Below are 131,333 nucleotides of genomic sequence, written 5' to 3'. Positions count from 1 at the left end.
CTGTGTAATAATTAAAAGTGAATGATATTTTGAACTGTAGAAAGATGGTTGTACACGGATTATCACATGGTGAGGGGAATGGCCCCCGGTCGTACCAGAGAGATGGATGTGGCAACATGAGCTAGAGACGATACTTCAGGGGTCTGTCCTGAAGACCCATGAGATGTGTTTTTGGCGCAGCCCATTGGAGCAGCTGTCACCTTCACTACCCTCAGAGACAAGATCACTCTCTCGAAGCAAGGCCATCTTTCAGCCCAAGTATTCCGCACAACCAGCACAGCTCCTGGGTGCTGGAGCTGGAGGATTCAATGTCCATTCTCCCCCACCATCCCACCAATGTCTGTTGTAGGAGGACCAGTAGAACTGGAATCTCAGGAAATGAGAGAATGAATCTCACTCTCTGTTGGACAATAGAAATTGTTTTTGACCAGGTCAAAGCATCCTGGCCATAAGGACATTCCCTCCTTTCTGTGAGTTGAGGTTCACCTACAAGGAATTATAGGAACAATCATTATTGTCCACTGGTTCCTTCCATTGTGAACCTCCAACTAAAGATGAAAGTGTCTTGTTGAGGACATTGCTACTGACAAATTTCTATTGAAGTTGTTGCTACTTTGCTGAGGTACACACCCATTCCTGACCTCTCCTAAGCCCCTACTTCTCTCTACCTAACTCTTTTTTCAACCCCCATCCTTCTGACCTTCTCAGTCATATTAACTTCTCTTAACTCCACCTCTGGTGCTTCCCCATCCAACCTCATCCTACATAGACCCTTCCTCCACCCATGGCCACCCTCCATCCTCTCTGCTCTGGGGGGAGTGGGAAATAGTGGAGACCACAAAGTGAAAATCTACCTCCTTTGGGACCTGGAACTTGGTGAGCTTATTGTTGTTCTCTGGGCCTTCAGTTACAATAAATGCATAAATAAGCAGTACAAGAGAGGAATAGTGGGGTACTGTTCACGGATTCATAGACCATTCAGAAATCGGATGGTGGAGAAGAACAAACGTTTCCTCAAATGTAGATGTGGGTCTTCGTCTTCAAGAGGTGGAGCTTTACGAAGGCAGGATCCATTATTAAGGACTCTTTCCATCTGGGACATGCCATTTTGTCATTACTCCCATCAGGAAGGAGCTACAGGATCCTGAAGCCCTACACCCATCATTTTAGGAATAGCTACTTCTCCTCTGTCATCAGATTTATGAATGGTCCATGAATTCTACCTCAGTATTCGTCTCCTGCTCTATTTATTTATTTTTGTAACATATAGTTATTTTTATGTTTTCATTGTACTGCTGCCAAAATCAATTCTTTTCATAGAACCATAGAAACTACAGCACAGAAACAGGCCCTTTGGCCCTTCTTGGCTGTGCCGAACCATTTTCTGCCTAGACCCTATCGTATCTGCCTCTACCACCATTGCTGGCAGCCCATTCCACGCACTCACCACTCTCTGTGTAAAATCTTACCCCTGACATCTCCTCTGTTCCTACTTCCAAGCACCTTAAAACTGTGCCCTCTCATGTTAGTCATTTCAGCCCTGGGAAAAAGCCTCTGACTATCCACACTATCAATGCCTCTCATCATCCTCTATCAGGTCACCTCTCATCCTCTGCTGCTCTAAAGAGAAATGGCCAAGTTTACTCAACCTACTCTCATAAGGCATGCTCCCCAATTCAGGCAACATCTTTGTAAATCTCCTCTGCACCCTTTCTATATTTTCCACATTCTTCCTGTAGTGAAGTGACCAGAACTGAGTGCAGTACTCCAAGTGGGGTCTGATCAGGGTCCTATATAGCTGTAACATGAAATTATGTATCTGAAAGATCTTTTGGTATCCTCTTTAATATAATTAGCTAGCTTACTTTCAAGTTCCGTATTTACCTTCTTAATGCTTTTTTTTTGTTTCCTTCTGTTGGTTTTTGAAAGCTTCCCAATCCTCTAACTTCCCACTTATTTCTCTCTATAATATGTCCTCTCCTTGGCTTTTATGTTGGCTTTGACTTCTCTTGTCAACCATGGTTGTGTCATCTTGCCTTTAGAATACTTCATTCTCTTTGGGATGTATATATCCTGTGCCTTTGAAATTGCTTTCAGAACTTCCAGCCATTGCTGCTGTGCCATCATCCCGGACAGCTTTCTTTTCCAATCAATTCTGGCCAACTTTTCTGTCATGCTTTTGTAATTCTGTTTACTCCACTGCAATACTGATACATCTGACTTTAGCTTCTCCTTCTCAAAATTCAGGGATCACTTGCCCCTAAGGGTTCTTTTACCATAAGCTCTCTAATCAATTTTGGTTCATGCACAACACACAATCCAGAATAGCTGATACCTTAGTGGGCTCAACCCCTAGCTGCCCTAAAAAGCCGTCTTGTAGGCATTCTAGAAATTCCTCCTTTTGGAATGCAGCACAAACCTGATTTTCCCAATCTACCTGCATATTAAAATCCTCCATCATTATTGTGTTATTGCCCCTTTGGCTTGCATTTACTATCCCCTGTCGCAATTTGTAGAACACATCATTACTACTCATTGGGGGTCTGTATACAACTTCCATCAGGGTCTTTTTAACCTCCAGTTCATTAGCTCTATCCACAACCTTCTGACTCTATATCACCTCTTTCTAATGATTTGATTTAATCTTTTACCAACAGAGCAATGCCCCCCACCATTTGCCTTCCAGCCTGTCCTTTCAATACAATTTGTATCCTTGGACATTAAGCTCCCCGCTATAATATTTCAGCCATGATTCAGTGATGCCTACAACATCATACATCCCGATCTATAACTGTGCTATGTCTACCTCATTCTGTATACTGTGCGCATTCAAATATAACACCTTCAGTTCTGTATTCACACTTCTCTATTTTGTTCACCTTTTATTAGATTAGATTAGATTATGAGGACACGCAGTCCTCTTTTATTGTCATTTAGTAATGCATGCATTAAGAAATGATACAATATTCCTCAGGTGTGATATCACAGAAACACAGGACAGACCAAGACTGAAAAACTAGCAAAACCTCATAATTATAACATATAGTTACAACAGTGCTACAATTCCATAACTTGATGAAGAACAGGCTGTGAGCACAGTAAAAATGTTCAAAGTCTCTTGAAAGTCCCACATCTCACACAGACGGGAGAAGGAAGAAAACTCTCCCTGCCATGCCCGACCACTGTCCGACTGAGTCGTCAGAAAACTTTGAGCCCCCGATCAGCCCTCTGACACCGAGTACTGAGCACCATCTCTGCCGAGCGCTTCAACCCCAGCCTCGGTCGCCAGCAGCAGTCAAAGCCGAGGATTTTGGGCCCTTCCCTCCAGAGATTCTCAATCGCACAGTAGCAGCGGCAGCGAACCGGGCATTTCAGAAATTTCTCCAGATGTTCCTCTGTGCCTTCTTACATCTGTCTCCATCAAATCAGAATTGTGCACGGCATCGTACTTACAAATACGATATCATTTCACCGGAGAGCTGTGCGGTGAACTCCATCTTCTCCTCCTGCCTCTTTATGTTGCAACTCATTCTGTTGACAATTTTATCCCTATCACTGGGATCCAAGTTCATAGCTCCTTGAAAGTGGATAGGATGGTTAAGAATGCTTATGGAATGCCTGCATTTATTAGTAGAGGTATTAGAAACCATAGAAACCATAGAAAAACTACAGCACAGAAACAGGCCTTTTGGCCCTTCTTGGCTGTGCCGAACCATTTTCTGCCTAGTCCCACTGACCTGCACACAGACCATATCCCTCCATACACCTCCCATCCATGTATCTGTCCAAATTACTCTTAAATGTTAAAAAAGAACCCGCATTTACCACTTCGTCTGGCAGCTCATTCCATACTCCCACCACTCTCTGTGTGAAGAAGCCCCACCTAATGTTCCCTTTAAACTTTTTCTCCCTCACCCTTATCCCATGTCCTCTGGTTTTTTTCTCCCCTTGCCTCAGTGGAAAAAGCCTGCTTGCATTCACTCTATATATACCCATCATAATTTTATATACCTTTATCAAATCTCCCCTCATTCTTCTACGCTCCAGGGAATAAAGTCCTAACCTATTCAACCTTTCTCTGTAACTGAGTTTCTCAAGTCCCGGCAACATCCTTGTAAACCTTCTCTGCACTCTTTCAACCTTATTTATATCCTTCCTGTAATTTGGTGACCAAAACTGAACACAATACTCCAGATTCGGCCTCACCAATGCCTTATACAACCTCATCGTAACATTCCAGCTGTTATACTCAATACTTCGATTAATAAAGGCCAATGTACCAAAAGCTCTCTTTACGACCCTATCTACCTGTGACGACACTTTTAGGGAATTTTGTATCTGTATTCCCAGATCCCCCTGTTCCACTGCACTCCTCAGTGCCTTACCATTAACCCTGTATGTTCTACGTTGGTTTGTCCTTCCAACATGCAATACCTCACACTTGTCAGTATTAAACTCCATCTGCCATTTTTCAGCCCATTTTTCCAGCTGGTCCAAGTCCCTCTGCAGGCTCTGAAAACCTTCCTCACTGTCTACTACACCTCCAATCTTTGTATCATCAGCAAACTTGCTGATCCAATTTACCACATTATCATCCAGATCATTGATATAGATGACAAATAACAATGGACCCAGCACTGATCCCTGTGGCACACCACTAGTCACAGGCCTCCACTCAGAGAAGCAATTTTCTACCACCACTCTCTGGCTTCTTCCATCCAGCCAATGTCCAATCCAATTTACCACCTCTCCATGTATAGACATAGACATAGACATAGAAAATAGGTGCAGGAGTAGGCCATTCAGCCCTTCGAGCCTGCACCGCCATTTATTATGATCATGGCTGATCATCCAACTCAGAATCCCGCCCCAGCCTTCCCTCCATACCCCCTGATCCCTGTAGCCACAAGGGCCATATCTAACTCCCTCTTAAATATAGCCAATGAACTGGCCTCAACTGTTTCCTGTGGCAGAGAATTCCACAGATTCACCACTCTCTGTGTGAAGAAGTTTTTCCTAATCTCGGTCCTAAAAGGCTTCCCCTTTATCCTTAAACTGTGACCCCTTGTTCTGGACTTCCCCAACATCGGGAACAATCTTCCTGCATCTAGCCTGTCCAAACCCTTTAGGATTTTATACATTTCAATCAGATCCCCCCTCAATCTTCTAAATTCCAATGAGTACAAGCCCAGTTCATCCAGTCTTTCTTCATATGAAAGTCCTGCCATCCCAGGAATCAATCTGGTGAACCTTCTTTGTACTCCCTCTATGGCAAGGATGTCTTTCCTCAGATTAGGGGACCAAAACTGCACACAATACTCCAGGTGTGGTCTCACCAAGGCCTTGTACAACTGCAGTAGTACCTCCCTGCTCCTGTACTCGAATCCTCTCGCTATAAATGCCAGCATACCATTCGCCTTTTTCACCGCCTGCTGTACCTGCATGCCAACTTTCAATGATTGGTGTATAATGACACCCAGGTCTCGTTGCGCCTCCCCTTTTCCTAATCGGCCACCATTCAGATAATAATCTGTTTTCCTATTTTTGCCACCAAAGTGGATAACTTCACATTTATCCACATTAAATTGCATCTGCCATGAATTTGCCCACTCATCCAACCTATCCAAGTCACTCTGCATCCTCTTAGCATCCTCCTCACAGCTAACACTGCCACCCAGCTTCGTGTCATCCGCAAACTTGGAGATGCTGCATTTAATTCCCTCATCCAAGTCATTAATATATATTGTAAACAATACAAAGGAAATGGGGGAGATCTTAAATAGGTTTTTTGCATCTGTATTTACTAAGGAAGCTGGCATGAAATCTATGGAATTGAGGGAATCAAGTAGTGAATCATGTATACCTAGCGACTGAATTTTTCTCACTAACCTCCCATGCGGGACCTTGTCAAAGGTCTTACTGAAGTCCATGTAGACAATATCCACTGCCTTCCCTTCATCCACTTTCCTGGTAACCTCCTCGAAAAACTCCAACAGATTGGTCAAACATGACCTACCACGCACAAAGCCATGTTGACTCTCCCTAATAAGCCCCTGTCTATCCAAATGCTTGTAGATTCTGTCTCTTAGTACTCCCTCCAATAACTTACCTACTACTGACTTTAAACTCACTGGCCTATAATTTCCCGGATTACTTTTCGATCCTTTTTTAAACAACGGAACAACATGAGCCACTCTCCAATCCTCCGGCACTTCACCTGTAGACAGCGACATTTTAAATATTTCTGCCAGGGCCCCCGCAATTTCAACACTAGTCTCCTTCAAGGTCCGAGGGAACGCCCTGTCAGGTCCCGGGGATTTATCCACTTTAATTTTCCTCAAGACAGCAAGCACCTCCTCCTTTTCAATCTGTACAGTTTCCATGGTCTCACTACTTGATTCCCTCAATTCCATAGATTTCATGCCAGCTTCCTTAGTAAATACAGACGCAAAAAACCTATTTAAGATCTCCCCCATTTCCTTTGATTCCGCACAAAACCGACCACTCTGATCTTCAAGATGACCAATTTTATCCCTTACAATCCTTTTGCTCTTAATATACTTGTGAAAGCTCTTTGGATTATCCTTCACTTTGACTGCCAAGGCAACCTCATGTCTTCTTTTAGCCCTCCTGATTTCTTTCTTAAGTATTTTCTTGCACTTCTTATACTCCTCAAGCACCTGATTTACCCCCTGTTTCCTATACATTTCATACAACTCCCTCTTCTTCTTTATCAGAGTTGCAATATCCCTTGAGAACCAAGGTTCCTTATTTCTATTCAATTTGCCTTTAAACCTGACAGGAACATACAAACTCTGCACTCTCAAAATTTCCCCTTTGAAGGCTTCCCACCTACCAATCACATCTTTGCCAGAGAACAACCTGTCCCAATCCACGCTTTTTAGATCCTTTCTCATTTCTTCAAATTTGGCCTTCTTCCAGTTCAGAACCTCAACCCTAGGACCAGATCTATCCTTGTCCATGATCAAATTGAAACTAATGGCGTTATGATCACTGGAACCAAAGTGCTCCCCTACACAGACTTCTGTCACTTGCCCTAATTCATTTCCTAACAGGAGATCCAATATTGCATCCCCTCTAGTTGGTCCCTCTATATACTGATTTAGAAAACTTTCCTGAACACATTTTACAAACTCTAAACCATCTAGACCCCTAACAGTATGGGAGTCCCAATCAATGTATGGAAAATTAAAATCCCCTACCACCACAACTTTATGTTTCCTGCAGTTGCCTGCTATCTCTCTGCAGATTTGCTCTTCCAAGTCTCGTTGACTATTGGGTGGTCTGTAATACAATCCCACTAATGTGGCCATACCTTTCCTTTTTCTCAGCTCCACCCACAAGGACTCAGTAGACAAGCCCTCTAATCTGTCCTGCCTGAGCACTGCTGTAATATTTTCCCTAACAAGCAATGCTACTCCCCCACCTTTCACTCCTCTGCCTCGATCACATCTGAAACGTCGGAACCCTGGAATATTAAGCTGCCAGTCCTGCCCCTCCTGTAGCCAAGTTTCACTAATTGCTACAACATCATAATTCCACGTGTCAGTCCATGCCCTCAACTCATCCGCCTTCCCCGCAATACTCCTAGCATTGAAATATATACACCTCAGAAGATTTTTACCACCACTCACAACCTTTCTATCAGCGGATTTGCTTAAACTTTCAATATCATTTATTTTCACCCCAGCCACACTGTCAGCTCTGGCACTCTGGTTCCCATCCCCCTGCAAATCTAGTTTAAAGCCTCCCCAAAAGCACTAACAAACCTCCCTGAAAGGATATTGGTCCCCCTGTGGTTCAAGTGTAACCCATCTCTCTTGTACAGGTCCCACCTGCCCCAGAAGAGGTCCCAATGATCCTGAAATCTGAAACCCTGCCCCCTACACCAGTTCCTCAGCCACTTGTTCCTCCTCCGGAGCATCCTATTCCTACCCTCACTGGCACCTAGCACAGGTAGCAATCCTGAGATTACCACCCTTGAGGTCCTGCTTTTCAACTTCCTACCAAGCTCTCTAGGTCCAGGACCTCTTCACTCTTCCTTGCTATGTCATTGGTGCCTATGTGCACCACGACATCTGGCTGGTCATGCAATCGATCAGAGACATCCTTGACCCTGGCACCTGGGAGGCATCCTGGATTCTCTGTCATGACCACAGAACCTCCTATCTGCACCTCTAACTATCGAGTCCCCTATCACTACTGCTCTCCTCTTTTTCCCCCCTCCCTTCTGCACTGCAGAGCCAGACTCAGTGCCAGAGATCCAGCTACTGCAGCTAGTCCCAGGTAAGTCATCCCCCCCAACAGTATCCAATGCGGTATACTTGTTGCTGAGGGGAATGGCCACAGGGGAACCCTGCTCTACCTGCCCTTTCCTCTTCCCTCGCCTGACAGTGACCCAATTTTCTGTCCTCTGCTCCTTTGGTGTAACTACCTCCCTGTAGCTACGATCTATAATCTCCTCATTCTCCAGAATGATCTGCAAGTCATCCAGCTCTTGCTCCAGTTCCCTAACGCGGTTTGTCAGGAGCTGCAGCTGGATGCACTTCTTGCAGGTGTCGTTGTCAGGGACACCAGAGGGCTCCCTGACTTCCCACATCCTGCAAGAGGAGCATTCCAACATCCTGCCTGGCATTCTCTCTACTCTGAAGAATCTGAACAAAAAAAAAATGATATAATATATGTGTCTTAGTCCAGTCCGTGAAGTCCGTGTTTTGGTTCACTGTCCAGTCCATGGTTCCTTGTTCTGGGGTTTCTGGTTTTCCCCGGTTTCTGTTGTGGGCACATGTTTCTCATTTTGGGGCTGAGACATAAATATCTCTGCAAACCAGAGATTCCCTGCTGGACTGTCCTGTTCACCTCCCTGTCCTTTCCCCTCTCGCCTGACCCTCGGCCTGGATACCTCGCCTGACTCTCTACCTTCTCACCTAGCCTCGATACCCCGCCTGTATCGCTGAAGTCTTACCGCCAGAGCAAGACTGGAGCCTTGTTAGGTCAACATAAGGAACTGTCCTTCATAGTGTGGAATTGTCTCTGTGTCCACGCCTTCGCTAGGTAGGTCCGGCCGTTTGCCGCTACCTAGTGTTGGGATCTGTCTCTGTGTCCATGCCTTCGCTAGGTGGGGGGAGCCATTTGCCGCCACCTAGTGTTGGGATCCATCTCTTCATGTTCAGTGTTCTGTAATGAGTCCCGGCCATACGTCCTGTTCCCAAGGAGGGGTCCTGGCTCTGTGTTATGTGTGTAAGTCCTGTTCCCAAGGAGGGGTCCCGGCTCTGTATTATGTGTGTGAGTCCCGGCCCTACATCCTGTTCCTAAAGAGGGGTCCCGGCTTTGTGTTCTGTGCTCCTGTCTCTTCTAGTCCAAGGCTCCGTACTCCTGAAGGCCCTGGTCCAGTCGGTGCCTAGTCCAGTCCTATGTGAGTCCTGTCCTTTACCTGTCCTTGTATCTCGCTCTACCCAGGAGTTCCACACCCAAGCCATGTCTAGTCCTGTAGACTCATCTTGTCCTCGTCTAGTTCTGGAGTCCAAGCCCGAGTCAAGTCCCAGATTCTGGGTAGTTGCCCAGTCTCTGGCTCTGAGTCCATACCCAAGCCTTGAAGTACCCTAGACCCAAGACCAAGACCCCAGCCTGTCTCCAAGCTCAAGCCTCAAGCCTCAAGCTTCAAGATTCCAAGCCTGTCTCCAAGTCTCAAGCCTCAAGACCCCAAGCCCATCTCCAAACTCAAGCCTCAAGACCCCAGCCTCCAGTCCTGTAGTCTTGTCATGTCCTTGCCTGGTTCTGGGACCCGAGCCTGAGGCAAGACTCAGGTTCTGGGTCCTTGTCCAGTCTCTGGCTCAGAGCCCAAGCCCAGGCTCCTAGTGCATAGTTGCCTGTCTGGGTTCTCTGTCTTGTCCATGTCCTAGCCCAAGTCTGCCTTCTTGTCCCTGCTCCTGGTCTGAATCCTGTCACGTCCCTACTCCAGTCAAGTCCTGTTCCTTGTACTTCAGTGTCTGTGTCTTGCATTTGGGTCCGTTCCCAGCACCCCATTTTGACAATATGTCATTGTAATAAACCTGATTCTGATCTTGGTGAATTCATTGTCGATTCTCTGGTCCCTAAGCCTGTGTTTGGGGTCGGTCTCCGTGCCCCTCTACTTTTCACAGGTCCACCAGAAGTTGCCCTCCTCCTCTCTGAACTTGGACCTCACAAAATTGTGGAATGCAGACTACCCACCTGAGAGCTGCACTGATATGAAAGGGTTTTCTTTCCTTCCTCTCCTGAGGACCTGCTCTGCGGTGGTCTATTTGTTGTGGTACAGAGAACAATCACATTCCTGCAGCTTCCAGTGCCTCCCCCCACATGTAACAGTCCAGGCACAGCAGACCACTCTCCCCCCCCCACACACACACACACGTGACAACCCAGGCTCTGCAGACACACACACTCCTGTTCTCCTGTTGTCCACTCCTGTCCCTATAGTCTCGTTCCATCATTTCTTCCAGTTCAACAGCAGCCGGCAATTTTCAGTCATCTTGGATAAAGGTAAAGATATAGATCAGCTTTATTAATCACAGGTACATTGAAACACACAATGAAATGTGTTGTTTCTATTAACGTCCAACACAGCTCGAACATGTGCTGGGGGCAGCCCACCGGTGTTGCTACACATCTGGCAACAATGTGGCATGCCCACAGCTTACCAACCCTGACCCGAATATCTTTTCAGAATGTGGGAGGAAATCGGAGCACATGGAGGAAAACCACGCAATCACAGGGAGAACTTATAAACTCCTTACGGACAGTGTCAGGAATTGAACCCTGATCTCCTGATCACTCGTGCTGTGAAGTGTTATGCTAACTACGTTACTGTGCTGCCCTCGATTCAGCACCATGCCATCCTATTCCTCCAGGGATTGACCTAGACGTCAATCTCTGGGAGTCTCCAGAAAGTAAAGATCTCTTTGTGCAACATTTCTTTACAGGCCCTGGTGTTTGTCACTTACCACCCTCTGAAATGACCCAGCAAGTGACTCAGTTACAACTCTATTTGTAATTAGAGGAAGAGTAAAATAGGGTGAATCACCCAGCATCAACCTGGACTCTAGATCGGAACCCAGTCAAGTTGTTCCAAGCATTGGAACATTCTCTAAACAGATGTTCATAGACAGGGAGAGTTGCCCCACGTTGCCTGATGGGTTTGCACTAAGGATCCTCAGTGACTCCTTTCATTGACTCTCAGGTGGGGAGTCTGTTGTCCACACCTTCATGTGTGAGTGTAGGGAGGAGAAGGACAACTTCTGCTGGGCTTGTGAGGATTACAATGACATAGAGATGACACCAAGGATGGGAAAGGGTCAGGAAATTTAACAGTTATTTCCTCCAGCAATAGTTCTGCAGTAAATCTGAGGAATTATTCTGAGCTTCTAATTACCCCAATGGCTTCCCACTCACATTTTTCCCTCCAGGCACCTGGATCTGAAGAATTATGAGGAAAGGTAAGGGAATGTGAATCTTCCAGCGGCAAAAGGAATGTCCTCTATCTCCCTGCCTCTGATGATAATTCTTTCATCAATGCTTCCCAGCAAAGTCTTCTTCAAGCTTCCTGAAAATTCTACCTGATGGATATAATTTGTGCCGAGCTTTTTTGGGTTGAGTTCACTTAATGTAGACAGAGAACATAATCAACCTCAGCATCCACAGAACTGAGAGAAAAATACATCTGTCCTTCCCTGTCTGGTGTCTCTGATCAAAAGTAAGTAAAAGGATTATTCTGGCTAAGTGTGTTAGCTCTCCAAGTCTAATAGCTGCCAGTACTTGTTAGCCATGACACAGGTAGTGATCTTGCCTGTTTTCTGGAGGTACTGTGGATTCCCACTCTGTCAATGGTCAGGAGTGTGGTTATACGTGGGTTGGGTGTCACAAGCCCTGCACTTGCATTTGTTAATTATCATCTTATCTAGAGTCAGTAAGCTCTTGTGTTCCCTGTATAATCTTGTCAAGCTGATTTTGACTGCCTTGGGTTTTCCGCGTACTGTGAATATTTAAAGTTGACTCCCGATTAGCGCTAATTGCGGGGTCCCTGTGTTTCGGGAATGATCGGCCATGATATAGCTATATGTTGGGGGTGTGTCCATCGTTGGTCAGTCCTGTGGTTATATGTTTGGGATGTGTGCGTCATTGATCAGGGATGTGGTTATGCTGGTGGTGCTATCATTGGACAGGGATGTGGCTACATGTTGCGGGTGTGTCCGTCACTGGACGGCGATGCTGAGCCACTGGAGCTAATGGACCACATGTTGTCTCCCCTGGGAAATCACCATGCTTGTTTTATTGTTAAAGATCTCTTCAAGCAGCAAATGCCTGATCAAGTTTGCATAGCCCTCTAATGCACCTGTGAGGGACTATAGGGAGCTTGCTAAAATGCCTGATACTCTACACTCAGCTCGGCAGCGATGCATCATTCCTTCTCCATTCTTTACTTTAATAAACCCGGTCAGCAAGGACCCGAACTCAAGGTCGTCCGCAGCTGCCAGATAGATGATAGCGGACCTCTGTTTCTATCGCGCTCGCTTTGGGACAAACGCTAAGAAGTGCAGACGGCCTTGCAACTTCGAAAAGGCCAGTGCTTCAGGACATCAGAGGCCTGTGAGCACCGTGGGTTCCAGCTGCCAGGATTGTCTTCGGTTCATTACGGACACCCTTTTCAGGGTGACGATTCCTGTGTGACACTGGTGCTCAAGCGAGAGTGTGCTGCCGGCATCGTCTATTGCTTGGCAGGTAACGAACAAAACCTCGCTGGAGGCTGCCAATGGCAGCAGGATCCGGACACGACGGGTGACGCTCTGCTTCAGAGGGTGACATTACAAATGTGACCTCGTCCTGGCTGAATTGGCTAGACGTCAGCTCGGTGCAGATTTCCTGTGTGCCCAAGGACTGTTGGTCGATCTTAAGAACTGCCGGCTTGTGGATGCCAAGGACGTTGGGTTATTACCCTGCTCCCATAGTAAGTTCCCGCAACGTCTCTGTCAAGCGCATTCACCACCGCATACGAGTTTACTCGGCTGCTGGGTGTATTCCAAAACTCTACCCAGCACCCATTCTTCACTACCATCACGAAAGATGGGGTCAAGCGCTACATTTCTACAACTGGCCTGCCACTGCATGCATGCGCTCCTCGGCTAAACCCTATGTAGGGTAATGTACCGTGAAGGCTGAGTTTGCCAGCATGGAAATACTTGGCATTGTACGCTGGTCAAGTAGCCCCTGGGCTTCGCCCCTCCATTGTCACCGCGGTTCGGATATGGCCCAAGTGCAGAGTGAGCGACACTGAAGCGGGTCGATCGTTCACAAACTTTAATACGAACAGTGTTAAAGGGAAAATAAACAATAAACACTAGGCCAAACAGGGACATTAACTAAAACTCTCAAAGGAAAACGAAGCCTACACTGCGGCTGAAAAGAACATTTAAACATTAAACAAATACCGCTAGTCTTCAGAGTCAGGTGATTTGAAAGTCCAATATCTCAGGGCAGGCCGGATACAAAACAGCAGCGAAGCGTTGCGATGCTCTGTCCAAGTCTCGACCAGCACTGCGACGACAAGAATGGAGTTAAATGCTATCACGATTAAATAATAATTCCCTGACACGTCCAAATTCACAAGCACAATTGCTGTATCTACTGCGCTGCCGAATCCGTGGTTGTGACAGAGCCTCCCTCTCCAGGCGCAGCCCCTGAAACGCTACAGTCCTGTGTCCGCTGGAAGTCCCGGATCAGCGACTTGGCCAAGATGTTCTTCGCTGGGATCCAAGTACGTTCCTCTGGGCCATACCCTTCCCAGTCCACAAAGTACTGGACCTTACCACGTACCCGACGAGATGCCAGGAGACGCCGCACAGTATAGATAAGGGAACCATCTACCAGGCGGGGAGGAGGGGGAGGTGGGGTGACTGGGGTCAGGTGAGAGGTAATAACCGGCTTGAGCTGGGAAAAACATGGACTACTGGGTGGATTTTCAGCGATGCTGGCAGACGCAATCCATAGGACAGCTTGTCGACAGCCTTTTCTACTCCAAACGGTCCGACGTAGCGCGGTCCAAATTTCCGGTTCTCGACTTTCAGGGGAAGATCCTTTGATGCCAATCAGACCTCGTCTGCTGGCTTGAATGGCCTTACCTGTCGACGGAGCCGATCAGCCTGCCGGGAATGCTGTTTCTGGACACGCAGCAGAGAAGCCTGGCTCGTCTCCAGGTGCGCTTGTCGCGCTGGATCAGGTGTTCAGCAGCAGGAACTTCTTCGTCGATCTCCTGATCAGCGAAGAGCGGGGGCTGGAATCCCTTCCGGCATTCAAAGGGAGACATACCGGCGGAGGACGACTGGAGGCTATTGTGGGCAATGTCTGCCCAAACCAATTGGGAGCTCCAGGACGTGGGGTTGGAAGACAAGACAGCGAAGGGTTGTCTCCAAGTCCTGGTTCACGCTCAGGCTGGCCACTAGATTGGGGGTAGAAGCCAGACTCGAGGCTGGCCGTGGGTCCTACAAGAGAGCAGAAAGCCTTCCAAAAGCGGGAAGTGAACCGTGGTTCACGATCAGACACTATGTCTTGTGGAAAGCCAGGGAGCCTGACCACATGTTGAACCATCAGTGTGGCAGTCTCAGGAGCCGGTGGGAGCTTGGGGAGGGCAATGAAGTGGGCAGCCTTGGAAAATCGATCCACAACGACCAAAATGGTGGTGTTTCCATTAGACGGGGCAGACCAGTGATAAAATCTGCTGAGAGGTGGGACCAGGGGCGGTGGGGCACAGACAGCGGACATAACAGACCCGCAGGACGCTGGCGTGATGTCTTGTTCCGAGCGCATGTGGAACAGGCAGATACAAAGTCATGGACATCCTTGGACAAAGCTGGCCACCAAAATTGTCTCTTTATAAACTTCAGAGTCCGTTGAATTCCTGGATGTCCAGCCAGACGGGAGGAGTGACCCCATTCCAACACTTCGGAACGCACCGCAGCCGGGACAAACAGCTGGTTGGGAAGTCCCCCATCCGGGCCTGGATCTGATTGTTGGGCGGCCCTCACCTCTGCCTCTATTCCCCAGATCACCGGAGCAGCGATACACGAGCGAGGGAGAATGGGCTCTGGATCGCCATTGTCCTCAGATCCGTCGAGCTGCCGGGAGAGAGTGTTCACTTTTGTATTCTTGCTGCCGGAACGACAGGTGATGACGAAATTGAACCGTTTGAAGAAGGGAGCCCACCGGGCTTGACGAGAGTTAAGTCTCTTAGCATCCTGGATAAAGGAGAGTTTCTTGTATCTGTCCAGACCAAGAATGGATGCTCTGCCCCCTCCAGCCAGTGTCGCCATTCCTCCACGGCCTCCTTGACAGCCGGAAGCTCCCGGTTCCCAACGTCGTAATTCCTGTCGGCCGGAGTCAAGCGACGGGAAAGAAAGGCACAAGGGTGCAGCCAGCCATCCGCAGACAAGCGCTGAGAGAGGACAGCTCCAATGCCTACATCGGAAGCATCCACCTCGACAATGAATGGCTGAGATGGGTCTGGGTGTTGCAGCAGCGGGGCAGTGGTGAAACGTCGCTTTAGCTCCGAAAATGCTTGGTCGGCATCGTCCGTCCATCGGAATCCTGCCGAGGTCTTCTTGGTGAGTGCATTAATTGGATCCGCGATAGAGTGAAATTCCGGATGAAGCGGCAATAAAAGTTCGCAAACCCTATGAATCGCCATACCTGTTTGACTGTAGACTGTTTGGGCCACTCTTCAACTGCCTGAACTTTACTAGGATCCATTTGAGCACTGGCTGAGTTAAGTATATAGCCCAAAAACGACACCTGTTCTTTATGGAAATCGCATTTTTCAGGCGTGACGCCGGTCGTGCATGCAGCCTGGTACAGCCGTTCCGATCTATTCTTTTACTTTCTTCTTCTTACTTTTTAATTTACGTTGTTTTTGTATTTTTTTTTCTCACGGTAACACGTCGAAGCTGCACCCTCTCTGACATGCTGGTAGAGAGAGTTTTATTTGGGTTTTCTTTAGCGCTGGAAACGGTTACATCCCGACACGCGGGACAGAAGCAAAGTCGCATTGTGTATTTCACGGACCAGCAAATCCCGGCCTGTTTAGCTAACAGAGCGGTGGACATCACTGCTGAAATCCGGAGGAAAACACACAGATGCAGCGGGGGGATCACAAAGCCAAGGAAAGAGGATCGGGTCGAGACAAGAGACTTTTGGAGAAGAGGAGTTCGGTGGGTAATACCGTTCCGGCTGACCGGAAGTGAGAGCGGTAAGCGTAAAGGAGTTTCGTGCTTACTGATCTGGTTAACAACAGATAGTGCAATCCGGGCCATATTACGATCGAGGAACGTATTTGTAGACCAGATATTGAACGTTTTACTGTTGGACTTTGGCCATATTCCACCGAAATACAACACTGGGCGGCACGGGAGGTCGTTCCTGCCTGTGGCCATCGAACTTGCAGCTCCTCCCGTGGAGGGTCAGACACCCTGAGCCAATAGACTGGTCCATCTGGCATAGTTTGCATTTTGTTGTTTGATTGTTGGGGTTTTTTGTATTGCTATATTTACGCTCTTTTCTTGGTTGGTGCGGTTGTAACAAAACCAAGTTGCCCTCGGGATTAATAAAGTATATCTATCTATCTAGGTTATTTTCAAGAAGGCGTCTGAGTACTCTCCGGGCATGCTGGACGTGCTCCTGATGAGGGAGTGAATAGATAAGGATGTCATCTAAATACACAAACTAGTTCAACATGTCCCTGAGCACATCATTGACCAAGACCTGGAATACAGCAGAGACGTTGACCAGACCAAAAGGCATCACCAGGTATTCATAGTGGCCATTAGAGGTGCTGAAAGCCGTTTTACACTCATCCCCTTCTCTTGTGCGAATCAGATTGTAAGCACTGCGCAGATCAATTTTGGAAAATATTGTTGCTCCCTGGAGATGTTCAAACGCAGATGTCAGCAGGGGAAGAGGGTAGCAGTTCTTCACAGTGATGCTGTTCAGGGGCCAATAATCGATGCAGGGACGGAGCTTCCCATCTTTCTCGCTCACAAAAAAGAGGCCCGCTCCTGCCGGCCAGGTTGACGGACGGATAAACCCCATGCTCAATACCTCCTTAAATCAAATTAAAGAGGCTAGGCGTGAGGAGGTTAGTTCACAACAGGGGGATGGGAACCAGTGCAGAGAGACAGAGGGGTGTAAAGTGAGGGGAGAAGCAAAAAGTACTACGGAGAAAAGTAAAAGTGGCAGGCCGACAAATCCAGGGCAAGCATTAAAAAGGGCCACTTTTCAACATAATTGTATGAGGGCTAAGGGAGTTGTAAAAGAGCGCCTGAAGGCTTTGTGTGTCAATGCAAGGAGCATTCGTAATAAGGTGGATGAATTGAAAGTGCAGATTGTTATTAATGATTATGATATAGTTGGGATCACAGAGACATGGCTCCAGGGTGACCAAGGATGGGAGCTCAACGTTCAGGGATATTCATTATTCAGGAGAGATAGACATGAAGGAAGGGGAAGTGGTGTGGCGTTGCTGGTTAAAGAAGAGATTAACGCAATAGAAAGGAAGGACATAAGCCGGGAAGATGTGGAATCGATATGGGTAGAGCTGCATAACACTAAGGGGCAGAAAACGCTGGTGGGAGTTGTGTACAGGCCACCTAACAGTAGTAGTGAGGTCGGAGATGGTATTAAACAGGAAATTAGAAATGTGTGCAATAAAGGAACAGCAGTTATAATGGGTGACTTCAATCTACATGTAGATTGGGTGAACCAAATTGGTAAAGGTGCTGAGGAAGAGGATTTCTTGGAATGTATGCGGGATGGTTTTTTGAACCAACATGTCGAGGAACCAACTGGAGAGCAGGCTATTCTGGACTGGGTTTTGAGCAATGAGGAAGAGTTAATTAGCAATCTTGTCGTGAGAGGCCCCTTGGGTAAGAGTGACCATAATATGGTGGAATTCTTCATTAAGATGGAGAGTGACATAGTTAATTCAGAAACAAAGGTTCTGAACTTAGAGGGGTAACTTTGAAGGTATGAGACGTGAATTAGCTAAGATAGACTGGCAAATGACACTTAAAGGATTGACGGTGGATATGCAATGGCAAGCATTTAAAGGTTGCATGGATGAACTACAACAATTGTTCATCCCAGTTTGGCAAAAGAATAAATCAAGGAAGGTAGTGCACCCGTGGCTGACAAGAGAAATTAGGGATAGTATCAATTCCAAAGAAGTAGCATACAAATTAGCCAGAGAAAGTGGCTCACCTGAGGACTGGGAGAAATTCAGAGTTCAGCAGAGGAAGACAAAGGGTTTAATTAGGAAGGGGGAAAAAGATTATGAGAGAAAACTGGCAGGGAACATAAAAACGGACTGTAAAAGCTTTTATAGATATGTAAAAAGGAAAAGACTGGTAAAGACAAATGTAGGTCCCCTACAGACAGAAACAGGTGAATTGATTATGGGGCTCAAGGACATGGCAGACCAATTGAATAATTACTTTGGTTCTGTCTTCACTAAGGAGGACATAAATAATCTTCCAGAAATAGTAGGGGACAGAGGGTCCAGTGAGATGGAGGAACTGAGTGAAATACATGTTAGTAGGGAAGTGGTGTTAGGTAAATTGAAGGGATTGAAGGCAGATAAATCCCCAGGGCCAGATGGTCTGCATCCTAGAGTGCTTAAGGAAGTAGCCCAAGAAATAGTGGATGCATTCGTGATAATTTTTCAAAACTCGTTGGATTCTGGACTAGTTCCTGAGGATTGGAGGGTGGCTAATATAACCCCACTTTTTAAAAAAGGAGGGACAGAGAAACCAGGGAATTATAGACCGGTTAGCCTAACGTCGGTGGTGCGGAAACTGCTGGAGTCAGTTATCAAAGATGTGATAACAGCACATTTGGGAAGCGGTGAAATCATCAGACAAAGTCAGCATGGATTTGTGAAAGGAAAATCATGTCTGACGAATCTCATAGAATTTTTTGAGGATGTAACTAGTAGACTGGATAAGGGAGAACCAGTGGATGTGGTATATTTGGATTTTCAAAAGGCTTTTGACAAGGTCCCACACAGGAGATTAGTGTGCAAACTTAAAGCACATGGTATTGGGGGTAAGGTATTGATGTGGATGGAGAATTGGTTAGCAAACAGGAAGCAAAGAGTGGGAATAAACAGCACCTTTTCAGAATGGCAGGCGGTGACTAGTGGGGTACCGCAAGGCTCAGTGCTGGGACCCCAGTTGTTTACAATATATATTAATGACTCAGTTGAGGGAATTAAATGCAGCATCTCCAAGTTTGCGGATGACACGAAGCTGGGTGGCAGTGTTAGCTGTGAGGAGGATGCTAAGAGGATACAGAGTGACTTGGATAGGTTGGGTGAGTGGGCAAATTCATGGCAGACGCAATTTAATGTGGATAAATGTGATGTTATCCACTTTGGTGGCAAAAATAGGAAAACGGATTATTATCTGAATGGTGGCCGATTAGGAAATGGGGAGGTGCAACGAGACCTGGGTGTCATTATACACCAGTCATTGAAAGTGGGCATGCGGGTACAGCAGGCGGTGAAAAAGGCGAATGGTATGCTGGCATTTATAGCGAGAGGATTCGAGTACAGGAGCAGGGAGGTACTACTGCAGTTGTACAAGGCCTTGGTGAGACCACACCTGGAGTATTGTGTACAGTTTTGGTCCCCAAATCTGAGGAAAGACATCCTTGCCTTAGAGGGAGTACAAAGAAGGTTCACCAGATTGATTCCTGGGATGGTAGGACTTTCATATGAAGAAAGACTGGATGAACTGGGCTTGTACTCATTGGAATTTAGAAGATTGAGGGGGGATCTGATTGAAACGTACAAAATCCTAAAGGGATTGGACAGGCTACATGCAGGAAGATTGTTCCCGATGTTGGGGAAGTCCAGAACGAGGGGTCACAGTTTGAGGATAAAGGGAAAGCCTTTTAGGACCGAGATTAGGAAAAACTTCTTCACACAGAGAGTGGTGAATCTGTGGAATTCTCTGCCACAGGAAACAGTTGAGACCAGTTCATTGGCTATATTTAAGAGGGAGTTAGATATGGCCCTTGTGGCTACAGGGATCAGGGGGTATGGAGGGAAGGCTGGTGCAGGGTTCTGAGTTGGATGATCAGCCATGATCATAATAAATGGTGGTGCAGGCTCGAAGGGCCGAATGGCCTACTCCTGCACCTATTTTCTATGTTTCTATGTTTTAATGTATTCCTCCATGGCCACCGTTTCAGGACGAGAGGGGGAAAGAGCCGGCCCCGGGGAGGACTAGTGCCATGTAGGAGGTCCATGGCACAGTCGTATGGCCGGTGTGGGGGCAGGGTGGCGGCTTTTCTTTTACTGAAGACATCAAGGAGATCCGCATATTCAGCCGGAATCCCAGACAGGTCTACATCCTTAGCTGACACAGGAGGGGGATTCATGGGATGGAGTTTGAGCTGGATGCTGGTCCCCACTCTTGGAGTACCTTCAGAGACCAATCGATCTGTGGATTATGTCGGGATAAGCAGGGGAGACCCAGTACCAGTGGCAGTTCAGGTGAATTAACCAGATAGAAAGATATTTCTTCATGATAGTTGCCTTCGAGCACCAGTTGGAGGGTTTGGGTGGAAAGCTGGATTTGACCGGTTCCCAAAGGTGGACCGTTCAGCGCCTTGATGTTGATCTTTTCTCTTAATTCCCGAGTTGGAACTCCCCATCTTTGAGCGAGAGGGATGTCCATGAGAAGATTCCCGGCCGCACGGGAGTCAATAAACGCCTTAAGTTCATGGGTCTGAGACCTCCACGGCAAGGAAACTGAGGGCGTTACAGAATGAGGGGAAACTGACTGAGCAGAGAACCGACCCGTCAGGATTCCCCTCCCTGCTGACGGGTATTCTCTTTTACTGGACGCTTGGAACATACCGCCCGGAAGTGTCCTGGATCTCCACAGTAAAGGCAGGAACCTGTCCTGCGGCGCCGCGCTCGGTCCTCCTGAGACAGGCGCATGCGCCCCACTTGCATGGGCTCGTTGGTGGGTTGGGTGCTGGGTGGTGAGGGAAGGGGAAGAGGGCGAGGAAGGACGGTGATCTGGTGCGTGTTGGAAGTTTGAAACATTCTTCCCCTGCGCCACTCAGTTATCCGGTCGGCAACTCGATTGGTCAGAATAATCAGTTTATCCAGACTATCCTGCTCGTCCCGGACAGCGATCTCATGCGGAACCCCTGCATTCAGATCACGCTGGAAGGCAGTTATGAGGGATCTCATTCCATCCCGTCTCTCGGGTATGGAATTTGACTGCATAGGCTCTCACCGTTCCTTTGCCTTGGCCTCTTGACCCCGTTCTGGAAGATCAAAAACCCTCCTTAACTCCGCCACGATATATCGGAACGACTGGGTTGCGGGGTATCCTTGCTCCCGTAAAGCGTTGAACGGGCTGAGTGGAGGTCCGTCAAGAAGATTGACCATGTACGCCAATTTTCGCGCATCATCACCAAAACGACCAGGCTGGGCTTGAAATGTCAGCTCGCATTGAGTAATAAAATTCCTGCAACCATCGGGATCACCAGAATATCTGCCTAGTGGTGGAATACTCAGTTCCTGAAGGGTCGTGGGAGTCAGCCCTGATCCGGGAGCATAAGCATTAGTAGCAGAGATTGTCGGCGCAGCAGAAAAGGAGGACCTGGAGATGCTGGGAATGGGACTGAAGCTGCTGAATTGAGCTGGCGAGAACGTTAATGGCTGTCAGCTGATGCTGGCTGTTCACAGTAACTTAGTGGACGGCGGCCGTGAGTGCAGAAATCGCAAACACCAGAGTCCAATTGTCTGTGGTGAGCTATTGAATAGCTACGGCTAGGGACGATACCTGTTCCTCCAAGTGAGACTGGGCTTGTTGGCACGAGGTTATCTGCTTCATTGCCTCAGTAACTTCACTGAGAACAGATTCCATTGCCTGTAGCTTGCCTCCTATCTGACCAATGAATCTCACGGCCAAGTTCAGCTGCTCTCTCTCTGCTCGGTCCATCTTTGAGTTGGAAACTTGCCGTCACCACGGTTCGGATATGTCCCAAGTGCAGAGTGAGTGACACTGAAGCAGGTCGACAGTTGAGACTTTAATGGAAACAGTGTTAAAGGGAAAATAAACAATGAACTCTAGGCCAAACAGGGCCGTTATAAAATTCTGAAAGGAAAACGAAGCTTGCGCTGCGGCTGGAAAGTACATCTTACTGTTCGTTCATCGTTGTCGTCGATGAAGACCTCGACACCATTATGATGGTGTCGAGACCAGCGCGTGATTTGGATTTAAGTGAGGGAGAGTTGCGCAGCGTCAGCCTCACTCTCTCTTCCCAATTCCCATCTGGATCCAGTGGCAAGACAAGAGTTGAGACGGCTGGAGATGGGACTAGGCGCAGTGGCTGACCAGGACGTCTTCTGTGTCATGTGATCTACGTGTTCCACACGGCGTGTACAGACCGCCTTCTTGACCGTCGGACCTTCCATTGGTCTCGTCCGCTCAATCCACCGGAGTCTGTCTTCACATGCTGGGATAGACAACTCCCTATCTCACCGAGGGTTTGAGACCCGTCAGCTACCCTCACCTGGTTTAGCCAGCTTGTCGAAGCCGTTGCCCGGGGTGTGGCTGCTGTCGCATGCAAACAGCTACAAGGAGCCACAGGTGAGAGCTGAGTACCAGGTGGGGGACCAAAGGTGGACTAACTGCCTTGAAAAGGACGCGACATATAACCATATAAACCATGTAACAATTACAACATGGAAACAGGCCATCTCGGCCCTTCTAGTCCGTGCCGAACTAGACATGTTCCCCCACCAGAGGTGCTACCCATCCCTGACACCCCATACACTCCATCTAAACTTTAAACAAATACCGTCAGTCTTCAGAGTCAGTTCATTTGAAAGTCCAGTATCTCAGGAAAGGCCGGATACAAAACAGCAGCGAAGCGTTCCAATGCTCTGTCCAAATCTCGACCAGCACTACAACGACAAGAATGGCGTTAAATACTATCACGATTAAATAACAATTACCTGACACGTGCAAATTCACAAGCCCAATTGCGGTATCCACTGCGCTGCCGAATCTGAAGTTATCACATCCACAGGGTCCCTAAATCTGACGGTGGTTACTGCTTTTGTGGCGATTACCGCCGCCTTAATGAGGATACCACCTTCCGATTGTTACCTGGTCCCACACTTCCAGGACTTTTCGGCAAGTTTAGCCGGAAAGTTAATTTTTTCCAATGTCAATCCAGTTAGGAACTACCTTCAGGTGCCTGAGTGCTCGGAGGATGTTCCCAAAACGGCTGTGATAACCCCGTTTGGGCTGAAAAATGCAGCACGGTATTTCCAATGGCTGATTCCAAAACCTTCCATAAAAGACTTAGGTTTTCTTTTTGTTTGCCTGAATGACAGACTTATCGCCAGTGCATTGAAGTCCGAATACGTATCTCAACTCCGCACATCTTTCGATCGCAAAACCAACATGGGTTGATTAGTAATCCTGCTAAACGCCAGTTTGGGTTGCCAACCATCCTTGGACTTTGCGTCTCCGCAGAAAGTGTGAAAACCCTCCTATTAAAATTAATCGCTATTTTGGATTTCCCACCGCCCCGCATTAGTAATAAACTACCGGAGTTTTTAGGCAATGTGAATTTCTGTCACCGCTTCATTCCATGAACTGCTGTAGTTATGCTTCCCCTGTGCATTGCGATTAAAGACAAAACCCCTAATCACATGCTTGACTGGTCAGCGGACATGGCCATGGCATGTGATGACACCAGACAAGCTCTTTCCAACGCGGCCCGACTGGCGCACCCGCTCCCCAAAGCACCTGTAGCCATTATTACTAACACTTCAGACTGTGCTGTGGGCGCTGTGCACGAATAGTTGGTCGGAGGCTTGCGGCAGCCACTCACCGTGAGTGAGGTCACCGTTTGATCGTAAGCTTCTCGGTCTCTAACTGGCTGTCCAACATTTTTGTTTTCTTCTAGAGGGGTCGCCAGTTCACAGTGTTTGTTTGACCACATACAGTGGTATGCAAAAGTTTGGGCACCCCTGGTCAAAATTTCTGTTACTGTGAATAGTTAAGTGAGTAGAAGATGAACTGATCTCCAAAAGTCATGCAGTTAAAGATGAAACATTCTTTTCAGCATTTGAAGCAAATTTAGTGTATTATTTTTTTCAATCTTTTTATTGATGTTTTTTAAATTGTGTATACAAACAAGAGGAGAATATCTCTGGTATAAATGTCAGTAACATTACATACAGAAGGTAAAATAAACAATATCAGAATCACACCTAGTGTTGATCTACAAAGTATAAATTCGTTATAGAATGTATAATACAGAGAAAAAAAGAATGTAATTCATCCTCTTATCAATTTATGAAGAAAGGAAGGACTATTAGAAATGTTTATATATTTAAAAAAAGAAAAAAAATCACTATTCTAAACAGGGAAAAAAAAAGGACTGGGCAGTCCATCCTGAGAGAAAAACCAAGAGAAGAGAGACTCTCTGTTCAAATCCAAGGTTCTGAAAAAATAGCTGGAAGAGAATCAGTACAAAAATCAGATCATATGAAAATATTGAATAAAAGTTCACCAGATTTCTTCAAATTTAAAGGATGTATCCAATGTCCGACTTCTTATTTTCTCTAGACTAGACAGGACATGATAGAGGAAAGCCAATAAAAGGCGGTAGGAGGGTTAGGGTCTTTCCATTTAAGTAAAATGGCTTTCCTAGCCAAAAGGGTGGAACAGGCTATCATCCACTGAGCGGAAGCAGGAGTATATCCTGCTTCCGATGGAATAATCCCCAAAATAGCTGTAAATAAGTTTGGCTGCAAATCCAGATCCAGCACTTTTGATAAGGTTTTAAAAACATCTTTCCAAAAATTCTCCAACTTTATGCAAGACCAAAACATGTGAGTTAAAGTAGCCACCTGAGTATTATATCTATCACAAATAGGATTAAAACTGGGAAAAATATGGGCTAATTTATCCTTTGACATAGGTGCCTGATGCACTATCCTGAACTGTATCAAGGAATGATGGGCACAAATAGATGAAGTATTTACCAAATGACAAATTTTACTCCATTGATTATCTGAAAGTAACTCCTGAAATTCCAATTCCCAGGCAGCTTTAATTTTATCGTTAGATATCATTCGTAAATTCAATAACCATTCATAAATTGTAGCTATTAATCCTTTTTGGAGTGGTTTAACCTGGAAGGGGGTATCTATTATATTAGACGGATAGGTGGAGGGATAATTTGGAAGCAATGTACATTAAAAAAAATCCTAATTTGTAAATATCTAAAAAAGTGTACATTGGATAAATCAAATTTATCCGCTAGCTAAGTAAAAGACATTAAACAATCCCCTATAAACAAATCCGAAAAAGTTATTATTCCTTTGGTTTTCCAAATTTAAAAAAGTCTGACCCAAAATTGATGGTTTATAAAAATAAGTACGATATATTTTGCTAGAAGGGACAAAATTATTTAATTCAAAAAATCTGCAAAACTGAAACCGAATTTTTAATGTATGTTTAATAATAGGATTAAGGTCTTGTGTCTACCAATCTTTCAGAGCAGAAAAGGAAGAGGAGCTCCCAGTAAAGAGGCCAAAGAATACGCCTTCACTGAGTTTTTCTCCAAATCCACCCATAAAGGATAGTTATGTATGTCTGAATAATGAATCCAACAGGTAATATATCGAATATTAATTGCCCAGTAGTACAGTCTATGATTTGGCAAAGCCATACCACCATCCTTTTTCCATTTCTGCAATAAAGGTTTACTCAATCTAGGATTTTTGTTGTTCCAAATATAGGATAAAATTTCAGAGTCTATTCTGTCGAAAAACTGTTTAGGAACAAATGCTTGAAATATATATAAGAATTTCGGTGGAACTATCATTTTAACAGCATTAATTCGATCAATTAATGATAGCGTCATAGAAGACCATTTAGAAAGTATTTGTTGGGTATAATCAATTAATGGGAGAAAATTATATTTATATAGATCTTTAAAATTCTTTGTAACTTTAATACCAAGATAGGTAAATAGACTTTTAGCAATACTAAAAGGTAATTGCTCATACTGATCCAAATGATTATTAATGAGGAAATAGCTCACTTTTGTATACATTTAACTTATATCCAGAAAAACTACTAAGTTCGGAGAATATTGATAACATAGAAGGAATAGATTTCTTAGGATCTGAAATGTAGACTAACAAGTCATCTGCATACAAAGAAACCTTGTGCATTTTATCCCCTCTCTTAATACCCTGAATACTATTGGAATTCCGAAGAGCAATAGCAAGAGTTTCTAGAGCCAAGTTAAATAACAAAGGACTAAGAGGATAGCCCTGCTGGGTACCTCTGTGTAGTCTAAAATAGGGAGATTTTGATTGTTAGTTATAACTGCAGCCATAGGAGCTTGATAGATCAATTTGATTCAGGAAATAAAACCCAGACCAAAATTTATTTTTTCTAACATTTCAAATAAATAAAACCACTCCACCCTATCAAAGGCTTTCTCTGCGTCAAGAGAAACGACACATTCAGGTTCTTTGGATGGAGAGGAATAAATAATGTTCGATGGTCTCCAAATATTAAAGTGTGAATATCCATTCTTAATAAATGTAGTTTGATCATTAGAGATAACTTTAGGTAAAATATTCTCAATCCTATTAGCCAAAATTTTAGAAAGAATTTTAGAATCCACATTTAGTAAAGAAATTGGTCTATAAGAGACACATTCAGATAAATCTTTATCTTTTTTAGAAATTAGTGAAATTAATGCCTCATAAAAAGTTTCTGGAAGAGTCCCAGAGGATATAGAATCAGTGAAAACTTGACATAAATGTCAAATATCTCAGTAAAAGTCTTAAAAAATTCCACTGTATATCCATCTGGTCCCGGAGCCTTACCTGATTGAAGAGTGGATTAGATTAGATTATGAGGACACACAGTCCTCTTTTATTGTCATTTAGTAATGCATGCATTAAGAAATGATACAATGTTTTTCCAGAATGGTATCGCAGCGACACATGACAAACCAAGACTGAAAAACTGACAAAAACCACATAATTATAACATATAGTTACAACAGTGCAAAGCAATACTGTAATTTGATAAGAACAGACCATGGGCACGGTAAAATCACAGAGTCTCTCGAAAGTCCCATCATCTCACTCAGACGGTGAACCTCCAGCGCCGCAAATTTGCTGATGCAGCACCCTGGAAGCATCCGACCATAGTCCAACTCCGAGTCCGTCCGAAAACTCTGAGCCTCCGACCAGCTCCCTGACACCGATGCACCGAGTACCATCTCTGCCAAGTGTTTCGACCCCAGCCCCGGCAACAGGCAATACGCACGGATGAGGATCTGGGGCCTTCCCTCCAGAGATTCTCGATCACACAGTAGCAGCAGCAGCAAAGCAGCATTTCAGAAGTTTCTCCAGATGTTCCTCCGTGCTTCCTCACGTCTGTCTCTATCAAATCAGGATTGTGCACGGCGTCCTACTTCATAGATACAATATCAATTCGGAACGACTGCACGCGCTGCATCACGCCACTATCTTCTCCTCCCTCCTTCTCCTTATAGCCCTTGTTATTTCCTCTTGTTTAATAGGAGCACCTAATGTACTGTATTCATATCTTGAGTAGAAATTTTAGGTATATTCAGCCTTTGTAAAAATCTATTCATAGAAGTAGTATTGTCTGAAAAGTCAGATTTATAAAGGTGAGAATAGAAATCCAGAAATACCTTATTAATTTCCTGACCATCTGACGTTTCAATTCTATCAGATCTTCATATTTTCAAAATCTGTCTTCTAGCCATATCTGCTTTTAATTGACCAGCCAACAATTTGCCTGACATCCCCATGTATGTAAAATTGACTTTTAGATTTGAGAAGTTGCTGCTCAATGGGATGGGTCGAAAGCAAATCATGCTTTGTTTGAAGTTCCTCTCTTTCCCTATAAAGATCTTCATTAGGTGTTACTGAATAAACTTTATCTATTACTTTACTCCTGTTAGTAATCAATAAGAGTTCCACTTTGGTTTTCCTTCTTAAACCCACTGAATATGAAATTATCTGTCCCCTGAGAAAAGATTTAATCGTATCCAAAATAACCAAATTTGACATTCCCACAGTTGTATTTAATTCAAAAAATAAAGAAATTTGTTCTTTAATAAAACTAACAAAAGCTAAGTCCTGTAATAATGTAGCATCACATCTCTGCTGAGAAGATTTTAAAATGTTATCAGGAAATCTAAACGTTAATTTCATAGGTGTGTAGTCCGATAACGTGATGACATCATAAGTGCAATCGGCAACAAAGGGCACCAATTGTGTGTCCAGCAAAAAATAATCAATTCTTGAGTGTTTACGATATACATGCGAAAAGAAAGAAAAATCCCTGTCTTTAGGATGTATAACTCCCCAAATCTCAACCAAACCGTATTCCAATAAAAAAAAGATTTAAAACAAGTCACAGCCTTATTAGGAAGCAACGGATTGATTGATGACCTATCAATCGAAGGATTTAAACAGCAATTGAAGTCACCGCCCATAATCAACTTGTGTTCATTTAAATTTGGCAGTGCACAAAATAGTTTCTTAAAAAATTCAGGACTATCTATATTAGGTGCATAAACACACACTAGAGCCACCTCTAAAAAAAATTTTTAAAAATTTGAAAAAACGATTTTCACCTTCCCTGCAAAGATGGGTCTCCTGCGCAAAAAATAATATCAACCTGAAGTGTTTTTAATTTCTTAAAGATGATGTTCTGCTTAATAGGTTGGTTCATACCATTCAAATTCCAAGATATTATATTAATTTTATTGACATCCATATTTAAACTTTATTATAAGATTTCGTAAAGTAAGTTATTGCATAAACATAAATCAATTCTACCAGGAAAAACAAAGCATGAAGTCGATCAAAGATTAAAAAAATGCAAAATGATTGACAGAATTACCTCTCAGGATTACCCAGTTGGAAACCACCCAATATAATAAACCACCCACTCCCCACAAACCCGGAAACCGTCTAATATGTGGACAGCATGCTGAACTACTATCCCTTATCCCCTGTCTCCGATTGGCAGGCTCTTCTCAAACAGGTATGTATTAACACCACTAAATAAAGACAAAACCAGAAAAAATGAAGAAGTAAACAATTTCAAATATTTTGATATTATGTCTTACAGAGGTTGGAACCTAACTAACATCAGGCATCTTAAACTCATTTAAAATAAGTAATCATATATTCAAAAAAGGATAAATCCAACCAATTAATGTGTTATGACTAGTGCTGGCCACTTACAAGTCAATAAAAAAGTAAGTAACTATGTGTATATTAAATCCAAAACTATATTAAATATTAACGGTTTTTCCCATTTCAACGACTCCCAGCTAAGCATTAATCGTTCAAGTTGCTTGCGAGATGGATTTGAACTCCTTTATGAATCTCCAACCCTCTTCTGGGGTGTCAATTCATTTGGGGCGATCATTAGGTGGAGGGATTCTCAGACGAGCTGGGAAGCGCAAAGAAGGACCACAATTTGAGCAAATCTGGCGACCTTTTATTCAATATTTTCATTTGATTTGATTTATTACTCTTGCAATTATATTTTTTCGAAGTTTTAGATTTGATTAGAAAGTTTTTCCTTTTTTTCTGGTCGTATCCTCAGAATGAACTGTCCAGTCACTTTTTTTTTCCTTCCTTTTTTCATATAGTGCAGTGGTTTTTTTTTTCATTTTAAAAATTTAAAGATTTTTTCTCTCTTTATGAATTGATAAGAGGAGAATTAGCTGTCTTTTTATTATATACTACATATTAGCTTAATACTATGTATGATTTTGATAATGTCTATTTCACTTTCTGTTTGTATTGTTATTGATATATATATTTGAGATAATTCTCCTCTTGTTTGTATAAATGCTCTTTTTAAATCAATAAAAGGATTAATAAAGACAAAGAAGGACGACAATTATTCTTATAAAGTTCAGCCATCACTTCCCAAAATTTAACTCTTTCAGTATAAACCTCTGGAGAAAAATCTTCAATTATACGAATGACTGCCCCATTAAAGATTAGCTTCCCTCACTTCCTTGAATCTCAGAGAATTGCTTCTTTAGTTGTAAAATAGTACAAACATACTACCACATGGCGAGGTTTCATCTCAGGTGAAGGCTTCAGGCGGAGAGAACGATGGACTCTATTTATAATTGGAGGTGCTTCAATTATCTCACTAAAAAGTGAATGTAACATATCTGAAAAATATTTTAATGGCTCACCAGATTCTGTATTTTCAAGCAAAGCCAGTATGCATAAATTCATCCTGTGGCTTCTACTTTCCAGATCAACCGTTTTCTTCTTAATTCTGGATATTTCCAAAGTAGCCTCATTAATTTTCTTTTCAATAGCCGATATCTTTAATTCTTGTTCTTTAATAACTTGATTCATTGCTTCCTGTTCTCTTTTAATTCTGTTAGTAGTCTTCTTGAGTGTCTCAAATTGGATTTCCAGATTCCTGGAAGACGGAAATATTTTTTTAAAACTTTTCATTAACCTCCACCAGGCTATCAATCTTAGTATTCATGTCTTCCATTAAAGAGAGCATTCTTCCTGAAGTAAGGACTTCCACAGATTGCTCTGTTGGGTCAGTTTCATCAACGGTTTGTCCAGCTTTTTAAAATCGTTGCCACCGTAATTAAATAGTAAAACCTTCAGTAAAAGTAATAAATCTTCAAATTTTAAATGGATCTAGAAGTGTGACATAGGTTATCAAAGTTAGGAGCAGTGCCACACGTGTCCTACTCCATGGACTGCCAACAGGAGACTCCAGTATTTTTGTTTTGTACAATTTTAGAGTAATAAAAGGAAAGGAGCACCGTGCAAAAGTGTGGGCACTCCAAGAGATTTGAGCTCTCAGATAACTTTTACCAAGGTCTCAGACTTTAATTAGCTTGTTAGGGCTATGGCTTGTTCACAGTCATCGTTAGGAAAGGCCAGGTGATGCAAATTTCAAAGTTTTATAAATACCCTGACTCCTCAAACCTTGTCCCAACAATCAGCAGCCATGGGCTCCTCTAAGCAGCTGCCTAGCACTCTGAAAATTAAAATAAATGATGCCCACAAAGCAGGAGAAGGCTATAAGAAGATAGTAAAACGTTTTCAGGTAGCCGTTTCCTCAGTTTGTAATGTAATTAAGAAATGGCAGTTAACAGGAACTGTGGAGTCCAAGTTGAGGTCTGGAAGAATAAGAAAACTTTCCGAGAGAACTGCTCGTAGGATTGCTAGAAAGGCAAATCAAAACCCCTGTTTGACTGCAAAAGACCTTCAGGAGATTTAGCAGACTATGGAGTTGTGGTGCACTGTTCTACTGTGACACCTGCACAAATATGACCTTCATGGAAGAGTCATCAGAAGAAAACCTTTCCTGCATCCTCACCACAAAATTCAGCATCAGAAGTTTGCAAAGGAACATCTAAACAGGCCTGATGCATTTTGGAAACAATTCCTGTGGACTGATGAAATTAAAGTAAAACTATTTGGCCACAATGAGTAAGGGTATGTTTAGAGAAAAAGGGGTGCAGAATTTCATGAAAAGAACACCTCTCCAACTGCTAAGCACGGGGGTGGATCGATCATGTTTGGGCTTGTGTTACAGCCAGTGGCATGGGGAATATTTCACTGGCAGAGGGAAGAATGAATTCAATTAAATACCAGCAAATTTTGAAAGCAAACATCACACCATCTGTAAAAAAGCTGAAGATGAAAAGAGGATGGCTTCTACAACAGGATAATGATCCTAAGCACCCCTCAAAATCCACAATGGACTACCTCAAGAGGCGCAAGCTGAAGGTTTTTCCATGGCCCTCACAGTGCCTCGACCTAAACATCATCAAAAATCTGTGGATAGACCTCAAAAGAGCAGTGCATGCAAGTTGGCCCAAGAATCTCACAGAACTAGAAGCATTTTGCAACGAAGAATGGGTGAAGATCCCCCAAACAAGAATTGAAAGCTGGCTACAGAAAGTGTTTACAAGCTGTGATACTTGCCAAAGGGAATGTTACTAAGTACTGACCATGCAGGGCACCCAAACTTTTGCTTTGGGCCCTTTTCCTTTTTTGTTATTTTGAAACTGTAAAAGATGGCAATAAAGAAGTAATCTTCCTTAAAATATTAAAGAAATGTGTCGTGTTTAACTTTATGCCTTTTGGAAATCAGGTCATCTTTTACTCGCTTAGCTATTCACAGTAACAGAAATTTTGCCTGGGGTGCCGAAACTTTTGCATGACACTGGGTCTGCACAACAGCAATGGCACCTGGCCTACATATCAGAGTTTACAATTGATATACAACATATCAATGGAATAACAATGCTGTGGCTGATTGTCTCTCATAGACAGCAGTTGAGCCCAAACATCCTTGACATCTACAAGCCGGCAGTTCTCAGATCGACCGACAGTCCTTGGGCACACAGGAAATCTGCACCGAGCAGAAGTCTAGCCAATTCAGCCAGGACAAAGTCACGCTTGTAACATCACCCGCTGAAGCTGAGCGTCACCCGTCGTGTCCCCTAAGTCTGGATCCTGCTGCTTTTGGTGGCCTCCAGTGAGGTTTCGTTGTTCTTTGCCTGCCAATCAATAGGCGATGTTGGCAGCACACTCACTTGAGCACCTATGGGAATCGTCACCCTGAAAGGGTGTCCGTAATCAGCAGAAGACAATCTCCTGGAACCCACGATGTTCACAGAACTCTGATGTCCTAAAACACTGGCACTTTCGAAGCTGCAAGGCTGTCGGCATTTCCTACCGTTTGTACCAAAGCGAGCGTGATAAAAACACAGGCCCGGCACCATCTACGTCACAGCTGCTGGCGTCATTGTGTTTGGGTCCTTCCTGACTGGGTTTACTAAGATAGGAAAAGGAGAAGGAATGATGCACTGCTGCCTAGCTGAGTGTAAACTATCAGCTATTTTAGTAAACTCCCTGTAGTCCTTCACACAACACACACAATCCATGTCTTGGCCCAAAACGTCGACTGTACCTCTTCCTATGGATGCTGCCTGGCCTGCTGCGTTCACCAGCATTTTTTGTGTGTGTTGCTTGAACTTACAGCATCTGCAGATTTCCTCGTGTTTGCGTTTTAAAGTCCTTCATGGTTGGATTAGCGAGAGTTATGCGAACTTGATCAGGCGTTCGCTGTATGAAGAGTTCTTTAACAATAAAACAAGGACGGTGATTTCCCAGGAGAGACAACATGTGGTCCATTAGCTCCAGCGGCTTAGAATCACCGAGGCCAGGCAAGAAGAGCAACTGTCATTGCACTCAGACTCTAATAGTCTGAAAGGTAAATGGTGAGTTTTGGGGGTCCACTTTAAATAATCACAGTACGCGGAAAACCCAAGGCAGTCAAAATAAGCTTGACCAGATTAAACAGGAAGCACAAGAGCTTAATGGCTCTACGTAAGATGATAATTAACAAATGCAGGTGCAGGGCTTGCGACATCTAACCTACGTATAACCACACTCCTGACCATTGACAGAGAGCGAAACTACAGTACCTCCAGTAAAGAGGCAAGAGCACTACCTGTGTCATGGCTAACAAGTACTGGCAGCTATTAGACCTGGAGAGCTAACACACTTGAGCCAGAATCATCCTTTCACCTACTTCTGATCAGAGCCACCAGACAAGGAAGGCCAGATGTATTTTTTCTCTCAGTTCCGTGGGTGCTGAGGATGATTAGCTTCTCTGGCTACATTAAGCTAACTTAACCCAAGAAAGTTCAGTCTTAAATTATAAATTTCAAAACTCGTTAGATTCTGGACTAGTTCCTGAGGATTGGAGGGTGGCTAATGTAACCCCACTTTTTAAAAAAGGAGGGAGAGAGAAACCGGGGAATTATAGGCCGGTTAGCCTAACGTCGGTGGTGGGGAAACTGCTGGAGTCAGTTATCAAGGATGTGATAACAGCACATTTGGAAAGCGGTGAAATGATCGGACAAAGTCAGCATGGATTTGTGAAAGGAAAATCATGTCTGACGAATCTCATAGAATTTTTTGAGGATGTAACTAGTAGAGTGGATAGGGGAGAACCAGTGGATGTGGTATATTTGGATTTTCAAAAGGCTTTTGACAAGGTCCCACATAGGAGATTAGTGTGCAAACTTAAAGCACACGGTATTGGGGGTAAGGTATTGGTGTGGGTGGAGAATTGGTTAGCAGACAGGAAGCAAAGAGTGGGAATAAACGGGACCTTTTCAGAATGGCAGGCGGTGACTAGTGGGGTACCGCAAGGCTCAGTGCTGGGACCCCAGTTGTTTACAATATATATTAATGACTTGGATGAGGGAATTAAATGCAGCATCTCCAAGTTTGCGGATGACACGAAGCTGGGTGGCAGTGTTAGCAGTGAGGAGGATGCTAAGAGGATGCAGGGTGACTTGGATAGGTTGGGTGAGTGGGCAAACTCATGGCAGATGCAATTTAATGTGGATAAATGTGAAGTTATCCACTTTGGTGGCAAAAATAGGAAAACAGATTATTATCTGAATGGTGGCCGATTAGGAAAAGGGGAGGTGCAACGAGACCTGGGTGTCATTATACACCAGTCATTGAAAGTGGGCATGCAGGTACAGCAGGCGGTGAAAAAGGCGAACGGTATGCTGGCATTTATAGCGAGAGGATTCGAGTACAGGAGCAGGGAGGTACTACTGCAGTTGTACAAGGCCTTGGTGAGACCACACCTGGAGTATTGTGTGCAGTTTTGGTCCCCTAATCTGAGGAAAGACATCTTTGCCATAGAGGGAGTACAAAGAAGGTTCACCAGATTGATTCCTGGGATGGCAGGTCTTTCATATGAAGAAAGACTGGATGAACTGGGCTTGTACTCGTTGGAATTTAGAAGATTGAGGGGGGATCTGATTGAAACGTATAAGATCCTAAAGGGATTGGACAGGCTAGATGCAGGAAGATTGTTCCCGATGTTGGGGAGGTCTAGAACGAGGGGTCACAGTTTGAGGATAGAGGGGAAGCCTTTTAGGACCGAGGTTAGGAAAAACTTCTTCACACAGAGAGTGGTGAATCTGTGGAATTCTCTGCCACAGCAAACTGTTGAGGCCAGTTCATTAGCTATGTTTAAAAGGAAGTTAGATATGGCCCTTGTGGCTACAGGGGTCAGGGGGTATGGAGGGAAGGCTGGGTTCTGAGTTGGATGATCAGCCATGATCATAATAAATGGCGGTGCAGGCTCGAAGGGCCGAATGGCCTACTCCTGCACCTATTTTCTATGTTTCTATGTTTCTATATCCATCAGGTAGAATTCTCAGGAAGCTTGAACAAGACTTTGCTGGGAAGCATTGATGAAAGAATTATCATCAGAGGCAGGGAGAAAGAGGACATTCTTTTTGCCGCTAGATGCTTCACACCTTTCTTCACACCTTCAGTTACCTCTCCTCATAATCTTTCAGATCCAGGTGCCTGGAGAGAAAATGTGAATGGGAAACCATTGGGGAAATTAAAAGCTCAGAATAATTCCTCAGAGATTTACTGCAGAACTGTTGCTGGAGAAAATAACTGTTAAATTTCCTGACCCTTTCCCATCCTTGGTGTTATCTCAATGTCGTTGTAATCCTCACAAGCCCAGCAGAGGTTGTCCTTCTCCTCCCTAAACTCACACCACGTGAGGGTGTGGACAGCAGACTCCCCACCTGAGAGTCAATGAAAGGAGTCGGTTGCTGCCTCTGTGTGAATCGATTTTTCCTGAGGATCGGCTCTGTATCCGTCCATCAGGGAATGTGCACAGTGCTGCCACATTCCCTCAGTCAGGGGGACAGCTCTCTCTGTCCCTAGATATTTGTGCAGAGAATGTTGCAAGGTTGGCCAGGCTTGGAGCAACTTGACCGGGTTCTGATCCAGAGTCCAGGCTGATGCTGGGTGGTTCACCCATTCTACTCTTCCTCTATTTACAGTAAAGTTGCAACTGAGTCACTTGCTGGGTCATTCCAGAGGGTGGTAAGTGACAAACAGCAGGGCCTGTGAAAGACATGATGCACGGAGAGATCTTTACTTTCAGGATACACCCAGAGATTGAGGTCGAGGTCAATCCCTGGAGGAATAGGATGGCATGGTGCTGAATCGAGGGCAGCACAGTAACGTAGTTAGCATAACACTTCACAGCACGAGTGATCAGGAGATCAGGGTTCAGTTCCTGACACTATCTGTAAGGAGTTTATAAGTTCTCCCTGTGATCGTGTGGTTTTCCTCCAGGTGCTCTGATTTCCTCCCACATTCCAAAAAGACATTCAGGTCAGGGTTGGTAAGCTGTGGACATGCCACATTGTTGCCAGATGTGTAGCAACACGGGTGGGCTGCCCCCAGCACATGTTCAAGCTGTGTTGGACGTTAACAGAAACAACACATATCAATGTATGTTTTGATGTACATGTGATTAATTAAGCTGATCTATATATTTACCTTTATCCAAGGTGACATGCAATTGCTGGCTGCCGTTGAACTGGAGGAAAGGATGGGACGAGACTGTAGGGACAGGAATGGACAATAGGAGAACAGGAGTGTGTATGTCTGCAGTGCCTGGGCAGTTACATGTGGGGGGAGATATTGGGAGCTGCAGAAATGTGACCGCTCTCTGCATCACAATGAATAGACCAATGAAGAGAGGGTCCTCTGGAGAGGAAGGAAAGAAAACCCTTTCATATAGATGCAGTTCTCAGGTGGGGAGTCTGTAATCCAGAAGATGTCTGAGTTTAGAGAGGAGAAGGGCAACTTCTGGTGGACCTGTGAGAATTAGAGGGGCAGGGAGACCAGCCCCAAACATAGGCTTGAGGACCAGATACCCGACAATGAATTCACCAAGATCAGAATTAGTATCAGGATTATTACGCTGACATATATTATATCATGAAATGAATTGTTTTGTGGCAGCAGTACAATGCAAAGCATAAAAGTTATTATATGTTATAAAAAATAAATAAATAGAGCAGAAGATGAATAGTGAGGTAGAATTCATGGACCATTCATAAATCGGATGGCGGAGGAGAAGAAGCTATTCCTGAAATGATGGGTGTAGAGTTTCAGGCTCCTGTATCTCCTTCCTGATGGTAGTAATGACAAAAGATCATGTCCCAGATGGTAAGAGTCCTTAATGATGGACGCTGCACCACCTCTTAAAAATGAAGACCCGCATCTAACGTTTTAGGAAATGTTTCTTCTTCTCCACCATCCAATTTCTGAAAGGTCTATGAATCCATGAACAGTACCTCATAATTCTCTTGTACTGCTTATTTATGGATTTATTGTAAGTGAAGGCCTAGAGAACAACAATAAACTCACCCAGATCCAGGTCCCAAAGGAAGGTAGATTTTCATTTTGTGATCTCCACCGTTTCCCACTCCATCCAGAACCGAGAGGATGGAGGGGGCCCGTGGGTGGAGGAATGGTCTATGAAGGATGAGGTTGGGGGGCAACACCAGAGGTGGAGTCAAGAGAAGTTAATAGGACTGAGAAGGTCAGGAGGATTGGGGTTGAAAGGAGAGTTAAGGAGAAGTAGGGGTTTAGGAGAGGTCAGGAATGGGTGTGTAAAGGTTAGCAAAGTAGCACCAACTTCAGTAGAAATGGGCCAGTAGCAATGTTCTCAACAAGCCACCTTCACCTTTAGTAGGGCATGTATCATGGAAGGAGCCAGTGGTCAATAATGACTGTTCCTATAATTCCTTGTAGCTGAACCTTAACTCACGGAACGGGGGAGTATCGTTCGGACCAGAAGCCATTGACTTGGTCAAAAACAGGGTCTATGGGCAAACAGAGAAGCTCTTCTGATTTTCTGAGATTCCTGTTCTACTAGGCCTCCTGTAAGGAACATTGGTGGAATGATGGGGGAAAGAGGAGAGGGGATTTGTGCTGGGATCTGGGAATCATTCCAGGGTCATCCGATCGGAGACATTAATCCCTCCAGCACCAGCCCCTGGGAGCTTTGCTGGTTGTGGGGGATATGTGGGCTGATAGGTGCCTTGTTTGCAGACCATGATCTGGTGTCTGTGGCCAGTGAAGGCGACAGCTGTTCCAGTGGGCTGTGCCAAGAACACATCTCATGGGTCTTCAGGTCAGTCGAGGACAGGCCCCTGACGTAACATCTCTGACACGCGTTGCCACATCCATCTCTCTGGTACGACCGGGGGCCATTCCCCTCACCATGTGATAATCCATGTACAACCCTCTTTCTACAGTTCAAAATCTCATTCACTTTTAATTATTACACATTGCACTGTTAGTGCAATAAGGTTTATTTATTTAAGATACTTTTATTTTATGAATTCAAGAGTACAGTGATTTTCAAGCATGCACAAATTGGTAAATAAAGAGCCTTATTCCAATAAAAAAATATATTCATTTCTTGAACAGATGGTTTTAAACTGGATGTAGAAAGAAAGACTGACAGTGAATTTTCACTTATAAAGGCAGAAGAGGAGAAGGTGTGATGGTTAAGTGATGTTTTGCTACCCAATCACTGGCTAAAATCGGCACTTGAAGTGGTGTATGTGTGTGTGTGAACGTGTGCCTGCACGTGTGCATATGCCTTTCTGTGTGCGTCTGTGTACCTGATCTTTATGTCTAAGCTGTTCAGATGCAACATGTTAGGTGAAGGTCAAGTTCAAATCTCATATCTCACATTGAGTTCAGGAAAGATCTCAACAATGTTGGCACCAAAGTCATATATATCACAAGGAACAACAATCAGAATAACAGGATATCTGTGTAAAACTTGGAAATTTAGCAAATCCTGAAACTTATTTATAATCACATTCATAATAACACCAAATCTCATACATATTCCTGTACAGACTCACTTTCATATACAGACAGTTCTAGAACTCCAGTTAGATCGTGCCTATTTACAAGCTTAGTACAAGCCAAGTAATTCTGCTGGTATGACCAATCCTCCAACAGAGCTCTCCGTGTTTGGGAGTGGGTCTTGAACCCACGATCTTCAGAGCCAGACGCACAGTGAGAACGAAAGAGAATGAAAGAAAGAAACTCCGCTGAGAAGAATTTTGTCATTGGGTGTTGAATGCGTCCGTTTGTGTTACTTTATAAGTCTGGATAAAACAAAATGAGATTGCTATTATTTGTCTTGGTCCAGACAAAATCGAGTGAAGACAACTTTAAGGAGGTAAAATTCTTCTATTCACTGCCCTGGGGGTTCTGCCAGGAGAGTCAAAGCTCCTTGGGATTCATGGTCAGCAGGAGGGCTTGAATGGGAACGAGAACCACAGTGTGTTCATCACCTGTGTTGACCCACAATAGTCTGTTGGAAAGCTGGTGCCTACTTGTGTGTGGTGGGCAGGGGATGGGGCAAGGCCAAGATACCTTACCGAGACCCTGCAGACACGACTCCCAGCAGGGGGAGCAAACTGACTTGTTATTCAATTATCAGATCTCATGCAACAGCAGAGGGCAGCAAAAGGCAAGTGGATGCAGAAACAATCCCACTATTTGCATGGATTAGAGTTTTGCTGTGTAGGTTCACTGTCCATGTAGGACTTAAATTGGTGGTTCGGGGGTGGGGGGGTCTCGAGCTGAGATCATGAGAAAATGTTGTAGGAATCTAGCAGTGTGTCAGGCCCACTATTGTCACCAAGTGATTCACAGTCATAGAGTTCCTAATCGGGAGACCAATCATTATGGATCAGTCATAACATCTCCTCCTCACTGACAATCAAGGATGTGTGCTGAGCTCATGGCTCTACTCTGTCCAAACTCCTGTGTGGCTCGGCCCTGCTCAAGTACCATCTCTTTCATTAGGAGTTTGAGGAGATTCAAAAAGGTGCATCCATCTTTAAAGACCCTCACCATCCGGGACATGCCTTCTTCTTGTTACTACCATCAGGGACGAGGTATAGGAGACTTCTATCATCAGATTTCTGAACAGTACATGAACTCTATCCAGTTACAGTATTTATTTTGTAACTCTTCCTAACTTTTATGTCTCGCACAGTGCTGGGACCAGAAAACAAGTAATTTCACAACATATGTCAGTGATAATAAACCTGTGTTTTAGGGGAAAGAATTGTGAGGGCTAATAATTAGTAAATAGTGATATGTATTGTGCTTATGTGGTAACAGGAAACCACAGACAAAAGTGTTTATGCGATTGCATGTACTCACTCATTGTTGTGATTGAAAACTGGATTTATTGCTGGACCTGTGGATGATCATTTTATTCTGCAATCTGACCTAGACTCAATTAACTCTTCCTATAGATACCATTCTGTTAATAAAATATAGTTTTACAGGTAACCTCATCAACCGAGAATGTAAAAGCCGCATCAAATTCTCGCTCAGCTCGATCAGCTTTGCCTGGTTTCCTGGTGTTAAGGTGGTTAATTTAATATCAGAGAAAGTATACGGTGTACAGCCTGAAACTCTCACTCTTCGCAGACATCCACAAAACAAAAATACCCAAAGAATGACTGACAGAAACATCAGAATCCCAAAGGCCCACCCTCTCCTTTCCCACGCACAAGCACTGACCCTCCCCCTCACCTTCCCCCACTTGCACCAGCAAAATCACTGACACTGCTCCCCGCCCCCCCCACCATGCAAGCAAAAGCATGGTGTGCACCTGTTTTGAATAAATCACTCGTTATTTCAAATGTCAACTGTGTGATCTTTCAGTTTGTTCCTGCAACCCGATTCTGATTCTGATACAGCAAGGCAACAGGCCTCCAGACCAACTAGTCCATGCCAACCAAGATGTCCCATCCTAGCTGATCCGATTTGCCTAGTTTGAGCCCCTATTTCTCTAAACTTTTCCGATCCATTTACATCCAACTACCATTTAAAAGTTGTTCTTCCACCTAACTCTAGCACCTCCTCTGGGTGCTCATTCCACATGTATACTACAGTAAATGTGGTTGGTCTGGTTCAGTTAGTTAATGGTGGCAGCTCCAGGATGTTGATGGAAGGGACTCAATGACATCATTGAATCTCAGGGGTAAGTGGATTGATGTGCTCTTGATGGAGGTGGTGATTGTCTGTGAATTATTTCCCACTTCTCAGTCTATGCCTGATTGGACGAATGTAAGTTCTGAAAACATTCACTCTTTCTCCCTCGACGGATGTCAAAAGAGACCATCAATGTTTAGGTGGATGATCTTTCATTGGAGCAGTTTTGATGGAAGATCATCGACCCAAGTCACTCAGTTTATTCTGACTCCGTGGACACAGCCTGACCTTCTGAATGTTTCTGTCCTTCTGGAGAAAGCTTCTCACCTCAGTCGTGTTCATCTCTATCTGTGAGGACTCTGTGGTGATGCTCTTCTGTTTACTGGTCAACCATTTCCGAAATTCATCAACCACCTTGAATGAAATGAGAATGATACATTAGTCATACACAATTTTAACAAATTTTATTTTTGTACAATTAAATTGTTTGATTCTTTGCACTAATCATGAATTCTGAACCTGTCTTTCATTTTCTGTTATTTATTTTTGCAATGGTCATCGCTATCTATTTTTGTGATGATTATGAGTGGTGAGAGAAACCTTCACACATTAACTATTATTTTGGAATATACTTTAAAGAATTTGTTAATTCCAACCTAGTAGAATAAAACTACCTTTCAGTCACCCTTCAGAGTCCCAAAGCCAAGTAAGGATTACATTTTATATTGTAACTGTGTCCCATTGGCACCTCCAGTGGATCACTCAGACAGAAGCAAGTCCACCAAATTTCTTTTATGAAAGAGCAATGAAATCATGAACTTTGAAAAAAATTTACAGAGAGGTAGAGAGCTTCTGCATAAGGAGGTGAAAGTTTATCAAGGTGAGATGAAAATGAACTTTAGAGGTCACAATCATATCAGCCTGATCTTATTAAATGGTGGTGAAAACTTAAAGAACCATGTGTTGACTCTTGCTTCAAATACATAGTTCAGGAAAAGGCGCTCTAACCATTCATCACTATGATGATTATATGCGGAGAGTCAGATGAAGTGGAGAAATTGATAGAGTTGTGGAGTCACAGAGCAATGCAGTTTGGATACAGGCCTTTTGACCCAACAAGCTCATGCCAACCACGGTGCCCATCCATTATAGACAATAGACAATAGGTGCAGGAGTAGGCCATTCGGCCCTTCAAGCCAGCACCATCATTCACTGTGATCATGGCTGATCATCCACAATCAGTACCGTGTTCCTGCCTTCTCCCCATATCCCTTGACTCCGCTATCTTTAAGAGCTCCATCTAACTCTTTCTTGAAAGAATCCAGAGAATTCACCTCCACTGCCTTCTTAGGCAGAGCATTCCACAGATCCACAACCCTCTGTGTGAAAAGGTTTTTCCTCAACTCCGTTCTAAATGGCCTACCCCTTATTCTTAAACTGTGGCCTCTGGTTCTGCACTCCCCTAACATCGGGAACATGTTTCCTGCCTCTAGCCTGTCTAATCCCTTAATAATCTTGTATGTTTCAATCAGATCCCCTCTCATCCTTCTAAATTCCAGTGTATACAAGCCCAGTGGCTCTAATCTTTTGACATATGACATTCCCACCATCCCTGGAATTAACCCAGTGAACCTATGCTGCACTCCCTCCATAGCAAGAATGTCCTTCCTCAAATTTGGAGACCAACACTGCACACAGTACTCCAGGTGGGGTCTCACCAGGGCCCTGTACAACTGCAGAAGGACCTCTTTGCTCCTATACTCAACTCCTCAAGTTATGAAAGCCAACATGTCATTAGTTCCAAATTCCTGTGTTACACCATGAGACACTGAAGCAGAATTAGTCCATTCAGCCCATTGAGTCTGCTTCTTTCAACCCACAACCCTCAAAGCCCCAACCCTCCAGGTACATATCCAGATACTTCTTATATTATACTGTACTTCTTTTATGTTACTGCTAAGGCTAATAAAATGGCTTCTTTGTTATGTTAACTGCCGAAAAAGTGCTTCTCTTTCGCAGTTTGTTTGGGTTATAATTACTGATAAGAGAATTGTATTCATTTGCTAACCAGTTGGGATAGGTGTTATTCTTTCTTGTGTGTCTGTAAGCTATTGTTTTTGTGGGCTTTTGGGCAGAGGGCGGATGGGGACAGAGAGAGGAGACACGATGCTGTAAGCTGGGCGATGGGACGGACCCCGAGTGGGAGTCCGAGACCCAGGATTTTCGGGAGGAGAACCGAAGAGGAAGGATGTGCTGGACGCGCTCTGGTCGACCACCGTGGTTGGTCCCAGGCGACGAGTTGAGGGGGTCAGAGGACATCACATGGTGAAAAAAAGACCCTGTTAATTGAGCTCCAACGGTTGTGCACGAAGTGGTTGAACTCTGATAAGTTTGGCGCCTTTTACTTTTTCCTTTTATATTGTATCTCTATTAATTACATAATTCCAGTAAGATTTATAAAGTGTAATCACTTAATTGCATATGGTGTACTGTCTGTTATTTGGCGTGGTGGGGTACATCACACAGCATCCACACAAACTTGGTTACCCAGTTTGGCGGGGCTGAAGGCTGCTCCCCCTAGACGAAAGTGAGCTGAGCGAGCCTGAGGCCTACCAGGGGGCTGCACTGTGGGGTTGTTCGTCCGGAATATGGATTTTTGTAGGAAGCTGTGTGATCGCCCTCTTTAAATTATGCATGCAGCGGGATGGCAAGCTGGTGTGCCTCTGTGGGATTGCTGGTTATTACTGCAGGCGTGTTGGGTGGGGTGGCCGTCGGTACCCCGGACGTCTTTGTTCGAGTTCAGACTAACACTGACGAGTTGGTGGTGGGACTGCCACTGTCTATTGGCGCCCTGGGTGAGGATGTTCATACTACTAGGAGAGAGAAGAAAGAGTGCTCTAATTCGGAGGCAGGATCTGGGAATAAGTGTTCCAGCTATGGCAGGCTCCGCCTGGTTTTTGGGATAATGTCCGCCCCAAAAGGGGCGGAGGCGTATGAGACGTGGGCAGAAAGGATTGCTCAGTTGTTAGATGAGTGGCAGTGCTTGGTTGAGGGAGAGCGACAGGAATTGGTTGAAAGTTTGAGTAGGCAGGCTGTTGATGGTGTTAGAACTGTTAGGGTCAATTACCCCGTAGTGACCGCAGCCAGTTATCTGAAAGTGGGGGAAAATGCGTTTGGTTTGATTGGAAGTAAAATGTAGTGCCTGGGGGGCTTTCCATACCTGTGTCAGGAGATTGGGGAAAAGCTTTCAGTGTATCTTCTCTGGCTGGGGTTGGGGGGCAGCTAAATTGCTTGCAGTGCCAGCAGGATCATTTAAGGGGATCAGCCCCTCCCTCAGTTGTTCAGCTGATCAGAGAGGTGTCGGGAAACTTAGTGGAGCCCAGTGGGGAAACGGCTTGGGGTGTCTGGGGGAGCACATTCCTAGCAATGTACCAAGGAACCCCCAAAAGGAACAGACCCTATTCCTGAAGGCTTAGAGGGACCACACCCCTGTGTGTCATTACAGATAGATGGAAGCTATGCTAAAGCCCTCCTCAACACTGGGGCGCAGGTCAAGTTGTTGTACAATTCATTTTACAACCAGTTTCTGAAGCAGTTACCCTTGACAACATTTAGGGCACTGGAGATTTGGGATACCAGTGCCAGTGATTATCCAGAAGAGGATTATTGGTCAGTGAAACTGGAGTTCATGGGGGCATTGTCTGTGCACCCAGTGTTTCAAGCTGCTTGTGAGGACATGTGTAGCAGCCTTGGGCCAGTACCGAATTAAACGAGAGCTGATGGTGGTACAGCCTGGGGGAAGTATCTGAGGGTGAGACCCTCTTAGTAGACGCTCCGAAATACCACGAGGGAGGGGAGTTGACCGCTGAAGACACCTTGGTGAGAGAGAGGTTGTGGCGACTGGCCCCTGTAGCCGTGGAAGACATAAGCAGGGTGTGTGTGGATTATAGGGCTCTGAACAGGCGCGCTGTCATTGACCAGAATACTGACCTAAGGGGCGAAGATGCGATGGCCTGTCTGTGTGGTGCGACGTGGTTCAATGTGCTGGATCTGAGGAGTGGATGTTGCCAGATCCTGGTGGATGAGGCTGACAAGGAGATGACGGCCATTATAGGTCCCCTAGGATTCTTCCGGTCTGAAAAGATGCCACAGGGCATATACGGAACCCCTGCAACCTTCCTGCGGGGCATGAGGAAGACCATGGGGGATGTGGAGGTGTTTGGAGTTTTGGCGTATGTGGATGATCGCCTAGGGTTTGGATTCGCCTTGGGGGAGGATGATGTGAGGCGAGTGCCGGAGCCCAGGCGACAAAGAATTCACAAAGTAAAACTTCCTTTGGACGAGTGCCAGGTCTGGAGAAAGACGCGTGTTTGGCTGAGAGAGGAGATTTGCGCCGCTGAACTGAACGCTCAGAAATGCAGGCTGGAGACAGAGTGCTGCAATTTTGGGACAACCATCGAAGAATTGGAGTTTATGCTCGTCAAAGTGGAGACGGGGAAACGGAATTCCGAGCCGAAACTGTGGTCATTCACTGATGAATTAATCCAGAGAGACGAACCAATGACCAACCTTCGAAAGGATCAGCAGAAACTCAAGAAATCGATCCAGAACAGATTGGAAGAAGCTGGTGGTGTAATTGCGTCCCAGATGGAGATGGACACGAAGCGTGGATCAGAACTGCTGAGACTGGGGCAAGAGTTGGAGGAGTCAGAGAAGAAGCTGACGTCTCAATTACAGGATGCTGAAGAGGCTGAAGAGGCAGCCCAGGCTAAGTGCTTCAGTTTGGAGAAAATCAAACAGCAGCTATCAATCGAGGAAATAGGGAAGAATACGGATTCGAAGGATGATGTGCTGGATGTGTGGTACATCCTGCCTTTCGCTAACTTCCCCTTGATTGAGGAAGAGACTTTTGGCCCTTCTCCCACTGAGTCAGGTGTAGAGGGGAGGGCCAGCCGTGAGCAGCCTGGGCTACTGAAAGACCCTGAAGGAAAAGAAGTGGGGCACCGGACACGGGACAGGGGGGCTTCGAGTTGTAGTGGGGATATGAGTGAGAGATAGAGAGAGGAGTTGGCAAGCAGACCCAAGGTATCCCCAGTAGTGTTCGAGCCTGAAGGGTTTAGGTGAGGGAGTATGGAGGTCTTGGAGGATTAGTAAACTCCCAAATAGGTTTGCTTACGTAGCGCCTGAGGAACAGGGCGTAAGGTCCACTGTTTGGGAGCAATGTCACTGTTTGTACCTGGATTGGGTTTTTGTGTCTGCAGGAAGGGTTGGCGAGTTTTTCAGAAGTCATGAGGACATGACTAAATTTGGTGGGGGGAGAGTGTAAAGGGGTTTCTTCTTTTATGTTGCTGCCAAGGCTAATAAAATGGCTTCTTTGTTATGTTAAAAATAAAAATGGCTTCTTTGTTATGTTAACTGCTGAGAAAGTGCTTCTCTCCTGCAGCTTGTTTGGGTTATATTTACTGATAAGAGAATTGTATTCATTTGCTAACCAATTGGGATAGATGTTATTCTTTCTTGTGTGTCCATAAGTTATTGTTTTCATGGGCTTTGGGGCAGAAGGTGGATGGGGACAGAGCGAGGAGACACGATGCTGTAAGCTGGGTGATGGGATGGATCCCGAGCGGGAGTCTGACACCCGGGATTTTCGGGAGGAGAATTGAAGAGGAAGGACGTGCTGGACGTGCTCTGGTCGACCACTGTGGTTGGTCCCAGGCGGCGAGTCAAGGGGGTCGGAGGAGATTGCATGTTGGAAAGATCCAACATTGAGCTCCAACGGTTGTGCACGAAGTGGTTGAACTCTGATAAGTTTGGCACTTTTTACTTTTTCCTTTTATATTGTATTTCTATTAATTACATAATTCCAGTAAGATTTATAAAGTGTAATCATTTAATCGCATATGGTGTACTGTCTGTTATTTGGCGTGCTGGGATACATCACACAGCATCCACACAAACTGATTACCCAGTTTGGCGGGGCCGAAGGCTGCTCCCCCTAGACGAAAGCAAGCTGAGCGAGCCTGAGGCTTACCAGGGGGCAGCAGTACCACTGTACCTGCCTCAACTACTTTTTCTGGCAGTTTATTCCATATATTCACCACCCTCTACCTTTCAGGTCCCTTTAAATATTTCCCCTCCCATCCTAAATCTATGCCTCCTAGTTCTGGTCTCCCAACCCTCTGGAAAAGACTTACCATCCATCTTATATATGTTTCTCATATGTTTAAACATTTCTGCAAGGTTGACTCTCATTCTCCAAAGTTCCAAGGAATAGAAACCGAAGCTGGTCAACCTCTTCCTATCACTCAGGACCTCTAATCCTGAAAATATCCTCAAATATTTTCTGTGCTCTTTCCAGTTTAAAAACAACTTTCCTACAATAGGGTGATCAAAACTATACACAGTATTCCAAGTGCATCCTCACCAACAACTTATGAAACTGCAAAATAATGTCCGATCGCCAATGCTCATTGCCCTGACTAATGAAGGCCAGTGTGCCAAATGCCTTTTACACCACCCTGTCCACCTCTGACCCTGCTTTCAAACTCATAGCCCTAGGTTCCTCTGTTCCTTTACACCCCGAGTGCCCAACCATTCACAGTATGTGTCTGTAGGGAAGAGATTCTTACCCAGTGATTGAAAACGCAGTAAATAAGGAAAACGAACAGACCCTGGAGACTGTTGATGACCGTGAATAAGTAGGATAACACTGCAGTGTTCTTATCAAGTTGAAATATTCCAAAGATCCATGTGCATCCCAAAACAAACATCCGTGCTGCAGCCTTAATGGTTAGGGATCTGTAGAAATGAACATAAAAGAGACCAGGTGAATGAAAAACACAGGAATGTTGAAATTCCTTTCAAGTGGGATCTTTCGTACCCTCAGCATTTTCTCAGCAGCCAACAGCATACTCTTGTGTTTATTGGATACATTGCTGGGCACCAGGCATCACTGGACAGGATATTGCTTATTGCATCAAAACTGCCCTTGAGAAGGCGATGGTGTGCCATTGCCTAGAAATGCTGCTTTCCTTCTGGTGCAGGTGCTCCCACGAAATGGTGGGAAAATGAGTCCCAGGATTTAGACCCAGTCATGGCAGAGGAGCAGTGAAATATTGCCAATTCAGGATGCTGTGTTACATAAGACACGAAGCAGGTGCAGGAGTTGTCGCTTTGAACCTTTGCCTGTCACTTGCTAAGATCGTGGTTGGTCTAATCTTGGTTTTCACAATACTCACCTGCTCTCTGCAAACCCACTGACTCTCCCATAGCTCAAACATTTGTCAATTTCTGTCTTTAAAATACTCAAAAACTCCATATCTGCATCACCCTGGGGTAGAATTCACAATCTTTCAAGGTAAGAAGCCCCTCATGAATCGATTTTCAAATGTTTCACCCCCATCCGGAAACTGTTCTTTGCTCTAATTGCCCATGTCATCTGCTCAACATTTTCTCTATCCCCTTCATAATCAGTTTTTCAAAGTGGGCCCTTCTCACCCTCCTAAACTATAATGAGTGAAGTTCCATTCTGCTTAAATGTCTATGGAACATCAACCTATCCAGCCTAGGGATCCGTCTGGTAAACCTTCACCACAGAGCACACCAGTTAATTTGTCCACATAACGGAGAATCGATCCTGAGGGTGAGTGGGTAGAAGCCTTCAGGGCTGCTGAGAATCACCTCATCTGTTTATGCGATCTATCCCCAGAAGGAGTACAAATGCCTTCTGAAAACCCAATGCCTCCTCCGTCTCTACCTTATTTATTAATAGATTGACGATAGGAAACATGAGTTTCCCTTTGTGATACAATGTTGGCTCTGCTTGGTCATGCTCAGATTATTAAAGTGCCTCCTGAATGAGACCTTAATGATGTGTCTCATCTTTTGGTGATACCATCAACCTTACATTGTCTGTGTTCCCGTTCCTGGTCATTGGGTTTGAGGGTAAGTGGCAGCAACCGTGTCAGTCCCGACACTGTGCTCACATGGCATGTACACAAGTACATTTCCACCAACAATCTCCAGCCAATGACCCGATTAGCACCCCACGGCCAGTGCCATCATCGGCAGAGATCAGCACCATGGACAGAGACCCTTCCTGGGAACCTGCTAATTCTTATCCCACTCACTCACCAGGGATCAGTTGTAAAACAATATACTAATATAAAAGATAGAGTTGATTTGTTGTTACAAAACAACAAATATCATGATATACACTCAGTGGTCACTTCATTACACACATCTGTAACCCTGCTCATTAATGCAAATATATAATTAGCCGATCATGTGGCAGCAATTTGATGCATAAAATCATGCAGGCATGGTCTAGAGTTTCAGTTGTTAATCAGAATGGGGAAGAAACGTGATGTAAGTAACTTTGACTGTGGAATAACAGTTGGTGCCAGGTGGGGTGGCTTGTGCATCTCAGTAACTGCTCATATCCTGGGATTTCCATGCACAACAGTATCTAGAGTTTACAGAGAATAGTGCAAATTTGTTTTAAAAAAAATCCAGTGAGTGGCAGTTCTGTGGGCAAAAACACCTTGTTAATGATAGATGTCCGAGGGGAATGACCAGCCTGGTTGAAGATGAAAGGAACGTAACTGTAACTCAAATAACCATGCATTACAACAGTGGTGTTCAGAAAAGATTCGTCAAACACACAACACGTCAAATCTTGAAGCAGATGGACTACAGCAGCAGATGTTGGTGTATCTAACAGATATGCCTAATAAAGTGACCATCAGTATGTCAGTGATAATAAAGTTTTTCAGTGAAAACAAACCTGTTTCTGATTCTGAAAGGTGAGGTATGAGCAAGGAGATCATGGTGTCCCCTCCCTATAATAATCCAAAGAGGATGCAAGGGCATATATTTACTTTGTAATGTCAAAGATATCTGAGACATTTGGGACTTAGCCACATGGGACGGACACACACACACACACACACACAAACACACACACACACACACACACACACACACACACAATTCTGCAGATGCTGGAAATTCAAGCAACACACATCAAAGTTGCTGGTGAACGCAGCAGGCTAGGCAGCATCTCTGGGAAGAGGTACAGTCGACGTTTCAGGCCAAAACCCTTCGTCAGGACTAACTGAAGAAAGAGCTGGTAAGAGATTTGAAAGTGGTAGGGGGAGGGGGATCTGAGATACACCCCCCACCTCCGCCCAGTACTTTTCCTCCAATCACATTAAATGATGCCATCTCATATTAGCCATTGTTGCTCTGGGAGAAAGATGCTGGCTGTCCACTTCATGCCTCATATCATCTTACATACATCCATCAAGTCACTTACTTGGTTTCCTTCAGCTTCGACACCTCCTTGTTGCGCGAGTTGAAATGGCATCTCAGTAAGTAGAGAGTCGCAAATAAAAGGACTGTATTGACCTGGAGAGAGAGAAAGAGAGAGTGCGAGAGAGGGAGTGATTGCAAGAAAGAATGACTGTGAGAGAGAGAGAGTGCAAGAGACTGATGGAGGGAAAAAGCGAGAGAGAGTGAGAGAAAGACTGGTATTCATGAGCAAGGCAGAACGGATCTCCCAAATCCCACACTCAATTCACCCCTCCTACTTTCCATTCTCACTCACTGACACTCTCACTTACTTGTCAATGATTATTGGCTTTACCCGTGACAGTCTCTCTTTCTTTATCTAAAATTCTGCTTGTCCTCACGGAATTTTGGAGGAACTCAGCAGGCCAGCAGCTTCTATGGAAAAGTGTTTCGGGCTGACACCCTTCAGCAGTTCTGGAGAGATTTAAACTTCTTCAGGGTAGCCATACCTGGAAGGGACTCAGCAGTGTAGTAATCAAATTCTGGAAATCTAAGCAACACACAGAGAATGGTGCCAAAGGGTCTTGGCCCGAAATGCCGACTGTACTCTTTCCCATAGATGCTGCCTGACTGCTGAGTTCCGCCAGTATTTTGTGTGTGTTGCTTGGACTTCTAGCATCTGCAGATTTTCTCTTGTTTCTGCTTATCCCCCATGTTTCCCCCTCAGACTCTCCACTCATACATTTTGGAAAACCAACATTCTTCCAGGGCATTGGGATGACTGGGAAACCCAGGAGAGGAATTAAATGGGAATTGTTCACCCTCAACCACTATGATGAGTCAGTGGGATCTGTGAGCTGGGAATTCCAGGCCAGAAGATTGGGATGCAGGCCCCCAGTTTCTCTGCTTCTTTCCTTCATCCTGCCCTGAATCAACCTGCCCATCCCTCCTCGCTGCTCTTCTTAATGGACCCCCATCAATTTGGCTGGATCCCCATTAATTTGCCTATTGCACCAACAGGTCAACAGAGGACGCCATCTCCACGGCACTTCACTCTGCCCTGATCCACCTGGACAGCCCCAACTCTTACGTCAGAATGCTGTTCATTGACCTTAGTTTGGCATTCAATACTGTGATCCCCTCCAAGCTGATTGCCAAACTTTGCCAGCTTGGTATCAGCTCATCCCTCTGCAATTTGACCTTGGACTTTCTGACTAACAGACCCCAGTCACTTAAGTTAGACAACCTCTCCTCCTCCACTCTCACCATGAACACCAGTGTGCCTCAAGGCTGTGTGCTGAGTCTTCTTCTGTACTCTCTTTTCACCAATGACTGTGTTCCTGTACATGGTTCTAACTCCATAATCAAGTTCTCAGATGACACCATGGTGGTTGGCCTGATCAGAAGGGTTGACGAGATGGCCTACAGGGACGAGGTCCAGCACCTGGCCACGTGGTGTGCCGACAACAACCTGGCCCTTAACACCCAGAAGACCAAGGAGATCATTGTGGACTTCAGGCATGATAGGAGCCACACTCACATCCCCATCTACATCAACGAAGCTGTAGTGGACCGTGTATCAAGCTTCAAATTCCTTGGTGTCCACATTTCCAAGAATCTCACCTGGTCCCTGAACTCCTTCATCCTGGTCAGAAAGGCACAACAGCGCCTTTATTTCTGCGGAGCATCAAGGAAGTCCACCTCTGTCCCAGGATACTGATGGACTTTTACCGCTGTACCATTGAGAGCATACTCACCAACTGCATCTCAGTGTGGTATGGCAATTGTCCCATATCGGACCGCAAAGCACTCCAGCGTGTGGTGAAAACTGCCCAGCGGATTATCGGCACCCAATTGCCCACCATTGAGAACATCTACCATAAACACTGCCTGGGCAGGGCGAAAAGCATTATCAAGGATGCATCTCACCCTAACCATGGACTTTTTACTCACCTCTCATCCAGTAGGCGCTACAGGAGCCTCTGCTTCCACACCAGCAGGCACAGGAAGAGCTTCTTCCTTGAGGCTGTGACCCTGCTGAACCTCACATCACAGCACTAAGCAGTATTGCACCCATATTGTACTGTCTCAGTACTTTTATATTTGTGTGCTATAGCACCTATTTTTTATTTGCAGTTATTTTGTAATTTGCATTTCTTGTTAGATGCTAACTGCATTTCATTGGCTTTGTATCTGTACTTGGCACAATAACAATAAAATTAAATCTAATCTAATCTAACTATGCAGACAGACACAACCAAAACGTAGGTCCACCCAACTTAGGGATACATAATAGGACAATGAAGATGGTGGAAAGAGATACCATACTTTAACAACAGGAACTTACTTTTAGATCAAAATCTTTCATTGACTCCAAAGTGTAAAGCAGTTTATGAACTGTCCCAACACTTGGGATAAAGTGGTATCTAATCTGCAAATGTGCCAATGTCTCAAAGGGATGAAAGCAACCATGAAGATTCTGTTATCACTGGGCCCAGTGCACCCACGACTCAGAGAGGGTCTGGGGGGCAAATAATGGAGGAAACTACCCAAGATGTGCAGGATGGTTGCATCCTTTGTGTTGGTCAGTGGCTGGTGTTCAGGATTACACTGGTTTGGGGTTGAGATGGTACAATGGCGCAGGGTTAGGAGAGAAAGCTCAGAGTTAGGAGACAGGGTTGTAAATTTAGTGGGGTCCATTTTGGGCACTAGCCTACAAAGTACCCAGCACATTTTCAAGGAGCGATGTCTCAGAGAGGCAGTGTCCATTATTAAGGACCTCCAGCACCCAGAGCATGCCCTTCTCTCACTGTTACCACAGGTGGGAGGGACAGAAGCCTAAAGGCTCACACTCAGTGACTCAGGAACAGCGTCTTCCCCTCTGGCATCCGATTCCTAAATGGACATTAAACACTATCTCACTTTTTTTAATATATATTATTTCTGTTTTGCACAATTTTAAATTTATTCAATATACGTATACGTAAAATAATATACGTATATTATTTTATTTTTTTCTTCTTCTTCTTCTTCTATTGTGTATTGCATTAAACTGCTGCTGCTAAATTAACAAATTTCACAACACATTCAGGTGATAATAAACCTGATTCTGAAAGCAACAGATCAGAGGTCAAAGGCCAGCCCCTAGGTCAGAGGTGCGATTGACACAAACACCTGAGGGCCAGTTTCACTGATATTTCTTCAGTTATCAAATGTGCCGACCACACTGAGTGTCAGACACATTAACATTGAGAAGACACCGATGCTTCTCACAGTCCATGAGTGATTCGTGAGGGGCTGTTACACTGGACACAGCCCCTCAGCAGAGGCACCACCCCGGACTGTGATCCTTCCCCACTGAGCTTTTGGAGTGTCTGCATCAAGCTTCAGTGCATCCCCCAAACTCGTCCTTCTCAACACTGGGCACTGAGACACTCCAGTGCACAGTGATATCTGGTGTCTGTGAACCCTGGGCATAGAGACGGCACCATGTGGACACACACAGGGGACTGAAAGTGAAGCACACAACAAGAGAGAACCCCGGTCTGGAACAGTTGCAGTGCAGAGAGAAACAGGAAGCTTACCAGAATCATGAAACAGACCGGGCCCTGGAAACTCCAGTTAAACCCCAACTCGTGCTTCAGCCAACAGCTGTGAGGATGGAGGAGATTCGTGACTGAGTGGCAGTCAGTTTATGAAATACATTGAGAACGTCACTGGATCTACAGTGCAGGAAAGCGGCAGCCAATCTCTGCATGGCAAGATCCCAAACAATAACAGTGCACTGATGACCAATCAATGCCATTGGTTAAGGGATGTTGGCCTGAATGTGGGGGAGATGGCCTGCACTCTCCTTTGATATAGTTTGTTGGGATAAGTTCTGTCCATCCAAAACTACAGACAGGACTTGGCTCCGCTTTCTCCTCCAATGACAGCAGCAGTGACAATGTGACTCCTTCTCAGCTCTGCACTGGAACTCAATCTCTGTCCACAGAGTTGGGCATCTGTCAGTAAACTGGGAGGGCAGAGGCACCCAGCACAGGAGAGAATTGAGAAGGGCAGGGAGGGGCACCACCCCATTTCCCTCCCTGCTCCACATGCAGAGACTAGGGTTGATAATGACCAAGTCCAACAAGCATCAGGCAACTGGTGTTTCAACAGAAGCCTTGTTTGCCTCTCTCATTGTGGTCAATCCCAGAAGAAGTTGAGGGAATGATTAGCCATTAGCTGACCAGTTCTGCAATGTTCTGTGATGCTGGGATCTCAGCCAGACTCACTTCTGCAGGTCCCTGAATGGAGATCAGTGGGATCTTCTCTTTCTTTTTCAATCTTTTTATTAGTATCGTAATGATAAAGATTAACATAACATAGTAATCATACAAAGTTATTGGATTACATTATTGTAATTATCATATATAAATATAAACCCAGTTAATACATGGATATTAAACCTCCCAATCTTACAGGATACAAATATTATATATAGACAAATTAACATGAAAAAGGAAAAAGAAAAAAAATATATACCCCCCAAAAAAACTAATCTAACAAGATAGACCAACTAGACTACAGGAAAAAAAAAGACATGGGCTGTTATGAACCATAAAAAAGAACCATTAGTGTCATTGACTCCGCTCCCCTCAATATATACTAAAAATGAATAGAGTAGGTTTGGAAAAGGTCAAATTACATTATATGAAAGTATTGAATAAATGGCCTCCAAGTCTTTTCAAATTTAATAGAGGGATCATAAATAACACTTTAATTTTTTTCTATTATTAACCTCCTCAATTGAAAATCAATTAATGAAAACCAGAAGTGAGTTTTATATACATAGTGATAAATCGGGTAAACTACTAGCTAATCGATTGAAAACTGATTTGGTTAAACATCAAATTATTAAGATTTGTAAGCATCATGACAGTTTAGCAGTCAATCATGACGAGATAAATAAATCCTTTCAAGAGTTTTACACCTCTTTATACCATTCTGAATTTCCTCATGTCCTAACATTATGCATGTCTTTTTAAGGAAATTGAATTTTCTGAAATTATCACCAGAAGAATGTTTAACATTAGAAACTCCTATCACGGATGAAGAAATAAAAGGTATTATTTCCTCTATGAATTCTGGCAAAGCACCTGGTCCAGATGGTTTTACAGTGGAATTCTTTAAGTTTTTTTCTTCTATTCTTTTGCCTTGGTTGTCTAGAGTTTTTAAAGAAGCAATCAGATTAGGTAAATTACCACAATCATTTTATGAAGCTTCTATTTCTTTAATTCTTAAAAAGAATTAAGACCCTACTGATTGTGCATCATATAGACCGATATCTCTGTTGAATGTCGATTCAAAGATTTTTTCTGAAATATTAGCAACTGGTTAGAGAAGGTATTACCTCAAATTATCTCTGTGGACCAGACTGGATTTATTAAAAAACATCATTCATCTTTTAATATTAGGAGATTGATGAATATTATTTATACTCCATCACTTACTACTCCAGAATGTGTTATTTCAGTAGATGCTGAGAAAGCTTTTGACAGAGTTGAATGGTCATATTTATTTACTGTGCTTGAGAAATTTAATTTTAACCCAATATTTATATCTTGGATTAAATTGATATATTATACCCCTGTAGCTTCAGTTTTTACCAATAATCAATGATCTCCCTTTCTTCGTTTATTTCGGGGTACTAGGCAGGAATGTCCTCCTAGTCCATTATTATTTGATATTGCCCTTGAACCTTTAGCAATTGCTATTCGAGATTCACCTGACATTCTTGCTATTACCCGTATAATGATACATAAGGTATCATTATATGCAGACGATTTGCTATTATATATCTCTAACCCTGAGAAATCCATTCCCGCTGTTTTATTCTTGTTGGCTCAGTTTAGTAATTTTTCTGGTTATAAATTAAATCTTAATAAGAGTGAACTATTTCCCCTAAATATGCAGGTTCCAATTCATGGATGTTTACCATTTAAATTGGTTACTGATTTCTTTACATACTTAGGGGTTAAAATTACAAAAAAGCATAAGGATTTATTTAAGGCTAATTTTATACCTTTAATTGATCAGATTAAACTTTTGTTTACTAAACGGTCACCAATGTCTCTATCATTGATAGGTCAGATTAATGCTATCAAGATGATTATTTTACCTAAATTTTAATATTTATTTCAAGCGGTGCCAGTTTTTATTCCAAAATCCTTTTTTGACAAGGTTGATTCTAAAATCTCTTCATATATATGGCAGAATAAAAATCCTAGGATAGGTAAAAGATACTTACAGAAATTTAAAAAGGGGGTTGTCTGGCATTGCTGAATTTTAGATTTTATTATTGGGCAATTAATATTCGATATTTAAAATTTTGGTCATGGGACTTGGACATAACTTCAAGTCCACATTGGGTAAATCTTTAATGTAAATCTTTACAAGGGTTTTCATTGGGTTCTATTTTAGGGACCTCGCTTCCCTTTTCTCTTGCTAAATTGCATAAACAAATGGTTAACCCAATAGTAAAATATACTTTACAAATATGGTTTCAATTTTGAAAATTTTTTGGGTTGAATCAATTTATTCTAGCGAGTCCTATTATATCTAATTTGTTTTTTCAACCCTCTATCATGGATCAAGCCTATTTGGCTTGGAAAACTAAAGGTGTATTAAAATTTTGTGATCTATTTTTGGATAATTGTTTCATGTCTTTTGAACAATTATCTAACAAATACAATTTGCCAAGATCCCATTTCTTTAGATATTTACAGATTAGAAATTTTTAAAATACTGTTCTTTCTACCTTCCCAAATTTATATTCATCGGATATTTTGGAAAAAATTTTAGGTTTAATTCCTTTTCAGAAAAGTGTAATAGCAAACATTTATAGTGTAATTATGAAAATACGTCCAGACATATCTAATAAGGTTAAGATTGATTGGGAAAGAGAACTTAAGGTTACTTTACCTGTTGAAAAATGGGAAACCATTCTTCAATTAGTTAATTCATCCTCTATATGTGCTAAACATGCGTTGATACAGTTTAAAGTAGCGCATAGGGTTCATATGTCGAAGGATAAATTAGCTCGTTATTAATCTCATATAAATCCTATAAAGTGATAGATGTCACTCCGAGATATCTTCTGTAACTCATGTGTTTTGGTCATGTCCTCTTTTAAAAAATACTGGAAAGATATCTTTGATATTATTTCAACTGTTTTGAGTATTGATATACAACTCCACCCTATTACTGCAATTTTTGGTTTACCAATGATAGAACCAAATCTTTTAACATCTTCAGCTTGTTGGATGATTGCACTTCTTACACTAATGGCCAGAAGATCCATTTTGCTGAATTGGAAAGAGGTCAATCCCCCCACCACATTTCATTGGTTCTCTCAAACTATGTTGTGTTTAAATTTAGAAAAAATTTAGAGATCAGTGGGATCTCAGGTCACTGTAAACTCTCCCCTTTGATCACAGGTCAACAGGCTGCCGAAGTGGGTGGGCACTTGTTGGATCAGGGTGTAAAGACTGTGGACCTAGATTAGGGAAATGGGTTCCAGTCAGGGTTGATTGGTAGATGCTTTGAGATGCCAAATGGTCTCCTCCTGTTGCCTCTATTATTCCTAAGATTCTCCTGCTGCCTCTAGCCAGTCTTAGACCTCTCAATGGTACAGCAGCTGAGATCAGTTGGAACAAGATCTGTCAGGGTGTGAAGTCAAATTCTTTCCAGTCTCGGGGAATATCTCAGACAAGATCTACAAAAACCTTTGGAAGTCTTTTCCTTTTTACAAGTTTCAACACAGCTTCCTACACCTCTCCATGCAGTCTCCACCTGGAGAATTAAGTTGTTTGTCCATTGTTGACGTCGATGAGGACCTCGACACCATTGATGGTGTCGAGACTAGCGCGTGATTTGGATTTAAGTGAGGGAGAGTTGCGCAGCGTCAGCCTCACTCTCTCTTCCTAATTTCCATCTCGGTCCAGTGGCAAGACAGAGTCTAGACGGCTGGAGATGGGACTAGGCGCAGTGGATGACCAGGACATCTTCTGTGTTTTGTCCTGCTCTACACGTTCCATGACGCTTGCAGAGACCGCCTTCTTGACCGTTGGACCTTCCATTGGTCTCGTCCGCTCAATCCACCGGAGTCTGTCTTCACATGCTGGGATAGACAACTCCCTATCTCACCGAGGATTTGAGACCCGTCAGCTACCCTCACCTGGAGAATATTTAATACAATATTATCAAGGTTTCAGATGCAGGATATCGGGTGAATTTTATGCTTTGCTCTCAGAGCTGGTACAGGACTCAGTCCACGTCCTGCGTTAGGGCAGTGGTGCAGCCAATTGCGCCGCTGCCTCCAGGGACCCGGGTCAATCCTGACCTTGGTTGTTGTCCAAGTGGAGTTTGCATGTTGTCTCCATCACCGTGCCAGGATTTCCCTTAGAGCTCCGGTTTGATCCCACATCCCAACGGTGTGTTATTGACAGTAAATTACCCCTTGTTGTGGGTGGGTGGGGAAGCATCAAAGGGGAGTTGATGGCCATGTGTGGGAGGATAAGATTCAGGGGTAGAGGGAGATAAGGAGAGGGCAATGGAACTGATGGGCTAAATCCGCAGGAAGCTAGCATGGACCTGATGGACCAAATGGCCTCTTTCTGTGTCACAGTCAGTTGTATCACTCTATCACATTTCCTTATCATTTAATACTCACGCGGTTTCTGTTCCATAGCCTCTGGGGTATATTGCCGCTGTGATAATGACTATCACAGCAGGAACAGCATAAGCAGAAACATACAGGTATCTTCGTTTGATGATATGTGTGCGAGTGTAATTGGTGACTGTCAGGTTTCTGGACATGATGAAAAGCTGCAGACTGTCCAGGAACATCCAGACGAAGACGGCAAGGAAGAGGTAATGCAGACACCCAGCAATCAGGGCGCACACAACCTAAAGAAAGAGGCAACACAGTAGATAGTGGGCAGCTCGGGGCAAAAGCAGAGGGCAGTCAGAGACAGGGACGCAGGCAGGAACATGCAGAGACGGGTCAGAGACACACAGACGGTTACACAAAAGTGGAAAGGAATAGAGAGAGATAACCACAGCTAAAGACATTCACATGGGCACAGAGAAAAACACATGGCATCAGAAATGGACTGACAACCTTTTCCAGCTCCCTCTTACCTCTTCTCTTCTCCTCACCTGCCCATCACTTCCCTCTGGTTCCCCCTTCCCTTTCTCCCCGATCCACATTCACGTCCGATCAGATTTCTTTCTCTTCAGCCCTTTAACTTCTTTACCTCTCACCTCCCAGCTGCTGTATTTAAACACCCCCCGACCCACACTCCTTCCCCCTCACCTCATTTCACCTCTCACCTGTCAGCTTGTAATCCTTCCACTCTCCTCTCCCTCTGATTCTGACTTCTGCCACCTTCCTGTCCAATTCTGATGAAGGGTCTCAGCCTGAAATCTCAACTGTTTATTCCCCTCTATGGATGCTGCCTGACCCACTGAGTTTCTCCATCATTTTGTGTGTGTAACTCAGAGATACAAACACAGAGACTCTGACATAAATCAGTACACAAACACCTGTACACAACGGAAGAGATAATCTGCAAACAGAAAGAACACGGTGGTGATACACACCAGATATTTATTAATTTAGTGATAAAATTAGAATAATATACGAAGGAGATGGGGGAACTCCAAGGATCAGTAGGTATCTATGAAGGGACATGGACATTAGACGTTTCACATTGGCTGACCTCCTCTGTTCCTCCAGCTCCTTTGTGATTTGCTCCAGATCTCCAGTGTTTGCAAACTCTTGTGAGTCCATAAGCTGAGAACAACTTTGGTACTTTTTACAAAATATCTTGTTGCAGCACCAGATCTGCAAAGTGTGCTGATGTCACTCATTCTCCAGTGACCGGGAAACTCAGTGACAGGGATAATCCACTGCACCCCAGGGTGAATGTGAATGAGGAGGTTTGGAGTGTCCCGTGAGGTCATTGGACAGGAGGGCAGAGGGAGGGAAAGGTCAATGTTCTGTGGTGACAAGACCGTGGGGAAGGGGTGAGTCTCCAATGCTCGGAGGTTTTGGCTACCATTGCAATGAGGATCTGATTAAAGGGATGGCACGATGGTCATGATGAGCCAACGGGAGGAGAGGACACCAGAGGAGAGTGGTGGGAGAGCAGGGGCTGAGATACCACTACACCCACGTTAAGTCTGCCTTTGCTGCAGAATTTGACCAACTGCACATTCAGAAACCCTATGAGAATTAGAGGTGGTAATTTGGTTTTCTTACCAGCTGTTTAATCCGCATTCCGATCGGAAAGATGAACTGTGCCAGGAAGAGGGTGATACTCAGGTGCTTGTGGAGATTGGTGTGAGCATTCTGGATGGATTTGCAGTTGACAAATACGGCGATGGAGGCAGCGAGGCAGAAAAGGGAGATGATGAGGCCGATGTAGGTGATCACCTCCAAGTGCCTGTCATCAGTCTGCAAGCACAAAGTGGGGAACCACGTTCAGGAAACGGCTGTGATAGAGTCTCCAGGGACAGAGTTACTGTGATAGAGTGTCCAGGGACAGCATTAGACAGTGTTACTGTGATAGAGTCTCCAGGGACAGAGTTACTGTGATAGAGTCTCCAGGGACAGCATTAGACAGAGTTAATGCAAGTTCACACTCATGGGATGTCCAGCCCTTCCAGTCCTGTGTCGGTGATTCTGTACCACACATGGGTCCGCCCTCGCCTCTTTATCCAACCCATCAATACACCCCTCCACCACTTATCAGTAGTTCCTTCACTATAGATTACTAGATCCTGACAACCTGGGATCTCTGATTATGACCCCTTACTTTGTAAACTTAAAGCAAGATTGGACTTAATTGTCACATGTAAATCGAAACATCAAAACATATTGTGAAATGCATCATTTTATGTCGATAACCAACCCAGATCGAGGATCGTGCTGGGAGCATCCAACAAATGCTGCCACACGTCTGGCACTAATATAGCATGTCCACAACTCCCTAACCCGAAACCAAACCGTACGTCATCGGAATGTGGGAGGTAATCGGGGCACCTGGAGGCAACTCATGCAGTCATGGGGAGAAAGTACAAACTCCTTACAGGCAGTGGTGGGAATCAAACCACAATTGGTGATCACTGGTGGTACAAAGCGATTGTGCTCACCACTATGCTACCATGCCATCCACATCTAATACCGTACTGTATCCTTCGCACAACTAATAAAGGTAGGAACGTTACAGTGCCACCCATGACTAATACCGTACCATAACCTTAGCACGACGAATAAAGGTCGGAGCAATAGTTGTTCTGCTGGAGGAACACAGCAGGTCAAGCAGCGTCTGTGGTTACTCGAGTATCTGTAATAAGGGTAGGTCTTACAGAGTGAATGGTGAGGACCTGGTGTGTGGAGGAACAGTGTGTAAAGTCAATGTGTTCCTGAAGGTGGAAATAGAGGTTGCTAAGGCAGTAAAGAAGGCATCGGTTACTTCCTGCATTAGTCAGGGAATAAAATATAAATACAGTACAGGCAGGAAATGGTAAAAGTCTAAGCAACATTGTCTAGACCACAGCTAGAGTGCTGCTGAGTGAGCTGCTGACTTGTTCTCTGCAACTGAGGCGACATAATTTTCTGAGAAATGGTGACAGAGGGACTCCTTCTGTTACAAGCCTCCTGCCAACATTTGGCGGTTTCCTGTCACCCTCTGCACTATGGGAAAGTGTCATGAAAAATATCAGTGCAGAGGGTGAAAAGGTGATTCACAAAGCCTAAGCTCACCCAACCCATCCACATAAGACATGCTTTCCAATCGTAAATCCCCTCTGAAGCCTCTCTAAATCTTCCACATCATTCCTACAGTGCAAAGAGAACTGAACACAGTACTCTGAGAGCAATCTAACCCAGAGTTATCTCGAGGTAGAATATTTCTTTTTGGTTCTTGAACACAACCTCCCCGCAACCCATCCGACTAAGGAAGGCCAACACACCATATGCCTTCTGAACGACCCTTTTGACTTTCATAGCATCATTCTTTTGTTTTCCTTGGAGCAGAAGATGTTGATAGACCATGGAATGAATAGATACTGGGAAAATTTAGACCATAGCAGAAGTGTCAAAATGCAGACAGTAGAGGTTGAGAGGAAGGGGTATGGATTTTGAAGGGATTTGTGGAAGGATTGTTTCACCCATTGGGACACACTGCCTTGAGGGGGTGGCAGATGCAGGTGCATCACCACATTTCAGTGACATCCAGAGGAGGATTTGTATCACCAATATATAGAAAGCTACAGAACAAATTTTAATGTAGATGACCCTTAATGGTCAGCATGGAAAATGTGGGCTGAAGGGTCTTTTTCTGTGCTTGTGTCTCTGACCACCTCTCCGACACCGAGCACCAAGTACCATCTCTGCCAAGCACTTCGACCCATAACTAATACCGTACCATAACCTTGGCACGACAAATAAAGGTTGGAGCAATAATTGATCTTCCAGAGGAACTCAGTAGGTCGAGCCGTGTCTCTGGGAGGAAAAGAACTGTCAGTATTTTGGTTTGAAATCCTGAATCAAAACCAGAATGTCACCTCAGTCTTGATACAGGGTTCGGACCTGAAATTTTGACAATTCCTTTCCCCCTACAGAGCTGCTCGACCCCTTAAGTTCCTCCAGCAGATTGTTTGCTGCTCCTCACTCCAGCATCTGTGGTTACTCGAGTATCTGTAATAAGGGTCGGTCTTACAGAGTGAATGGTGAGGACCTGGTGTGCGGAGGAACAGTGTGTAAAGTCAATGTGTTCCTGAAGGTGGAAATAGAGGTTGCTAAGGCAGTAAAGAAGGCATCGGTAACTTGCTGCATTAGTCAGGGAATAAAATATAAATACAGTATAGGCAGGAAATGGTAAAAGTCTAAGCAACATTGTCTAGACCACAGCTAGAGTGCTGCTGAGTGAGCTGCTGACTTGTTCTCTGCAACTGAGGCAACATAATTTTCTGAGAAATGGTGACAGAGGGACTCCTTCTGTTACAAGCCTCCTGCCAACATTTGGCGGTTTCCTGTCTCCATCTGCACTATGGGAAAGTGTCATGAAAAGTATCAGTGGAGAAGGTGAAAAGGTGATTCACAAAGCCTTAGCTCACCCAACCCATCCTCATAAGATATGCTTTCCAATCGTAAATCCCCTCTGAAGCCTCTCTAAAACTTCCACATCATTCCTACGGTGCAAACAGAACTGAACACAGTACTCTGAGAGCAATCTAACCCAGAGTTATCTCGAGTTAGAATATTTCTTTTTGGTTCTTGAACACAACTTCCCCGCAACCCATCCAACTAAGGAAGGCCAAAACACCATATGCCTTCTGAATGACCCTTTTGACTTTCATAGCATCATTCTTTTGTTTTCCTTGGAGCAGAAAAATACTGACAGTTCTTTTCCTCCCAGAGACACAGTTGATAGAGCATGGAATGAATAGATACTGGGAAAATTTACACCATAGCAAAAGTGTCAAAATGCAGACAGTAGAGGTTGAGAGGAAGAGGTATGGATTTTCAAGGGATCAGTGGAAGGATTGTTTCACCCATTGGGACACACTGCCTTGAGGGGGTGGCACAGGCAGGTGCATCACCACATTTCAGTGACATCCAGAGGAGGATTTGTATCACCAATATATAGAAAGCTACAGAACAAATTTTAATGTAGATGACCCTTAATGGTCAGCATGGAGAATGTGGGCTGAAGGGTCTTTTTCTGTGTTTGTGTCTCTGACCACCTCTCCGACACCGAGCACCAAGTATCATCTCTGCCAGCGCTTCGACCCATAACTAATACCGTACCATAACCTTGGCACGACTAATAAAGGTTAGAGCAATAATTGATCTTCTGGAGGAACTCAGTAGGTCGAGCTGTGTCTCTGGGAGGAAAAGAACTGTCAGTATTTTGGTTTGAAATCCTGAATCAGAACCAGAATGTCACCTGAGTCCTGATACAGGGTTCGGACCTGAAATTTTGACAATTCCTTTCCCCCTACAGAGATGCTCGACCCCTTAAGTTCCTCCAGCAGATTGTTTGCTGCTCCTCAGTCCAGCGTCTGTGGTTACTCGAATATCTGTCATGAGGGTCGGTCTTACAGAGTGAATGGTGAGGACCTGGTGTGTGGAGGAACAGTGTGTAAAGTCAATGTGTTCCTGAAGGTGGAAATAGAGGTTGCTAAGGCAGTAAAGAAGGCATCGTTTACTTCCTGCATTAGTCAGGGAATAAAATATAAATACAGTACAGGCAGGAAATGGTAAAAGTCTAAGCAACATTGTCTAGAGCACAGCTAGAGTGCTACTGAGTGAGCTGCTGACTTGTTCTCTGTAACTGAGGCGACATAAATTTCTGAGAAATGGTGACAGAGGGACTCCTTCTGTTACAAGCCTCCTGCCAACATTTGGCGGTTTCCTGTCTCCCTCTGCACTATGCGAAAGTGTCATGAAAAGTATCAGTGGAGAGGGTGAAAAGGTGATTCACAAAGCCTTAGCTCACCCAACCCATCCTCATAACACATGCTTTCCAATCGTAAATCCCCTCTGAAGCCTCTCTAAATCTTCCACATCATTCCTACAGTGCAAACAGAACTGAACACAGTACTCTGACAGCAATCTAACCCAGAGTTATCTCGAGTTAGAATATTTCTTTTTGGTTCTTGAACACAACCTCCCCGCAACCCATCCAACTAAGGAAGGCCAACACACCATATGCCTTCTGAATGACCCTTTTGACTTTCATAGCATCATTCTTTTGTTTTCCTTGGAGCAGAAAATGTTGATAGACCATGGAATGAATAGATACTGGGAAAATTTAGACGATAGCAGAAGTGTCAAAATGCAGACAGTAGAGGTTGAGTGCAAGGGGTATGGATTTTGAAGGGATTTGTGGAAGGATTGTTTCACCCATTGGGACACACTGCCTTGAGGGGGTGGCAGATGCAGGTGCATCACCACATTTCAGTGACATCCAGAGGAGGATTTGTATCACCAATATATAGAAAGCTACAGAACAAATTTTAATGTAGATGACCCTTAATGGTCAGCATGGAAAATGTGGGCTGAAGGGTCTTTTTCTGTGTTTGTGTCTCTGACCACCTCTCCGACACCAAGCACCAAATATCATCTCTGCCAGCGCTTCGACCCATAACTAATACTGTACCATAACCTTGGCACGACAAATAAAGGTTGGAGAAATAATTAATCTTCTGGAGGAACTCAGTAGGTCGAGCCGTGTCTCTGGGAGGAAAAGAACTGTCAGTATTTTGGTTTGAAATCCTGAATCAGTACCAGAATGTCACCTCAGTCCTGATACAGAGTTCGGACCTGAAATTTTGACAATTCCTTTCCCCCGGCAGAGCTGCTCGACCCCTTAATTTCCTCCAGCAGATTGTTTGTTGCTCCTCAGTCCAGCTTCTGTGGTTACTCGAGTATCTGTAATAAGGGTAGGTCTTACAGAGTGAATGGTGAGGACCTGGTGTGTGGAGGAACAGTGTGTAAAGTCATTGTGTTCCTGAAGGTGGAAATAGAGGTTGCTAAGGTAGTAAAGAAGGCATCATTTACTTCCTGCATTAGTCAGGGAATAAAATATAAATACAGTACAGGCAGGAAATGGTAAAAGTCTAAGCAACATTGTCTAGAGCACAGCTAGAGTGCTACTGAGTGAGCTGCTGACTTGTTCTCTGTAACTGAGGCGACATAAATTTCTGAGAAATGGTGACAGAGGGACTCCTTCTGTTACAAGCCTCCTGCCAACATTTGGCGGTTTCCTGTCTCCCTCTGCACTATGCGAAAGTGTCATGAAAAGTATCAGTGGAGAGGGTGAAAAGGTGATTCACAAAGCCTTAGCTCACCCAACCCATCCTCATAAGACATGCTTTCCAATCGTAAATCCCCTCTGAAGCCTCTCTAAATCTTCCACATCATTCCTACAGTGCAAACAGAACTGAACACAGTACTCTGACAGCAATCTAACCCAGAGTTATCTCGAGTTAGAATATTTCTTTTTGGTTCTTGAACACAACCTCCCCGCAACCCATCCGACTAAGGAAGGCCAACACACCATATGCCTTCTGAACGACCCTTTTGACTTTCATAGCATCATTCTTTTGTTTTCCTTGGAGCAGAAGATGTTGATAGACCATGGAATGAATAGATACTGGGAAAATTTAGACGATAGCAGAAGTGTCAAAATGCAGACAGTAGAGGTTGAGTGCAAGGGGTATGGATTTTGAAGGGATTTGTGGAAGGATTGTTTCACCCATTGGGACACACTGCCTTGAGGGGGTGGCACAGGCAGGTGCATCACCACATTTCAGCGACAGCTGGAGAAGGATTTGTATCACCAATATATAGAAAGCTACAGAACAAATTTTAATGTAGATGACCCTTAATGGTCAGCATGGAGAATGTGGGCTGAAGGGTCTTTTTCTGTGTTTGTGTCTCTGACCACCTCTCCGACACCGAGCACCAAATATCATCTCTGCCAGCGCTTCGACCCATAACTAATACCGTACCATAACCTTGGCACGACTAATAAAGGTTAGAGCAATAATTGATCTTCTGGAGGAACTCAGTAGGTCGAGCTGTGTCTCTGGGAGGAAAAGAACTGTCAGTATTTTGGTTTGAAATCCTGAATCAGAACCAGAATGTCACCTGAGTCCTGATACAGGGTTCGGACCTGAAATTTTGACAATTCCTTTCCCCCTACAGAGATGCTCGACCCCTTAAGTTCCTCCAGCAGATTGTTTGCTGCTCCTCAGTCCAGCGTCTGTGGTTACTCGAATATCTGTCATGAGGGGTCGGTCTTACAGAGTGAATGGTGAGGACCTGGTGTGTGGAGGAACAGTGTGTAAAGTCAATGTGTTCCTTAAAGTGGAAATAGAGGTTGCTAAGGCAGTAAAGAAGGCATCGGTTACTTCCTGCATTAGTCAGGGAATAAAATATAAATACATAACAGGCAGGAAGTGGTAAAAGTCTAAGCAACATTTTCTGGACCACAGCTAGAGTGCTGCTGAGTGAGCTGCTGACTTGTTCTCTGTAACTGAGGCTACATAATTTTCTGAGAAATGGTGACAGAGGGACTCCTTCTGTTACAAGCCTCCTGCCAACATTTGGCGGTTTCCTGTCTCCCTCTGCACTATGGGAAAGTGTCATGAAAAATATCAGTCGAGAGGGTTGAAAGGTGATTCACAAAGCCTTAGCTCACCCAACCCATCCTCATAAGACATGCTTTCCAATCGTAAATCCCCTCTGAAGCCTCTCTAAATCTTCCACATCATTCCTACAGTGCAAAGAGAACTGAACACAGTACTCTGAGAGCAATATAACCCAGAGTTATCTCCAGTTAGAATATTTCTTTTTGGTTCTTGAACACAACCTCCCCCCAACCCATCCAACTAAGGAAGGCCAACACACCATATGCCTTCTGAACGACCCTTTTGACTTTCATAACATCATTCTTTTGTTTTCCTTGGAGCAGAAGATATTGATAGAGCATGGAATGAATAGATACTGGGAAAATTTACACCATAGCAGAAGTGTCGAAATGCAGACAGTAGAGGTTGAGTGCAAGGGGTATGGATTTTGAAGGGATTTGTGGAAGGATTGTTTCACCCATTGGGACACACTGCCTTGAGGGGGTGGCACAGGCAGGTGCATCACCACATTTCAGTGACATCCAGAGAAGGATTTGTATCACCAATATATAGAAAGCTACAGAACAAATTTTAATGTAGATGACCTTTAATGGTCAGCATGGAGAATGTGGGCTGAAGGGTTCCGGTGACGTCATCATTCAGAATGGCAGCTTAAATCAATAGCTCCTCTGGATAAACGCATATTTTGTCCCATTAATCCAGCAAATATAAGATCTTTCGAAAATATCTGAATTGAAAAGGGGGGCAAGAATGGGTAAAAAGAATGGAGATTTTAAAAATCATCACTGTGGAGCCTATGGAAGAGAGGGGTGCAACACACGGCTCTCCTACACATGCACGTGGTGGCGAAGCTGACGCGGGGCCTCGTGCGGGCGAAGCGGCAAATATGATAGGGAACACTCACAACACGCTGGAGGAACTCAGCAGGTCGAGCAGCATCCATGGAAACGATGAGACGACGTTTCGGGCCGGAACCCTTCGTCAAGACCGAAACGTCGACTCATCGTTTCCTCGGATGCTGTCCGACCGGCTGAGTTCCTCCAGCGTGTTGTGAGTGTTGCTTTGATCCCAGCATCTGCAGGTTATTTTGTGTTTGAAATATGATAAGGATTCTGGAAGAGATAAGGGAAGTCCAGAAAGATATAAAACAGCAACTCAATGATATCAAGTCAGAGCTCGCCAATGTCAATCAGAAAATAGTGGTGGCAGAGACTCGAATTGAGAAGATGGAAGATTGCCTGCAAAATGTGGAACAGATACTAAGTCAGACAATAAACTTATTAAATCAACAAGAAAGTAAATAGCTTGACCAGGACCGAAGATCGCAATAGAAAAATATCAGGATTTATAATGTTCCCGAAGGCGCGGAGGGATTGTCGATGATAGACTTTTTAGACAAGCCGCTGCGGGATGCGCCAGAGATTCCCCCAACTATGGAGATTGAAATTCAGAGGATGCATCGTGCGCTCATCCCGAGGCCTCTCGGAAACAGAGAAAGTAAACTGCGCTCAATAGTACTTAGATTCCTTCGATTCAAGAGCATGGCGGAGATTCTATGAAGGGCCTGGGGTAAGAAGAGGGTTTTTTGGAGCAGAAAGTTAATATACTTCGATCATGATTACCCCATGGCGGTCCTACAGAAATGGAAGGAGTATTCCGAAGCAAAACGAATATTAAAGCAAGAAAAGATTAAATTCCAAACCCCGTACCCTGCTAAACTGAGGGTATTTTACCAAGAAGGGATACGACTATATCAGACGGTGGAAGAGGTGACTACAGACATGAAGAACAGAAGACTGCCCATTAGCGTGGTCAAATCAAGCGAATGTCTGGCTGAGCAGTTATCCCGAAATAGTAAGAGAACCGAGAAAGCAGGGGACGGGAGCAGGACGAGAGAAGGATATTAGGAATATTAGGAAGAGACTGTAAGTTCTCTGAGGACAGCCCTCGCCTCCTCCAGGAGAGCCATAAGATTTGGCTAACTTTGAAAGTGCTGATAAACTAAATGGAAGCAAAAACAGTGATATACGTATCTTGAAAAATACGTATTATAATGTGGATTTTATATTACTCGATTTTTAAAAAATTCATTCATTCATTCCTTTTGCCCCACCTAAATGAGAATATGTACATGGGAGGAATACACAGGGAAATCATTTCTGTGTAATGGACATAAGATTTTTTACTTACTTTTATAGGTACTGCAGTGGGGCCCCTCAACTCACAGGTAGGAGGGGCTAATCACCATGGCTAGGCGTTTCCTCCAGCTCAACCCAGGGTCATCTAGAGACACCAGCCTTGGAATCACACCTTCATTAACTTGTTTTTATTATTCACGTTTCTTAGCTCTTATTTGTTCAGTAAGTAGATCAATTAAGTTATATTTTGCAAATTTCAATGATATACTAACAGATAAATACATGTGGCTAAGGACAAAGTTAAATTCATTTCTTTTCATGTCAATGGGCTGTTGAATCCAGTCAAGCGCAGTAAAATTCTATCAAAAATGAAAAAAGAACAAGCCCATGTAAAATATTTCAGGAAACTCACTTAAGTGATAATGAGTATGGAAAATTAAAGAGAATGGGTTTCACTAATTTGTTTTTCTCCTCATATAAAATCAGGACATAGAAGAGGAGTTGCTATTCTCATCTCAAGCAAGCTAAATTTTGAAAAAGTATTCGAAATGGGAGATGAGGAGGGCAAATATATTCTGGTAAGGGGGAGTATTAATAGAAATCCAGTTACTTTATTGAATATATATGCATCCCCAGGAAGTCATATTACTTTCTTCCAGAAAATTACTAATATTATGGTAACTGAAACAGGTGGTCTCTTGATATGTGGGGGAGACTTAAGTGTACAATTACAACCAAAGTTAGACTCTTCCAATAGAAAAACCTATGAAACAAAGTCCTTACATAAGAAAGTTAACACTCTTTTTGAGGATGTTGGTCTAATTGATATATGGAGGGACCTTTTCCTCAACAGAAGGGATTACACTCATTATTCTGCGCCCCCCCCCCCCCATTCCATATATACAAGAATAGACTACTTCATAACATTTGGAAAAGATAGAGACAAAATAATCACCTGTGGAATTGGGACAATAGATGTAAGTGACCATGCACCTATATATTTATCTGTTGATTTTGACCTACAACCAAAGAATACTATTTGGAAACTAAATTCAAGTCTACTCAATGATCCCTATTTTAAGGAACAAATTAAAAAAGAAATTGGTCTTTACTTAGAATTCAATGATAATGGAGAGATTTCACCTCCCATTCTATGGGATACTCTGAAGGCTGTCTTAAGAGGGAAAATTATAGCGATATCTCCATATAAGAAAAAAATAAGGAATAAAATACTAGAGGGATTACAAAATAAGCTGAAGGAACTACAAAAAACACAAATTGAGTTTGGCACAGAATATATTAGAGGAAATTTTTAAAAATAGGAATGGAATTAATGGTTTGGCTACACAAGAAATCAGGAAAAATTTAATGTTTCTGAAACAGAGACACTATGAAAGTGGATCTAAATCTATGAAAATACTGGCATGGAAACTGAAAAAAAAGATAGCAGAAAATACAATTCATAGAATTATGGATCCAAGAACAAAAGTGATAAAAAAATAAGCTAAGTGAAATTCAAGAAGCTTTTGAGATGTTTTACAAAACTCTATATTCCAAAGTTCCAGGGGGAAGCATAACCCAAATTGACACCTTCCTGAATTCTTTAGTAACTTTACCCACTTTAAGCAAAGAACAAAACAGAACAATGACTCCTGACATAACTGAAGCTGAATTAAAAACTGTAATTAGTAGGCTTAAATTAACCAAGTCACCAGGATCAGATGGATATACGGCAGAGTGATATAAAGAGCTTAGAGGTGAGTTAATTCCTGTTTTACTGCCCACACTGAACTGGGCCCTAAGAAAGGCGAAACTGCCACCCAGCTGGAAGGAGGAGATAATCTCAGCTATACCGAAAGAAGGCAAGGATAAAATGAAATGTGGGTCACTTAGACCAATATCTGTTCTTAATGTGGATTATAGAATATTTACCTCCATCATAGCCAAACGATTAGAAGAGTTTCTACCCACACTGATACATAATGATCAGACAGGTTTTATACAACAATGCCAAAAACAAGACAATATACAAAGGACACTTCACATTATGGATCATATAAAAAAATGAAATTGAAGCAATAGTGATAAGCGTGGACACTGAAAAGGCATTTGATTTGGTTAATAGCAATTTTCCTTACAGAGTTTTACATAGATTTGGTCTACGTGACACAATTATTGAAACTATACAGGTACTATACAATAATCCTACTGCCAGGATTAAAATCGATGGATATTTATCTGATAGTTTTACCCTAGAAAGGGGCTCGAGACAGGGGTGTGCATGGTAACTGCTACTCTTCACATTATATCTGGAACCATTAGCTCAATACATCAGACAAAATGAAGATATCAGGGGAAATACTATTAAAGGGACAGAGCATAAATTGACCTGTTATGCTGATGACATTTTGATCTATCTAGGGCAACCAACATACTCTTTACCTAAATTGATGCAATCCTTTGAACAAAATCGCCAATTATCAGGATACAAGATCAACATCGATAAAACCCAACTACTTTCATATAACTATAGCCCACCAAGAAAATTGAAAGTAGATATCCTTGGGCATGGCAAACAGAGTCCGTCAAATATATGGGCATCATCGTGCCAAAAGATTTGGCAAAATTATCAGAATGCAATTATCAGCCTATATATAAAAAAAATTAAGGAAGATATAACAAGATGGAACCTAATTCCTTTTCTTGGTTTCAGTTCAAGGATTGAATCTATTAAAATGAAAATACTGCCCAGACTACTATATCTCTATCAGACCCTACCAATAGAGATTAACCAAAATCAATTCAGTGAATGGAACAAGATGCTATCTAGATATATATGGCAAGGTAAAAGGCCTAGGGTTCGTCTCAAAACTTTGCAATTAGCCAAGGAAAAGGGGGGATGGGGCCTACCTTCTCTTAGAGATTACTATTTTGCAGCACAGTTGAGAGCCGTGATATGCTGGTGCATCCTATCATATGGCACAATGGAAAAACATTGAGAAGAGGATACTTTGCACCCCATACAGACAATTTTGGCTGATAATAACCTACAAAATTACATAAATAATAGTGAAATGGACTCTTAAAATATGGAAAACTATTATAAAAGAATATAAACTAGAGAGAGACATTGCAATTCTTAAATGGTGTGCATATGAATTGGATTTTACGCCGAATAAACTGGATGCTAGATTTAAGGACTAGACAGCTAAAGGAATAACAGCTACTTGCAAAATAATGAAAGAAGGAACATATAAATTTCAGTTTTGAAATGCTCAAAGAGAAACACTTATTAGAAAAACAAGACTCTTACCGGTATTTACAGATGTGACAGTATGTTAATAGGACGGTTAAAAATGTAACCAAGAAATGTACATGTCTGATAGAGCTACTTAGAAAAGCATATAATTCAGACAACGGTAGTAAAGTAATTTCAAACATGTATAAGGGTTTGTCAAGTCTTAAAACATGTTCGACTTCATACATTAAAACAAAATGGGAGAAGAAAGGAGAGATAATAATATCTGAGGAAGACTGGACAATAATATGGAGGTATCAATGGAAGCGTACCAGTTCATAGAAATGGAGGGAGTTCGGGTGGCAAAACTTGACAAGATATTTTATTACACCCTCTCAGAAATCCCATTATGATAGTAACCACCCTGTTTGCTGGAGAAACTGTGGAAATCCAAATGCAAACCATTATCATATTTTCTGGAAATGCCCTGTTATCAAAGACTATTGGAGTGGGATACTTAATACCAAGCAAGACATTCTTTAAAAGTAAAATACTCTTAGAGAGTAAGACCATATATTTTGGGTATATATCTCAAGAATGGATGAAAATAGATAAATATTTAATGAATATACTTGAGGACTGGGAGAAATTCAGAGTTCAGCAGAGGAGGACAAAGGGCTTAATTAGGAAGGGGAAAAAAAATTATGAGAGAAAACTGGCAGGGAACATAAAAACGGACTGTAAAAGCTTTTATAGATATGTAAAAAGGAAATGACTGGTAAAGACAAATGTAGGTCCCCTGCAGACAGAAACAGGTGAATTGATTATGGGGAGCAAGGACATGGCAGACCAATTGAATAATTACTTTGGTTCTGTCTTCACTAAGGAGGACATAAATAATCTTCCAGAAATAGTAGGGGACAGAGGGTCCAGTGAGATGGAGGAACTGAGCGAAATACATGTTAGTAGGGAAGTGGTGTTAGGTAAATTGAAGGGATTGAAAGCAGATAAATCCCTAGGGCCAGATGGTCTGCATCCTAGAGTGCTTAAGGAAGTAGCCCAAGAAATAGTGGATGCATTAGTGATAATTTTTCAAAACTCGTTAGATTCTGGGCTAGTTCTGAGGATTGGAGGGTGGCTAATGTAACTCCACTTTTTAAAAAAGGAGGGAGAGAGAAACCGGGGAATTATAGACCGGTTAGCCTAACGTCGGTGGTGGGGAAACTGCTGGTGTCAGTTATCAAGGATGTGATAACAGCACATTTGGAAAGCGGTGAAATCATCGGACAAAGTCAGCATGGATTTGTGAAAGGAAAATCATGTCTGACGAATCTCATAGAATTTTTTGAGGATTTAACTAGTAGAGTGGATAGGGGAGAACCAGTGGATGTGGTGTATTTGGATTTTCAAAAGGCTTTTGACAAAGTCCCACACAGGAGATTAGTGTGCAAACTTAAAGCACACGGTATTGGGGGTAAGGTATTGGTGTGGGTGGAGAATTGGTTAGCAGACAGGAAGCAAAGAGTGGGAATAAACGGGACCTTTTCAGAATGGCAGGCGGTGACTAGTGGGGTACCGCAAGGCTCAGTGCTGGGACCCCAGTTGTTTACAATATATATTAATGACTTGGATGAGGGAATTAAATGCAGCATCTCCAAGTTTGCAGATGACACGAAGCTGGGTGGCAGTGTTAGCTGTGAGGAGGATGCTAAGAGGATGCAGGGTGACTTGGATAGGTTGGGTGAGTGGGCAAATTCATGGCAGATGCAATTTAATGTGGATAAATGTGAAGTTATCCACTTTGGTGGCAAAAATAGGAAAACAGATTATTATCTGAATGGTGGCCGATTAGGAAAAGGGGAGGTATAACGAGACCTGGGTGTCATTATACACCAGTCATTGAAAGTGGGCATGCAGGTACAGCAGGCCGTGAAAAAGGCGAATGGTATGCTGGCATTTATAGCGAGAGGATTCGAGTACAGGAGCAGGGAGGTACTACTGCAGTTGTACAAGGCCTTGGTGAGACCACACCTGGAATATTGTGTGCAGTTTTGGTCCCCTAATCTGAGGAAAGACATCCTTGCCATAGAGGGAGTACAAAGAAGGTTCACCAGATTGATTCCTGGGATGGCAGGACTTTCATATGAAGAAAGACTGGATGAACTGGGCTTGTACTCGTTGGAATTTAGAAGATTGAGGGGGGATCTGATTGAAACGTATAAGATCTTAAAGGGATTGGACAGGCTAGATGCAGGAAGATTGTTCCCTATGTTGGGGAAGTCCAGAACGAGGGGCCACAGTTTGAGGATAGAGGGGAAGCCTTTTAGGACCGAGATTAGGAAAAACTTCTTCACACAGAGAGTGGTGAATCTGTGGAATTCTCTGTCACAGGAAGCAGTTGAGGTCAGTTCATTGGCTATATTTAAGAGGGAGTTAGATATGGCCCTTGTGGCTACGGGGGTCAGGGGGTATGGAGGGAAGGCTGGGGCGGGGTTCTGAGTTGGATGATCAGCCATGATCATAATAAATGGCGGTGCAGGCTCGAAGGGCCAAATGGCCTACTCCTGCACCTATTTTCTATGTTTCTATGTTTCTATACTGGAAAAAATGGTTTAACTATATAACACCTCATAGGCCTGATTTTATTCTCACAAGTCAATGAATATATTGTAAAAAAAAATCACTCCCTGCTCTGTATATAGTTTTCTTCTTTCGATTGTTCTTTCTTTCCTCTCCTTTTCTATAGGTATATATTGTACCTCAAATAAATATTATGTAGAGATTCGTGACAAATATGATTACATGATATATATGTACAGTATCTGAAATACATCTTATGGAAATGTTTGTTTGATGATGAAATTCAATAAAAAATAAATTACCAAAAAAAGAGAATGTGGGCTGAAGGGTCTGTTTCTGTGTTTGTGTCTCTTTCAATCTGACTCTCTTCATTCACCCCTTTTTATCTGACTACAGATTTTTCTATTGAATGATTTCTTACCTCAATCTTAACTGGAGTCATTAAAATAGCAAAGCTGGTCAGATGGTTACATTGGCAAGTTACATGGGTCTGATTGGAATCGATCTGTTCACAACCATCAGATAACCAGACACTGTTCTCTTTGGTATTACTCAAATAGACACATTCTGGCTCTTCACTGACTTCCTTTTCCTGATTCCAGATAAGGACAAATTCTTTTAACAATAATTGAAAACATTCTAATAACAAGTTAAATATTCACAGCCACAGGACGGGGGACATTGGTTAGAAACAGAGTGAACCTCCATCTACATTGTCCCATCAAACTTGTGAAGTGCAGGGCAATAAAATTAGGAAAGATTACCTTTTTTGCCTCATGAACATAAAACTTTTGAAATCTACAGTGAAATGTATCATTTGTGCCAATGACCAACATAGTCTTTGATGAAACCCATGTGGTCACGAAGAGAAAGTACAAACACCTTACAGACAGTGGCGGGAATTGAACCCCTGTCTTATTGCTGGCACTGTAAAGCATTATGTGAACCACTCTGCTACTGTGAAAACTCGATGGCTGAATGGGTAATTACAGTAATGCAGTAATGGGTATTTTCCTTTCAGTGAAATGGTGGTTGTACTTTGAAACCAGTTACTCGATGACCTGAGAAATGACAGCAAGGGACTCCTCCTCCTTTGTGTCTCACCACCAGTCTCTAAACAGTTCTTCGTCTCTCTCAGATGAGGGATCTCCACTTCCTCTATCAGGCCCCACTGTACTGTCCCTGAGCAATGGGGACTGGAAAGGCCATCATAAACTGACCTGCAATGGCCCAAACCCAGTCTCCACAGAAATCTAAACACGAGGAAATCTGCAGATGCTGGAAATTCAAGCAACACAGACAAAATGCTGGTGGAATGCAGCAGGCCAGACAGCATCTATATGAAGAAGCACAGTTGACGTTTCAGGGGGAGACCCTTCATCAGGACTAACTGAAAGAGGACATAGTAAAAGATTTGAAAGTGGGAAGGGGAGGGGGATATCTGAAATGATAGGAGAAGAAAAGAGGGGGAGGGATGGAGCTAAGAGCTGGAATGTTGATTGGCAAAAGGGATACAAGGCTGGAGAAGGGAGAGGATCATGGGACGGGAGGCCTAGGGAGAAAGAAAGGGGGAGGGGAGCATCAGAGGAAGATGGAGAGCAGGCAAGGAGTTATAGTGAGAGCGACAGAGAGAGAAAAATGAGAAAAAAAGGAAAAAATAAAAAATAATTAATAAATAAACAAATAAACAAACAAACAACCATCAAATAAATAAATAGACAAGGGATAGAGTAAGAAAGGGAGCAGGGGTATTAACGGAAGGTAGAGAAGTCAATGTTCATGCCATCAGGTTGGAGGCTATCCAGACGGAATATAAGGTGTTGTTCCTCCAACCTGAGTGTGGCTTCATCTTTACAATAGAGGAGGCCATGGATAGACATATCAGAATGGGAATGGGATGTGGAATTAAAATATGTGGCCTCTGGGAGATTCTGCTTTCTCTGGTAGACAGAGCGTAAGTGTTCAGCGAAACGGTCTCCCAGTCTGCGTTGGGTCACGCCAATATATAAAAGGCCACATCGGGAGCACCGGATACAGTAGATCGCACCAGCTGACTCACAGGTAAAGTGTCACCTCACCTGGAAGGACTGTCTGGGGCCCTGAATGGTGGTGAGGGAGAAAGTGTAAGGGCATGTGTAGCACTTGTTCCGCTTACAAGGATAAGTGCCAGGTGGGAGATCAATGGGAAGGGATGGGGGGAATGAATGGACAAGGGAGTCGCGGAGGGACCGATTCCTGTGCAAAGCAGGGAGAGGAGGGGAGGGAAAGATGTACTTGGTGGTGGGATCCCGTTGGAGGTGGCGGAAGTTACGGAGAATTATATTTTGGATCCAGGGGCTGGTGGGATGGTAGGTGAGGACAAGGGGAACCCTATCCCTAGTGGGGTGGCAGGAGGATCGGGTGAGACCAGAGGTGCGTGAAATGGGAGAGATGCATTTGAGAGCAGAGTTGACTTCTCTAACTTCCATCAATGCCCTCCTCCCCTTCTTACCCTATCCCTTATTTATTTATTTGTTTGTTTATTTATTATGTTTTCGCTTTTTTTTCTCTCTTTCTTTTTTCTCCCTTTCTTTTTTCTCCCTCTGTCCCTCTCACAATGACTCCTTGCCTGCTCTCCAACTTCCTCTGGTGCTCCCTTCCTCCTTTCTTTCTCCCTAGGCCTCCCGTCCAATGATCCTCTCATATCCCTTTTGCTAATCAACTTTCCAGCTCTTAGCCCTGTCTTCTCCTATCATTTAGGATCTCCCACTCCCACTTTCAAATTTCTTACTATCTCTTTTTCAGTTCGTCCTGACGAAGGGTCTCGGCCCAAAACATCAACTGTACCTCTTCTTATAGATGCTGCCTGGCCTGCTGCGTTCACCAGCATTTTGTGTGTGTTGCTTCCATGGAAATGTCATACCTAAACCCAGGCTTAGCACCTGTTCAACCTCCCATTTTGCATTTTAGCAGGAAGATCATTTTCAATTGGGGAACATCACAGATTGCATCCACAAACCTGGTTGAGTTGCAGAGTCAAATTGAACTTTTCCTTCCGATTAGAGCTGACAGCTTTGTTGCTGATGGTGACAGCTATCACCTTTGAGTTTAATGAGACATTGTTCTGAGATGGACGGCCACCCTTAATCTCTTGATTCAGCAGGGATTCCAAGTCTTTGAATACAATTAAGGAAACGGCCTGAAACTCTGTGGAGATAATAGATCAGCCTTTGGTGAATGTGGAGAAACATCAGTGAAACACTCCAGCAACTGGATATAAAGGCAGGTCAACACAAAACACACCCATTGCAGTAGCGCTTTGTAAGTCTTTGAGTATCAAAATCAGCTCTCGATGGGGATGGACAAGGAGATCATCATGTGGGCTGCCTTATCGTGGATGGTGTTAAGTTAATTTGTGTTGGTTAAGCTATACTTTTCCAGGTCAGTGGGATTTTATCACATTCCTGACCTTTGTCTTGTGGATAGTCCAAAATCTGGAGATCCACAGAAAATGGTGCCTTTCTGGGAAAGAAGATAAGACCATAAGACAAAGGTGCAGAATTCAGCCATTCAGCCCATCCGGTTTGCTCCACCATTCCATAATGACTGATTTATTATTCCTCTCAACCCCATTCTCCTTCCTTCTCCGCGTAAACGTTGATGCCTGGCTAACCAGAATCAGAATTATGTTTAATACAGAGACACCTCTTTTTCCTTTATGAGGGAGAGTGCAAGCCTGGGGTATGTCGAATTACTGGGTGAAGGAGTAGTCGTCGGGGTACTGCAAGTCTGTGTCTTTATTGATTATTTGCTACACACTCGACTGTTTGCTGGGGGGCACCGATTCTTTTTTGCTGGTGGGAGAGGGAGAGATCATTGTTTTGCTGCTGCTTACATGTGGGAGGGAGGAGCTGGGGGGGGCGCTTTGGGTTCAAACATTTAACCGTTATTCATTCTTTGGGGCACTGCTCTGTTTTCCTGAATGTTTGCGAAGAAAAAGAATTTCAGGATGTATATTGTATACATTTGTCTGATATTAAGTGTACCTATGAAACCTTTGAAACCTTCTAAACCTTATTATCACTGGCATATGTGTGAAATTTGTTATTTTGGGCTATTGCAACATTGCAATACATAATAATAATAATAATCCTTTAAATTACAATAAATCATATATAAAGAAAATTAAATAAGTAGTGCAAAAGGAAATCATAAAATAAAACAGAGTGAGGCACTTAGTGGTTCATGGTTTCATTGTCCATTCAGTAATCTGATGGCGGAGAGGAAGAAGCTGTTCCTGAAAGGCTGAGAGTGTGTCTTCAGGCACCTGTTTCTCCTTCATTGATGGCAGCAATAAGAAGAGAGCATGTCATGGAAGATGGGGGTCCTTAATGCCATTTTGAGCCATTGTCTTTTGAAGGTGTCGTTTATGTTTGGGAGGCTGGAGCCCATGATTGGGCTAGCTAAGTTTACAACTTTCTCCAGCCTTTTCTGATCCTGTACAGCGGCCACTCCATACTAGATAGTGTTGCAGCCAGTTAGAATGTGCTCTACAGTACATCTGTAAAATTTGTCTTTTCTGACATACCAGTTCTCCTCAAACTCTGAATGACAAATAGCCACTGTCGTGCATTCTTTGTAATTAAATCAGTATGGGTCCAGGACAGACCTTCAAAACTGTTGATACCCAGGTACTTGAAACTGTTTACCCTTTCAAGTGCAGGCCCCTCGATGAGGATGTGTGGTTCCTCGACTTCCCCTTCCTGAAATCCACAATCAGCTCCTTGGTCTTACTGATGTTGAGTGTAGGGTTGTTGTGACACCTCTCAACCAGCTGATCTATCTCACTCCTGTACACCTCCTCATCACCACCTGAAATTCTGTCAACAATAGTTGTGTTGTCAGCAAATTTATGGATGGAATTTGAGCTGTGCCTAGCCACACAGTCATGGGTGTAGAGAGAGTAGAGCAGTGGGTAAGCACACATCCTTGAGGTACACCAGTCTTGATAATCAGCAAGGAGGAGGTTATTTCTGATCTGCACTGACTGTGGTCTCCTGATGAAGGAGTCAAGGATCCACTTGCAGAGAGGGGTACAGAAGCCCAGGTTTTGGAGTCTGTTGATTAGAATTGAGGGTATGATTGTTTTGAACGCTGAGCTGGAATCAATAAACAGCAGCCTGACGTAAGTGTTGCTATCATCCAGGTGATCCAAGGCCGAGTGCAGAGCCAGTGAGATTGCATCCTATTGTGGCGACAGGCAAAGTTTGTTCTATTTTATTTAGAGATACAGCATTTAACAGGCCCTTCTGGCCCTTTGAGCCTTGCCACCCAGCAACCCACTGATTTAACCGTAGCCTAATCATGGGACAATACACTACTAACCGGACTGACTTTGAATGGTGGGAGGAAATCGGAACACCCAGCAGAAAGCCATGCACACACAGGAAGGAATGTACAAACTTGCTTCCAAAGGACACTGGAATTGAATTCTGAACTCTGATGCCCGAGCTGTCTATGCCAACTGCTATGCAACCATGGCACCCTCACAACAGGTCCAGGTCCTTGTTTAGGCAGGAGTTGATTCTGGCCACGACCAACCTCCCAACGCACTTCATCACAGCAGATGTGAGTACAACTGGGTGGTAGTCATTGAGGCAGCTCACCCTGCCCTTCCTGGGTGCTGGTATGGATGTCGCCCTTTTGAAGCGGGTAGGAAATTCTGACTACAGCAGTGAGAGATTGAAGATGTTCTTGAACAATCCCACCAGTTGGTTGGCACAGGTTTTCATTTCCCTACCAGGCACACCATCAGGACCTGATGCCTCTTGAAAGCTGTTGTGATGTGGTCCTCTGAGACAGAGATTACAGGGTCACCAGATGCTACAGGGATTCACACAAGCATAGATTTATTCTCTCTTTCAATGTTTGCATAAATGACACTGAACTCATCTGGGAATGAAGCATCACAGCCATTCATGATGTCAGGTTTCTCTTTGGAGGAAGTAATGGCTTGCAAATCTTGTCAGAGCTGTTGTGCGTTTGATTCCATCTCTAACTTCAATTGGCATGTTTATTTCTTTCTTTCTTAATCAATCTTTTTTTAAAGTACATATGTACAAACAAGAGGAGGATTATCTCAGATATCTATAATGATAACAATACATATAAAAGGTAAAATAAACATTATCAAGCTCATACATAGTATTAATCTACAAACGTTTGTAATAGTATATAATAAAAACTAAAATACTCAATTCTCCTCTTATCATTTCATACAAAGAGAAAAAAGATAAAGAAACTTCTATAATTTTATATATAGAAATAAAACTCACTATTCTATATAAACAAAAACAAAAAATAGTTAAAAAAAATAAAAGGGGACTGGGCAGCCCATACTGAGAGTAAAGCAAGAAAAAAGAAAAATTTTCTAAACAAATCCAAAGTTTCGAGAAAGTAACTGGGAGAGCAATAAATAAAACTGTATGAAAATATTGAATAAAAGGTTGCCAGGTTTCTTCAAATTTAAAGGATGTATCAAATATCTGACTTCTTATTTTCTCTAATCTTAGACAAGACATAATGGAGGAAAGCCAATAAAAGACAGTAGGTGGATTAGAGACCTTCCATTTAAGCAAAATGGCTCTCCTAGCCAATAAAGTTGTAAAAGCTTTTATCCGTGGAGCAGAAACAGGAACATATCCTGCTTCCGGTGGAATGATCCCAAAAATTGCTGTGAATACTTTCCGTTGTAGGTCCAAATTCAAAACTTTTGATAAAGTTTTAAAGACATCTTTCCAAAAATTATCTATCTTGATACAAGACCAAAACATATGAGTTAAAGTAGCCACCTCAATATTACATCTGTCACAAATAGGATTAATATTGGGAAAAATAGGGCTAATCTATCCTTTGCCATATGTGCCCGATATACTACCTTGAACTGTATCAAGGAATGACGGGCAGAAATAGATGAGGTATTTATCAAATGAAAAATTTTATCCCATTGATTATCTGAAAGTGGCTCTCGAAATTCCAATTCCCACACACCTTCAATTTTAGCGTTAGATACCTTTCACAAATTCAATAACCATTTGTAAATTATAGCTATCAGTCCTTTTTGATATGGTTTAACCTGAAAAAGTGTATCTATCATATTGGGTGGATAAACAGAGGGAAAACTTGAAAGTAAACTCGTAAAAAATTCCTAATTGGTAAATATCTAAAAAAAGTGTGCATTAGATAAATCATATTTGTCCACTAACCAAGTGAAAGACATTAAACAATCCCCCATAAATAAATCCAAAAAAGTTATTATTCCTTTGGTTTTCCAAATTAAAATGGTCTGATCGGAAATTGATGGTTTAAAAAAATAATTAAGATGGATTTTACCAGAAAGAACAAAGTTATTAAACACAAAAATCTACGAAACTGAAACCAAATTCTTAATGTATGTTTAATAATGGGTTTGAGGTCTCGATTACCAATCTTACAAAGCAAAAAAGGAAGAGAAGCTCCCAGTAAAGAGGCCAAAGAATACCCCTTCACCGAGTTTTTCTCCAAATCTACCCATAAAGGACAATCATGTATGTCTGAATAATGAATCCAAAACGAAATACACCCTATGCTCGTTATATACGTCTTCAGACTATGCGGATTCACAGTTATGCGAGGAACCTATTTCTACCAACATCGCCTTATACGCATCCAAAACTCAGTTATGCGAGGAGCACTGCCTTCCCGCCAATACAAGTCACGTGCGCACACCTGACAGTCTCACCGTTGAGACGAGAAGCACCGCTTTCCCGCCAACACAAGTCACGCACGTGTGCTTCACGGTCTCACCGTTGGGACGAGAAGCACCGCTTTCCCGCCAACACAAGTCAGGTGCGCGCGCCTCACAATCTCTCTCCCGCCGCTCTCGCATTGGTTTTGGCAAGGTGTGGATCGCCATCTTAAACTTTCCTTGGTTTCACCTACAGTGCCGTAATTTTGCGCTTGAAATAATTAACTATGCCTCCTAAGCGTCCGATGTCATGTCTTGGGCCGTCAGCCAAGTGGCAGAGAACCGCTTTAACACTTGAAAAAAAGTTGTTAATTATAAACAGGGCGGCATCAGCTGAAGGTAACACAGCTCTGGGACGCTACCATTGGGAACAGAATCTTCCCTTTAAAGTTCTTTTCTTGCTTGACAATGCACCAGTCCATCCTGAACAGTTGGACAGCATTCATCCTAACATAACAGTGCGTTTCCCGCCGTCTAACACAACATCGCTGATTCAACCACTCGACCAAGCTGTAATCCACATTCAAGGCGTACGCATTTTTTTACGGCGAATTATCTCGCAGATACTGCAAGCAACAGACGATTTTGAAAATCCCGGGAGTTTACCAAAGGTGAGGGAATGATGGAAGTTGGAACACTTGACACAAATGGCGATGGACATGGACACAGTTTAGAATGGAGTCAGCATTTCAGTCCTTCCCTGCCGTCAACACTTCTTCCCTACAAGCAAATTTAAAACAAAATGCTGCCAACCAAACAACCCTCACCATTTTATGCAAATCGCTGTAATCTGCTGCTGCCGGCAGTTCTAAGAGTTCTGTGAGTCTTCCTTCACTCCTTGCTGTGCTTGATATTATCCTGACGACCACAACCATCCACCTTATCCGTGTAAAGCTGCCCAACACCACAACAACCACTCATCTCCCGGAGCAAACACACCTGCCACTGTTGGTGAGTACTGTACACCAGAGGATGTTAACTTCCTGTGATTTATTACATTGAATATTACCTTAAATTGATTAAATATAATATAAATGTTGACTTGTAGTACTGCTTTTGTGTCGTATTGGTATAAAAATGTGAATAAATTACAGATAAAACATATTTAGGAAGCGCTCTGGAATGCATCCCTATTTTCTCCATTTAAATAATTTTTCACATTATGCGTCAACTTCAAGGAACGCACCATGCTTTTTTGATTTCTGCAATAGAGGTTTACTCAATCTTGGATTTTTATTGCTCCAAATATAAGATAAAATTTTAGAGTCTATTCTATCAAAAAATCGTTGAGGAACAAAGGAAGGTATTGCTTGAAGTACATATAAGAACTTCGATAGCACTATCATTTTAATAGCATTAATTCGACCAATTAAAGATAATGTCATCGGAGACCATTCAGAAAGTATTTGTCGCATGTATTCAATTAATAGAAGAAAGTTATATTTATATAGGTCCTTAAAATTTTTGGTAATTTTAATGCCAAGATAAGTGAAGTTATTTTTAGCAATGCTAAAAGGAATTTGACGGTATTGATCTAAGTAGTTATTAATAGGAAATAACTCACTTTTGTGCAAATTTAATTTATATCCAGAAAAACTACTAAATTCAGAAAATATATATAACATAGAAGGAATAGATTTCTTAAGATCTGAAATATAAACTAATAAGTTATTCTGCGTGCAATGAAGTCTTATGCACCTCATCTCTTCTCTTAATACCTTGAACATTGTTGGAGTCCCAAAGGACAATAGCAAGAGGTTCTAAAGCAGATTGAATAACAGGGGACTAAGAGGACAACCCTGCTGGGCACCTTTGTTTAGCCTGAAATATGGAGATTTTTGATTGTTAGTTATAACTGCTGCCATAGGAGCTTGATAGATCAGCTTAACCCAGGAAATGAAAACTGGACCAAATTTAAATCTTTCTAAAACTTCGAATAAATGGGACCACTCTACCCTATCAAAGGCTTTCTCTGCATCAAGGGAGACAACACATTCAATTTCTTTAGATGCAGAGGAATGAATAATATTCAATAATCTCTGAATATTAAAATATGAGTATCTATTCTTAATAAATCCAGTTTGAAAATTCAGGGCTATCTCCATTAGGTGCATACACACACACCAAAGCCATCTTTTGACCACATAACAAACCAGTAACAATTAAGTATCTTCCAATTGAATCAGTGACAGTATTAAGATGTACAACAGCGGTTTTAAAATTAATAAAAATAGACACCCCTCTAATTTTAGTTACTGGTGAAGAGTGAAACTGAGAGCCCCTCCAAAATTTAAAAAAACGGTTTTCATCCTCCCTACGGATATGGGTCTCTTGCACAAAAATAATATCAGCTTGAAGTGTTTTTAATTTCTTAAAGATCTTTCTACGCTTAATAGATTGGTTCAAGCCATTCAAGTTCCAAGAGATTATATTAATTTTATTAACATCCATAATAAGGCTTTAATTTAAGGTTTAATAAAATAAGTTAGCGTGTCTGCAGAAACCACACCCGCAGGGAAGAACAAATTATGGAATCGATCAGAGAGAAAAAAAATAACATGATAGAAACATAGAAAATAGGTGCAGGAGTAGGCCTTTCGGCCCTCCGAGCCTGCACCGCCATTCATTACGATCATGGTTGATCATCCAACTCAGAACCCTATACCTGCCTTCCCTCCATACCCCCTGATCCCTTTAGCCACGAGGGCCTTATCTAACTCCCTCTTAAATATAGCCAGTGAACTAGCCTCAACTGTTTCCTGTGGCAGAGAATTCCACAGATTCACCACTCTCTGTGTGAAGAAGTTTTTCCTCATTTCGGTCCTAAAAGGCTTCCCCTTTATCCTCAAACTGTGACGCCTCATTCTGGACTTCCCCAACATCGGGAACAATCTTCCTGCATCTGCCTGTCCAATCCCTTTCAAATTTTATATGTTTCTATCAGATCCCCCCTCAATCTTCTAAATTCCAGAGAGTATAAGCCTAGTCGATCCAGTCTTTCATCATATGAAAGTCCTGCCATCCCAGGAATCAATCTGGTGAACCTTCTTTGTACACCCTCTATGGCAAGAATGTCTTTCCTCAGATTAGGGGACCAAAACTGCACACAATACTCTAGGTGTGGTCTCACCAAGGCCTCGTACAACTGCAATAGAACCTCCCTGCTCCTGTACTCGAATCCTCTTGCTATGAATGCCAGCATACCAATCGCCTTTTTCACCGCCTGCTGTACCTGCATGCCAACTTTCAATGACTGGTGTACAATGACACCCAGGTCTCATTGCACCTCCCCTTTTCACCATTCAGATAATAACCTGTTTTCCTGTTCTTGCCACCAAAGTGGATAACCTCACATTTATCCACATTAAATTGCATCTGCCATGAATTTGCCCACTTACCTAACCTATCCAAGTCATCCCGCATCCTGTTAGCATCCTCCTCACAGCTAACACTGCCGCCCAGCTTCGTGTCATCCGCAAACTTGGAGATGCTGCATTTAATTCCCTCGTCTAAGTCTTTAGATTGACAGGAAAACCTCTCAGGACTGCCCAGTCGAAAAAATCTAAACTAATAGGCCACTCCTCTCCCCCCAAAGCCCAAAAACCATCCAATAGTCGGACAGCATGCTAAGCTATAATCCCTTAACCCCTTGCCTCCAATAGGCAGACTCCTTTTTAAAAAGTTATACGCTAACACCACTGACACAATACAAACATGAAGAAATAAGCAAATTTCAAATATTTTAATATTATGTCTAACAGAGGTTAAAACACAGTTAACAGCGGCCACCTTAAGTTCATTTAATAAAAATTGATCATGTATTCAAAAAAGATAGATCCAACCAAATAATATGTTACGACTAGTGTTAAACTCTTACAAATCCTAAAGGAAAAAATAAAACAGCCAAAACGATATCTGGGCAGACATAAAACGCAGATTAAACTTTCAGCGATCCAGCTACAAATGACTCCTAGCCGAGGTTTAAATGTTTAAGTTGCTTACGTTGCTTGCAAGACAGGCTTAAACTCCTTTATAAATTTCCAAGCCTCTTCTGGGGAATCAAATTGTTTTGGGCGAGCGTTAAACGTGGAAATCCTGAAACGAGCTGGATAACACAAAGAGGGGTGACAGTTCCTATAAAGTTCAGCCATCACTTCCCGGTACTTAATTCTTTCTGCATAAACCTCTGGGGCAAAATCTTCAACTATGCAAATCTCTACTCCATTATAAATTAGCTTCCCCTGCTTCCTAGCATCTCGAAGAATTGCTTCTTTAGTAGTAAAGTAATGCAAACATACAATCACCGGGTGAGGTTTCAACTCAACAGAAGGTTTCGGGTGAAGGATTCGGTGAGCTCTATCTATCATCGGAGGAACTTCAAGGATCTCACTAAAAAGTGAGTGTAGCATATTCATGAAAATCTTTAGTGGCTCACTGGTTTCCATGTTTTCAGGCAAACCCAGTATATGTAAATTCATCCTACGACTTCTGCTTTCCAGATCAGTCGTTTTCTTCTTAGTTCTTAGTATTTCTGAAGAAACCTCAACAATTTTCCTTTCCAGAGTAGATATCTTAAATTCTTGTTCATTAATCACTTGACTCACAATCTCCAGTTCTCTTCTGATTCTATTAGCGTCCTTTTTAATTCACTGATACTGAGATTCCAGATTGTTCAAAAATTCCTGGACAGCAGAGATGGTTTTTTAAGCTTTTCATTAGCATACGTCAGATTATCAATCTTGATCTCCACCATCCCGATCTTGATATTAATATCTTGCACCAAAGAAAATATTCTTTGTGAAGTAGAGACTTCCTCTAACTCCTTTGTTTGTTCAGGTTCGGAAACAATTTTGCCACATCTTAATTCAGTTCCAGTTCGGCTTCCAGCCATCGTGATTAATTCGTAAATCCTTCACGAAAATCTTCAAAGTTTGAACAAAACTAGCAATGGAAAGTAAGTTGTGAAAGGAAGGAGTAGCGCCAACAAGCGTCTTACTCCATTGCTGCTAAAAGGAGACTGGGCATGTTTATTTCTCTCTTAAAGTAGCCTTCTGTAGATCACCAGTCTAGAATACCACATATCCAGCTCTCAGCAGTCTACAAATCTCCTGGTTTATCCATGGTTTTTGGTTTGGTAATGTCCAGTATGTTCCTGAAGGCACACCCATATGATTCCCATCTGAGTTGCATGCGAAGAGTTGCCACTTATCAGCACCATCATGAACCTATCAAGGCCTATTTTAAATATACCCAATCACTTGGCCTCCACAGCCATAGATTCACCATCCTCTGACTAAAGAAATACCTGTACACCTCTATTCCATTGGGATGTCCTTGTATTCTGAGGCTGTGCTCTCTGGTGCAAGATTCTCCCTGGCCTTTCAATAGTCGATATGTTTCAGTGAGATCCACCCTCATTCTTCATATCTCCCTCATACGTTAACCTATCGTTCCCACCATCATTCTATTGAACTTCCTGCTGACCCTCTCCATGATCAGATAAGCAGATATTCTGAACTTAGCAAATATATGTCAGTCTGCAAACTACATATTGAGGTCCATAAGACCATAAGAAATAGGAGCAGAATTAGGCCATTTGGCCCATCAAGTCTGCTCCACTATTCAATCATGGCTCACTCTTTTTTCCATGGATATTACAACTAATACATCCAATATCTCAGATGCCACATCTTTTTCATGATCACAGGATCAAGAAGCCTGCGTCAACCTTGAATTCTGTCAGTCTACCTGATACCAATTCTCTCATGATGGTGACGTTATTTAATTCATTCCAGCATTATCCTCATTCATGGAAGGTTCATAATAGTTTCCAGTGCCAAATGATCGCCAGTTGAACTCCTCACCAGTAATCTCACACTTACTTTATCAGCCTCATTTTCAAAGGCGCTGTGTTTACCTGGATCTCCTTTTCCTTTCTGTTGTTAAAGCTTCTATTCTTCACGATTTACATTCTCTCATGTTTCCCCTCCGTTGCTGCAACAAAAATCTGTCTACTGCTAAACTTTGCCCTTGTTTTCTCTTTCACTGTCTGCTGAACGTTTGTGGTAGATCGACCAGTCCATGTCTCCCTCCCCGCCGTGCAGACCCACGTCTCCCTCCCCCACATTTGAGAGTCGGCTGCTGTCTGCCAACTGCCTTTACACTTGTTCTTTCTCCCACCAGCAGTTTCTGAAATTCTCTCCAACTCCAACCGCCAGCACACTTCCCTGGCGCAGCCAGAACACTGATCAGACATGGGCAGTGTTGTGTCTGCCCTGTGAGTGAACAATGTCATTGTGTAGGGAAAGCTTCATTCTGCTGCACCGACCAAACCCCTGCTTTTCTGTTATGTCTGTCAACAAGAAACAGCACTCTTTCACTGTCCCTCGTCTCACTCAGCCCAGTGACATTAATGCAAGCACTCCAGTCCACACTGAGAATTGCATCTCTTAGCAACACACATAAAATGCCGGAGGAACTCAGCGCGTCAGGCAGCATACATGGAGGGGAATAAACAGTCGACGTGTCGGGCTGAGACCCTTCACCAGGACTGCATCTCTTAGACCAGACATTGACAGAGTCTGGTGTCTCAAGTGAACACACAGGATCCTGATGTGAATAGGTGCAAAGGGTCAAGCCAGAGCTCTGGCCTCCACCTACCTTTGCCAAACAAGATTTCTAGTGATTACCGCATTTCTTTTGTGGAATCATCTCTGTGAAATTGTCCTGCATCTGTACGGTAACCACAGTTCCAAGATCGCAGAATGCTCTGGGTCATCCCAGGGGGGAAGTGAGGGTGATATAGAGATGGAAATCTTTCACTATTTGCAACATCCCCACTCTGTATCATTCCAACTGATGGGAGGAGCTGTCTGACTGTTCAGCATGTCCAGCACCAGATCTCACAAGGTTGACACTTGATAACAAAGAACCACCCATAATGATGATACAAAACTTGGAAAAAAAGTAAATTGTGAGGAACTTAGAAAGAGGTACGGTGTCAGAGCCAGAGTACAGAAACAGCAGGTACTGAAACCCAAATTAACAGTAATTACTCCAAAAAGCAGAGCAGATATTACAATGATTGTGAATGAGGATTGCTGGTGAGCAAGCATGGAACCGTCCCACAAGGGGCAAGGCAAGCTGAGAGGTTACTAATATGATCCTCAGCTTTAACTTGGACTGGATGAAAACCAAGGAGGTCTTTGAAATGAGATTACTGCATCCAACACCAAGGAGGGTAGGAAGGCATAACAACAGATAGATAGATAGATATACTTTATTGATCCTGAGGGAAATTGGGTTTCGTTACAGCCGCACCAACCAAGAATAGAGCATAAATATAGCAATACAAAAACCACAAACCATCAATCAACAAAATGCAAACTATGCCAGATGGAAAATAAGACCAGGCCAGCCTATTGGCTCAGGGTGTCTGACCCTCCACGGGATGAGCTGCAAGTTCAATGGCCACAGGCAGGAACGACCTCCCGTGCCGCCCCGTGTTGTATTTTGGTGGAATATGGCCAAAGTCCAACAGCAAAAAGTTCAATATCTGGTCTACAAATACGTTCCTCGATCGTAATATGACCCGGATTGCACCATCTTTTGTTAACCAGAACAGTAAGCACTCAACTCCTTTACACTTACTGCTCTCAGTGCACTTCCGGTCAGCCCGAACAGTCTGGAAGCCGTCCATAGAGAAGTTTTGATTGGGTATGTCCTCATGCAGCCCTGTTCCAGTGAAACACATAACACTGCACTCCCGAAATGCTCTCTGACGCCTGGCTAGCACCGTGAACTCGTCCATTTTATTACCCACCGAACCCCTCTTCTCCATAAATCTCTGTTGTCTCGACCCGGTCCTCTTTCCTCGACTTTGTGATCCCCCTCTGCATCCTCTGTGTGTTTTCCTCCAGATTTCAGCAGGGGTGTCCACCGCTCTGCTCGCTAAACCAGCCGGCATAAGCTCAATCAGCTGGTCCCTGGAATACACAATGCTACCATGCTTCTGTCCCGCTCATGAGACGTGTCAGAATGTAACTATTTCCAGTGCTAAAGACCCAAATAAAGCTCTCTCTACCAGCATGTTAGAGAGGGCGCAGCTTCGACAGTCCTGAGCAGGAGGTATCAACACACACACACACACCAAATGTCAAAGGAAATCAGTGGACCAGGCAGCATCTACGGAAGGGAATAAATTGACATTTCGGGTTGAGGTACTTCATCAGGACTGGTAAGGAAGGGGGCAGAAGGTGGAAGGGGATTCAGGACTGAGGTTGTTTCTGAGGCGATTAGGAAAGAGGCACTAATAATACTGAAAGATTTGAATAGAAAGAGGGGAGTTACTGATCAGAGAAAACAAGAAACAATCCATACACTGCCCGAGAGCTTTGCAAAGTCAGCAGGGATATGGGACCACACGGAGAGCTCTTTGAAAGAGCCTCTACAAGCAAGATGAGCCAAATGGGCTAGCGCACAGTTTCCCACTTTAAATTCAACATACTTGAGCCCTAAAAAGCAAGTGAGGATCACTAACTGTGGAAACTGCTTGATTAGAGCTTGAATGACCGGATCATTACGTTGAACTTTTGGGGTCATGATAGGGCTGTGCATATGACTCAGAGTCACCACTCCCAGAACCTGCCCTGCCTCAGTGGTCTCTCAGCTTAATACAGAGTTTGATACCATAAATTCGATCTTGATGTCAGATTACACATGGATTAAAAACAGTGGCCAAGCACTGCTCATTCTAAACTACATTTGATTTCTACTCAAGGCAGAATTGTCTTCACTGAGGATTACACAATAAGACCAAACACAGCAGCATATTTTGATGTAGGGGAACACAGACTGATCCCACAGAGTAATAGTTCAGTCAACAACTTGGGCAAGGTAGAACATCCCCTGTGAATGAGTCTGTAAAACTCATTCTTATACCATGTACACAAGCATGGGAAAGAGACAGAAAATTTACCAGTGTTATTCTCTCCAGCAATGGTTCTCCAGTAAATCTCGAAGGAATTATTCTGAGTTTCCAATTTCACCAGTTGGTCTTCACTCGCAGTGTTCCTTTCAGGCACCTTCACCTGAAGAACTATGAGGAAAGGCAAAGTAAGGTGAAGCATTCAGTGGCAAAAAGGATGTGTTCTCTCTCTACCTCTACCTCTACCTCTACCTCTGCTGATAACTCTTTAATCAATGCCTCTCTGCAAGGTCTTGTTCAGGCATTCTGAGAATCCCATCTGATGGATACAATTTGCAACTGGGCTTTCTTGGGCTGAGTTAGCTTACTGTAGTAAGAAAACAATTAGTCTCAACTCCCACAGAACTGAGAGAAAATACTCATGCATAGTCTTCACTGTCTGGTGGCATCGATCAAAAGCAGGTAAAATGATAAATTCTGGCTCAAATATGTTAGTTCACCAGGTCTAATATCTTACCAGCACTTCTCAACCTTGGCACAGACAGTGATCTTCACTCCTTACCAGAGATAGTGAGGATTGCCGCTCCTATATCAGGAACACCGAAGTTTCATGACCTCAGTCTTTTTCTCAACTTCAGAACGTCCTCCTACATGTTATTTTTGAAGTGTGGTGGAATTAACATAAAAGATGATTGAGCTACTTTGTATTTGGTTACCATGCTTAGAGGGAGTGCAGAGAAGATAGAGCAGGAAGATGCAGTCAATGAGGAACATCAGATCCATTGACAGACCAGAGAATGTGGCATTGTTCTTCTTTAGCAGTGAACGTTGAGAGATAATTTGATAAAAATCTTCAAGATTGTCAATGGTTTGGGCAGAGTTAATGAAGAGAAAGTTCTTCCATTAAAGAAGGGTGGAGAACCAACAAACAGAGGTTTAAAGGTGACTATTGTTAAAACAAGGGTGCCAGGCGGGAAACCCTTTCTACACAGAGAGTGGTCAAGGAACTCACTGCTTGGATAGGAACTGGAAGCATTTCATCCCAAGTTTTCAAATGGGAAAATACATGGGAGTGTTGGAGAGATAGTGTACAGGGCAATCAAGAAACAGAGGATGACCAGACTGTAATGTCCCTGTTGAGACCGAGCATGGTTTCAATGGGCAAAATGACCTGCACAACAATGCTCCTATGATACTACAGTGGCGGTGAACACATTGGAGTGGGACATTTGCAGACAGTGAGGTCACAAAGAAATTAAATAACTCCTTATATAATGTGAATGAGGGTTTGGGGATACATCTTGTCTGGAATATAAAGCAGAAAAGGCTGGTTAAAGTGAATGGAGGTCCCTTGGAGAACAAGAAGGGGAATTAATATTGGGAAATGAGCAAATGGCCAAGGCTTTGAATGACTATTTTGTGTCGGTCTTCATGGTGAAGGACACATCTAACATGCCAAAGAGAGATAATATGGATGCGATGGGAGGTGAGGACCCCGATACAATAGCTGTCACTAGGAGGTAGTGCTGAACAAACTTGTGGGCCTGAAGATGAACAAGTCCCCTGGTCCTGATGGAATGCATCCCAGGGTACTGAAAGAAATGGCAGAAATTATAGTAGAGGCTTTGGTGATAATTTACCAAAATTTTCTGGACTCTGGGCAGGTCCCGGCAGAATGGAAAATGGCGAATGTCACACCACTGTTAAAAATAGGATGTAGGCAAAAGGCAAATAATTATCGGCCAGTTAGTTTAACATCTGTAGTTGGGAAAACGCCTGAAGCTATCGATGAAGAAGCAATAGCGAGGCATCTGGAAAGAAATGGATCCATCAGACAGACAAAGCATAGATTCAGCAAAGGCAGGTCCTATTTGACAAACTCACTGGAGTTCTTTGAGAATATAATGAGCACAGTGGATAGAGGGGAACAGATGAATGTTATTTACTTGGATTTCCAGAAGGCGTTCAATAAGGTGCCACATAAAAGACTTATCCATAGGATAAGGATGCGTAGAGTTGGGGTGATGTATTAGCTTGGATAGACGATTGATAAACTAATATAAACCAGAGAGTTGGGATGCATGAATGTTATTCTAGTTGGCAATCAGTGGCGAGCGGTGTGCACAGGGGTCGGTACTGGGCCCACAACTGTTCTTGATATACACTAACGATCTGGAAGAGGGGACCAAGTGTAGTATATCTAAATTTGCCGATACCACTAAATTGAGTGGAAAAACAAATTGTGCAGAAGATATGGAGAGTCTGCAGGGGGATATACAGTGTCTCTGTCAGGGACAGAGAATGGGAGCACTCAGACCGAAGATGTAGGGGAGAAGGAAGAAAAAGATAACAAAGTTGTTTGCATCATTAGGGATAAACAGAGAGTAAGAGGTGGAGAGTTTCTTAAATGCATCAATTTCAATGATAATAGCATTGTAAGAAAGGTGGATGAGCTTAGAGCATGGATTGATACCTGGAAATATGATGTTGTAGTTATTAGTGAAACATGGTTGCAGGAGGGGTGTGAATGGCAACTAAATATTCCTGGATTTCGTTGCTTCAGGTGTGATAGAATTGGAGGGGCAAGAGGGGGAGGTGTTGCATTGCTTGTCAAAGAAACCATTACAGCGGTGCTTTGGCAGGATAAATTAGAGGACTCGTCTAGGGAGGCTATTTGGGTGGAATTGAGGAATGGGAAAGGTGTAACACTTATAGGGGTGTATTATAGACCACCTAATGGGGATCAAGAATTGGAGGAGCAAATTTGTCAGGAGATAGCAGATATTTGTAGTAAGCACAAGGTTGTGATTGTGGGAGATTTTAATTTTCCACACATAGACTGGGAAACCCATTCTGTAAAAGGGCTGGATGGTTTGGAGTTTGTAAAATGTGTGCAAGATAGTTTTTTGCAGCAGTACATAGAGGTACCAAGTAGAGAAGGGGCAGTGTTGGATCTTCTGTTAGGGAATGAGGTAAGTCAGGTGACAGAGGTATGTGTTGGGGAGCACTTTGGGTCCAGTGATCGCAATGCCATTAGTTTCAATGTAATTATGGAGAAGGATAGGACTGGGCCCAGGGTTGAGATTTTTGATTGGAGAAAGGCTAACTTTGAGGAGATGCGAAAGGATTTAGAACGAGTGGATTGGGACAATTTGTTTTATGGGAAGGATGTAATAGAGAAATGGAGGTCATTTAGAGGTGAAATTTTGAGGGTACAAAATCTTTATGTTCCTGTTGGGTTGAAAGGAAAGGTTAAAAGTTTGAGAGAGCCATGGTTTTCAAGGGATATTGGAAATTTGGTTCAGAAAAAGAGAGAGATCTACAATAAATATAGGCAGCTTGGAGTAAATGAGGTGCTGAAGGAATATAAAGAATGTAAAAAGAATCTGAAGAAAGAAATTAGAAAAGCTAAAAGAAGATATGAGGTTACTTTGGCAAGTAAGGTGAAAATAAATTCAGAGTGTTTCTACAGTTATATTAATAGCAAAAGGATTGTGAGAGATAAAATTGGTCCCTCAGAGAATCAAAATGAACGGCTATGTGCAGAGCCAAAAGAGATGGAGATTTTGAACAATTTCTTTTCTTCGGTATTCACGAAGGAGAAGGATATTGAATTGTGTAAGGTAAGGGAAACAAGTAGGGTAGTTATGGAAACTCTAAAATGATTAAACAAGAGGAAGTACTGGCGCTTTTAAGGAATATAAAAGTGGATAAGTCTCCGGGTCGTGACAGGATATTCCCTAGGACCTTGAAGGAAGTTTCCTTGAGTGGAAATAGCAGGGGCTCTGACAGAAATATTTCAAATGTCATTAGAAACGGGGATGGTGCCGGAGGATTGGCGTATTGCTCATGTTCTAAGAGTAAACCTAGCAATTATCGGCCTGTGAGTTTGACGTCAGTGGTGGGTAAAAGGATGGAAAGTATTCTTAGAGATGGTATATATAATTATTTGGATAGACAGGATCTGATTAGGGATAGTCAACATGGATTTGTGTGTGGAAGGTCATGTTTGATAAATCTTATTGAATTTTTTGAAGAGGTTACAAGGAAAGTTGACGAGGGTAAAGCAGTGGATGTTGTCTGTATGGACTTTAGTAAGGCCTTTGACAAGGTTCCTCACGGAAGGTTAGTTAGGAAGGTTCAATCGTTAGGTATTAATATTGAAGTAGTAAAATGGATTCAGCAGTGGCTGGATGGGAGATGCCAGAGAGTAGTGGTGGATAAATTTTGTCACATTGGAGGCCGCTGTCTAGTGGTGTGCCTCAGGGATCTGTTCTGGGTCCAATGTTGTTTGTCATATATATTAATGATCTGGATGATGGGGTGGTAAATTGGATTAGTAAGTATGCAGATGATACTAAGATAGGTGGATTTGTGGACAGTGAAGTAAGTTTTCAAAGCTTGAAGAGAGATTTGGGCCAGTTAGAAGAGTGGGCTGAAAGATGGCAGATGGAGTTTAATGCTGATAAATGTGAGGTGCTATATTTTGGTAGGACTAATCAAAATAGGACATACATGGTAAATGGTAGGGCATTGAAGAATACAGTAGAACAGAGGGATCTAGGAATAATGGTGCATAGTTCCCTGAAGGTGAAATCTCATGTGGATAGGGTGGTGAAGAAAGCTTTTGGTATCCTGGCCTTTATAAATCAGGGCATTGAGTATATGAGTTGGGATGTAATGTTGAAATTGTACAAGGTATTGGTAAGGCCAAATTTGGAGTATTGTGTACAGTTCTGGTCACCGAATCATAGGAAAGATGTCAACAAAATAGAGTGAGTACAGAGAAGATTTACTGGAATGTTACCTGAGTTTCATCTCCTAAGTTACAGAGAAAGGTTGAACAAGTTGGGTCTTTATTCTTTGGAAGGTAGAAGGTTGAGGGGGGACTTGATAGAGGTATTTAAAATTATGAGGGGGATAGATAGAGTTGACGTGGATAGGCTTTTTCCATTGAGAGTGGGGGAGATTCAAACAAGAGGACATGAGTTGAGAGTTAAAGGGTAAAAGTTTAGGGGTAACATGAGGGGGAACTTCTTTACTCAGAGAGTGGTGGCTGTGTGGAACGAGCTTCCAGCGGAAGTGGTTGAGGCAGGTTCGATGTTACATAGAAACATAGAAACATAGAAAATAGGTGCAGGAGTAGGCCATTCGGCCCTTCGAGCCTGCACCGCCATTTATTATGATCATGGCTGATCATCCAACTCAGAACCCAGCCTTCCCTCCATACCCCCTGACCCCTGTAGCCACAAGGGCCATATCTAACTTCCTTTTAAACATAGCTAATGAACTGGCCTCAACAGTTTGCTGTGGCAGAGAATTCCACAGATTCACCACTCTCTGTGTGAAGAAGTTTTTCCTAACCTCGGTCCTAAAAGGCTTCCCCTCTATCCTCAAACTGTGACCCCTCGTTCTAGACCTCCCCAACATCGGGAACAATCTTCCTGCATCTAGCCTGTCCAATCCCTTTAGGATCTTATACGTTTCAATCAGATCCCCCCTCAATCTTCTAAATTCCAACGAGTACAAGCCCAGTTCATCCAGTCTTTCTTCATATGAAAGACCTGCCATCCCAGGAATCAATCTGGTGAACCTTCTTTGTACTCCCTCTATGGCAAAGATGTCTTTCCTCAGATTAGGGGACCAAAACTGCACACAATACTCCAGGTGTGGTCTCACCAAGGCCTTGTACAACTGCAGTAGTACCTCCCTGCTCCTGTACTCGAATCCTCTCGCTATAAATGCCAGCATACCGTTCGCCTTTTTCACCGCCTGCTGTACCTGCATGCCCACTTTCAATGACTGGTGTATAATGACACCCAGGTCTCGTTGCACCTCCCCTTTTCCTAATCGGCCACCATTCAGATAATAATCTGTTTTCCTATTTTTGCCACCAAAGTGGATAACTTCACATTTATCCACATTAAATTGCATCTGCCATGAGTTTGCCCACTCACCCAACCTATCCAAGTCACCCTGCATCCTCTTAGCATCCTCCTCACTGCTAACACTGCCACCCAGCTTCGTGTCATCCGCAAACTTGGAGATGCTGCATTTAATTCCCTCATCCAAGTCATTAATATATATTGTAAACAACTGGGGTCCCAGCACTGAGCCTTGCGGTACCCCACTAGTCACCGCCTGCCATTCTGAAAAGGTCCCGTTTATTCCCACTCTTTGCTTCCTGTCTGCTAACCAATTCTCCACCCACACCAATACCTTACCCCCAATACCGTGTGCTTTAAGTTTGCACACTAATCTCCTATGTGGGACCTTGTCAAAAGCCTTTTGAAAATCCAAATATACCACATCCACTGGTTCTCCCCTATCCACTCTACTAGTTACATCCTCAAAAAATTCTATGAGATTCGTCAGACATGATTTTCCTTTCACAAATCCATGCTGACTTTGTCCGATCATTTCACCGCTTTCCAAATGTGCTGTTATCACATCCTTGATAACTGACTCCAGCAGTTTCCCCACCACCGACGTTAGGCTAACCGGCCTATAATTCCCCGGTTTCTCTCTCCCTCCTTTTTTAAAAAGTGGGGTTACATTAGCCACCCTCCAATCCTCAGGAACTAGTCCAGAATCTAACGAGTTTTGAAAAATTATCACTAATGCATCCACTATTTCTTGGGCCACTTCCTTAAGCACTCTGGGATGCAGACCATCTGGCCCTGGGGATTTATCTGCCTTCAATCCCTTCAATTTACCTAACACCACTTCCCTACTAACATGTATTTCGCTCAGTTCCTCCATCTCACTGGACCCTCTGTCCCTTACTATTTCTGGAAGATTATTTATGTCCTCCTTAGTGAAGACAGAACCAAAGTAATTATTCAATTGGTCTGCCATGTCCTTGCTCCCCATAATCAATTCACCTGTTTCTGTTTGCAGGGGACCTACATTTGTCTTTATCAGTCTTTTCCTTTTTACATATCTATAAAAGCTTTTACAGTCCGTTTTTATGTTCTCTGCCAGTTTTCTCTCATAATCTTTTTTCCCCTTCCTAATTAAGCCCTTTGTCCTCCTCTGCTGAACTCTGAATTTCTCCCAGTCCTCAGGTGAGCCACTTTCTCTGGCTAATTTGTATGCTACTTCTTTGGAATTGATACTATCCCTAATTTCTCTTGTCAGCCACGGGTGCACTACCTTCCTTGATTTATTCTTTTGCCAAACTGGGATGAACAATTGTTGTAGTTCATCCATGCAACCTTTAAATGCCTGCCATTGCATATCCACCGTCAATCCTTGAAGTGTCATTTGCCAGTCTATCTTAGCTAATTCATGTCTCATACCTTCAAAGTTACCCCTCTTTAAGTTCAGAACCTTTGTTTCTGAATTAACTACGTCACTCTCCATGTTAATGAAGAATTCCACCATATTATGGTCACTCTTACCCAAGGGGCCTCTCACGACAAGATCGCTAATTAACCCTTCCTCATTGCTCAAAACCCAGTCCAGAATAGCCTGCTCTCTAGTCGGTTCCTCGACATGTTGGTTCAAAAAACCATCCCGCATACATTCCAAGAAATCCTCTTCCTCAGCACCTTTACCAATTTGGTTCACCCAGTCTACATGTAGATTGAAGTCACCCATGTTGTCATTTAAAGTTAAATTGGATAGCTATATGGACAGGGAAGGACTGGAGGGTTATTGGCTGAGTGCAGGTCAGTGGGACTGAGTGAGAGTAACAGTTCGGCATGGACTAGAAGGGCCGAGATGGCCTGTTTCCGTGCTGTAGTTGCTATATGGTTATATGGTCGTGCAAAAGTTTGGGCACCCTTGGTCAAAATTTCTTTTACTGTGAATAGCTAAGCGAGTAAAAGATGACCTGATTTCCAAAAGGCATAAAGTTAAAGATGACACATTTCTTTAATATTTTAAGCAAGATTACTTTTTTATTTCCATCTTTTACGTTTCAAAATAACGAAAAAGGAAAAGGGCCCAAAGCAAAAGTCTGGGTACCCTGCATAGTCAGTACCTAGTAACACCCCCTTTGGCAAGTATCACAGCTTGTAAATGCTTTCTATAGCCAGCTAAGAGTCCTTCAAGTCTTGTTTGGGGGATTTTCGCCCATTCTTCCTTGCAAAAGGCCTCAAGTTCTGTGAGATTCTTGGTCTGTCTTGCATGCACTGCTCTTTTGAGGTCTATCCATAAATTTTTGATGATATTTAGGTTGGCGGACAGTGAGAGCCATGGCAAAACCTTCAACTTGCGCCTCTTGAGGTAGTCCATTGTGGATTTTGAGGTACGTTTAGGATCATTATCCTGTTGTAGCCATTCTCTTTTCACCTTCAGCTTTTTTTACAGATGGTGTGATGTTTGCTTCCAGAATATGCTGGTACTTAATTGATTTCAATCTTCCCTCTACCAGTGAAATGTTCCCCATGTCACTGGCTGCAACACAAGCCCAAAGCATGATCGATCTACCCCCATACTTAGCAGTTGGAGAGGTGTTCTTTATATGAAATTCTGCACCCTTTTTTCTCCAAACATACCTTTGCACATTGTGGTCAAAAAGTTCTATTTTAACTTCATCACTCCACAGGACTTGTTTCCAAAATGCATCAAGCCTGTTTAGATGTTCCTTTGCAAACTGCTGATGCTGAATTTTGTGGTGAGGACGCAGGAAAGGTTTTCTTCTGATGACTCTTCCATGAAGGTCATATTTGTGCAGATATCGCTGCACAGTAGAACAGTGCACCACCACTCCAAAGTTTGCTGAACTTTCCTGAAGGTCTTTTGCAGTCAAACAGGGGTTTTGATTTGCCTTTTTAGCAATCCTACAAGCAGTTATCTCAGAAGGTTTTATTGGTCTTCCAGACCTCAACTTGACCTCCACTGTTCCTGTTAAATGCCATTTCTTAATTACATTGCAAACTGTGGAAATAGCTACCTGAAAACGCTTTGCTATCTTCTTATAGCCTTCCCCTGCTTTGTGGGCATCATTAATTTTCATTTTCAGAGTGCTAGGCAGCTGCTTAGAGGAGCCCATGGCTGCTGATTGTTGGGACAAGGTTTGAGGAGTCAGGGTATTTATAAAGCTTTGAAATTTGCATCACCTGGCCTTTCCTAACGATGACTGTGAACAAGCCATAGCCCTAACAAGCTAATTAAGGTCTGAGAGCTTGGTAAAAGTTATCTGAGAGCTCAAATCTCTTGGGGTGCCCAAACTTTTGCATGGTGCTTCTTTCCTTTTTTTCAGTCTAAAATTCTACAAAACAAAAATAATACACTATTCTCGCTTAAAATCTTGAAAGGAATGTTTCTTTCTCTTTAAATCTTTTTATTGAATAAGTATACAAAAAGGTAAGCCATATAGACACTAATACACTGTTAGAATATAATAAAATTACAGAAGATATTAATACAAAAAAATACGACAAACAATGTAATTTAAACATAACATACCAAGGTAACATAATAGTATACTAATTTTTATATATATATCAATAGAGAAAAGGAAAAAAAAAACCCAAAAAAAAACCCACCGTGCAACTAACCAAAAGCAAAGCAAAGCAATGGGCTAACTTGAAACCAAACAGAGTTAATAAACTTAAAATCACGTCCTCAATCCCGACCTCCATTAAAAACAGTAAAAAAAAAACAAGAAGGGTATTTATTACATTAAATGAAAATATTGAATAAAAGATCTCCAAATCTGTTCAAATTTAAATGAGGAATCATAAAGATTGCTTCTAATTTTCTCCAAATTCAAGCATAATAACGTCTGAGAAAACCAAAAAAAGGTAGTTGGAGCATTAAGCTCTTTCCAATTTTGTAAGATACATCTTTTCGCCATTAAAGTAAGAAATGCAATCATTCTACGGGCTGAAGGGGAAAGATTATTGGAATTTTTAGGTAGTCCAAAGATAGCAGTAATAGGGTGAGGAGAGATATCTATATTCAATACCTTGGAGATAATATTAAAAATGTCTCTCCAAAAAGTTTCCAGAGTAGGGCAAGACCAAAACATATGAGTTAAAGAGGCTATCTGCCCCGGACATCTATCACAAAAAGGATTAATATGAGAATAAAAGCACGCTAATTTATCTTTGGACATATGTGCTCTATGAACAACTTTAAATTGAATTAGGGAATGTTTAGCACAGATAGAGGAAGTATTGACTAATTGTAAAATCTGCCCCCAGTCATCCACGGAAATGATAAACCCCAATTCCTGTTCCCAATCTACCCTAATCTTATCAAATGGAGCTTTCCTAAGTCTCATAATAATATTATAAATCATAGCCGATGCACCTTTCTGACATGGATTAAGGTTAATTATAGTATCTAAAATGTATGTAGGAGGAAGCATTGGAAAGGAAGAAAGTATAGTACTTAGGAAATTTCTAACTTGTAGATATCTAAAAAAATGTATTCTTGATAAGTTATATTTATTAGATAATTGTTCAAAAGACATAAGGGAACCATCTAAAAATAAATCCAAAAACCGTGAAATACCCTTAGTCTTCCAAATTTGAAAAGCACGATCCGTAAAAGAGGGAGGAAAAAATATGTTACCTAAAATAGGAATCGCTAACCCAAATTGATTAAGATCAAAAAATTTTCTGAATTGAAACCAAATACGAAAGGTATATTTAACTATCGGGTTAGACACCTGTTTAAGGCGTTTCAAATCAAAAGGAAGAGAGGAACCTAAAATAGAGCCAAGTGTAAAACCCTGAACAGATTATAATTCCAATGCTACCCATTTAGGAATAGATAGTATATCCTGGTCAAGTAACCAGAATTTCATATGTCGAATATTAATTGCCCAATAATAAAATCTAAAGTTAGGTAATGCTAAGCCTCCATCTCTCTTAGCTTTCTGTAAATGTATTTTACCCAGTCTCGGGTTTTTATTCTGCCAAATAAATGAAGAAATTTTAGAGTCGACTTTGTCAAAAAAAGATTTTGGAACAAAGATTGGTAATGCCTGAAATATATATAAAAATTTTGGCAAAAAAAACATCTTAACTGCATTAATACGACCAATGAAAGTTAAATATAAAGGAAACCATTTAGATGAAAGTTGAATAATATGGTCTATTAATGGTAAAAAGTTAGTCTTAAATAAATCTTTGTATTTACAAGTAATTTTAATCCCAAGATATGAAAAATAATTATTAATCAATTTAAATGGAAATTTATAATATAAGGGAAGTTGTTTATTAATCGGAAAGAGTTCACTCTTACTAAGATTTAATTTATAACCTGAAAAAAGACCAAATTGTGCTAATAGCTCTAAAACAGCCGGGATGGATTTTTGGGGATTAGAAATATATAAAAGTAAATCATCAGCATAGAGTGATATTTTATGGGACTTTAAGCCCCGAGTTATCCCAGTAATATTTGGAGATTCTCGAATGGCAATTGCAAGAGGTTCGAATGCAATATCAAATAATAAGGGACTAAGACGACAACCTTGTTGAGTACCTCGAAAAAGAGGGAAAAAAGGTGAACTTAAAGAGTTAGTACGGACCGAGGCCACAGGAGAATGATATAACAGTTTAATTCAGGATATAAATTTCGAGCTAAAATTAAACATTTCAAGCACCTTAAATAAATAAGGCCATTCTACTCTATCAAAAGCTTTCTTAGCATCTAAAGAGATAACACACTCAGGAACATTTTGTGAGGGAGTATAAACAATATTTAACAGTGTGCGAATATTATAAAAAGAGTAATGACCTTTAATAAAACCCGTTTGGTCTTCCGAAATAATAGAAGGAAGTACTTTTTCTAATCTATTTGCCAATAACTTAGAAAAAACTTTAGAATCAACATTTAATAAAGATGTTGGTCTATAAGATGCACATTGAGCAGGATCTTTATCCTTCTTTAATATTAGAGAAATTGATGCTCTATTGAAAGATTCAGGAAGTTTACCAAGTTTTAATGAAGCCTCAAAAACCCTACAGAACCAAGGGATTAATGAGGGAGCAAAACATTTATAAAATTCTACGGTAAACCCATCAGGGCCAGGAGCTTTCCCCAAACTCATAGAGAAAATAACATTCTTAATCTCATCCGTGGTAATAGGAGTATCTAACATAGAAGACATATCCTGTGAAATCTCAGGGAAGTCTAAATTATCTAAAAAATCATTCATATATTTAGAATCTCGAGGAGACTCTGATTGATACAAGGAAGAGTAAAAATCACAGAAGGTTTGATTAATCCCCACATGATCAAGTATCAGTCGATCATTTTGATTATAAATCTGATTAATTTGAGATTTAGCATAATTAGACTTCAGTTGATTAGCCAACAGTTTGCCAATTTTGTCACTGTGTACATAAAATTCACTTCTTGTTTTCTTTAATTGGTTTACAATCGAGGACGAGAGTAATAAACTGTGTTCCATTTGAAGTTCGGTTCTTTGTTTATATAACTCCTCAGAAGGAGCTATAACATATTTCTTATCAATTTCCTTAATCTTGTCCACAATTACCAACTCCTCCTGCTTCAGCTTCTTCCTCAAAGCAACAGAATACGAAATAATCTGACCACGAATATAAGCTTTAAAAGTGTCCCAAAGAATGTTGACAGAAATATCCTCTGTATAGTTAATTGTAAAAAAAGATCAATCTGTTCATTCATAAAGTTAACGAAGTCCGAGTCCTGAAGCAACAGCGAATTAAAACGCCATTGTCTATTATTTTGTATATTGGCCAGAATTTTAATAGAAAGCTTAAGTGGAGCATGAACCGAAATGGTTATAGAATCATAATCACATTTAATCACTGAGGAAATAAGATGAGAATCAGTAAAGAAATAATCAATTCTTGAATAGGAATGGTGAACATGTGAAAAAAAAGAAAAATCTTTTTCCTGAGGATGCAAAAAACGCCAAATGTCCGTCAACCCAGAATCAGAAAGGAATGAATTAATCAAAGTTGCGGATTTATTAGGTAAGGTCCGTAGAGGGGCCGAACGGTCCAAAGCTGGAGACAAACAGGTATTAAGATCTCCGCCCCAGATCAATGAAAACTCATTCAAATTCAGAAACTGATTAAATAATGATTTATAAAATTCCGGACAGTCCATATTAGGAGCATAAACATTAACCAAAACTACTTTTTTATTAAATAGTAAACCACTAACTAATAGAAATCTACCATTCGGATCAGAAATAATATCATGTTGTATAAAAGTAACTGAGGAGTCTATAAAAATAGAGGCACCTCGAATCTTAGCATTGGAGTTCGAATGAAACTGTTCTCCCTTCCAGAATTTAAAAAAACGTAATCTGTCCCCCCTCCGCACATGGGTCTCTTGTAAAAATAAAATTTGTGCTTTAAGTCTCCGGAACACTTTAAAAACTTTTTTCCTTTTCATAGGATGATTAAGACCATTAGTATTCCAGGAGACAAAATTAATAATAAACTCCATAAACCCTAAAGTCAACCCGCAACAAGGAGGATTGACGATAGGCTCGACCCACGAACCCGGAAAGGGAACAGAACATGCAAGAGATACCGGGAAGAAGAACGCAGCCAATACTTCAATAATGTATATAGCCCAAGAAGAAAGAAACTAAAACATGAAGCCCCTCCCACCACCCCCCACCCCATGACTCAAGGCTAAATCTAACGCAGACCAGCCCAAAAGAAGCAAGCACTAAAACTACCCCCATGACTTCCGGTATACGCTCCCTAAAGAAAGTGTAAATATAAAAAAGATCAGCTGATTATAAAACAGTAAAAGAATAAAAAAAAGATAACTCAATTAAAATAAACACATAACAGAATAAAAGCCAGAAAATATAAAAAACCGCAATAAACCCCAGACCCATGAGTAAACAAAACAACAAAAAAAATGAGATTATTAACATAAACTAGTTATAAAAACCTACAAAATAGATTTTTAAAAAACTACAAAATTTAAGGCCACAAAGGAAATACGTAAAATGACGATGAGGAAGTAACCACCCAGAATCCCCTGGGAAAAAGAAAGAAATGACGCAGTTAAAAAGAAAGTTTAGCAACCATATTAAGTAATCAAAAATAAACTTTTCTGCCCAAATAGGGCAAAAAAAAATTAAGACCGACAAATTCACAGCCTCCGATCAAAGGAGATAGTTAAAATATGAAAGGAATGTTTCATCTTTAACTTTATGACTTTTGGAGATCAGTTCATCTTCTACTCACTTAACTATTCACAGTAACAGAAATTTTGACCAGGGTGCCCAAACTTTTGCATACCAATGTAGATAGGTTAAGTGATTGGGCAAGGATCTTGCAGATGGAGTACAACATTGGTAAATGCGAGGTTATCCACTTTGGAGGGAAAACTAGAAGAGCAGCTTATTATTTAAATTGTAAAAATATTGCCATATGCTGCTGTCCAGAGGGACCTGGAAGTGCTTGTGCATGAAATGTTGGTTTGCAGGTGCAACAGGCTATCAAGAAGGGAAATGGAATATTGACCTTCATTGCAATAGGAATTGAAGTTAAGAGCAGGGAGGTTATGCTGCAACTGTACAGGATACTAGTGAGGTCGCACCTGGAGTACTGCATGCAATTCTGTCTCCTTACTTGAGGAAGGATATACTGGCTTTGGAGGCAGTGGAGAGGAGGTTCACCAGGTTGATTTCAGACATGAGGGGTTTAGACTATGAGGAGAGATTAAATCACCTGGGTCAGTACTCACTGGAATTCGGAAGAATGAGTGGAGATCTTATAGAAACATTTAAAAGTATGAAAGAGATAGCTAGGATAGAGGCAGGAAAGTTGTTTCCACTGGTAGGTGAGACAAAAACTAGGGGAAATAGCCTCAAGATTCGCAGAAGTAGTTTTAGGATGGAGATGAGGAGGAACTGCTTTTGATTCCTGAAGAGCGGTGAATCTGTGGAATTCTCTGCCCAATGAAGCAGTGGAGACTACCTCAGTAAATATATTTCAGACAAAGTTGGATAGATTTTTGCATAGTAAGGGTATTAAGGGTTATGGGGAAAAGGTAGGTAGGTGGAAATGAGTCCATGGCCAGATCAGCCATGAAGTAACTGAATGGTGGAGCAGGCTCGATGGGCCAGGTGACCTACTCTTGCTCCGATTTCTTATGTTCTTGGTATAATTCTTCTGCTTTTCTATGATTTAGTGCCTTGTATTCACACCAACAGAGCAGATGACAGATTGTCCCATGCCTCAGTTCTGCACTGGACAGGAACCCAGACATTGTGCTCTACAGACAGCAGTGAGGGTGAGAACAGAAAGAATGGGACTACACTTAGTTGCTGGCAAAGTCAGCACCATACAAGCAAGAAACAGCCTCTTCCATCAATCATTTCTGCAGTGTTCTGGGGAACAGGAAACCTGGCTGACAGTGATCATTATCAAATTTCCTGAGAAGATGTCATAACAGTTGCAACACATGAGAACTGACTATCAGTCACACAGCATGCTTCAGCACAGCCTTTCAAAGCAACCTCATGAAATCAGAAATAAAAGTAGAAAATGTTGGTAAATTCAGCAGGTCAGGCAGAAACATTAGAATGTGAAACAGTTAACTTCTTCAACATGAACATGAACTGTTTCTCTTTCCATGGACGCTGTCTGACCAGTCAACTACTTCCAGCATTTTCCTTTCTCCCATATTTCGTGTCGCTTGGTTGATATTTAAACTTTAGACATATTAAACAAAGATTTCTATCAAGAGTCAACATGCTGATCATTTCCAAATCCAGATGATTATTTAGAAACTAATCTCCACATTTCCCTCCTTTAACTTGAAACCAGTTTCACAGACTCGATAACTAGCAATGAGGACCTTTGCTCCAGTGGTCAATGTTTTCAGTGTCCAATACTTTACCAAAAGAATTTGTTTCTATGGTCTCTGCCTTTGAACTGGGTAGTTTAAGAGCAATCACCATTGCCATGTTGTCCAAGAGGTCCACTGTGGCCGTTGCCACCTCCAGCCTTTGAGTGGTGTCCATGCTATCCAGCCGCGAACTATTAAGAACATTGTTTACAAACGTCATCAAATCCTAGAGATGAAAAGAAACACTTAATAAATTGAGAAGCAAAATACTACAGATGCTGGATGTCAAAAAATGGAAAATGCTAGTTTTCCATTGAAGGGTCACTGAGTAAGAACATTAATTCTGTTTCCCTCTCCACAGATGCTGGCTGACCTGCAGAGTCCAGCAATTTCCATTTGCTCTTGCCCCAGTTCTGTGGAAGGGTGACTAACACAAAATGTTGACTGGTTTCTCTTTCCATCGGTACTGCCAAACAGGCTGAGATTTCCAGCATGTTCTACTTTAGTAGGGACTAGCAGTGGAAAGAGGGAGAAGCTTCATGTTCCTGGGTGTCAACGTTCGAGATTCTATTCTAGGCCCAAAACGTTAATGTGATCATGAAGGCACATTGGTGGTTAGACTTCATTAGGAGTTTGAGAGATTTGGTATGTCACCAAACCTTCCAGCAGATTTCTGCAATGAATTCTGCCTGGTTGCAGTACTGCCTGGAATGGAGGCTCTAAAAACAGGTTTGAAAGAGACTGAAAAGGGTTGTACACTCCGCCAGACCTATCATGGTACAACCCTCCCCACCACTGAGGATATCTTCAAAAGGCAGTGCCTCAGGAATGCAGCATCCATCATTCAGGACCATCGCCACCAGGACATGCTCTCTTCTCATAACTACCATCAAGGAGGTAGAGAAGCCTACAAATGCACGCTCAACATTTCAGGAACAGCTTCTTCCCCACACCATCAGATTTCTGAATGGTCTGTGAACCTCACTATTCCACTTTTACACTATTTATTTGTTGTAATTTTAAAGTTCAAAGTACATTTAATATCAAAGTATATATACTACATGCAACCTTAAGATTAATTTCCTTACAGGCAGCCACAAAACAAAAAACCCAATAGAGCCCATCAAAAGTGAAGATCGTCAAATCAGAATAATTTATCTTAGACTGTACAACTACTCAAAACAACAGATTTCATGACATGTCAGTGATGATAAACTTTATTCTGTGATTCTCAACACTGAACTGATTCCACAACCAACAAACCCTTTTTCAAGGACTCTACGACTCACTATTACCTATTTACATTTTTCATTATTTCCAGGATTTATTTTCTTTTGCACGTTTGTCATTTGTCACCCTTTGTTATTTATAGTTCTTAGTAAATTGTATTGTATGTCTTCATTTTCCAGTGAATATCTGCAAGGAAATGAACCTCAGTGTTGCATATGGTGACGTATATGAACCTTGATAATAAATTGACTTTGATTAGCAGTTCTATTAGTTTTCCTTTAACAAGTTCTATTCTTCAATAAAGGATTTGTATGCCTTTCTGATTTTTATTTCTACTGTATTAATTGTTGAATCGTTCTCCACCTGCGTTCCTTTTTCCTCTCCCTTCTACTCCAACACCCTTTTTCTCTCCCTTCACTTCCAACTTTGACTACCTCTCTTTCTCCATTGCCTTCTGTTCCACTGCTCCCACTTGCTCAATCCTTTCCCTTTCTCCACCTCTTTTTTGTCCCTCATCCTCTGGTAACCATCCCAGTGCAGACATTGTGGGGGCAAGAGCAATGTTGTTTTGTGAATTTCCTATGAATCGATGAGAAAGGTGTTGTAAGAACATTCCGCCATTCCTTAGAACCCATGTAACCTAGCTCCATCTGGTGATAATTCTCCCACCCCGTTACTACCTTCAGTTAACAAAATCCATCCATCTCGGGTCTGGAATCCAACTTTGACCCAAAATTGATGGGTCACTGAGGAGTGTTCTGATTTTCCACCACTAGCTGGGTGTGCAAATCTTTTGAAATTTCACTCCTGAAAGGCATGGCTTTAACTTTCAGACTCTGCCCTCTTGTTCTGGACCTTCCTCTGCTCTCCCTACTCTGTCTACACCCCACACTTCCTCCCTTCACATCTGCTCCTCTCAGCTCTGTTTCCCTTAATACACAGATCATAGCACAGGAACAGGCCATTCAGCCCACAATATCTGTGCTGAACATGATGCCAAAATTAAACCATTTCTCTTCTGTATCCACATTATCTACAGTATATCCCTCCATTCCCTGAAACTTCATGCGTTTATTGAATAGAGTCTTCAACACCACTATTCCCACCATTACGTCCAGCAGCCTGTTCCTGACATCCAACACCTGTCCCACACATCTGTTTTAAACTTCCCCACTCTCACCTTAAATGCATGTCCTACAGTATTGGCATTTCTACCCTGGGAGGAAGATTCTGACTGCTTACTCTATCTATGCTCCAGAGAAAAGACCCAAGTTTGCCCAACCGTGTCTTATAGATTGTAATGTGAAAACAACAAATCACCTTGTCAGTTCCGGCAGAAAAAAGCCCCCCTCAGGTAGTGTACTTTTTAGATACAGTATCTTTGCCTCTCTTTCTGACAATGTATTCAAGATCCTCTGGCTGAGGAAAGTGTCTGTTCAACTTCCTTCCTACTTTCTTCCAAATACTTCTTGTCCATTGTTACTGATGTTTCTGGAGAGGTGAACAGACCTTTATATATCCTCAGTGCTCTCTGCTCCAAGAAAGCCAACTTTATCAGTCATTCCTCAGTCAAAATCCTCCTGACTATATCCTTGTAAATATCCTCTTTACTCTCTCCACCTCAGGAACACACCATTTTTACCACAGGATAAAATTGTTAGGCTTCTAATTCCTTACCTTGGTATCCTTTGTCCCACTGAAATTCTGACAGATTTTATCATGGTAGCAATCAGCTAACTTCAGCACGTCTTCTGCAGAGTTTAACTGGGCAGAGGAACAAGACAACAGTTAAAAGTACTAGGACAACCAAACAAACAGCAATAATCAAGAGTAACAAGCAATCTGAAAAAAATAATGTCTGAAGATGAAGCCTCTAAGATAAAGTCTGAAAATGAAACCTTTCACAGGTGACTCCAACATAGTGTAGAATGGCAACTCTTACTAGAGGTCATGGGGTCAATGAAAGGACACTCCTGATCATGGAAAAGCAGGAAGGAATGGCCTAAAATAAGACTGACCCTTTATCCAATGCCCTATGCAGTCTCAGAGCATTCCAACATGCTGTATAGGGTCTGGCAGAACTGTGGTACAGTTCTTGGCCAAACAATCCAGAGGCATGGACCAACGATCAGCTGATCAAGTTAAAATTCAGTCATGAATTCAGACAGCATGGAAACAGGTCCCTCAGCCCATTGAGTCTATGTTGACCCCTAAACTCCCATTGATGCTAATGTTAAACTCATTCCTTTATATTCTCTTTACATCATGATAGAGACATTTAAGAACTCTTAGATAAGGACAGGAACATTCAGGGAATCATGGATATGGACGTTGTGTAGGTTGAATGGATTAGTTTATTTTGGTGTTTAATTACTAGTTTCCACCACCATTTTGTGTACAAGTCTTTTCAAATTTCACTCCTGAAAGGCGTGGCCCAAACTTTCAGACTCTGCCCACTAGTTCTGGACCTTCCTATGCCCTCTCTACCCAGTCCACACTCCCTCCCTTCACATCTGCTCCTCTCTAGCTCTGTTTTCCATAATACACAGATCATAGCACAGTACAGCTCAGGAACAGGCCATTCAGCCCACAATATCTGTGCTGAACATTATGCCAAATTAAAACTAATTCTCTTTGGTACCCACATGATCACTGACAGCCCAAGAAACACTGCTGACTCTGGTGAGGACTGCGTCTGCAGGAAAACATTCCAATAGATCCACATCTGGGGATAATGGAAGTTAAGTTTGCTCCTTGGAGAAACAGAGTGAGTGAACATCAGAAGAACTTCTCATACCTGCTGGGCGTTTGCTGAATAATTCAAGTTGCACTGCAACAGTGTAGAGTTCTGCTTCTCAGAGACAGGACAGTAAAGTGGATCCACTGGAATGTAAATGGCATTTTAGAGATCTGTACATCCACGTGGCAACTCTACCACTGCCTTCCTGGTGTTCACCGATCAGAGAGGGAAGCGCTGACCTCTGTAACTCCAAGCTGATGTACTCCCACAATGAGCAGCATCAGACCCAGACACATCATACTGTGACTTGACGCCACATCTTCTTGACCCCAAGAAAAAAACTGCGAATCCCTCGCTTAAGCCTATGCCCACTGGCACCCAAAGGAACTGACACCATGGTTGGCATTGTACTTGTCATGTTTGCACAAGCCACACTAATGTGGAAATGTTGATATAGGCCTCATCGTTGGTTTGGGAGGGACAATTTGTAAACATCTCCACAGCCATGAAACCAGTTAAATGTGTAAGTGATCAGCCCTCTCAGGTTAGAGGAGCAACATCTCATATTCTGTCTGGTTAGCCTCCAACCTGACAGCATAAACACTGAATTCTCAAACTTCCAGTAATTTCTCACCCTCCCCCTTCTCTTTTTTTCTGTTCCCCACTCTGGCTCTCCTGTTATCCCTTCTCTTCTCCTCAGCAACCTATCATCTCCCTCTGGTGTCCCTCCTCCTCCCCTTTCTCCCTCAGTTCACTCTCCTCTCCTATAAGCTTTCCTCTTCTTCGGCCCGTTTTACTTTCTCCACCTCTCACTTCCCAGCTTCTTACTTCGTACCCCTCCCCGTCCCACCTACATTCTCCCTCACCTGACTTTACCAATCACCTGTCAGCTTGTCCCCCTCCCTTTCCCATCTTCTTATTCTCGCTTCTTCACACTTCCTCTCCAGTCCTGATGAAGGGTCTCAGCCCAAAATGACAACTGTTTATTTCTCTTTTTGGATGCTACCTGACCGACGAGTTCCTCCAACATTTTCTGTGTGAGACATCAGGACCCATGTTTGATGTAAAGTTGTTTCAATGGGCTGGGGTGAGACCATTCAGCACCAAGTGACAAGGTGTTGAATTTAATTATCTTCTTTATACGTTAAAAAATCTTGTCTACACTCCCCTATCTCTACAATCCCATTCTCTGCTCACTCATCGCCTTCCCACCACTCACAGAGACCAGTCTAACTTGTTCCTCCTGCGACTGACCTAAGGACTGGAGCCAGTGGTATGAACATCTGGGGTGAGCTGCCCGTGTCTGAGATCAGTCTCTGGACTGGGGCTCTGGGGTCATGAGGAATTCCTCATCAGAGGGCTGCAGACCTTTGGAATTCAGTAAGCCATGGTTTCTCAGACTACTATGTAAATTCAAGGTTCATTGTAGTTCTTTGGACATCAAAGGTGCCGGGAATTGAGGGGAGTTGTGGAGTTTAGGGTGGGTGGGGAATGGAGGTCTACATGACCCTCTTGTGGAGGAATGGGCTTGAGGACGGGGAGTTAGCAGAATTGTGGGGAGAGTATGAAAAAAAAACAGAATGGGACTACCTTCTTTGTCTTAACAAACAATAGATCATGTCGTCAATGAGGAACCGATTGCATGGGTGCTAATCCTCTGAGAGACAACATGATTAGCAGCTTGTTTGGTACTCTGAGCAATGAGTAACCTATTGGAACACTCACAACACGCTGGAGGAACTCAGCAGGTCGGGCAGCATCCGTGGAAACAATCAGTCAACATTTCGGGCCGGAACGTTAATTGATCATTTCCACAGATGCTGTCCGACCTGCTGAGTTTCTCCAACGTGTTGTGAGTGTTGCTTTGACCCCAGCATCTGCAGAGTATTTTGTGTTTACGAGTAACCTATTGGATAGGTACTAATGTTGTATAAATTGCAGAAACAATGTTTGGAGACGGGCTGACCTCATGTGATTAGATTTACTGTATACATTTGAATTGTAACCTCATGTTGATGGAGACATGTGGAAAGGTTCCCCATAAATTCACGAATTAAGGTGGTAACAAGCTTCGAGCCTACTTTGTGTTTGATCAGTACTAAATTCTCTAACAGAATGTGGTTAAGAAGGCGTACGGTGTATCGGCCTTCATCAATCGTGGAACTGAATTTAGGAGCTGAGATGTAATGTTGCAGCTATATAGGACCCTGGTCAGACCCCACTTGGAGTACTGTGCTCATTTCTGGTTGCCTCACTACAGGAAGGATGTGGAAGCCATAGAAAGGGTGCAGAGGAGATTTACAAGGATGTTGCCTGGATTGAGGAGTATGCCTTATGAGAATAGGTTGAGTGAACTCGGCCTTTTCTCCTTGGAGCAACGGAGGATGAGAGGTGACCTGAAAGAGGCGTATAAGATGATGAGAGGCATTGATCGTGTGGATATCCAGAGGCTTTATCCCAGGGCTGAAATGGTTGCCACAAGAGGACACAGGTTTACAGTGCTGGGGAGTAGGTACAGAGGAGATGTCAGGGGTAGGTTTTTTTGCTCAAAGAGTGGTGAGTGCGTGGAATGGGCTGTTGGCAACAGTGGTGGAGCTGGATACCATAGGGTCTTTTAAGAGACTTTTAGATAGGCACATGGAGCTTAGTAAAACAGAGAGCTATAGGTAAGCCAAGTAATTTCTAAGGTAGGGACATGTTCGGCACAACTCCGTGGTCCGAAGGGCCTGTATTGTGCTGTAGATTTTCTATGTTTCTAGAATCTGGCGACGAGGATGGGATCCCTATGACACGGGATCCCAATGAACCCATATCGGAGAAGCTTTCTTATCAACATCGGACCGGCGTACCCATCCATGAGACTTGCTTGAAGGATAGAAGTCAGACCGGGGTAGGGAGTGGAGTTGCCCCATACCGGCCGGTGACCATCTTTGACTTCAGACTCAGAACAAGACAAGCTTTGGAAGAAGGAGCCTGAGAGCTCTGATAAAAGCATGGTATTAAAACGAAGGCAATGAAAGCACGGTATTAAAATGAAGGCAATTAAAGGACGGTATTAAACTAAGGCAACGGAGACCTTGAGATTAGAATCTGGATCCATTGGCCAATGGAAAAAGGAAAGACAATTATATGGTGGATACAATTGTATGTCTTTGAGTCTCTGTTTGTCTGAAGTGTTTACAGCCTTTGCAGAGAACAATTAACAGACAGGTAAAAGGGGTAATAGGAACGGCAAGCCCCAGAAAGGGAATCGGAAAAATAATTCTAGATCAACACCGCCCGCTTGGACTCGGCCTGCTGATCCCCTAACGACAGCACCCACGAACAGGAACACCCGAAAGAAGATAGAAAAAATTTAGAAAGATGGAACAGCTCTGAGGGGACCCGTTTGTTCCCCGGGGTCACCCGTGGCCAAGGTTATCTTGGAAACGGGAGATAGCAGGTACTCTAACTTCTTCCAGGGATCTCTCTGAGTGGAGTGGCGGGGATTGGTTTTATGGCAGATCCTTTGATCTCTAAAAAGATTCAGTATTCCAGACTCACTCCCCTACACACCCCAAACTAACACAGCCCCAGCCTCACTCCCCACTGTTCACTATACATCATACACTGGGCCAGCTCCAGACTCACTCCCCACCGTCCCTACACACATTGCACAGACCCTGTCTCCACCCCCACTGTCCTCTATACACGCTACAGTGTCCCAGCCTCAACCTCCACTGTCCCCGACACAGCCAACACTGACCCAGCCTCACACCCCACTAGCCCCAATACACCCCACACTGACCCAGCCTCACTCTCCACTGTCCCCAACACAACAAACACTGACCCAGCCTCACTCCCCACTGTCTGCAACACCCCACACTGACCAACAGCCTCCCTCTCCACTGTCCCCAACACACACCACACTGACCCAGCCTCACTCCCCACTGTCCCCATCACACCCCACACTGACCCAGCCTCACTCTCCACTGTCCCCAACGCACCCCACACTGACCCAGCCCCAGCCCCACTCCTCACTGTCCCCAACACACTCGAATCTGACCCAGCCTCACTCCCCACTGTCCCCAACACCCCACACTGACCAACAGCCTCACTCTCCACTGGCCCCAACACCCCCCACACTGACCCAGCCTCACTCCCCACTGTCCCTTACACACCCCACACTGACCCAGTCTCACTCTCCACTGTCCCCAACACACACCACACTGACCCAGCCTCACTCTCCACTGTCCCCAACGCACCCCACACTGACCCAGCCCCAGCCCCACTCCTCACTGTCCCCAACACACTCGAATCTGACCCAGCCTCACTCCCCACTGTCCCCAACACCCCACACTGACCAACAGCCTCACTCTCCACTGTCCCCAACACCCCCCACACTGACCCAGCCTCACTCCCCACTGTCCCTTACACACCCCATACTGACCCAGTCTCACTCTCCACTGTCCCCAACACACACCACACTGACCCAGCCTCACTCTCCAATGTCCCCAACACAACCCACACTGACCAGCCCCAGCCCCACTCCTCACTGTCCCTAACACACTCGAATCTGACCCAGCCTCATCCTCCACTGTCCCTACACACTCCACACTGACCCAGCTCCAGCCTCACTCCTCAGAATCCTCTACACACCCCAAAGTGTCTCCTTTACAGTCAATGATACTCAGAAACTTGTAGAGACACAAGGTATTCTGTAGATGCTGGAAATCCAGAGCAACACATATACAACTTAGCAGGTTTGTCAGAGACTGCGTAGCGATAAATGGAGTTGATGTTTCAAAGTTTCAAACTCTTCATTAACACTTTGAAACACAAATTCTTTTTCTTTGCATGGGTTCTCCCTGACTTGTGCAGTGTTTGCATTATCATCTGTTTTGATTCTCAGCTCTCAATAATCATTCTATTTTCACCTGTACAGGCCAGCTGAGTGTCTCCCTGTTTCTGGTGATATCCCACTTTGCAGGTGCAGTAAAAAGACCCAAAGGAGTTGCGACAGGTCGTGTTCACTCCGCACGCATTTTTATCCTGGCATTCATCCACATCTGTTGTAGAGAGGAACAGAGGTACACATATTACCAACACAAATGTAATCATAGGGGACTGCAGGACAGAAACAGGCCTTGCTGCCCATCTAGTCTGTGCTGAACTGTTATTCTGCCTAGCCCCATCGACCAGCAACGAGAACACAACCCTCCATACCCCTCCTATCTATGTACTTATTCAAATTTCTGTTAAATGTTGAAATTGAACCCGCTTCCAATACTTCCACTGGCAACTCGTTCCACTCTCACTCCACCCTCTGAGTGAAGATGATGAAAGTTACAACGACAGATCTTGACTGGAAAGTGAATGGTGTATGAAAACACGCAGGAGCTTCATTCAGATCGTTGTTCCCCATACTCTACATCATACATTATTAACCATTTCCTGCATGGATTCCCCTGGATTTAACATCAGGAGTCACAGTGCTGCATCTACTTCAGATGCTACTCCATGGGCCCAGCAGCCCGGATCCAATCGGAATTCAAATTCCTCCACAGTAGCTGCAATTTAGGAAATGATTTGTCATAGGAACATCTCTCACTAAAATGAACAAGTTGTCTTAAAATGTCATCTGTAATATCCTCCTGGAATGAGCCCCTGGATTCGCGATAGGTGTTCGATGTTCAAGGCCCAGTGTTTGGTGATCGGTGTGCCCTGGAATTGGATGTGGTCCTAAAGGTTGTGTTGCGTGGTCTTCTGTTTCCAAAGTCTTATGTACACTTGACAAATAATCAAGAATCTTGAAACCTGAATCTCGAGGATGGAAATATGATGACCTTGCTTAGACAAGCCTGTGTGATGAGAAGCACCAATGTGGTAACTCACAAATTTCCCATGAAAGGATCTGGAACTCAAGCAATGAACGCCTTTTTCTGGTGTAATTGAACCTTATAAACCTGTGAAGTCTATCACCACAGCAAAGAGCATCAAACAGATGAAAAACACCATCAACTGCAATGTTCATCTCCCTGATCTGGAAAGAATTTGGAATTCTTTCCCCATTACACAGTCTGGCAATTCCCACCCTCAGCACTTCAGAGCATTTTTACCAGAACAACCGCACCAATACAAGTAGTCAGCTCTTGAGCAAACTTTTCAGAGTGAAATGCAAATCAAGTCTGCAAAAACTGCTGAGCAGATCAAGTTATGTCAGAGAACAGGAAATGTGAGGAAATGCACACAGATAAATTACAACAGAACAAGCCAATTCTGAAAGAAACAGCAAAGACAAATGTAGTAAGAATCCTAATAATGTCGTAATAATCCTAAAATGTCGGCCAGAGAGCACAAGGAACAATTGTTGGGATGAAATGTGTAATGTGTGGGCGAAGGGTCACCTGGGTGAGAGCTGACCAGGGTATTATCTCTGCAGACCTGAGCCTGTAGTGCCCAAGGCAACAGACATGTGATGGGTCAACCTGGACAAAGGATCGACCCAAGTAGGGGTGGAGAGAACTGACCACGGCATAAAAGAATGAACACACCGCTGGTGAGGTTTCTTGGATTTGGGCTCACCACAGGTTAGATTGCAACTGACGCTGTGGACCAATTGGGATTGGACACTGCAGTCAAATGGGTTCAGGTATGCTTCCAAGATAAGTACCACTTGTTGTAACTTAGCAGTAAAGTGTGTTGTGTGCAGCATTGCATGGGACAAGGCTTCTTTCTATTGGATCTGCGAACAGTCCCTAACTTTTGGCACAACACATATTCATAGAATTCAGTATCAAAACACTACCACATGTCAAATAGGAGATGGGGTGCTGGTTCTCAAGCTTACCTTGTGCCTCTTTAGAACATGGTCTCCATGGACAGAGGGATCAGAGAGAGAGCATTTGGAGAATTCTATTGACAGGCAACCGCGAGCTCACGGCTACCCCAGCTGATGAAAGCAGCTGCACTGAAGGGTGGCCACCCTCTGCATTTGGCTTTTCCAGTGAAGAAGAGGCCACATTGTGAATAGCAAATAATCTGGATAGTGAACAGAGGCCCAACCAGTTCCCCTCCACCAATGAACTCATACGGTTTGAGTGAATTCATTCTCTGGTGATGTGACTAGTTAGGATGCTGAAGATGTTATACGGTGGGCGATGAAGGTGGACCCAAATGCAAGACACAGACACTGAAGTTCTAGGAACAGGGCTAGGTTTGGCAAGAAAGCAAGGGGAGTAGGTAAGAAAGGACACTGGACATTGACACAGGCCCTGGACAAGACTAGGATGCAGGGCCTGGGCTAGGACATGGACAAGAAACACGGAACCCGGAAAAGGAATAGGGACAAGGAGCCTGGACTAGGGACACAGGACTCAAGACCTAGAGCCTGGACAAGCACCCGAAACTTGAGTCTTGGTTAGGACTAGGAACCTGGCTCTTGGTTAGAACTAGGAACCTGGGTCTTGACTCGGAACCGGAATCCAGGTTTAGGCTGGGACAAGGCATGGCTACAGGACTGGACGTTGGACTCCTGGACAGGACCTGGGAACTCCAGTACCAGATGAGGAATCTCCAGCACAGGGCTGGGCGAAGTACTCATGGACAGGACGAGAACACGAAGCCATGCTTTGGTGTTAGGAGACAGGAATCTTGAAGCCTTGGACTTGAGCACAGAAACATGGAACACAGAGGCGGAATCCCTCCTTCGGAGCAGGACGTAGGGCCGGGACTTGAACACAGCACACAGAGCCAGGACCCTCTCCTTGGGAACAGGACCAAGGGTCGGGGCTCTTTCTATACACAGGACACTGAACAGGAAGAGACAGTTCTCCACTCAGGGTAGTGGCAAACAGCCGGACCTACCTAGCGGAGGCGAGGACACAAAGAGACGGTTCCCAACACAAGGTAGTGGCAAACGGCCAGACCTACCTAGCAAAGGCGAGGACACAGAGGCAGTTCCCAACACAAGGTAGCGGCAAACAGCCAGACCTACCTAGCGAAGGCAAGAACACAAAAAGACAATTCCAAACAATGACAGACTGTTCCTTATCTTGACACAGCAAAGCCCCCATCTTGCTTCAGCAGTTGAACTTGATGGCGTTACAGGCGAGGATGCAGGCAAGGTTGCAGTTGATGCTTCAGGCGAAGGCTGCAGGCAGGGCTTCAGAAGGAAGGAGAAGGGAAGGGAACAGTCCAGCAAACAAAGCTGAACCCAGGAGCTATTTATGTAGCCAGCCCAAAATGAGAATCAGGTGCCTCAATTGAGGCACTCTACAGAACAAGGGAGAAAACAGGAAAACCCAGAACAAGGATTGTTGGACCAGACCGTGAACCGGAATGCGGAATTCACAGACCGGGACATGACAAAAGATGTGCCATGGAGAACATTCTGACTTGTTGCATCTCCATCTGGTTTTGAGGGGTCACCACACAGCATGAGAAAATCTTGCAGAGTTGTAAAGATAGCCTACACCAGTATGGGTAGGTGCCTTCCCACTATCAAGGACATCTTCAAAATGAGACGCCAAAAATGGTGGCATCCATCCTTAAGGACCCCCACCACCCAAGACCTGGCCTTTTTACAATAATACCATCAGGTAGGACATTCAAGAGCCTGAAGAGAAATGCTGAGTGTTTTGGTTACAGCTTCTTCCTCTGTGACATCAGATTTCTGAATGGACAATGAACCCAAGAATACCACCTCACTAATTTCACTCTCTTTTCTCCCTACTTATTTAATTTTTAATCTATATTTCTTACCATAGTTTATCATATATTTTATGTTTTACACTGTACTGTTGCTGCAAAACATAGAAACTTAAAAAATCTACAACACAATACAGGCTGTTTGGCCCACAAAGTTGTGCCGAACATGTCCCTACCTTAGAAATTACTAGGGTTACCCAGAGCCCTCTACTTTTCTAAGCTCCATGTATCTATCCAAAAGTCTCTTAAAAGACCCTATCGTATCTGCCTCCATCACCATTGCTGGCAGCCCATTCCACACACTCACCACTCACTGCGTAAAAACACTTACCCCTGATCCCTGACATCTACAACTGATTCCTCTGTACCTACTCCCCAGCACCTTAAATCTGTGTCCTCTTGTGGTAACCATTTCAGTCCTGGGAAAAAGCCTCTGACTATCCACTCGATCAATGCCTCTCATCAGGTCACCTCTCATCCTCTGTCGCTCCAAGGATTCACTCAACCTGTTTTCATAAGGCATGCTCCCCAATCCAGGCAACATCCTTGTAAATATCCTCTGCACCCTATCTACGGTTTCCACATCTTTCCTGTAGTGAGGCGACCAGAACTGAGCACAGTACTCCAGTGGGGTCTGACCAGAGTCCTATATAGCTGCAACGTTACCTCTCGGCTCCTAAATTCAATTCCACAATTGGTGAAGGCTAATACACCGTATGCCTTCTTAACCACAGAGTCAACCTGCATAGCAGCTTTGAGCGTTCTGTGGACTCAGACCCCAAGATCCCTCTGATCTTCTATGCTGCCAAGAGTCTTACCATTAAGAGTCTTACATCAAGAGTCTTACAATATTCTGCCGTCATCTTTGACCTACCAAAATGAACCACTTCACACTTATCTGGGTTGAACTCCATCTGCCACTTCTCAGCCCAGTTTTGCTTCCTACCAATGTCCTGCTATAACCTCTGACAGCCCTCCACACTATCCACAACACCTCCAACCTTTGTGTCTGGAGAAGACCTCTGCTGGAGCAAAGGATTGAGTGGCTATTCTTGGGAAGGGTCCCTATGGGTTGAGAAAGAAAATCAGGTGAATGGAGTTAAGGAACAGGAAAAGGTCTTAAGAATTGAGGGAGAAAGACAGGTAGACAGAGCTAACAGTTGGAATGTTACAACGGAGAGCATTCTGACTGACTGCATCATCATCAAGTATGGAGGGGCCAGTGCACAGCACCAGAAAAACATACTGAGGGTTGTAAACTCAGCCGGTTTCTATGGGCGTTAGCCTCACCACCATTTAGGGCATCTTGAAAATACACTGCTTCAAAAAGGTGGCATCCATCATGAAGGAACCCTGCCACCCAGGACATGCCCTCTTCTCAATACTGCCATCATGCATGAGGTACAGAGCTTGAAGACAAGCATTCAACTTTTTAGGAATATCTTCTCCTCCTCCATCAGATTTCTGAACAGGCAATGAACCCATGAATATTACCTCGTTATATTTGCTCTCTTTATTTGCTACTTGTTTTTAATTTTCTAATATATATTTATTACTCCACCCTATAGGACATTTTATGTATTGCACTGTACTGCTGCAGCAGAGCAACAAATTTCATGACATATGTCAGTGACAGTCAACAGGAACTTGATTTTTCATTCTGTTGGAGCCGTGTATTAAGGCTTTGAGTTGCAGGGGGAAAGTGGTCGATGGGGAGTTGTACAGGGTGTCTGTGGTTCTATTGAACAGTAATGTGGCTCTGAGCCTAGGCTGAGGTTGAACACATTTCAATCCCAGTGCTTTGCCCAGCCGCTCCACTGAATGGGTTCTACGAGTATGACTTTGCCCAAGTGGGAATTTGGGATGCAGGACTGGAATATTAATGACCATGGCAGCTATAGCTGATGTTAACAGTTGTGATGGAATTCAATCCTCTTCAGACCACCTCGCTGGTCTCCTGTTTCCAAGGGATCTGCTTGATGAATAAATTTATGTCCAAAATATTCAAAGGCACTGATTAATAAAAATCCCATTGAAATCCAACACACACAATTTATTGGAGGGATTTACACAATGCAGACCCTGTCTGTTTATTCTTTACTTCCAAGAATATCTTCAGGATAATCTTGGAGAATCGATGACAACAAACCTGCCTTGAGATAAATTCTCCATTTTCATGAAGATACGAAGCCCTTACCTTCACAAACCTTCCCTGCAGTGAGGTTGAGAGTCGTAGTAGATCCCTGATACCCTGCAACACAGTTGCACTGGTAGGAACCCAGTGTGTTGTTGCAAGTTGCAAGTTGGTGACACGGAGAGGATTCACACTCGTCTATATCTGTGTGAACAGACAAAATCCTTCACAATCATAAAGCAGCAGGCCAAGCAGCATCTGTAGGAAGAGGTGCAGTCGACGTTTCAGGCCGAGACCCTGGTCTCGGCCTGAAACGTCGACTGCACCTCTTCCTACAGATGCTGCTTGGCCTGCTGCGTTCACCAGCAACTTTGATGTGTGTTGTTTGAATTTCCAGCATCTGCAGAATTCCTGTTGTTCACAATCATAAACATTGTTTGCTCCCCGTTAAATATGTCTCACATTCTGTGGGACAAAGGTATGGCTCTGCTGTTTCACATAAGGCAAGCTAGGGCCAATCTTTGGTGGGATGTGAGTCCTTGTTTCAATCCTGTCCAGACTATCTTGCTCAACCCTTAGTTATGATTGCATTGATACTGCTTCCTACAATCATACAGAACTGCGAAATGTTATCAATATAGATGACTCTTTCCAAGATGCTCTCATCTTCATATGGTCCATCGCTGACTCTTCCTCTCCCTCTCAGTATCACATCCCTGTCGCCATGGATTACTCAGACCTTCAGTGAACCACCTCCGAGAGGTTGACATAAGACTGTGCGAGAGTTTGAGAACCAAGACTAGAATAGTAATCACCACGCCAGCTGCAACTGCCACTTCTAGTCACAGCCGTCCCTGGACAATGCAGTACACTGTCTCCTGTTCCTAATGGAACATGACTGGTCAACAAATTCATTTTCCAAACTCTAAAGTATAGAGTCACAGACTTGTCAAACACAGAAAAAGATATTTTGGCCCATCTCATCCATGCTGACCACAATGAGCTATTCCCATTTGCTTGTGAGTCCCTTTTCCCTTCTCATTTGAACAAATCATCGGATTTATCAAAGAAATTAATTAGAGAAACTATTGATAACTATCCCACCTCCCCACAGCAACTCCCCTGTGTAATTTGCAGAGTACTGAGTCCATTAAATTCTTTAGTTATAGGCCTCTGCAGAAGAATTGTGGAGGACTGATATCTACAATAAGTTGGGATATATTCACCATTTTCATGTTGAGACAAAGTCCTAACCTTCACAAACTTTCCCTGCCATGAGGTTCCCTGTCACAGGTAATGCCTGAAACCCTGTGTAGCAGTTACACTGGTAGGATCCTATTACGTTGATGCAAGTTGCATGTTTGTGACAAGGTGAGGACTTGCATTCATCAATATCTGTGTGAACCGGGAAAATCTCTGAACAATAAACATGGATTGCTCCCTTTTATACCTGGGCTCTTTGGGTCAGGATGGAGTAACTCAGCACTGTGTTGTCCAGAGAAGACCTCCACTGGAACAAAGGATTGAGTGTCTATTCTTGGGAAGAGGCCTTATTGTTTGCAAAAGAAAATCAGGTGAATGGAGTTAAGGAGCAGATGGAATTGACTCAAGGGTCCAAATGGTTGGTCATGTGTTAGAATCGTGAAAGGTTACTCACCCTGCTCTCCATTACATGTTGATAACAGTATTGAAGGTCGGCAGCTACCCTGCCTTCTGTACTGAAGCTGCTTTTCATTGGACGGAAGCGGAGAGGAAAGAGGACTCTTAGTGCTCCATTCATCTTTAACATGACTGTGGCAAGACCAGGTTTAGTCACATTTAAATTTCAGTTCATTGCCCACTCCCTCCCTGAATCTGCATTGGAAGTACAGCATTGGAAATACTCAGCAGGTCAGGCAGCATCTGTGGGTGAGAAAGAGAATGCTGGGAGATTCCAGAACCATCCCTGGTTTCAGATCCCCAGCATGCTCTACTCTGCATCCTACATTTTATTTTACTTTCTCTCTAACTGTGGTCATTCATCCATTAACTAGATGCAACATACATCAAAGTTGCTGGTGAACACAGCAGGCCAGGCAGCATCTATAGGAAGAAGCGCAGTCGACGTTTCAGGCCGAGACCCTTCGTCAGGACTAACTAGATGCATTGTGTTTCCTTTACTAACTCTGTCTCCCCGCCCTATCTGGGACACACTTTCCTGCCTCATTTTCTCACTTTTCCAGCTCCTCATTCCACAAATGCTGTGGTCCTCTGAGCTTCTCCTCTCTGTCATTTGGGATCTCCAGTTTCACAATCTGCAGTATTTAAGCTATACGACCATAAAACATCGGCTCATCAAGTCAGTTCCACCATTCCATCATGGCTGATTTATTATCCCCCTCAAACCCATTCTCCTGGCTCCCCCTGTGACTTTTGATGTACTTGTTAATCTATCATTTATCAACTTGCTCTTTAAATAGACCCAATGATTTGAACTCCACACCTATCTGAGGATATTTCATGGATTATTCCCTGTTACACCTGGGGCTATCATCACAGCTGAATGATCTCTGTTGTTACCACGGTCAGTCTCAGTCGTACCTTAAGTGTGTGCAGAGCATTTAATAATGGCCAATTGAGAAGGAAGACAGAAGGTTGTTGATGTAAATTTTATTAATGATGGGCATACCAGAGGAGGTAACAGAACCTCTAGCTTTCCAAAGCTGGCCAAAGTCATGAGCGACTCCAAAGGCATAACTAGATTCTGTAAAAGTATTGACCAATTTCTCAGTGGCTTGGATGCAAGCTCCAATGAGTGCAAAGAGTTCAGCTTGCTGTGCCTAGTCAGGAGAAAGAAAGCAACTGGACTCCACGGTTTCTACGCTGGTGAAAACAGCATAGCCTGCACGGCACTGGCCTTGGTTGTCTATAAAGGGACTCCCATCTACGTAGAAGGCTAAGTATGGATTAGCGAGAGGGACGTCAGTCATGTCAGGCTGGACTTCTGTCAATTAGTGACTTATTGTTGCACAATCATGGGGTGGTGAATCTAGTTGCTCAGGTGGGCATTCTCAAAACAAAAGGTGGCTGGGTTCACAGTAGTACAAGGGAAAATTTGGAGAAGGGGGTTCAGCAGGGGAAGGACCTCATATCTCATGCAGTGGAAATTGACCAGGCCCAGGAATTTACGCATCTGAGTCGGCATAGTGTTTTAACAATGGGAGTTAATTAGTACAGGTCAAGGGCTGAATCTGGTACCTTTTGGACTATTAAGATCTGCACTACATTAGTGCCACACTTGATAACAAATCCTTTTAAAAACAAATAAATCTTTCTTTCTGAGATCCAGTGCAGGTGAAGGAGTGGTGGTAGAATTATCTTTGTGATCCATCTTTCTTGGTCCATTATACAGTCTTCCTGAATACATAACCCAATGCCCAGCACTGGCACAATGACAAAGTGGAGGGAATTAACCAGTGGACTATATCTATCACAGTTCCATGATACATTACCCAGTGTCCTCTGTGAGAATGCTGCTATAAAAAATTAATTACAATCATGACTATTCTTCTGGAGGTTTAAACTCTTCTATGTCAGCTCCATATAGCTCTCAAGTCCTCAGTCTTTCATAACTTATTCTCTCCTTTTTAAATTATTCTGATGATCTATTATTGCTCCACAACCTACCAGGTTGAGAATTCCAGCTCAATTTTAAATGACTGCTCCCTTATTTTGCAGGTATATCCACTCATTGGAGATTCATCCACTAGTAGAATATCTCAACATCTGTCTTTCATGCCTCTGTACAATATTATACATTACACTAGGACTATGCATCATTTTCCTTATTTTCAAAGACCAGTAAAATATCAATAGGAAAATCAGGAATGGGAAGATGGAATACAATGCTGGGAAGTGTATGGTCATGCACTTTGGTAGAAGAAATGAAAAGGTTCACTATTTTATAAATGGACAAAAAAATACAAATAACTGAGGTACAAAAGGATTTGGGAGACCTTGTCAGGATTCCCTAAAATTAATTCGAAGATTGAGTCTGTCATAAGGAAGGCAAATGCAATGTTAGCATTCATTTCAAGAGGACTGGAATATAATTTAATTTCAAGAAGAATAGAATAAAAGCATGGATGTAATGTGTCTTAATAAAGCCCTGGAGAAGCCTCACTTGGAGTCTTGTGAGCAGGCTTGGGCCCCTTATCTTAGAAACTATGTGCTAAAACTGGAGAGGGTTCAAAGGAAGTTCACAAAAATTATTCCAGGATTGAATGGCTTGTCATATGAAGAGTATTTGATGGATGTGGGCTTGTATTCACTAGAATTCAGAAGAATGAGGGGTGACCTAATTGAAACTTATTGAATGGTGAGAGGCCCTGACAGAGTGAATGTGGAGAGGATGTTTCCTATGGTAAAAGAGTCTAAAACCAGAGGACACAGCCTCAGAATAGAGGGGTGTTCTTTTAGAATAGAGATGAGGAGGAATTTCTTTAGCCAGAGAGTGGTAAATTTGTGGAAGCCTTTGGCACAGGCATCTGTGGAGGCCAAGTCTTTATGTATATTTAAGGCAGTGGTTAATAGATTCTTGATTGGCCAGGGCATGAAGGATACGGGAAGAAGGCAGGAGATTGAGGCTGAGAGGAAGATTGGATCAGACATGATGAAAAGGTGGAGCAGATTCATGGGCCAAATGGCCTAATTTTGCTCCTATACCTTATGGTCTTATGGGCAATATTCTAACTCTATGAATGAACTGCCTACAATACTACAAAAATCCTTTCTAAAAATAAGAGGTCAAAACTGTATACACTGTTCAAGGTATGTGTTCACTTAAAACCTGAGCATTTGCTAAAGTACTCTTTTTCCAAACTCCAGTCCATTTATTAACTAAATGCATGTAGAAAATGGACCAATATAGTCCAGAAAAAGCCTTTGACCAAAATCTCCATTATGCCAGTTTAAATCACACAGATGCATTTGGCTTACATCTTTCCATTATCTATTTGTTTGTGTCAGCCTAAATGTCTCTTAACCATTTCTGTCAAACGCCACCAAACAAATTTCACATCTTTTAAGTCAATGATAATAAATCTTATTCTACTTGGCAGCATATGTCTGACATAAGACTGTGTTTTTATAAGATGCTGTAAAAACAACTCCGCACGTAAATTTCCGTTGAACTTTCTCACAGGCATTCAGGTGCCTTATCTATTGTTCAATACTTTCCTCCTGGGGAATGACCTACCATGTCCATGCCTCTCAGTATGTTTGCCACTCAAAATGCATTACTCTAGAGAAAATAATTCACGTTTGTCAAGCCTCTGCATATACTGAATACTCTTCAATACAGGCGCTATCCTGGGGAACCTCTTCTGCGTGGTCTTCAAAACCTCCAGATCTTTCGTGTAATGGGATGTCCAGAAATACTTCGGTCGAGACCTATCCAAAATTTTAGACAGCTGCAACAGCTGGATCTGATGTGTCTTTATCTTTTGGATCACCCTACCCTGAGGCACCTTGCTAAATGATTTACAAAAGTTAATGTATACAACAGCCCCGTCCCTCTCTTACCAATCTTCTCTGTGACCTGCTCACCATACTCTATCAAGTTTATAAGACATAAACTTTCCTGTACAAAGGCAAGTTAACTGTCTCTAATATTTCTGTGCTTTTCCAGATATGAGTAGCTCATAAGACGAGAAGACATAGGAGCAGAATTACGCCATATAGCGCATCGACTCTGCTCCACCATTCCATCATGGCTGATTCAAAATCCCACTCAACCCCATACATCTGCCTTCTCACCATATCCTTTGATACCTGACTGATCAGGAAATGATCAGCTTCTGCCTTAAATATACCCACGGACTTAGCCTACACCGCAGTCTGTGGAAGAGCATTCCACAGATTCACTACTCTCTGGGTAAAAACATTCCTCCTTACCTCTGTTTTAAAATGTCATGCCTCAATTTTGAGGCTTTTCCCTCTAGTTCTGCAGACCCCCACCATAAGAAACATCTTCTCCACATCCACCCTATTTAATCCTTTCAACATTCGGTAGGTTTCAATGAGATCCCCCCCACATTTTTCTAAATTCCAGTGAGTAAAGCCCCAAAGCTGCCAAAAACTCCTCATATGTTAACCTCTTTATTCCAGGAATCATCCTTGTGAACCTCCTCTGGACTCTCTTCAATATCAACATATCCTTTCTGAGATACGAATCCCAAAACTATTGACAATGCTCCAAGTGCGGCCTAACTAGTGTCTTATAAAGGCTCAGCATTATCTCCTTGTTTTTATGTTCTATTCCACTTGAAATAAACACCAATATTTCATTTGCCTTCCTTACCACAGACTCAACCTGTCAATCTTGCACAAGTGCTCCTACGTCCCTCTGCACTTCTGATGTTTGAACATTCTCACCATTTAGATAATAGTCCATAGTATTATTGTTCCTTTTACCAAAATGCATTATCATACATTTCCCAACATTGTATTTCATCTGCCACTTTTTGCTGATTCTTCCAATTTGTCAAAGTCCTGCTGCAATCACATTGCTTCCTCAGCACTACCTAGCCTTCCACTTATATCCGTATCATCCACAACCTTTGCCACAAAGCCATCAATTCCATTATCCAAATCATTGACAAACATTGTGAAAAGTAGCAGTCCCAATACTGATCCCTGAGGAATACCACTCGTCATTGGCAAGCCAACCAGAAAAGGCTCCCCTTTATTCCCACTCACTGCCTGCCAGCCATTCATAGAAACATAGCAACATACAAAACCTACAGCACAACACAAACCCTTTGGCCCAAAAAGTTGTGCCAAACATGTCTTTACCTTAGAAATTACCTAGGGTTACCCATGGCCCTCTATTTTTCTAAGCTCCATGTACCTATCCAGGAGTCGCTTAAAAGACCCTATCGTATCCACCTCCACCTCCATCGCGGCAGCCCATTCCACCCACTCACCACTCTCTGCATAAAAAACTTACCCCTGACATCTCCTCTGTACCTACTCCCAAGCACCTTAAAACTGTGCCCTCTTGTGCTAGCCATTTCAGCCCTGGGAAAAAGCCTCTGACTAGCCACATGATCAATGCCTCTCATCATCTTATACACCTCTATCAGGTCACCTCTCATCCTCCGTCGCTCCAAGGAGAAAAGGCCAAGTTCACTCAACTTATTCCATAAGGCATGCTCCCCAATCTAGGTAACATCCTTGTAAATCTCCTTTGCACTCTTTCTATGATTTCCATGTCCTTCCTGTAGTGAGGTGACCAAAACTGAGCACAGTCTATCCGTGTTGCCCTTAAGGAATTTATTTGACTTTGTTGGGTCTGCGCTTTGAAGGATTTGTTTGTAACTATTTTCTAATTAAAGTTAAAGGTTGGTAACTATGTTACAGTCTAACAAAGGTAAATTCATTGCCTGAGGTATAGCGCGGCGTGCGATGACGGCACCAACGGTTTCGCCGCGTCTTGGTTCAGGAAGGTGTGAACGCGGGTGCCATGCGTGCGGCATGATCGTGAGGAGCTCCGTTTCTACCCACGGAGAAACATTATAGAATTAACGCCGTAAGTTCATAAGAATGTATTTGAAGTAAAAATATTAACACGGTTTCTGTGAAGGGAGCGGCGGTTGGGGCGGGGCGCGTGCCGGCTTTTCAATTTCAAACGCGGGTTGGGCTCGAGCCCGACGGCGGTTTGACGCGACCCCTCGCGCGCTACTCGGGGCGGCTGGAGACTCTCGCTAAAAGCAGAGAGAGCGCCTGGTCTCCAGAATGAAACCGACGCTCTATATGTTTGTATTTTTTCATCAACAGTTTTCACCATACGATGTTAATGTGGAAGAGTGCACGTTACTACCACTCTGTCTTCATTGGCTCCGACTTAACTTGGTGTTTAGTCAGAGTTTCAACACACTGCATGAGAACACTACACTATCCATGCCAGTATCTTTTCTGTAATGCCATAGGATTGTAATCATGTTAAGTAGCCTCATGTGTGGCATTTTTTGAAAAATATCTTCTGAAAATCCAAGTAAATTACATCCACTGCCTCTCCTTTGTTCACCCTGCTGTTCCTTCCTCTAACAGATTTGTCAGGCAAGATTTCCCTTCACAGAAACCATGCTGACTTTGACATATTTTATCATTAGTCTCCAAGTATCCCAAAATCTCATCCTTAATAATAGACTCCAACACTGTCCCAACCACCAAGGTTAGGCTAACTGGCCTATAATTTCCTTTCTTTTGCCTTCCTCCCTTCTTAAAGAGTGGAGTGGCGATCCTATCCCTAAGAATATTCTCCAATAATTTCCCTTCCAGTGATGTCAGACTCATTGACAATGTCCCATTCACTTTCCTCACTCTACTGCATTAGTGTACTGAGGTGTCAGTGCACCAGGCAGAAGAACACCCAGGTCCCTTCGTACTCCACTTGTATGCAATGTAACTCTCTATATAGATAACTTTGATTGCTTTTACATAACTAGGAAGGGAGTTGAGAAAAAGGACCGCAAAGGTAGTAATCTCGGGATTCCTGCCTGTGCCACGCGACAGTGAGAGTAGGAATGCGAT

General features: G+C 43.1%; 1 protein-coding gene across 1 annotated transcript; it reads right to left on the bottom strand.

Moving 5' to 3' along the window:
* Window positions 1-21,346: 21,346 nt before the first annotated feature.
* Window positions 21,347-130,276, bottom strand: LOC134339294 (adhesion G protein-coupled receptor E2-like). Its single transcript, XM_063035670.1, has 17 exons — window positions 130,159-130,276; window positions 124,014-124,154; window positions 122,823-122,963; window positions 116,854-116,985; window positions 111,995-112,080; window positions 110,875-110,961; window positions 108,019-108,193; window positions 92,248-92,367; window positions 78,504-78,691; window positions 75,927-76,097; window positions 60,645-60,839; window positions 59,052-59,287; window positions 53,920-53,986; window positions 50,361-50,452; window positions 47,674-47,842; window positions 41,372-41,458; window positions 21,347-21,637 (listed from the first exon to the last, which is right to left on the bottom strand). Exons 1-17 carry the CDS (start codon window positions 130,274-130,276, stop codon window positions 21,347-21,349), a joined length of 2,496 nt encoding a protein of 831 aa, XP_062891740.1.
* Between the last annotated feature and the right edge of the window lie 1,057 nt (window positions 130,277-131,333).

Source organism: Mobula hypostoma, chromosome 29 (genome assembly GCF_963921235.1).
Source record: "Mobula hypostoma chromosome 29, sMobHyp1.1, whole genome shotgun sequence".
Lineage (NCBI taxonomy): Eukaryota > Metazoa > Chordata > Chondrichthyes > Myliobatiformes > Myliobatidae > Mobula > Mobula hypostoma.
This window is presented reverse-complemented; position numbering and strand designations above follow the sequence as displayed.

Excerpts from the sequence above, each read along its gene's own strand:
- LOC134339294 (XM_063035670.1), bottom strand. The coding sequence starts at position 130,276 with ATGCCGCACGCATGGCACCCGCGTTCACACCTTCCTGAACCAAGACGC. Across the intron at positions 124,155-130,158 it reads GAATTTACCTTTGTTAGACT|ATATTGATGAATGCAAGTCC; the intron begins GTAACATAGTTA and ends CGGTTCACACAG. Across the intron at positions 59,288-60,644 it reads GAATGCGGATTAAACAGCTG|GTTGTGTGCGCCCTGATTGC; the intron begins GTAAGAAAACCA and ends CTCTTTCTTTAG.